This window comes from Lampetra fluviatilis, chromosome 31 (assembly GCF_964198595.1).
Source record: "Lampetra fluviatilis chromosome 31, kcLamFluv1.1, whole genome shotgun sequence".
NCBI lineage: Eukaryota > Metazoa > Chordata > Hyperoartia > Petromyzontiformes > Petromyzontidae > Lampetra > Lampetra fluviatilis.
The window spans coordinates 6,193,094-6,321,591 of NC_136305.1; the positions used below are offsets into that span (position 1 = coordinate 6,193,094).

The following is a 128,498-nucleotide window of genomic DNA, read 5'->3' on the forward strand; positions in this document are numbered from 1 at the left end:
CGAGTCCTCCTGTCCCACTCGCGTCGCCAGCGCTAACATTTCCATCTCGCTCGCTCGCTCGCCGACCAGCGCCTATCCCGCAAATCGACGTGGAATGGGAGGGTAGCCAGGCGTGACAAGGAACCCCTCGGGGGGGGGGAGGAGGCGGGAGGGGGGGCGGGGGGGAGACGGGGTTTGGGGGGGGGCACCGACCCCCCGCTTTGCAAACGGTGCACACGTGTAACAAAAAAAAATGCAACGGCCGATCTAGAGGGAATTTTCCCAAAAAAAAAACGAATCACCCCGCAAAACAAAACAAGCGTGCCAAGCCAGGCTATAAATTGAAACCCCCCCCCCCAATCCACTTTGTGAGCGGTTGGCGGCATTAGGTCCCTCTACAACCCCTGTTCCGGTGAGCCGCTCTTCTTTAATTCTGCACAGGCGCTTCCACCACCTGTCATATCGAGCATCGTGAGGACATGCGGTGCTTTGGCCCCTTCTCGTAGCGCAAGGCTAATTCGCGACGGGCGCTACGTTTCACAGGCAGAGTCTGCATATCGGTTTTTTTCTTTTCAGAATAAGGAGAGCAACGTTTTTATTACATTTAGAAATGTTTTGACCGTGACATCCACACACGTGGCCTACTATCTTCGAATAATATCGTGGAATCTTTAAACGTCCGCTACAAAGCAGACGGCGGGTATTCGTGGACAATACACCCGCAGTATTAACCAGGGCGGTCGTGAGAGTCGAACCACAAAGGCTCTGCAACTAGTGTCGATCGCGATACCGCTCAATCATGTCACGTCCCCGACCTCATTGCATCACGTCTACAAATCCCCGTTGCTCATGCACACACGTGGGGCGCCACGGTGGCAAGATGTTTACTATCTCTCCTGGTATGCAAGAGATCGTGGATTCGATCCCAACACTAACGAGTTTGCGTGCCTCTCTCTCCCCGTGTTCGCGTGGATTCTTCTCCGGGTCCCCCGATTTTTCCCTCCACATTTAGAAACGTGTTAGGGTATTTGGATGCTATACATTTCCACATGATAACCCACTTCGTTGAGCTATAATTTGTGATTGCCAGGTCGCTTCCGAAAAAAGCTATATATATGTGAGTGGACCTTACCTGGTAAAATAAAAACGATTTAATTTAATGTGTTGTTGTATTGTATTCTGAACCTCCAAGTTGCTTACCCGAACCTGACGCACACAATCCCCAGCACCCCCAGCGGCAGAGCAAATTACCAGCACTTCAAACATGAACCCAGCGACTGGAACTCGATTCTAGGCCACGGCTAACATCAGCGCAGAGTGATATCTGAATCAGTGCCAGCCACCACTTTCACCAACCCTTCCTGCCTAGCGTGGTGAAGTATGGTCAAACAACCACAACACCGCAAGCAGTGGAATTGATAAAGTGTTGTAAATGATAATTTTGTGAATTCTATATTTTCTACGAGTGTAGTTCTATATCCCGCTTGCATTACTGGCATGTTGACACTGAATAAAATGCATTTTTCATTCTAGTATTATTATAATTTTTATACAGTCATGACACATATCCCATAGAGTGACCTAAAAACGACACTTGAAGACCTTTACATAACATAACTTTGCCTAGGGCGTCTTCTTTTCAGCCTTGCAGATGAGTGAATGGTTCACACAGCAACTGTCGACTGGATAAGCCCTGAGAGATGAGTTTGGTAGAAATTAGAATAAAATTAATTCCATTTATTTATTTGGGGCATAACTTTTTGCCAAGTCTGACCGGGTTGGCGATCTGAAAAATATTTCCACACCCGGCACACCACATCCAGTATAACTTTTGCTATGGCTGTGGTTACGAGTCACGTACCCACCCCAGTCTAATAGCAACGTGGAAAACATTCAGTTTCTAATGCTCAGGTTGTAATTTGCAAGTTTTATGCAAAGTATATGCACATCTTAAATGTAGGCCAATTGAACCAATTACGCTATCAAGTGGAGAGAAAACGAATGAAAATTGTAAAACGTAACACGATGTGGAATTACAGAGCATGTGAAAGCAATAACGTTTTAAGGCGCTGCACAGAATACGGTGCAGGGCACATTTATTTTAAAGAGAGAGAGAGAGAGGCGGCCAGTCACAGGCAGAGGAATAAAGGAAAGGGTTCATATTCCTCGTTTTTTTCGGTACAGCCGCACCTTTACATCAACCGCACCTTAACAACTCTTAGAACCTCCCAGTTCAACCATTCTACACAACAAAGACTCATTCCTGGCAGCGTGCTTCAGCCGCACCGAACCTCACAAAAATAATATTCAGGGCCTACCTTGGCTCCTCCCACCCTCAACCAGTATATATACAAGAACTGTTTTTTTGGAATTTCTCTTACTTGATACAGCTATTGTGCTGTGACGGTTCCACCTGAAGACGGAAGCTTGTGTTGCCTCCGAAACGTCGTGATTTTTTATTTTACTTTTATTAATTTAAATTTTTTACCTACGTGACTTTACCGAAAAAACCGAATAAAATGAATCCTTGCAGTCACGAAAGCTTCAAATCTAGAAAGGAAAGGGTCTTGAGTGTGGGCCATGAGCAGGGGCAGGGGAGTCGACAGCTCGGGTGGCTGGGTGGAAGGGAGTTCCAGACTTTAGGGGGGAAGCAGAGGAAAAGGAGCGACCTCCCAGTGACAGTAAAACTGAACGAGACCGTGAATTCCAAAAGATTATTGAATAAAAAAATCGTGGCCTCGAAGTAGTGGCCATCGAATCATGGGAGGGGGGAATTATTGCTTGCCTCGAAACGAGTGTGAATTGTTGATGCAATCACACTCAGACATAATCACACTCGGATACAATCGAACTGAGATACAATCACACCCGGGTACAATCGCACTCGGACGCAATCGCACTCGGACGCAATCGCACTCGGACGCAATCGCACTCGGGCGCAATCGCACCCGGGCGCAATCGCACCCGGGCGCAATCGCACCCGGGCGCAATCGCACCCGGGCGCAATCGCACTCGGATACAATCGCACTCGGATACAATCGCACTCGGATACAATCGCACTCGAACACAATCGCACTCGAACATAATCACACTCGGATACAATCACACTCGGATACAATCACACTCGGATACAATCACACTCGAACATAATCACACTCGGATACAATCGCACTCGGGTACAATCACACTCGGGTACAATCACACTCGGATACAATCACACTCGGATACAATCACACTCGGGTACTATCACAGCAAACGTACGATGATGATTGATATTTGCCCAAACCTGAAGTAAATAAACATTAACCACAAATGTAAAGCAGTGATATGCAAAGCTGAAGTCCCCTCTTGATCAAACGTGCACGGGTATTTACTAAACTCTCCGTTGTGACATGCAGATATTCAAGCAGCTATTCGCGCGTTGGTTTTTCTTGGATTTCAAAACTGGGATTTAAAATTTACAACGTAACACTTTTTGATTAAGCAAGGGGATAGTTTGTCGTACGACGGCTCCACATAGTGGTGGTACAGGGGGAAGTTATTCGCGTGAGACGAAGCGATGGGAAAGCCATTGCGGTACTGTATTTTTATTTCTATCTAGATTTGAAAGATATTTTACTTACTATTTTTCTTGTACCAGGTAAGGCCTCACTGAGCTATGTAGATATATTTTTTAGAAGCGCCCTGCCCACAAATGATAGCTCAACGAAGTGGCTTATCACGTGGAAATTTATAGCAGCCAAATACTCTAAACGCGTGTTGTTGATTCTAAAAGAGGACCCGGAGAAAAACACAAACTACGAATATACAGCAGGCGTCAGGATTCGGATCGAACCCACAACCTCCTTCATACCAGGCAAGGGAGTTAACATCTCTCCACCGCGGCACCCCTTACTTTAGGCAGACATAATTTGTAGCATTAACATTAATATATGTGTAATGTTTTAAATATGTTCAGTTCATCATGTGATAAAAAAAAAATGGTTGTACATTTTTGTTCTAATTACTTAACTTAATTGTGCAACTTTGTTTAGTTTGTTTTACTTTTGCCATTTTGGTGACCCAGATCAATCTTGCAGATGAGACTCATCCTGGTCTCTTGAGTTCTCTGTGAACATCTCGCCACCGCGGCTGGTGTCACAGACCATTCGCAATGACGAATCAAACACAGGCGTGGAACTCATCCAGACATCACAAGCGCCCCAGGGTAACTGCACGAGATTCAATTTAAATTTAAAAGCTTTCGTGACTGCAGGGATTCATCTTCTTGGTTCTTTCGGTAAAGTCACGTAGAAGGGAAATAATAAAATAATAAAAATAAAACGTAAAAATTATGTTCTTTTTTTATTATTCTTTTATTATTTCCCTTCTACGTGACTTTACCGAAAGAATCAAGAAGAGGAGATTCAATTTACTTGCTGTGTTGTCACTTCTCCGCTCCGCCGCAAGCGGACTCGCCGTGCCAATTTGGGAGAGCAGGCAGTCAAATCGGGCACCTGCAGGGCAATCACCAAATAAGGTTGGCAAAGTTGCCCAACACCAGACGATGCCCGAGCACGTTAAAATAGAATTATGTATAACGATTATTGCGCTAGGGAAAGCTCACTCGTTTTTCCTGCCAAGATTTTACTAGAAGGAGGCGGCGGTGATTGCTATTTACATTCTAATTGATAAGTTTGCGAGTGTTATTTTCAAATTTGGCCAAGTTTAAAATGAAAAACTATTACAAAAAGATTTCGCCAAGTAAGGCTCACTGAACTATATAGTTCTTCTTCAGAAGTGACTTGGTCACAAATTATAGCTCAATGAAGGGGCATTTCACGTGGAAATTTATAACAGCCAAATACTCTCAACGTATGCTTTAATTTACACGCAAGCTACAAATATACAGCAGGCGTCAGGGTCGGGATCGACCTCCTGCATACCAGGCGAGGGAGTTAACATCTCACCACCGCGCCCCCCTTTGACCATGACGCCAGCACACGCTGGCCTCTTCTTGCGAATGAAGCCACAGGATCTTTAACGTCCACTATGAAGCAGACGGCGCGCAGTATTGTCATGGTTATTGGTTGTATGCTTTGTTTCATTGATTGAACAATCTGTTTTGTATATATAGTCATTTTTTTCGGTGTGGGTTTCATATAAGCCATCTTGGGCTTCCAACCTCACCTGCACACCTTTTTACCTTGTGTGTTTTTTTAAAATCTGCACTGTTTGCCTTTCATTTGGCTTTTTTTGCGGGAATAAACAATACAATACACACAACGCAGCGTTAATCAGGGCGGCCGCTGGATTCGAACCAGTGATCCCCTGCAACAAATGGCGAACGTACTTAAGTGAAATCTTGACTTAAAGCTTTCGTGACTGCAGGAATACATATTTTACGGGTCTTTCGGTAAAGCCAAGTAGAAAAAAAATATCACGACGTTTCGATCGCAACACAAGCAGGTGAAGACGATTACTTGTGTTGCGATCGAAACGTGATATTTTTTTTTCTATCTACGTGGCTTTACCGAAAGGACCATAGAATATGTACTTAAGTAAATTTTTCAGAGGATAATTAACTTTAACTTCATAGCGTATAGTGTTGGTGAGTATCCACAGAGACGCGCCATGGATATAGGGAATGTGTCACCCACACGATGTCGTGACTCATCATGACACGTGAGCAAGGTCCCTGCGTCGGAGCTCTGTACCGCTTCAGATGTAGCTGCACTGCCCTCTGCTGTAGCCTCAGTGTGATGACCATCGAACAAGTACGGTTACAAGACGCGGAATTTACGTATCGAATTTATCCATCGCTCAGTGCTGTTTCTCGTGTGTTTTTATATTTTTTAAAATTCACAGATAGCATTTGCACCAGTACAAAATTAAAGTCATCCATGACTGGGTGTTCAAGGTTAGCGATTTGTCATATTATCTGGCTGTATAAGAAAATGAAAAAATACAATTACTTGACTATGCAAGTAATTGTATGGGCCCCTTTGTAACATATGCTACAGGCCCCGCACTAGCTTAATCTGGCACTGCCTAGCCTTTAACATTAACCTCGGGCCCTATGCCTTCACTCTAACTCGCTGCCTTGACCTTGACTCAGGAGGAGGTGAGCGGTAGCTTTGGAGATAGTGAAGCCGAGTGACGTTAACGCGGTTGTGTAACTCTCGCATGTCGCAATCGACCCGCTAGTAATGTATGTGGCTTAGGTTGCTCTTGCCAGAGCAGGTAGGCTGCTGTTGCATGGATTTGAAATCTCAACTAGAACTCAGATTGCCTCCCTCTTTTGCCATGCTAATTTGGTCTAATTAAACTACCTTTTTTACCGGGTAAGGTACCCCACTGAGCTATGTAACTCTTTGTCAGAAGCGACATTGGCCACAGATGATAGCTCAACGAAGTGGCTTATCACGTGGACATTTCTAGCAGCAAAATACTCTAAACCCATGTTGATTACACACGTGGAGGGGAAACTCGGAGAAAATTCCAAGCGACCACAGGGAGAGAGACATGCAAACTCTAAATATACAGCAGACGTCAGGGTCAGGATCGAACCCACGACCTCCTGCATACCAGGCGAGGTAGTTAACATCGCGCTCCAAATTAGGATAAACATACAAACATTTAATTACCGTTTTAGACAAACGGTAATTAAACAAAAAAAAAGCTCACAAACAGAGAGCAGACCCCAGTGTCGGGAAGTGAATGACTAACACACAACAAAAGCGTGCGTGTCATAAAAAACACACGCGCTCACTTACGTGCGCATTACAACCCAGGCGATACACGAAACATTGCGTTTGGTGGTGGCGAGTTGGAGGGTAAATATTTTCCATTCAAATTCCAGTAACAATTGAACAAGCTCAAACAAAACTGGCACATCCCAGCCAAAACAAATACTGGGCACGCATGGTGGGAGGGTGGTTTTCAACCGGCGGCCCGAGTGGGCAACACCAGTGACGGTTATTTGAAGCGGTTCTGGGCCTCCCCTAGGCCGACTCAGCCTCAAATTAATATCTGGTACGGTGTGTGTCACTGGGGAGACAAAGACGGTCGGGCGTGATGCTGGTCACCCCCTTGTGTCCCGTGCCAGCCTTGAAAGGCGTTGCCTAACAGCACTTGTCCCAACAGTCTTTTAAGGCTCGGGGGATCTTTGTCTTTGTAAGAGTGTATGCATGGCCACATAGAGATGCTTTCCATGGCTGTACCAGAGGAGTTTCCATCTGGTAGAGACGTAATGGGAGGCTGATCGATGCCCACGTGCGGTCAAGGGATGGCATCCCTATTGGTCAACCATGTTGCGTGTGCTGATGATCTGGTCATTGCTGCTCACTCCGAGCAGTTGGAGACTCGACTGCTCAACTTCAAACATTGTACTAAGAAATGGGGCCCTACGATACACTGGTCAACAAAAAAAACATTTTTTCTGGCCTGGACTTTTGCAGCTGTTTTAGACTAATTTCAGGGTGCTGATTCCAAATCTGATCTCAGATTTGCTCTATCACATCTCATTTTTATGCTATCGGCATACCCCATTTTCATTGATTTTACCCGAAATTAACTCTGTCACTTATGATTGCAAGTTGTTGCGAGTCAGTGACTGCTTTAGTGTTAAAATATGGTGCTGTATTTTTAGGATAGTGTGTTTATAATATCATTTTATGTAGATATCCACATGTATTTAATATTTTTCTTCTGCAGTTTTTATTGAAAATGCAATATTTGATATCTCAAAAACCTCATGTGATAGACAAAAAACAGATTTGGAATCAGCACCCCAAAATTACCTTAAAACCGTTGGAATACATTATGCCAGAAAAAGTGTGTTGACCAGTGAGCTATCAGCCCGACAAAAACATGCCAAGGCCACCGCATGCCCAGCCACTGCATGTCCAACCAGCTTCTGTTTGGACAGATGAAGGGGGCTAAACGGCCACTGCACGGGTTTGGGAAAAGATGAACTTTAACTTCTTCTTTCGCACCGTACGTAGGCAAACGTGCTAATCGGCGATGTCGTGCGTGTAGTGGTGTAACGTTGTGTGTGTGGGTGAATGAGTGGGTGAGTGAGTGGATGAGTAAGTGGCGCGGGCTCGAGAAGAGGTGGGCTGATGCAGTATAGAAGAAGGATGTGGAGCTCATATAGTACACGCCGATGACTCTCACCAACGGTGTAAAAAGACCGGCCTCTGTGAAGGAGGCTCGTAAAGGGAGCTAATGGGCACAGTCGCCCTCCAAACAACGGAGGGCAAAACAGCAGGCAGCTTCAAGGCAGCAAGTTGCCACATTAGGGTGCACAGTTGGTGCATCTCTGCCAGTCATCTCCGTAAGTCAACCCATGGCACCTGGGTCTTGTCCTCCTGTCAGCCAGCCTTCGAAACTTCACGTGGCCTTGCGGCGCACCTAGGTTGGCACAAGCCCCCTGGTGACGGTATCACCATTCAGTGGAGAATAGTGGTTGTTGAAGGGGGGGGGGGTTACCATAACTTCACTGTGCTGGTCAGGCTGCGTTGGTGAAGGGGTGAAAACAGGACCAGTTGCTGCTACCTTGACACTTCCCCACCATTGATTAAAATAAAATAAAAAGTGTAAGTTTAGTTACATTTTTTAATAAAAAGTGTGAAGTTTAAAGCGCCACCAGCCGTCACTGGTTTTGATCTGTCGACCACAACCGCGATTCACCACCCAATCCCTCCGCACACGAATTCCACTTTTCCTAAAACTCACCGCAAGAGACTGCAGTACACGACGGCGACTGACTCAGATATGTAACACGTCAGATAAGTGGACATCTTTAGACGATTAGATACACGATGTACTGAGCGGTGCATTCGGTCGGAGCGGATGTGACGGTGTTGTGTAATGAACAACGTAATAAACTGTGGATGAAGGCTGACGCTGTCTCTTGTAAAAGTAAACCATGTCCTCCGGGCCAGAACCGGCCCTAGACCTTTGGGGGCCCTAAGCAAAATTTGGTTGGAGGCCCCTTTGATGTATGATTTTTTTCACCCACTAGCTCGCAGTGACTCTAGGGGGGCCCTCTGCTGGCCACGGGGCCCTTTGCAATTGCAAGGGTCGCTTAGTGGCTGGGTCGGCTCTGCTCCGGGCTAAACTGCACGCGGGATGACTTTGCAAAAAAAAAAGCCACCTGACGTCATGTAGCGGTCATGTGACACCCTTTCACGTGAGATAGCATTGCCAAGAGGTAATCCGTAGAACATTCGCGATTGAAATGTAACGCGAATGCACTTGGCAACGTGCTATCAAAACGTCCTCGTATAAAAAAAAAGAATTGTCCTAAATGTATCGGCGTTCTTTGGCGCTCAGTGAAAGTAAAACAAAAGCACAGTGTATGTAATGTTCCATTCATTTGCAAATACAATTTACAATACTATACATAACGATTCACATATCAAGACTGTGTACAGAATCACTGGGCATATTTGTAACATATTACATAGTCGGTATCAGAATCTTTATTTATATTAGAGGAATCCGATGAGCTATAGAGCTCTTTTTCGCAGATGTTCAGTAACCAAAATAACAAGTAGAACATTTTTTCGAATTCGATAAAAAAAGAACCCCCAATTTTTTTCTTGCTGTGGTTTTCCCACCTGATGATGATTGCTTGTGTTGCAATCGAAACGTCGTGATTTGTTTTATGTTATTTCTAACTACGTGACTTTACCGAAAGAACCAAAGAGTATGGATTCCTGCAAGTCACGAAAGCTTCAAATCTACCCTCAATATTTCAAGAGCCGCAATGCACGTGATGAATACGAGACGATGGTGGTCCTCAATAAATAACGTCTCACGAAGCGGTCCTTAAAGAGCTGCACGCGGCTCCAGAGCCGCAGGTTTGCCGACCCCAGGCATAGACATAAGAAAAAAAGGTCTCGAGTCTGGACTTGTACAGGGGCAGGGGATCCACCGCAGGAATTTCTGGTGGGAAAGGCGTTCCAGACTACAGTACTTAAAAATCTACGTTGTCAATGTCATCATGAAATGGTGTTTTGGATTTCAAGGTATCGCCTTTCCACATGCTTCAAACCTGCAATTCCCTAGCCCTCTTGCTCTCAATTGAAAGCGTTTCTTCCGTTCTAGATTTGAAGCTTTCGTGACTGCAAGGATTCATACTCTTAGTTATTTCGGTAAAGTCACGTAGGTAAAAAATGAAATTAAAATTAATAAAAATAAAATGATAAACTCACGACGTTTCGGAGGCAACACAAGTCTCCGTCATCAGGTGGGACCGTCACAGTCAGATTTGCTGCATCAAGTGAGCAAATCTGGCTGTGACAGTCCCACCTGATGACGGAGACTTGTGTTGCCTCCGAAACGTCGTGAGTTTATTATTTTATTTTTTATTAATTTTCATTTCATTTTTTACCTACGTGACTTTACCGATAGAACTAAGAGTACGTTTCTTCCGTGTTGAAATAAACTTGAAAAAGCACGAACCTCCACTGGTGGTCCTGGGTCAGTGGTGAAAATTCTACATTTCCTTCGCAGGGGCCAGTCTATCAATCGCACGATGGCTGGGTTTACAAAGTGACACTCATTTATTGACCCTGAGTGAAATTATTAGCTGAATAAGATTACACCCTGGGATTGAACCCACAACCTTAGCGTTGGTTTTATGAATAGGCTCGAAAAGCACCGTTGACAAAAAGAGATTTACAATCTTAGATTTAAAAAAATTCAAGTTCTGGTTCGATACCCATTTCTTGAAGAGAAACCCCTGAAAATTAAACATTTGTTTAACACGCGTGGCTTGAAACGCATTACACAACATCTGCCCTTGTGGTGAACTCCACCCCAACCAATCAGAACACCGGGACCTTTGCCCTACATTCCACTCTTCTAACCTACATTCTAGAAAGTTCCAGTCTCAGCTCAGCCAAGGGAGGGGAGTTATAAAATCGGTACCACTTTGTGTATCGTCGTCATTGAGCTGAGCACGTCGATTCACGGCCAGGGCTAATGTCAATGGTGAATGTTTTCAGAACCCATCCTGGGAATCTTCACCAACTCCATTCCCCGTGTCGTGCGGTCAAACAACCCCCACGACCGACGGACACAGCGTGGAGGCGTTCATCTAGCAGTGGAAAGACAAAGGCTGTGATTGTATGAAGGAATCGCTGGTCATGTCATACGAATGTGGGATTTCTATGACTGGCCAACGAAGGTGAGCACATTGTGTATTCAGCAATGGTTGTATTATGGAATAACTGGCCCTGCCATATGAATGTGGAATTTCCACGAATGGCCAATTAAGTGGAGCACTCTGTGGGGTCAGAAATGGTTGTGTTGTGTAATAACTGGCCCTGCCATAGGAATGTGGAATTTCCACGAATGGCCAATTAAGTGGCGCACTCTGTGGGGTCAGAAATGGTTGTGTTGTGTAATAACTGACCCTGCCATAGGAATGTGGAATTTCCACGAATGGCCAACGGATATGAGAATTGCTTCAGACTTTCTCGAGCAGGTTATGTTACAGCCTATGACTTTTTTGACATTGGACTCAACGTTAACAAAGCAATGGCCCTACCCTGGATAACGCCCCCCCCAATCCCCCCCCCAATCCTGACCACGTGCCCCGGTCACGCGCGCGGTTGCATCGCGATGAGATCATCCTCCTCAATAGATTCCGATTCCAATCAAATTGTGTGTCCGGAATCGTTGAATCGATTCCGGAACAAGTTAAATAAGAAAACCAGAAATTGTTGCGGAACACCTTTGTTGTTTGTTCCGGGTTCACCCCTCAGCTGCCTCGCTATAATATTAAGATCATAAAAGCAGAGTTTAGTGTACACAGCGCGTTCGACCCGTTGTAAATACTTCGATTACAACCGCAACAACGAGAGGCCTGGCTGAATCGAAATCGAGACGGCCCCGCGCAATGGCGGCGCCAGATTGCGTCAAGGCTGCCACGTGGCCTTTAAAGCGCGTGATGGACCCGGGACACGCCACGCGCATGCGCACGGGGGTCACGTGACGTCGTGGAAGTAAATTGTGGAGGGGGGGGGGCTTTGCGGGGTGGAGGGGAGGGGCGAGGGTGGTTGGTTGGTCGGGGGAGGGGCGCATGGGGGGTGGGGCGTGTGGGGGGGGCGTTTGGGCAGACGGGAGGGGCACGTGGGGGTTGAGAGCATTGGTAGTTGGGCGTGAGGGGAGCGTGGGGGGGGGGTAGTTGGGAGGGGCACGTGGGAGGGGCGAGGCTCGCGTGGGGGAGGGGTTGGACGGGAGAGGAGGGAGGGGTGGGCGTGGTTTAGCGGGAGGGGAGGGGCTGCGTGGGGGAATTTCCCCGTGGCGCGTGACGAGGTGACGTCACCGCCCACCGTCTTCTATATAAAGGAGGGGCACGGACGGTCACGGTTGCGCAGTCGGAGTGACCCTCCCCGTGTGTGTGTGGGTACCTTAGGGCTGCTGCTGCTGCTGCTGCCGCCACTGTTGTTTCCCAGCTACTGCTAACATCCCACGTCTTCGGACAACACAGCCCTCGCTCGCTGTACCATGTACTGCTATACAGCCCGTCGCAGATGTTTTATTCGCGATCGCCAGGACACGAGAGAGTACTCGATTCGAGCGGTGAGTTAACGCGCCACATGCCCCGCTGTGTGTAAACTGTTGATGTGTAAACTGTTGATGTGTAAGTGCACTGTTGTTGTTATGTGGTTCGGGGCCCATGTGTTGTGGCGTTGTGTGATGGCTGTTATCGATGGTGGTTGTGTGCATTTCAGTTCTAATTCGCTGCTGTCAAGGCCAGTTTGCTTAATGTCTTGAAATTATTGTGAGTGATTAATTTTAACAACGCGTGAACTGTATGCATTGATGCATACTGTTGGTTATGGCCATGTTTTGGTGTTATGATTGCTGTCGTTCCGTCCCATAGTTGATGTGTGTACACAGATGATGGTTTGATGGGAGGCAGTTGTATTTTAAAGGGGTAATGGGGCAGGGTTTCTTCATTTGGGCTTAAATGGAAGTGGGGTTCTGTATGTAGGTCAAGTTGCATAACCCTCTCCAAGCGCGTTTCGTGTTTTGCAGCACATTCTAAATGTGTCTCCTTTGGCATATTGGCAGTCTGATTGTCTTTCCATTCGGATGCAATCTTTTTTGTTATTTTGGTAAGGATTTTAGTAGTACTGTGGTTATGGATGTAATTATTTTAATTGGTGTACATACATTGGTAGAATTTCAGCTATTGAAATGAATGGATATTTAACTGGTAAACAGACCGTTTATGTAATCCTCGCAATAACTAGTTGAAAGATTATATAATTTTTTCATTAACTATAAAATGTACTGATTTCGTGGAAGCCTGTCATGTATTATCTATATCAGATATGGTCGATATACTTATCTTGATTTGAAGCTTTCGTGACTGCAGGAAAGTAACGTAGATATAAAATTAACTAATAGATCACGACTTATCGATAGCAACACAAGCAATCGTCCTCAGGTGAACAAATACAGCGGTCGGACTGCAGAGGCAGGAAGAAATGTAGCGAGAGAGCTAATGTTTTATATTATTTGTATGTGCAAAGTTATCTGTGCATCAAATGTATTGCACGGGATATATTTCATTATTTATTCTCCAAATACTTTCCCTTAATCAAAATATTGTAATATTCTCCAAATACTTTTCGCTTAATCTAAATGTGCATTTATACTGCAGGAGGAATCCGATGAGCTATCAAGCTCTTTCTCCCCCCCCCCCCCCACTGATGTCCAGTTATTGGCACGGTGTCAGAACATCACAGCAACAAGCTAAACACAACAAGAAGTTCAAAATAAATCCCGGCGTGTACAGGAGATGAATTCATCCACTGCAGGAACCATGAGAGATGGAAGATGGCTTTAGGGAGGCCTTCATCCAGCAGTGGGTAGACCACTGCTCGTGATGACGATGATGATGATTAGGAATGGGGTAGTGTAGAAATTGTACGTGGAGGAATAGGATAAGTGTGTGTGTGTGTACCTGTCAATCCATACGATTTACCCGTATTCTTGTACAGGTCAATTTGAGTTCTCAAGTCCATGTGGAATACAGCCCTTTCAATGCGGGAAAAACACTTTTTTAGTCGTCTTTGTGTGTGTTTCTCCCTTGTGATGGAACTTTGTAGGATGGACGTTGAGATTTATATAAGGGGCACGGGGGTGACCAATAAGGTCTGAATTGGTCTGTAATAAGCTAGGGCACTGGTAAGGGGTTGACAGGTATGGGCAATAATTAGCGAATATTTGAACCTGTGGCCTGTCCCCTTAAACCAGGGTTGGGGAACCTTTTTTTCTGCCAAGGACCATTTTGGATATTTATAACATCATTCGTGGGCCACACAAAATTATCAACTTAAAAATTAGTCTGTTATATTTGGTCAAACATTTAATTAACTCGCCCCTAATGTGAATGCTTGAACTGCTTCTCTTTGGCGAGGCGTGTGATGTTAGCTCGTATTGATGATATTGCTGCTCACAACTGCTTTTCCAGGTTTGCTCCTAGATTTATTGAATTTCGAGTCCCTCCTGCGGTTGCCTTGGCAGGGCCACACCAAATGATTTCGCGGGCCTCATACGGCCCGCGGGCCGGACGTTCCCCACCCCTGCCATAGGCACAGGATGCCGGTTCAAACACTGAGATGGGGTCGAGCCAAGATAATTACATCAGGAAGTAGCGGAGAGTGTGTATGGTGGGTAGGGTGTTGCCGCTTTTACGGTGAAATATTTGTCACGAGCGCCCAGTGACTTACGAAATCTATGAATATTTCGTTACCCGCTGGCTGTTGTGGGATATTTAAAGAAGATGTCCCTCGTCCTCCATAGGGGGAGGGGGGCTGATGGCGAGCCACAGGCTTTCCCTGGCTCTTAGTGTTGTGTGGGGTAATTTCGCAGAGTCACGCTGCCGTCACTTGGCAATGGGGAAGTCGGGAGAGTCAGAAGGCGCGGCCAAAACAGCTGACACTGGCGACTCGTGTTGTACAAGCCACGCGACTTGCTACAAGTTGAAAAAGCCTCGGGAGGATCCATTAAATGTGGTGTTGCAAAACGTGAACACGCATTTAGACCCACATCGAATGCAATGCACAGCGTGTAAAAACACACGAGTTGATTTCCTTAAGAATTGTTGATCCATTGTGTTGGTAAAGTCATGTAAATAGATAACAAAAAGATGTAAATTATATTAAAATAATAATATTAAAATAATAATAATAAAAATAATCAATTGAAAATAATATAAGCAAAAAACCCATGACGTTTCGATCTCTTGGCCTCGTTTTCAAAACGCTTGACAATCCCTTGATAGGGTTTTTATTGTATCATCTCCTCACAGATGGCTACATGGTGAACTTAATTAATAATTCACTCAAACCGTTAATGTAAAACCAGATTTAAAACCGTTTATTAGACCCTCAAGCATTGTAACCCACTGCAATCTGATGTTATATTACTGGTCAGGGTGGTTAGCGCTCTGCTAATTTCCCCTGCAACCTGAGCTCGATTCCCGGCCACGATTGTGACGTCAATGGCCACGTGCATCAGGTGCAGGGGAATAACGTTTAGTTTGTCCTTGACCCGCACCTCCGATGAGCACGGTTGGCTACGTACGGTGCGAAAGAAGTTCTGCAAACATACTTTGCCGGAGTGCTTAAAATGTTTAAATGGAAAATAAATTAAAAGGAAAGTGCCAGCGCATTGGTGATCATCTGTAATCTTTGCTCGGGGAACCAATATGGCCTTTCTGTATTTGGGTATTTAAAAACTGTATGCTGTAATATCCCACTGAATTTGTGTGCGTGTTTTGTCGTCCCCGCCCCCCCCCCCCCACCAGAAGAGACCGTGGCGCATCAATCAAACGCATTGTCATTCCCGAACTACCAAGCGCAATGCAGGCTGAGTTGGGCTACGACGCGACACGCAGCCTTTTCGGCGCAAACATGCCCACCCACGAGTGGTTCCAGAGCACTGGCACGTGCGGGAGCTTGTGGGACGAGCACTGGGCTGACCCGCTGGGGCCCCAGGGACCCGCACACGATCCCAGTGACAAACCTGGGGAGGTCTCGGCCGCCCCAGTTTGGCACTCGAATCAACGGCGTGCGAGTGGGCGAGTCGCATCACTCTACGGCGACTCTGACCGCAACTGCAACATGAAGGTGAGTCGAGTAGTAGGTAGGGCCCTGCATTTAACACATTCCTGCGGAGGGAGCTGGTAGGAACGTTGGGTTGCTTGGTCAATGGCCAGGGTCAACGGCGGCGTGGTGTATTCCGCAAATATGCCCGACCTGTAGGCGAGCACAAGCCGGCGTGAGTAGGTTAAACGTTGAGTATTATAAGGGAACCACGGGGTGACCAGCCCCTCCCCACCCTCCTCTCTCCACCCAGCCCCACCTCTCCTATTTTTGGATGCAGGACGGACGGACACAATAATCCCCTGTGGGCTGGTGGAACCAGGAGGTTCCTACCAGTATTATTGGTCTAGTGACTGACGGTACTGCCAGACCGTTTCATCTCGTCCATACTACGTTCAATAACCATACGGCAGGTCAAAATACTTATTTCTGCCTATTTCCTTGCACAAAATTGCTCAATTGGGAGAAACGTGTTGCCGATACAACTTTAATAGCGTTGTTTGTTGCCCGCCGCTTGGATCTTTGGACCTGTGCTTGGCAACTGATGCTATATATAAAGAACTTATGACCGTTCACCTCTGGTTTGGAATGTTAGTTTTTTGTAAAGCAAAATAAATATCCCATGGAGGTGTCAAATCACGCACTTCTGTGAAGGGTACAGGGTATGTAAACCACAAGACTGAGGAATAAGTTGGTCTGTGTCCACTTCACGTTTAGACTGGCATGGTATTCTGACAGTATATTGGCCGTCACTACAAGGAACACCCTATTTTCTTACGCCATCTGTTAAAAAGATCTTTATGGCTCTACTGATTCCTCGAGTATTAATATTCTGATTCTGAAGTGCAGTTACATTTGCCAGTAATGGGTCTGTTCAGCTGGATGACTGGCCACTGCTAATTTTAAATGTGTTTTTAACATTGGCAAAGTGTAATGCAAAGTATTGTGCATTATTCATTTCAATAACAGGCTTGTTAATATATCTCGATTCACGTACAAATCGCTGTGTATTATAACATTGCAGTCGCTGGCTATTAAAGTACACAGATTAACAAAATGCTTGTTAATTTTTTTTTAGATGGAGGATGGCGATCTGAACAGTAACCGCATCACCGATGACATCTTGGACATTTGTGACGCGTACAACAGTGGGCCTCGTCCGTCTGCAAGTGACCCCATGAACTTTAGATCAGAAAGTTCAGTGCAGGTGGGGACACATTTTTCCGAAGACGGAAGTGCCATGAGGCTTGAGAGTGGCATTGATATGTTGCCTTTAACCAACGAGGTGTCTTCATTTTGGGATGCTCTGTATGAGTTTGAAACCGATCTCACTGGTGGTGGTGGATCCAACCATGCGTTGAGTGATTTTGTCTTTGAGGACATATCTTCCCAGGGTGCGGGCATCATCGATGCACAACCTACGAGGCCAATAAATTTGGAGAGCCATGGAGGAATGTTAAATGGTGACGAGCAAGCGACAGAAGGTGTGGAATTGGCAGAAGATGTTGGGGATGCCGATGGTAACAATCCACCAGCGGCGGCGAGTGGCGATGGTGAAACCGCGTTTGTGGGAAACGCCGATTTTTTGTCACGCGATGCGATCGTCCCCAACGCCAGTCCATCCCGCCTGGAGCGGGATGAGGTGGTGAAAGCTGGCACGAGTGAGGAAAGTTCTACAGGAGGTCGAGAAGAAAGAGGAGGAGGAGGAAAGCGGGTGGTGCGTAGCAGGAAGCGACAGAAGGATACGGGAAAGGAAAAGGAGGGACTCTTGACCACACTCGCGGCAAGGAATAAATATCTTAAAGCCGAAGCCGAGCGTCTTGCTGAGGAAGTGGCTGCAGCCAAACGTCGACTCATCGCGTCCATTGTTGGCTCCCCTTGAAAGATTTCGTGGGTGGAAAAAGAAGCAAGTGTAATTATCAGACTGGTCATGATTTCACAAATCACATTGGTTTAGTAAAGTTTTAGGGCCGTTAATGGGCATATCAAGAATCCTAAATGCCACGTGAATAATTACTCGAACAAGATGTGGAGGATCTTCTTGGTTCTTTCGGTAAAGTCACTTCCCTTCTACGTGACTTTACCGAAAGAACCAAGAAGATGAATCCCCGCAGTCACGAAAGCTTTAAATCAAAATTTAAGATGTGGAGGAGTTTAAAAAAACTTTTGTGACCTACAAGAAAGTTGGCGCACGCATTGGGAAATTGGCTCTCAAATTGGAGTTTTACAAGATGATGGACATCATCAATAACAGCCTCAGTCTGCACTCTCCACTGTTCTCCGCTGAAAATACCGAAAATTTACGTCCGTTTTTAAGTGGACTTGACCATAGCATGCTTATGTTTTTAGAACATCGGTTAAGTGTATACTTTTTAACCTACTAATAGCTTATAAAATGAATTATAATTATCACCGTTTACAAGCAAGACCTTTGTAACCCAGATATGTTGAGTGGTAGGTCTTGTTGGTGATTGCTAATGTTAGTTTTAAAATGTATGCTCCGTGTTGTTGTCGGAGGTAGGCGCAAGCCAATGTTCATGTTGAAATCCTGCATTTGAATGTCACAACTTAAAAAAAAACTACGGTTCCTTTCACTACATTTGACCAAGTCTCACTTGTCGAAGATGGTGAATCTCAACCTATCCCAAAAATATTTAGATACATATTTACGGTTTATGTTAAAAAATATACACGAATCTGTTATACTGTATTAGTTGTATACTGTAGTTATATTAGCCTCTCTTGCATGTTAAATGGCTAAACAATTATATCATTGGCGTTAAGGTTATGGTAATCATCGGTGTTTGATATGTGGTGTCTTTATTCATGGTGAACATGTATCCTTAATTACACCCAATTAAACAAACTTGGAAGTAAGAAATGAACGTGATGTTTCTTTTTTTAGTGTCAAAAACACAAACAAGGTCCTTTGTCAGTCCTGCCGAATGAAGGCCTCCACACCGCATCGGTCAAGGGGCGTAGCGACTACTTTATTCGCTTCCCTCGTGTAGCCATCCAAACAAAGACTGTGGCACCGCATCACGTGCTTTCAGATCCACTTCCGCGGCCGTCTGGAACGCTCTTCCCATATAGCCACTGGAGCTATATGCACTTTTAAATCTAGATTGAAAACTTCTTTAGAAATGCTTTTTATGTTTAGTTTGTTGGTCTTCCCCCCACACCTCCAATTTAGCACGGTTGGCTACGTATGGTGAAAAATAAGTTCTGCATACGTACGTGTGGGTTGGTGAAGGAGACGGGGGGGGCATGACTGGTGCTGATGCCACTCGCCACTGCTCTTAAATCTGGCTGTGGAATGCGGGAATTTAACTCCAGTTGCCAGATTCCTAGCGCGGTGCACCACCATCTGCTGTGATACAACTCCCGCTTGGCACAGTTCTGAAATAATTTAACAGCGGTGTTGACCTTGTAGAGTTTGGAGGCCCCATTTGACCTTGCTCATAGCCTAAAAAATATCCGTTGGCAATAAAAAGAACGTGCCATTTTTTTTCGAATTCGATTTTTTTTTGTGAATACAAGATGGTGGTCCTTGAGCCGCAGGTTGCCAACCCCTGGGATAAAATCGAAACTCATGAGCACGCACAGAAACGAAGACGCAAAACATAACATTAGGTACATTACGTCTAAATGATTGTAACTGAAAATTAAATTCGAATTATCTTATTTCAGGGCTGGAATACCAAAAAATTGCACAACTGTAGTCCAGTTTATTTTTAACTGGAAAAAAATGTATGTTGAAAGGTTTTTATGGTTTAAAGGTTGGTGGGGTTCACGCATTGGGCAGAGTTGGCATAGCATTGCTTAAAATGCTTGTGCTCAACAAACCTATTATTTCCATCGGTGAACCAGATAATGTGTGGTTTTGGTAAGACTGAAATGCGGTGTGTGACACTAAAGCCAATACGTGTAGTGGCAAATTCTTTTCCAGTATTGTCAAACGAAAATCTGTAATAATGTGGAAGATTAGATATAAATATAGGGTAATCTTTGACTGATTTGGTAGCCTCCAAAGTTTTTGCTATACAATTTTACAGCTCCGCACTTTGGAATCGGATGGGCCACGCGGGCCGTGTTAAAAGACATCTGTGTGACAATAGCTTCATAGCTCATAGGATTCCTCCAGTCGAAATACATGATTTCTGAAAGAGTTGTCGTCTCAAAAATGCCACTTGCAAAGCAGACTGCACCGCGTGTGCTCAACCACAAGAGAGCGCTGCGCAGCTCGTTCTCGAGACACATTTCAACCTCAGAATCTTGAGTATTTATACTGGAGGAAATCCGATGAGCTATGAAGCTCATTTTCACAGATGTCCAGTAGGGGCACGGGATAAGAACGTTACAACAACAAACAATGCGAAAACCACGATGGTAGTGCAAAGTACAGGAAAGGCAAATAAATTGCCCAAACACATACAAATACAACATTAAACCATCCCCATCCTACCAGGCGAAGCCTACTGAGGTATTCACTTATTTTTCTGAAGCAACCTGGCCACAAATGATAGCTCAACAAAGTCGCTCATCATATAGAAAATTATAACAGCAAAGTAATATAAATAACCTAAGGCCATTGTGACAGATACAAAAATGCTTTCCAACTAAGATCGAGAGCGTTGATGTACGTGCGCTGTCTGTACCGGGCGGCGGTGGGTGCACTAAGTCTATAGATGGTCCAGTAGGAACAGGTCTGTAGTACTGTACTGTGCAAAGTTGTCACTGTGAACAACTTAGACCGATTGAAAAGCAGCCGATTGAAAAGCAGCCAAATTGATCAAAGGGTTGCCCAAAACTAACATTCCAAACCGTTGGAAAAAAAAAGATAATTTTAAAAAATGCGAATGTGCTTTTTTGCCCTGATAGCTAACCCAGTAAGCATTCAACGTTGACATGTGGTTGGAACCATTAGACCAACTTTGGACCAACGTTCTTCGTATACTGGGTAGCAGTCAGCTCCTTATATGGCTAATATAAACTTCCGAGAACATGCACAAGTTGGAAAGCGTTATATTATCCATAAGAGGTTTTTTTGGTTAGATCGCGTAAATATAAATGTGTCGTTAAAACCCGCCACCAGTCGGCAGCCAATTAGTAAGGTTTGTCACGAACAAAACATGCCAATTCGTTATCAGTACAGCACACCGGTGCACCAGTGTGTTGGAGAGTAAATCCACAACATTTACAATTCGAGTACGATGTTTTGCCAGTAATTACAACTAGCATCATCAGGCGACAGCCAGATTTGTGGAGAAATCCTGGATATTATTGGTCGCGAAAGCCTACGTGCTAAACCGGCGTTATATAACTTGTTGAATTTATATTTGGACTGAAGCCGCAACACAATGTCCAGCTGTTGTGAATTATGTCACAGGATCTTTTGATATGTTCATTGCAATAGTGCCAGGAATCCACAAGGATCGAATCATCGGCTCTAAAATGTAGCTAAACTGTCCTGGGGTGATCATACCAACCACTAGGACTAGACTCGTTATCAGCCTTGATCAATCCACGATCTGGATAAAAGCTTACCTCGTACTGCCAGCATCCCTAACACGGCAATGCCATACAAATATAAAATTATTGGAAATTAGATAAAACTTTTTTTTAATATAGCCTCGCTTTGGTTAGAGTGACTTGTAACGTGGCCACCCTGATTAACGTTGCGGGTGGAACACATTCCTGCGGAGGGAGCTGGTAGGAACGTTGGGTTTCTCGGTCAATGGCCAGGGTCAACGGCGGCGTGGTGTATACCGCAAATATGGCCGACTGTGAGAGCGGGCACAAGCCGGCGTGAGTAGGTTAAACGTTGAGTTTTATAAGGGCACCACGGGGTGACCAGTCCCTCCCACCCAGCCCCACCCTCCCCACCCAGCCCCTCCCCACCCTCCCCTCTCCACCCAGCCCCACCCCTCCCATATTTGGATGCACGACCGACGGACGGACACAATAATCCCCTGTGGGCTGGTGGAACCAGGAGGTTCCTACCAGTATTAACCGTCAAAATATACCCCGTCTGCTTCACAGTGAATGTTAAAGACTCTGTGATGTAATTCGCAAGAGCCGGCGTTGTGTGCCACCGTCACGGTCCAAATTTTTACAATTTGAATAATTCAATTACTCAATTGGGATTGTACATAGCAATCATTGGCCCTTGCTGTGAAAACTGCGACAACTGTTGGCAGAAACCCTTGCAATTGCGAACAAGGATAGTCGTAACAATAAATAGAGTGACTGACTCAAAATCGGAAGGTTCACTATTCAAAGTCCATTCGGGGAGCAACTGAATTCTGTCATCGCTTTTGGGCGACTGAACTTAGTACTGCGTTTTCTTGGTTCTTTCGGTAAAGTCACGTAGAATGTAAATACTAAAATAAGAAATATATAATAAAGGAATATAATACAACATTATTTTATCATTTTATTTCAGTATATTATTTTATGTTATTATTTTATTATTATTGTATTATGTTCTATTTTTATTATTTTATTATTTCCATTCTACGTAACTTTACCGAAAGAACTAAGAAGATCAATCCCTGCAGTCACGAAAGCTTTAAATCAAAAATTAGTACTGCGTTGTTTGAAGTCACCAGTGTGAAGTCACCTTAGGAATGTGGAATATCCGCCACTGATTTCTGGCCCCCAACAGAGATGAGAACAAGATTACACTTGACTTTTAATTAGTGGATTGGAAGCTTTCGTGACTGCAATGATTCATACTCTTAGGTTTTTTCGGTAAAGTCACGTCGGTAAAAAAATATAATGAAATAAAAGAAGAATAAATGATTTAATTTAGTTATTTTGGTTTATTATTTTATTTCATTATAATTTTTTTGCCTGCGTGACTTTACCGACAAAACCTAAGAGTATTTTAATAAGTAGTTGGTCTGCGTCCATACGACTAATTCTCAGCACACCTGTGTCACTCGGTATTGGAATACAAAACAGTATCAATCCACTGCTGGATGAGGGTCTACCTACACCGTTCATGTTGTGGTGTTTACTCGATCGCAGTTAACGATTATGGTAAAATGTGGTTGTCGAATGTAGGGACCATAGATGTAGGGAGCATAGAAATACAGTCAAAGAATGGATGACTCCACACTGCTCTCTACTGGCCACCAAGAGGCCCCAGAGGCCTGTTAGAATCTGTTTATGCAAGCTAAACACAGTCAGTTCTGCTATAACGCCGCGTGCTTTCATCACGCGAATTTGGATGTAACGTGATGAAAATGTATCGTGGGACACAATTTTTTTTATAACGCGGATGCGAATTGGATATAACGCGATTGAGTGAACAGCACTACGTCGTGCGAGTAGGAGTAAGCGGTTCTACTGTTGGCTCGTCGTCACATCATCGCTGCTGGATGCTTCTAGATGCTTCTAGATGCTACACATGCGCCTCGGTCTTTGTTCAGCCTGCAAACACATCTTACGTGTTATCGCGGACTGTGCTTTACGTAACCCCATATAATGTATTATGCCATTATGCGGTGTTCTTCAGGAACGCAACGACTACCGCGTTATAGTAGAACAGACTGCATAAAAGTGCAGCCCTTCGATAATCTGCTCATGCCACTGGTGCCCCGCTTAGCAGACGTTATTTTGGTCTACTCTGTTTTCAGAGGTCTTGGAAGAGCTGGGGAGTAACGCACACTTTACCCCACCATTCGCGACTTTCTGATTAACTGTGGGTCTTCCCATTTATATTTGTGGGTTGACAGAAGGGGGGGGGGGTTTAAGAAACGTGCCGGCATTGTTTCAATTGCCGCACCGGGAAATGAAACGGGCGACCCCTGGATTGGATTCCAACCAATGCATCACGACAGCATTTACCGCACCTCCCATTAGCACGGTTGGCTACGTACTGTGCGAAATAAGTTAAAATATGCACACTTACATCCCATACAAAACAACAGCAAGCCGAAAACATCAGTGGGCTAAAATGGGACACTCAAAAGCAGTAAGGCAAACAACATACATCCCCAAAACAAAAAAACCGCATGCACAACCACCGCCGTGCAAACAGTCATGACCGGTACATTTACGGGTTACACAGCTTTATCTTGTGCCGAGCATTGCATTAACTCCACCAGTTACCGGGCAACTCCCAAACTGGGTTTCTGTGCTGGAAAATGTCGTGAGTGGGGGATGGGAGAGTTGGTGGCAATTGGTGGTCGGGGGTGGGTGTGGACGAAAGGGGCACATTAGGACACGGACCATCATTCCGAAAATGCGTTGAGAATCCACGATCACCTTCCGTAAAGTGTGGGAACTTGGGGGAACCGAAGCTAAGGAAGCTCAACCGCTGCTGTGGAACGAGCAGGGGGTGGGTGGTGGGGTGGGGGATAGGCAGACGAATGGAGAAGGCCATTGATGGGAGAACTCATTATGCAAATCCAATCAGCGAGACTCTCAAGTGATCTGTCGAGGAATGTAAGGAATTTGATGGTGAGAGCTCGGAGACAATTGCACGATGTGACTGCTCAATACAAAGTGAGCGGCATGGAAAATTGTCGCGGCATCTTCGTGCATTCTGTATGGATGCTGAAATTGTAATTCGTCAAATATATTGTTGATCATTTTCAACCTTTGTCAATTGACTACCGGATACATATATACCGCCTCTGCTTGTGTTGTTGTGGGAGTTGTTTGACCATAACCTCGCCGCACTGGTCGTTGCCTGTTGGTGAAAGGGAGGTCCAAGGACCAGTTCAGATATCACTCACCACCGGTGTTAGCCAAGCCCAGGAATTGAACTTGTTGCCTTATGTTCGATAGGGGATGAAGAGGAGTATGTAAGGAATCGAACTTAGGTGGCTGAAAATGTTAAAATGAAATGCAGTCCTGCGCAATACTGTCTAAAAAATGTAATCCAACTAGATGTACTATTTTTCCACGAATTATTTTCATCCTACACATTAATGGCAAAAAACAGTTGTGATATTTAAACGAAATAAAATGTTCCCTTGGCTTTTTCTGGTCTTCCCTTTAAGTGCCCTCCTGGAATAAAGTCGTTTAGCCCTTGTCATTACCTACAATTGTGGGCTTAATAAAACTCGAACTTAACTTTATTTTTCATTTTGTTAAATTGAATGTACGATGTACAGTCCTTTTCTCAATCCATCGCTGGATGAACATAACACGCTGGTCACTGGGTGGCAGAGAATGAAGCGTGCTTCTGTCCGGCCGGATAAAGGGGGCTGAACGGGCACAGCACAGGCTCGAGAAGAGATGGACTGATGTGGTACAGAAGGATGTGGAGTTGATTGGACTTGCTGATGACTGGTACCGGCAGTGTCAAGATCGACCTTTGTAGAGGAGGTTTGTGAAGGCCGCTACTGGGGATTTCGAGCCAGTCGCCCTCCAGCAACAAAGTAGGAGGGGAAAGAGAAGTGACGCTCACAACAACGAGCTGAACACCGGGTGGCTAAAACACAGAGAGTTTGCACAGTAGGGAACACAGTTGGTGCATCTGCCAGTCATCTCAATCAGTCAACCCAAAGAAAGTGACCTTCCAGCAGGCCTTCGACATTTTACGTGGCCTCAAAGTGCACCTCGCATGGCACAAGCGCCGTGGTGACGTACCCGTCACTTAGTGGTGAATGGCGGTTGTTGTTGTTGCTGTTGTGCCCTGGCCTGGTTCAGATAATGACTCACTGCTGATGTTATCCGTGGCCAGGAATCTAACCCAGGTCACGGGGTTCATAGCACAGTGCACTAAGCACTATGCCACTGCTCCACCCCTTATACTGTACATGTGCTCTGAAGCGGGGTCATTGCCCGAAACGTCACTGATTGTAGATTTTTATTTTAAGTCAGTGTTGTTGACGAGTATGTTGAGTTTTTTTGCTATGTATACAATACAGTATTTTGAAAGTGGAATGTTGGAGTTACATTACAAGATTACCATGCTGTTACTCTAAAAAAATACGTGTTTGGTTTGCTGCTGTGACAGAGGCACCAGTTTGTGGCTACTTGTTAGGACATGTGTACTTATGATACCAGAGAATGTACCCTACCATAAGCGATACCGACCTGAAGAGGGTAGCGATAGAATGGAATAGATGCATTACAATCGTGGCTTTTGCTTAAAGCAGCAGCAATAATAATCACTCAATAGATGTCTCGCTTGTGCACGCTCTCCAAAGTTACCATTGTTATCTTTTTCTCCATTGCCTTTTTTTTACATCTCTATAGACACAAAGATGTTTGAGAAATAATTGTTAGTGAGCACCTGTTGAGACCAGCACGATACACAAGGGAGCTGTACGGAGAGCCGCACACATGTCTCCACCACCTTTGTTTTGTTTCCTTGGGCGTTGATGATAATCTCAGCAATTCCGTACTCGTTTTACACTAAGTCAACCTAAGGGGGAGACCCACCATGCAGACAACAGACAGACCGGATTTAGACACCGCTTGCTAATGGGGAAGAGTTGAACTCGGGTCACCAGGATTATAGTGTGGTGGTGTGGTCACCACAGCCACCAACTCCTCCCCATCTCTCTCCCTCCTAGCCCTCTCTCCATTGCACTGTCTCTCACACACAACGCATACATACCCAGTGGGAAGCCCCCTTTATGGGGTGGCTCGTTAATCTAAAAGGAGACATTATGACCAGATGGAAGCACCCCGCCCGATGGTGTGGGGTGGCGGTAGCTTGCAGGATTCTCATTACGGGGACTAGGGGAGGGGGCATTAGACAGGGAGAGCATGGAGTTATATACTACTTCTAGATTCTACAAAACAAAGAGTATGAGTATTATATATTACTGGTGGGTTTTTTTGCGGTTCGTGCCATATAGCTTCACAGATGTGTTTTGGGCTTGTTCCGCTGAAGAACCCGCTCAACACACGGAGCAAAAGCTTCTGTTTTAGACGATTTTGTTTAGATACTACGTTAGCAAGTGGTGCACAAACATAAATAACAAAAGACTCAACACACGTGTTTGGCCAATGGCCCTTCTTCGTGGCAGAGAGGTCATCTGTTGGCTATGATTAGGGGAAATTACCTGAAATGTCACCGATTACTGTATATATTGTCAATTGGGGCAGTGCTTTCGACACATGTACTGTTTCTGGTTTTACTTTAGATCCTCCGATATATGTACGTATGGCTTATGCTTGAAGTTGTCCGGGAACGATGTCCGAGGTTTCTGAACTTAGTCGCTCAAGAAGCTTTCCACCACGTGGCACGAAACATTGAACAACGGTGGCACACGACACACGGTACGGATCCGACAGCACGTCAGAGAGCGAGAGTGTGGGGTTCGTGCAGGCAAGTGTTGGTGGCCACATGGACATTGAAAGGAGGCAGCCTTGGGAGGAGGGGGGTGCAGTGGTGGTGGTGGTGGGGATTGTTGTTGTCGGGTCACACTATACTATAGAGTGGAGGGAGTGGTGATGGGAGCGGTGCAGGGGTCATGGGGCCAGGGGCCCTGCTTGTGGGTTGCTGGCTCATGCGCGGTGTGTTTGTGTAAAGTTCCATGTCAGCACTCATAACGCTCATTGGTGTTACAAGCCTCATCAATTAAATCAATTTCCTTCATTGAACCAGGCGAGAGCCGATTGAAATCCATTGTAATGTTCTCCTTGCGATGGGGAAACATTGGTGGAAAAGCAATACAACTCAAGTTAACGCGCCGTGTTTTTCATAACCACCGGCTGAAAGAGGGCCCCCCTCCCCATAAAACCGAGCCTAAAATATTGTTGTTGTTCAAAGGCAGTGTTTATGATGAATGTGGCCATGTGTTTGTGCTCGTGTACGCCTGCCAACAGTCTCGTTTTATGTTTTTGTTTGACTTGGTTACGGTATTTATGCCGGGCAGTAGGTACCGTCGGAATTTTTATGTTTTACTCCATTGTAATTAATAATAATTAATCTTATGATAACCTCCCTTTGGCAGTGTCAGTTTGGGGGGAAGGGGGTTATTCTGAGCTTACTTCACCACGTTGGCCAGTGCGGATGGAAGGGGAACCGTTAGGGTGTTTTAACATTTATTTTTGCAACCTTGAAGAAATGCTGCTTGATCATTTTGTTCTGGGAAGCTAAAACAGTTTTAATACGCATCTATGTGGAGACACAGAACGGAGTTCTGTTTATAGAGAGTAGCATACTGAATTCACGAACATTTATTTACAAAAAATCGTGATGAAGACAATAACAATGACAAACAATGGACACCACTTGTGAAAGCTGTCACGTGGCCTTTGTTCCACACTGTTGGAGGGCGCTTTTGGTAATTCCCCGTAGAAATTCTCAGGCGTCTGTGCCGACCCTCTCATCCTCATCATCAGCAGCTATGCTAAATCCCCTCCAGCCATCACCATCATGATCCCGCGATGAAACAACTACCTAGCACCTGCAGACGAGCTTATTTAATCGTTCTGCAGTAATATTTGACTTAAAACTTTCGTGACTGCAGGAATTCATATTCTTTGTTTCTTTCGGTAAAGCCACGTAGATAGAAAAATAATAAAAATACAGTGAATGAAAATAAAAAGTATACAAATAATAAAAAAACAAACCATTAATGTAGACTGTAGCCTGGTTCTTAATCGTAGTGAGTGTACTGGCAGTCTATAATGTAGACTGTAGCCTGGTTATTAAGTTTGGTGAGTGTACTGGCAGTCTATAATGTAGACTGTAGCAATGGTTATTAAGCTGGGTGAGTGAACTGGCAGTCTATAATATAGACTGTAGCCTGGTTATTAAGTTTGGTGAGTGTACTGGCAGTCTATAATGTAGACTGTAGCCTGGTGATTAAGTTTGGTGAGTGTACTGGCAGTCTATAATGTAGACTGTAGCCTGGTTATTAAGCTGGGTGAGTGAACTGGCAGTCTATAATGTAGACTGTAGCCTGGTGATTAAGCTGGGTGAGTGAACTGGCAGTCTAATGTAGACTGTAGCCTGGTGATTAAGTTTGGTGAGTGTACTGGCAGTCTATAATGTAGACTGTAGCCTGGTTATTAAGCTGGGTGAGTGAACTGGCAGTCTATAATGTAGACTGTAGCCTGGTTATTAAGCTGGGTGAGTGAACTGGCAGTCTAATGTAGACTGTAGCCTGATTCTTAATCGGAGTGAGTGTACTGGCAGTCTATAATGTAGACTGTAGCCTGGTTATTAAGTTGGGTGAGTGTACTGGCAGTCTATAATGTAGACTGTAGCCTGGTTATTAAGCTGGGTGAGTGTACTGGCAGTCTATAATGTAGACTGTAGCCTGGTTATTAAGTTTGGTGAGTGTACTGGCAGTCTATAATGTAGACTGTAGCCTGGTGATTAAGTTTGGTGAGTGTACTGGCAGTCTATAATGTAGACTGTAGCCTGGTTATTAAGCTGGGTGAGTGAACTGGCAGTCTATAATGTAGACTGTAGCCTGGTGATTAAGCTGGGTGAGTGAACTGGCAGTCTAATGTAGACTGTAGCCTGGTGATTAAGTTTGGTGAGTGTACTGGCAGTCTATAATGTAGACTGTAGCCTGGTTATTAAGCTGGGTGAGTGAACTGGCAGTCTATAATGTAGACTGTAGCCTGATTCTTAATCGGAGTGAGTGTACTGGCAGTCTATAATGTAGACTGTAGCCTGGTGATTAAGCTGGGTGAGTGAACTGGCAGTCTAATGTAGACTGTAGCCTGGTGATTAAGTTTGGTGAGTGTACTGGCAGTCTATAATGTAGACTGTAGCCTGGTTATTAAGCTGAGTGAGTGAACTGGCAGTCTAATGTAGACTGTAGCCTGATTCTTAATCGGAGTGAGTGTACTGGCAGTCTATAATGTAGACTGTAGCCTGGTTATTAAGTTGGGTGAGTGTACTGGCAGTCTATAATGTAGACTGTAGCCTGGTTATTAAGCTGGGTGAGTGTACTGGCAGTCTATAATGTAGACTGTAGCCTGGTTATTAAGCTGGGTGAGTGAACTAGCAGTCTATAATGTAGACTGTAGCCTGGTTCTTAATCGGAGTGAGTGTACTGGCAGTCTATAATGTAGACTGTAGCCTGATTATTAAGTTTGGTGAGTGTACTGGCAGTCTATAATGTAGACTGTAGCAATGGTTATTAAGCTGGGTGAGTATACTGGCAGTCTAATGTAATTAAGAACCAGGCTACAGTCTACATTATAGACTGCCAATACACTCACTCCGATTAAGAACCAGGCTACAGTCTACATTAATGTTTTTTTATTTTTTTATTTGTATTCATTTTATTTTATTATTATCATTTTTCTATGTACGTGACTTTACCGAAAGAACCAAAGAATACGCAGTGCAGAATTTCCATGGTGAACGTCCTCTTGTATGTATGTACCGTATGTTGAAACTTCTTTCGCACCGTACGTAGCCAACCGTGCTAATGGGCGCGTTTCCTTCCCTGGCTGAGCCAATGTCATTATTCTGGACTGCCGGTCATCATCACTTCTCACGACGTGTCACTAGAAGGGACTCGTCAATCTGTGGTCGTGGTGCTTATTATAATTTTAATGCCGGATTTAGTATGTGGTTGTGAGTGTTGTAGCGTTTTTTCTTCAATTTAAATTTGTCATTTATAGCAGGTACTGTGTTTCGCATACAACGACACTTGGGTAGGTCACAAATGCAAATCAAAGACACTGCCTGTTTAAGGGAAGATGGCTTTTGGGCACAGCATCTCACGGTTAGGAGGAAGGTAATGGCTGATAGGCGAAGAACTTCGATGAAATGGAACCGATGGAAAGGATTTGACCACCCACAGAGACGGATCGATGAGATCAGCTCATATGCAGGAGATGGATTGTTCGACTGTAGGAACCATGACAGATGGGGAGATGGCTTTAGGGAGGCCTTCATTCAGCACGTGGGTAGACCACTGCTCGTGATGATTATTATGAGGAAGGGGGTAGTGTAGAAATTGTACACGGAGGAATAGGATGAGTGTATGTATGTTCCGTATGTTTGACTTCTTTCGCACCGTGCGTAGCCAACCGTGCTAAACGGAGGTGTGGCAGAAAGACAAACTAAACGCAACAAGCGGTTCTTAATAAATGAGTTTTCAATCTCGATTTAAAAGTGCATATCTTCCTACAATCGGAAGTGTGTGATTTTATGCGGTGTAGTGAGAGGGTTAATGAGTGATTAACGGTGCATTTTAGTGCGTGGTTAAGTGACTAGTTAACGTATGGTTTAGTGTTTGCCTTAACGTTTACAGGGTGGTTTAGTACGTGTTTTATAAGTGGCTATAGAGTTAGTGTGTAGTTTAGTGAGTGGATTATGGGGTGGATTCATGTGTGGTTCAGTGATTGTGTTGGTCTTCAGTGAGTGGTTGTGTAGAACTGTATTGACAAATCTTGTGATATACGAGCTACATCATCAAGTATGATTTCACGAGTTGTCTCCACATTAATATAACGCAAGAGTAATGACAAAAACAGTACTATACTGTAACAATAATTAGTGTGACATGGCAGGATCTGCACTTGAATAGGCTGTTTCACATTGCACACTATACAGTAAAATAGTAATGCAGAACAGCAGTAATTATAATATATTTCAATACTATACAGGATAGAGTACTGTAGTATTAATACCATAACCGATGTGATGTAGCCGCCTCTTGCTATACTGTGCACATTTCGTGTGTCAATAAACTACAATACTAGAGGACACACATACTATATATTATTGATTTATGTTGCAGAGGGTAGAGTTGGGATGAAAGGCAGTGAACAAAGTACAGTATCTGAATAGGCGAATGTATTGTGCGCATAACAATAGTAGCAATAATTAGGTTTATGGTAATACAATAACAATAGGCACCGCGCTAAAATACAATGGGCAGTTCATGGACGCAGCCTCTGGCGTGTCTGTGATGCGGGAGCGGTGGCGCAGTGGTTAGCGCCAATCGATGGCCAACCTCTCTGAACCGTTCTCGGGCCTCCTCCTCCTCCCCTAGATCGACTCGGCCTTAAAACGAGAAGCTGGTGCGGTGTGTAATCAACGCTGGGGGGAGATACAAAAGAGGTGGTGGTGAGGCGTGGTTGCTGACCCCCCCCCCCCCTTCGTAGGTGTTGTCGTGCCGGTCTTAATAGGTGCTCGCTAACATCAACCCCTGTCCATTCCACACACACCCCAACAGTCCGCTAAGGCTAGACGGGGCAGCTTTGTCTTTGTGGGAGAGGGCAGTGGGGGGGTGGGCGGGGAGGGGTAGGGTTGGGGGGGTTAGGGGTGGCGGGGTAGGGGAGGGTGCAGGGGTAGGGTGGGGAGGGGAGGGTGGAGGGGTGTGGAGGGGTGGGGGGTAGGCGAGGGTGCAGGGGTGGAGAGGGGTGGGTGCAGGGGGGGGCCGGCTGCGCACATGAAAGGCACCGCACATCCGGGGCCCTGCCCCATCCCCCCCCACTCTCTCTCTCTACTCCAGGGAGCTCAAACTCCTCCTCCTCGTGCTGCTGCCGCTGCTGCTGCCGCCTCCCCCCCTCCACTCTCCCTGACACGCACGGGGAGAGAGAGAGGGAAGAGAGGCGGGCAGAGCTGGTTGGGCCAGTGAGCCAACACGAACAATCGCCGCAAGCACGCACAAACTTCCACCATTCAGAAAAAAAACCACAACAACGATCATTGTCGTACATACACAACAACAACACTACCACAACCACCACCACCAATCTTCACCAGGAGGAGGAGGACAACCACCGACGAGGAGGAGAAGACCACCACCACCATCTTCTCGCCGAGGAGATATGGAGCCGTTCTTCTCATTGTGGCACCAAACCGCGCCGTCCCTCCTGGGCTGATCCCAGCTTCATCACCGCCAACCACCACGCGTGGCCTTTTATTTTCTAGGCAGTCATAAGCGTATTCACTTTCCCTACGGCGTGGGCTATTTCGTTTTATTTTAAACATTTATTTAAACTTTCCTCGCGGCCACAACGCGTCGTGTGTGCCCGCAAGGCCGTCGGAGAGAGAGCGAGCGATCGGTGAAATGAGACTTTTACTTGTTTCTACTAGCGAATAACTTCAGCGAATGTTAACTTCGTAACTTTAATCGTTAACGCATTGTTTTATTTTACAGTCTTTTTCTTCCATTTAGTGACTATTTAAGCGGCGAGTTTTTGTTGGGTTTTGGTTTTATTTCGAGAGGGGAGGGGGGGGGTTATTTTTGTCTGGACCACAAAAGTCGGCAACTTCTTCATCATCTTCATCATCATCATCCTCCTCGACAATGGGGCCCAGGAGATGCTTGATACTTCGGCTGATGACGGTGGTGATGATGTGCCGACGAGCGGGTAAGCAAGGGATGTTGATTGTGGTGTGGTGATGGGATGGTGATGTTGGTATTGGTGATGTGTGTGTTGTTGATGGTGATTGAAATGTTTGGTGATTTGATGGTGTGGTTATTTATAATGGTGCTTTTGTGGTGGTGCAGAGAGAGTGGTGTTGGTAGTGGCGATGATGCTTGTGACGGTGATAATTGCATTGTGTTAGAGGTGAAGTGATAGGGTGATCATTGAGTGATAATGGTGAAGAACATTGTGGTGGTGGTGGTGGTGATGGTGGCGATTATTGTGTATGTCGTGGTACTGGTGAAGTGATTGTGGTGATGTGGGTCTCGCAATGGTTGGTGATGTTGGTTTTGTGATGGCATTATGGTGATGATTTGCTGGTATTGATGCTTCTGAAATCTGCTAGTTAAGTGATGATGGCGTTATTAGAATCGGAGGTGGTGATGGTTGTTTGATGGTAATTGTGGTGTTTGGATGAGCTGGTTGAACCGAGTTAGTCATGGTGGTCATGGTAATGTGATGCAGTTGTGCTGATAGTGACTTGGACAGGGGTGCAAGAGCAGATTGATGGCCCTGATATGCTGATGGTGGTGGTTGGTGTTAGTCGCGTAATGAAGATGCAGAAGGTGGCGCGGATAGGTTGTTCAAAAGAGTGGTCACCGTGGTAAACGTTTTGATGAACGATGGTAGTGAACTTACTGTGGTTATGTTGATGATTGTGGTGATTGTAACTATGGTAAACGGTGTTTATCGGTAAGAGGCATGATGGTGAAGATGTTACACGTGGAGGAGATATTTGAATGTGGATGGCCTGGAATATGGTAATGGTGGCGATATGTTTTTAATGATTTTCTGATCATAATGAAAATGTTGGTGGTGTTGATAGACTTATTGATAACAATATCGATAGATAATTACCGTGTGATGGTTATAATACTGCAATGCTATGATTATTTTGGTATTGTGGTGATGATGATTGTGGTGATTGATGGTCTTGGTTACATTGATGGTGATGGTTACATTGATGGTGATGGTGTGTCATGGTCTGAACTGTTATCTCTACTGTGAAGTCTAGTGTTTTTCGACAGTCAATGTGATCAGAGTGGACATGTTCACTGTGTGATGGAGGAGTGAATTGGTGTGAAGCACAAATCGCTTGCCATATGCCACCCTCAAAGACAATTGGCCATTATTACGCCCCAATACGGTACTACATTAGAGTGTAATGGTTTTCATCATATGTTTAAGAGTGTTGTTTTGCACTGTAATGTGCTATATTATTACACTGCACATTTAAATGTGTATGGCTTCGTCTAGTAATAATATCCTGGAAGGTTGTTTTCCCAGGAAGTAAACATTTCTGGCGAAAATTGTTGCAATTACAGCAAATGTATAGTAGACATTTTTGTGTATTGATTAATGCATCATAGATTTTTTTTAAATATGAAACATTGAGTAATGTAGTTAATGGGTATACCATTTTAATGTTAATTTATGCTGGCCAGATATTAAAAAAAACACTACTTTAAACGTATACACTATAAGACATACTTTGTCTTATAAAGTTACTTTAAGAGAAATTAAAATCTCATTTTGGGATTTTTGTTTAAGTTAGTGACTTGTTTTCGGATGGTTAAGTTTGGCATGTTTTTTTAAATGTATATTTACAGCCTTTTGTTAAACCAACGATGGATGTGTTTGACTCGTGGCTTGCCTTCCTATACTTAATCGCACTGGTCATTTCGGGTTGGTGAATTAGTCCTTATCAAGAAGCCAACCTACAATGTAATAGTTTGTGGTGAGTTTGCTATTTACTCGGCGACTCGGTACCACTGACTAGTTTAATAGTATTTTGTTTAGGCACTGTGAGGTGGTACTAAAATCCTGTTTACATCCCTGAGAAATGTTGGACATTTCCCCATTCATATGGCCGGATTAGTCTACCCATTGACTTATTTGGCCATACCCATTCCGGTATCTGTTTTGCCACGGCAGTTCGTGTTGGCATACAAGACAGTCGTATAAATCACACGGAATGCAACCAAATTTCATCACGTCTCGGAAGATTAGGCAGGCTTGAGCTCCGATACACTTGGATGGATGACCACCATTCGCATACACCAGGTTGTCACAGTACTGTGGGGCCACGTGGTGGGCAGAAGATGTCAGCACGGCAAAATCTGTTGCACTTTACCCCTATGTCCCTGTGTCAATGTTCCCCGCTTTCACCAATCTGCACTGACCAGCATGGTGAAGTATGGTCGAACAATCCCAGTGACACACATGGCATGGGGAGGCTCTCATCCAGCAGAGGATTCACAAAAGGGGATGTTTATATATTTTATATATACTGTACATATTCATGGCAGTGGCAGAGTGTGATAAATGGCTTTTAGGCAAGTTATGATAACCATTTTTTTGTTGGGTATACGGGAGCCTACAAAGTCGTTGTGGTAGGAAAGGTCACCATCTCCAAATATTAAATATGAATTCGGATCCAAAACACTTGACACCAAGAAAGATGATAGTTTACTATGCCTCTCTGAAATGTTAAGTCCACATCTGAAAGGGTAAAATAAATGAATTGTCATACATGCGAGTGTACGTCAATCGTACGGATGTGTTTTCAGGTTGTTACCGCGTGTTCTTCGGAGCCCTCTAAATGTTTCTGTGCGCTAGCGGAAGCTTCATTTAGGAACTACATTTTGCGGATTTGAAGGCGCTCCCACGGCACATGGAGCGAAGCATCAGACATTTTGCAGAACAATACGTGGTTCAACCCAGAAAACCTATCGGAAAGCTATACAGCATAACTGCGAAAACCACCGGTAGTTTAAACCCCTTCCTGAGACCTCTAACATTTGGCATTCAGATGTATGTTCTCTAAATTATACACTGCCGTGTATGTATACAATATAACAAATGTTATACAATACACCACTGGGCAGTTGTTTTTTATGTTATGCATGGCTTGCCCAGAGCAATCTTTAATAAAAACGTAACTTTTTTTATTTATAGCATCTAAAAACAAGTAACATTCCTATGTTTGTTGTGGAGAGTTATTCACCGTTGCTCCTCGTTTTAAAAGTATAAAGTTTATAGAGAATAACATTGTTTTGTGTCTGCATTGAGAGAGAGGGAGACAAAAATGTTGCCATAGTCTAATTTCCAGAGACCTCTCCTCAGCCATTGTGATCTACAAGGGTCTGCAACAGGGCCATAAATAATGCTCTGAAAGAGCATTGTGCCTTTTGAGACTCAAACGCCTTGTTTTATTCTATGGGCCCCGAGAAGAATTGTTACCATGCGAGGTGGCAGAAGTATAGTGGTAGCAGTGTTTTTTTTTTGCCATCGACATCAGCCCATGGTCAATATCTACTGCTAGATGAAGGCTTCCCCAAGCTACTGGTTACTGTATTATATCACGATTATGTAATGTACCGTATTGTATGAATTATAAGACGCACATTTAGTCGCCGTATGTGTTTGCTCGCAAATATGGGGGGGGGGGCATATTCTAATCCAGTAGATGTGTGTGTATGTGACCAAAATTGTATAATTTTGGCACTGTGCACAGGTTTCAGGTTTTGGGGTGCGTCTTACGTTCCAAAGTGCCTTATCTGGAGCAGCATGCCGTTAGTAATCCACCCAGTGACTGCACATGAGCTGGTTTCGGTGTTCCGTCGCCTGCGAAGGATTTCCTCTCGGTCACGTTCCATTCCTTGGCTGCCATTCCATCACTATACTCGACTCACGGCTGTCATCCCTTCCTAGTAGCAACATGCCGTGGCCAAGCTCACTTTTCTTAAGCGCTTTATATGGCCAATGAATGTTGAATGATATGCTATCATATTTAAGGGAGTTGGCATGGGCACAATGGATCACACTGCGTGATGAACCCTGTGACCGGAGTTCGTTTCCCAGCCATGGCTAACAGTGGCATGGCCGACGATTCAAGTGTAGGTTGGATTACTGACTAATCATCTCTTTACTTCATATAATAACTTCACTATCCCGCACCGGCCAGCATGATAAAGTACAACTCCCCACAACAGGGAGGCCTTAACCAATCAGTGGCTTGACAAGTGGCTGTAAATAAATGTTCTCTTAAACATTTTTTTAAAAATAACATCCGTGCGGCTCTTGTTGTTCAAAGAACGGGACTTTAACCTACTCTTTTTTTTAGTATGGGACAAATTAAATATCCGCCCGTTCTGAACAGGGGGGGGGGGGACCCCGTGTGGACTATTTTGACAAAACAAAGTGTGCCGTACCTTGGGCCCGTGCTGGTTTGCTGCCAAGATCCGAGTGTGCTTACGACTTCATAAGCGTGCTGCTGGGATAAACGGCCCGGCAGCAGCATCAGCAGCACACGCACCGCGCTCTCTCAGCCATGTGTGTGCCGAGCCCCTGGCTCCTGGCCAATCCGCACTAGGTCACCACACACGCACACACGCACGTACACAAATAAAGACAAAGACCCCCCCCCCTCACACACACACCCTTATAGCCTTAGCAGACTGTTTGGGGCAAGTGCTGTTTGCGAGCACCTATGAAGGCTGGCACGGTATCCGATGGTGGTGATGGGTGGCCAGCAGCACCACGCGCCCGGCCGCCTTTGTCTCCGCAGTGGCAATGATTGTATACACCGCGCCAGGAACTCATTTGAGGCTGAGTCGACGGAGTGGGAGGCTCCTCATGACCGGTTCAGATAATCGTCACTGGGTGTTGGCCTTGAGCGGGAATTGAACTCGGGTTGCCGGGTTTGTAGCGAAGCCCGCTAACCGCGACACCACCGCTAACCGCTAAGCTACTACGCACGCACACACCCGGGCATGCACGCCACATGCGTTGTATTTGTAATGTATTACATTACCACACAACAGTAATACAGTAATGGCAAGCTGCCGTAGTGTGTAATGGTTAGTACACTGAACCATCCAAGCCAGAGGTCGCTGGTTCGATTTAATCACCTGGCATTTCAGTTTAAACAATAGGCAATATTCTTTAATCGTTCCCCCCCCCTCTCTCTCTCTGTCCACCCAGTAGTATAAATGGAAACAACCACAGTTGATTGGCAGGTCACATGTTCTGGGGTAAACAGGGGGGTGGGTAACTACCACCTCTTCCAAGACACGTGGTCATCATGGAAGGCGAGGCCACAGTACCCTCTAGATGGGCCCTATAGAGCTCCCTCTAGTTGAGGCACTTCCACCAGCAGTGGTTTGAGCAAGACATTGCAGGGCTGAACCTTTACCCCTTTTTTACCATGTGACAATAAGAAAGTAGACGGTAATAAACTAGACCGTATGTGCTCATGTATATTGAGGACACTGGTTAAATAAAATCATCCACCCTGAGGGTTTATGCAGTATTTAAGTTTGTGGAAAATACTGAACAGTGGTTTGTCCAGTGACTGGACTGGCCTCGGCCATGGGAATGTGTAATTTTCACCATTAACAGTGGCGCTATCACAGATGAGCCCCTCCCCCCCCCCCTTGAATTTTCTAATAAACGTAGATGATCGTCACTGAGTGACTGAACCACATTCTAATGAAGTTCTAGTGGAAGGGCTAGTAAAATTTTAATTTGGTACAAATATTTAATAACTAAAGAATCTGAAAGCCAAAGTCAATCAAATATTTCAATCAACGCAGACGTTGATTGGTAAAATTTGTAAAGCAGGATCAACCAACCTAAGATTCACATTACTTATGGGTCTCATGCTAAACATTTAAAGAATATATGATCCCAATCAGTAGCGTGCCAAGTAATTTTCCTCCCATGGAGTTTCGTGATAAAATTGAAGGAACGCGTGCAAGTTGCTGGTTTTCTACGAGTTACTATGTGGGTAGTATGTCACATAGGGTGAACAAACTGGCACCAAATTATTGAAAGTAACTGGAATGTGTTTTTCTATATTATCCAACACCCCAGTACAGTGTACAGCAGTCCCCCCCCCCCGCCCCAAAACCGGCATTCTACCTTCTAAGAATTTTTATTTTAAATGATTCTTTTTTTTGCGAGACCTTCCAGCCATGAGCAGCAGAGTGATGTTGAGCGATGGTGGCGCGTGAGCATGGTGTTATTGCTCGGCCATGTGATCTGACTGGATAAACAGGTGCGCAACATTGAGAGCGCACATCTGTTTTCCATCTTAAGCGTGCACGAGGGGGGGGGGGCGGTGTAGTGCAGTTGTGTTATCGGAGGCTCTGTGACATCCGTCAGTAGCTCTGTGAATGCTGTCAATTTGCTCGCCGCCGCTGTGAGTTGCTTGACGGCGCCGTTGGGGAGATGAGCGATCCCGTTCAGGGCGCTCTCTCTCCACGACTGTTGAGAACTCACGAATTTAGCTTGGAGCTTGAAAAATTGTTGTCGCTTTTATTTATTGCGTTTGAATTCACCAGACTATCGAAGGAGAGCTCTACGTTTTTAGAGATAACGGTGGTCATGGGGTCCCATCATCATTTTCATCACCATCACTGTGCATCCATCATCCTCCATTTCTTATGAAATTGTCATAATGCAATCATTATCAGCATCATGCAACAATCATGCCATCGTAGTCTTTCCACGAATTATAATCAAGTTTAGTTTTACAATCGATTCAATGGCATTTCCCCCATCGAATGTGTTCTCATCACATTTTGCATTTGTTACGGACCAGTGCAGCATACATACATGTCTCTTTTGCATATGCCACCACAATCTCACCACAGTTCTTATGTCAATGGTATTGTTGAGCCATTTAAAAGTATTATGTATTCTTTATTTAAAGCTTTCGTGACTGCAGGGATTCATATTCTTGGTTCTTTCGGTAAAGTCACGTAGAAGGAAAATAATACAAATATAAAACAATACAAATTCTCACGACGTTTCGACTGCAACACAAGCAATCATCATCAGGTGTGAAATCCACAGCAAGAACAATTTTCTTGCTTGATTTTCATTGTTTTATATTTGTATTATTTTATTATTTCCCTTCTACGTGACTTTACCGAAAGAACCAAGCATAGTATTTATGCGTGTCATAAAAAAAGTACTAGCAGCCTCCATTGCAGCTTACCAACCAGGCAAGAGTCTGGCTTTTTAAAGCGAGAATTGTCCAATGGGAACAACAACTGGTGGAAATGGATTAAAGAGCGTGCTGTCTGCCACGGTTGCCTGTAATTAGCCGGTGGTGATGGAAAGCACATCAACAGCTGGCCTAGGTGTCTAGGAACACCTGCTTGCCGTATGTCACGTGCTGGCACGCATGCATGCAATGCACTGTTTAAATTGTGATCATTAGCAGAAACCGTTTTGCTTCGGTTCCTAGAAAAAAGCACTCGCTTAACGCCAACGCAGTGATTAACGCGCGCATTTGTAAATTGCCGGCATTACCACTCGCTTGGATAAATACTGAAATGTGCCCCTGCAATACGCCCCTGCAACTTACTCGTGCCAGAATTCATTATAAATTATGGGTTCTTTCGTGATTTTTGCACCATAATGGGGTATACAAATTCTAAATCTTGCTCGATTGAGGAATTGCTGCATTGTATATGAAATATACAATACCTTTATTATATTTATTGTAGAATTAATGTCGCTTTTTTGCCAAATGCGGTTAGTGTAGGATGCTTTCTTAGTGTAATGGTTATCGCACTCGACTTGCAATCCAGACGTTGCCATTTCTATCTCTTGGATGCCAGTTGAAGCATTGGGCAAAACTCTTAAATGCTCTACCCCTGTGTCTGCCCACCCCAGCCAGCAGTAGAAGTGGATACACCACACATATGGCTACTCCCACCTCTTCCAGGGTGTTTTTCCCATGGGGTATGATTGGTGAAAACTACCCTCTTAGAGGGGCTCCCAAGAACTCCCTCGAGTAGAGGCCCTTCTGCCAGCATTGATGCGAGCAAGAAATTGCAGGGCTGCACCTTGAACTTTGTGCTCACCAGTAGCTCGGTTAAAGCAACATCTATTTCAACTTTCCAGTTGTACATTGTGGTTACAGCACAGCAGTTGAAAGTACACAGTCTCATAATAATTGACGGCTGCATTGGATCCCGTGTCATTAGTTGCAGAATTAAGCCATTTTTCGGTGGAGATGCAACCAGGCATTGAGAATTGCCCCCAAAGCGCTTTTGTACGCGCTGGTGTAAGCACAGTGTGTGGGACTGACCTTTATTAACCCAACTATTGACTTTTGACTGTCCTCTTTTTTTAATGATTGCCCTGGCCAAGATGCATGTTTGCCGAGTTAAGGCAGGTCGTCCTGTTGTTTAACAATTTCAAAGCAATGCTATGTGTACAATTGCATGGGAATATTGGCCATGTGCAGTCCATTTCTCAATCCGCTGCTGGATGAAGGCCTCCCCATGCCATGACGGTCATCGTTATTGTTTGACCCTACATGTTTGACCATGACAGTATTTCACACTGGTTATTTGACCATGACCATACTTCATTATTCTGGTCAGTGTGGGTTGAAGCCATGGAAGGGACCGACGGGATTGGGGGTGCAGCGTTGAGAGTAAGATGTCACTCGTCAGCTTAAGTCTAATAACCCATGCAATATAATATCGTTGGCAATGAAAGTTAAGATTTTTGTGGTTTTGGGAGTGGGGGGGAACACAGTAGGATTTGCTGTTGCTGTTTTTGTTATCACTCACTGCTTTGTACTCTCATCTGATCACACAGGGTGAATGACCCTGAATCTGCAGTTTCTCAGTGGGTCATTTCATCACTGTGGGTCTGGTGTCAAATGGTGCTTAGTAGCCGTCTGCCTGAGCCAATTGCAACAGATATACATCGTCTCCTGTTGATCTGCCATCGTTTATATGTAGTGGCAAATAGTGGCGTGCTGTTGTCGGTTAGCATTTGCCCAGTCTGCGTACACTAAAGAGACTGAATATTCTTGATGCGCAGCTAGGGATTGTGTACGGATGACCGTGTAAAATGTTGAACAGATTTTGTTCATAATATAATCAATTTGTTTAAAAAAAATCTGAGTTTCTTTAATGGAATAATACAAATTCAGCCCTTTGTCAATCCACTCATAAAGACATCTCCATGATCTGTCAATTGCGTTGGTTGTTTGGCCTGGTCAGTGTGGTTTGGTAAAGGGGTTTTAATGTTAGCCGCGGTCGAGAAACCAACTTGGGGTTGCCAAGCTCCTAGTGTCTTGCGTGAACCACTGTACCATCACTCTCCCCAGATGAAAGATGTAAAAATAAAAAAAACGTTAAATAATGCTCTTTTAAAAAAGAATCTGTCAGCAAATGAAGTTTGTTTTCCTAAAAATGCAACAGAAACAACATAGACTCGCAGTTACATGTTTGAGAAAAATCCTCCAAGTGGATGTTTTGGTCTACGCAGCAGTAACAATGTGATGCTTAAAGTGAAACATTCATCTCAGCACGATTATGAAAGCCACTTGGTTTTTTGGCAGTCGCTGGATGAAACAGTGTTTGTTTAATTTAGAGAGGTCAAACAAGATCGTGACATGCCCGTGATAAGCTCTGCAGCAGACGGCAGTGTTTTGATATTTGATATGCGTCATCTGAATCTTTCCAAGGGCCTCCGAAGGTCATCACCACTTAAAACAAGTTACCTTTTGCATTGTCTCACCGTCTGTACTTGGGAGATACTGAATTGGTTGGGCGAGGTTGGTGCTGACCCCCATCATTCATTGCGTGCCATGATAGCCTCGGTCAAATACTTTAGTCCAGGGTTCTTCAACTATATTTTCCCATGGGCCACATAATAACAAACTTTATTTGGAGCTTTCGTGACTGCAGGAATTACTCTTTGGTTCTTTCGGTAAAGTTACGTATAAAGATAAAATAATAAATTAAATACTAGCATACGACGTTTCGATTGCAACACAAGCAATCATCATCAGGTATAAATGAAATAGAAACACAAATCTAGTATACTTAGAAATGTAATGTAATACAACAGAGAGTCGGATAACAGTCAACACCCTACCTGGTTGATTACGTTCTTCCTGAGAATGCTAAATTTGAGAGAGAGATAAAACACAGAACCAGAGACATATAGACAGACATATAAGCAGACAGATATCACAGAGATGCATAGAGAGAGAGCAAACATAGGCACACACATAATAACAGTTTGTGTGTGCTGGTGGGCCTTGTAACATCATAACCTCTATACATGTCACCATTAAAATCTCTCCTCCCAAAGTCCTTGTTATTCCTCGCTTTCATCTTATTATTATGCCTCCTATTTACGGCTCTCATCTCGATCTGTCGTTTGTCTCTCTTTTCGTCTTGCAAACCTCTACAAGCTTCTATGTCTCAGCAGGCCGCACCTCTGCAAGCCACTCCAGCTAGCCTTTGCAGTCCACATCTGGCCCCACGGGCCGTCAATTGAGGAACCCAACCGTAGTTAAAATGTCTCCTCGTTACAATGAACATGGCGCCATGCTCTTCTCCCTTTGGCGCTGTGCCAGTGACGTGCATTCTATATATTGACAGCAGAGGGGCTCAGTCGAATGGCGCAGTCGGTGCATGACGGCTGAGATTTGAGATCGCAACTTTCCATATTGCGAGTCGTGGTCTCTGACGCCACAATGGCACATGGTCAATTATCAAATCTCAATAGATGCCCGATATTAGCAACTGCCTCAATAGACTAACCATACTCTTTGGTTCTTTCGGTAAAGTCACGATCGAAACGTCGTGATCTATTATTTTTTTCTACCTACGTGATTTTACCGAAAGAACCAAAGAGTATGGATTCCTGCCGTCACGAAAGCTTCAAATCAAGACCAACCATACTAAGAGATTATCTGTGTGCGCGTGTGTGTATGTGTTCACGCATTCCCTTGGGGGCCTAGTAGCACAGTGGTTAGTATACAGAATCGGTTTCATCACAGTTGTGCAGCTGAAAACTGGATTTAAAATCAGTATTTTGGTGGTGCAGGCTTAACATTCTGAGCCAACCAGTCCACACTCCATGTCTCTTACATTTATCGACTGTTCCCTCTCAGTTTGGTTTGTATGCTCCAACTGCATGCATTCTTGGCCAATTTGAATGCGAATACTTTCCACATCACCTTAATTTATATCCTACTTTGAGTTGCCATTGGAGTGCTCTGACCTCTTAGCCACCCTGCCACCTCAGTGGACAATCATATTCAATGTGATTGTCTCTTTGTAATCATTGGTGGCTGAGGCTGAGACCATCAGCTTTAATCTGGGAAACTGAATTCAATCCCAGGATCTCAGCAGTGCCAGCTCAGTGCACTGCCCTCTTCAGCCAGCCAGCCACCTCTAACCATATCTTCTTTACTCGGGAGGCAACATCATGCATAAAGGGCATCTGAAGGTTGCGGAAGGGTGTGAAGTTTCAAATTATACGTGACTACTTTTGTGGAAGTCATTGGGATGGGTAAAGACAAAAAAAAACCTAACAACTTAGTTTTGTATGTATGTTGAACTGCTTTCGCACCATATGTAGCAAACCGTGCTAATCAGAGGTGTAGTTAGCCATGTATAAATGGCATCGCCAGATGGAACTATGAACTGATCGCAAAAATGTCTGCGTGTGCGAGTGGGTCAGCCTCGTCGTACATTCTGCTTGGATTGACATATCGCTGTGAGATCTGTCTTGACACTAAAGTACTTGACGCATATTTGAGTATTTGGTTGATATACATTTCCACGTGATAAACCACTTCGTTTTGCTGTCATTTGTGGCCAGGACGCTTCTGAAAAAAGAGCTGTAGAGCTCAGTCGGCCTTACCTGGCAAAAATAAAAATAGTTTAATATTTTTAAGCACCCTTGACCATCGCTCTGCCTCGTCCCTTCACAGCTCCAGGCGTGCTGTCGGGTGGCTTGACGCTGGCGCTGGCCGGGCCGCCGCCTGCGTTCGTGGAGACGCGCGAGTGCGTCTACTTCAACCTCAACTGGGAGAAGGAGGGCACGGCCGCCGGAGGCACGGAGGCATGCGACGGCGACCGCGAGAAGCGGCAGCACTGCTACGCGTCGTGGCGCAACGTGTCGGGTGGCGTGCGGCTGGAGAGGCAGGGGTGCTGGCTGGATGACTTCAACTGCTACGACAGGTGAGCGAGCGCGCCGTGGAGCGGGTGGGGGGGCGTTCGAGAGGTTACCGTCGCCTAAGCGGCCGCGAATTCACCGCTCGTCGGCGGCGGTGGTGGTGGTGATAACGACGAAGAAGAGGGTTCGCCGTTCGATTACGGAGGCCACCCTGATTGATACCGCGTGGTGCATTGTCCAAATGACGAGATGTGCAGTGGCCACCTACGGACTATCTGCCCACGGATCGAGATGATGATGATGATGCTGCATTGTCCGTAAAAATACATGCTGTCTGCTTCGCGGTGGACATTAAAGATCCCCTTGAAGTCGTCCAAAAGGGTAGGCGCCATCGTGTGCTGGGTTCGCGGTCCAAATTTGCCAGATTTTAAAAATGACCCGCAAGTTACTCGGTTTGGAAATGCATATCAATCCACGCTACCTCCTGCAAAAACTTGGCAGGACCCTCGTGAAAAAGAGTCCTGAGCCTCGGTGAGGTTTTCTTGGGTAAACGAGTATAATTAAACTTAGAAGGAAAAATCGAATGGAAAAAACGACCAGGACGGCCAAAAACGACATGGCTCAGTAACATCAAAACATGGCTACAATTAACAGCAGCACAAACTCTACACGCCGTGCTAGACCGGGACCAATACCATCGTGAAGTCGCACACGCCGTTAGGCAGCACTAAAGAAGAAGAAGATTTAAAGATTTCGTGACTGCAGGGATTCATATTCTTGGTTCTTTCGGTAAAGTCACGTAGAAGGGAAATTTTCTTGCTGTGGATTTCACACTTGATGATGATTGTTTGTGTTGCAGTCGAAACGTCGTGAGAATTTTTATTGTTTTATATTTTTATTACTTTATTATTTCCCTTCTATGTGACTTTACCGAAAGAACCAAGAATAAGTATAATTCAGGTTTTATTCACTGCTGGATGAACGCCTCCCTAAGCCATGGCTAGAATGTTGCATTTCCACCAGTGTTTCAGGGCTCGGTAAGCAAGGCGATGATAAGCACACAAAGAAACGCCATAAGTGATTTTATGACGCCGTTGAAGCCTTTGGAGCGCCACCTAGTGGATATGCTGGCAATTTCTCTCCATCGGTCAACTGTGGCCCTTTGTGCAGGAAACCTCTGGAGAGTTTGCCGTGATTTATAGCGCCCTTGCTGCAGCACATTTCCACACCGGATGCCACCTCTAATTCGCAGACCCCTATGCAGGGGCTATCGCTTTACAGCTCCCTGCAAGAATCCACAAGCGCCGAACACTTACACAAGGGCCCACTGTATGTCGCGAACTGACATTTCAGCTGGCTTATCTTAGTCGTTCAACTGACCGGGCATGCATTGCTTACGGAAGGTAACCCCTTAAAGTTCTATGCCACATTCGGTGTCTTCAATGTTTTTCCTGGTGAAAATCCACTGATATACAGTGCCCATGAATGTGTAATTAAAATTATAATGGAACATTAACCAGCAGCTGTCAAGATATATAAACTAAGGTGGGGCAAAAGGAAGTTATCAAATGTATTTGTAGTCAGGTTTTCCAAGATTGCAAAAACAACAATTTCAGGTTGTCATAGAAACCCAAATGAAAGAAAACGGTTGTTAAATGTTAAGGAATCATGGGGGTGGCCGGGTGGTTCGGAGGTCGGAGCACGTGGCGGAGCACGCGGCCGGCATTGTTGACTGAGATTCCGGGCTTCGGTGTTGTTATGAACCAAGTTCTCAAAGTATTAGCGAGTTGATGGTCTAGGCCCATTTGCCACTCACTGCTCAAAACAGCATTCACGTTAAATTTGGCCCTGCACTTATTTTAGCTAAATTCCAATTGAAATTAATAGCTTTACTTTCAGCTAATGAATATTACTCTGCAAGAGCATGGGAAAGTGTCGCACTCTAGTGTACGGATTAGAGCATGCTGGAAGGGATCTCAGAAGTAGTTCTATCATATCTGCTTTAACCAGCGATTCTCTTACAAGGGTGGGGCAAAGGCTGCATTGCTCTGCAACATTTCTGAACGGATTTTCCATCGCATGTCATCTTGCCGATCAAGTATTATAGGAATATTGTGGGTTGGTGAGGAATGAAGGAGCATTCTCCATATCTTATCATCCTGTATTTACATCCTGAAGCTCCTCGGTTCACCATTCATTGACAGTTTCCACACGGTTTTGTTTCCAGTTCATTAATTTTACTTATGCATTGTGCACCACTGGAAGTCATGAAGGCGATCGATCACGTTAACTCTCGCCCTATTTACTAAACAACCACAGTGTTCCCACTCCTCTTAATTTGCGTCTGCATTGTGTATTATCTCGGTGTGGTCTGGGACTGTTTTGTTGTTTTTTCTGCCTTGTCCAAGCTTGATAAATTGGACTTAAATAAGTAATTTATATTCAGTGACTTGCTTATCCTTTTCTCTATTTTGCACTCCTTTATGTTTTTTGTTTTGTTGTTTGTTGTTCTAACTTGCTGACCACCCCGCCGCCATACTTAACATCTGTGCAAAAAAACGAGCTTCATGGAGCTCATTGGATTCCTCCTCCAGCAGTCTTAAAGAAGCACTCCGATTGATTGTGATGAGCAGGAGCGAGTGCGTGGAATCCAGCGAGAACCCCGCCGTGTACTTCTGCTGCTGCGATGGGGACCTGTGCAACGCCATGTTCACCCACCTGCCCGTCCTACAGCCCCGAGCCCACGGTCAGTGTTTCGGGAACACACAAAAGACAACGTTTTTCTTAGTTAAAGCCGCCGGAAGAATCCTTAGAGCTGTTGTTGTTAAGTTATTTTGTCACAGGTTGTGTCAAAGCTCAGCTGGTGGGCAATGGCAATTCTTTTTTTACAGAGGGAAACTGGGTACGTTCAACGACCGTACGCAAGCTTGAATGAGACGGCATAATATAATGTAGACATAATTTTTTATCCAAAAAACAAATAGTTAAACATTACACAGAAATTATAAATTAGACATTTAAAACTGTAACACCATAGTTCTCAAAATCACATTTGCAAGTCACAGTTGACAATGTGGCTGTCGTTGAAATCCAGCACATCCATCACGAACCCTGGTCTAAATATACAGCTGTGAGTTTTTTTGTTATTGCTCAAGTGAGCATCCCTAAGCCATTGGTGGAAAATGCCAGATTCCCATGGTGGAAACAAGTCTCCTCTCCCTTAGACAACCACAGCTGACTTTCACACGAGGTGGTATGTATTTTATCGACCCTATAAGAGGTGATGGGCTGAGTCAACCCCCAACCAGGATTTGAACTCGCAACCTTCCCATTGAGAGCCGCTCGCTCTACCACTCAGCCACGTGGTCGGTAATACCAGTGCATCCTCAAAATAATGTTGGCGGATATATACCCTGCATGTCCTGTGTATCATGGGTTAAAAACAGTAGCGGTGCAGTCCTGCAGTTGCTGGCTCATTATCGTGATGGCAGAACGGTCTCAACCAGAGGGAGTTCTTAAAGAGCCGCTCTAGGACTCCCGTATGCTTCAACAGAAATTACCAGACAGCAGGATTTGAACTGTTGACCCCGTGAAAACCGGTCCAGTGGTAAGCTTGGGTTGCCAGCGGAGTCTCAATTCCCACAGCCACTTTGAATTTCCTGTGGCCCAATGTTCGAGCGTGTGTAATCTTCTCTAAAGTAGATATTAGAAACCCCTGGATTAATTTTGCAAGAATATTATATTTACTTGTCACTGTCATGACCTAAATCAAATCGTTGATTACCCATGGCTTCAGCGCGAATTAATTAATAAAAAACTGTTTCTGCAAACCTAGAGTTACATAGGCCACTGTGATAAAAAAGAGCTAATCTCATTAGGCTCTAGCACCATTTACATTTTTAAAAGGGAAAAATGTAATGGTGCAGCCCTGCAATTACCTGATGTCATCACTACTGGAAGAATGGCCTCCACTAGAAGGAGTTCTAGAGAGCCCCCCCAGAGGGTACTTGGTCTGCTCTTCCACCGTTGCAAGATGTCGTGGAGAAGCTGGGCGTACCCACATTCTATCCCACTACATGCGACCCACCACCGATTGACTAACATTGGGCACCGCTAAATTAAGAGCATTTAATAGTATTCGAACCGATGACTCCTGGGTCCACAGGAAAATGCACTCAACCATTCGGGCAACCAACCACCAAGTAATGTTAATGATCTCATTCCTTGTAAATATTTTAGTGTTTCATGCTCATATGGGCAGTGCCTCGCTCTGCAGTGATGCACTGTAGGGCTTGTATAAATACGAGCGTTAAAGCTGGAACTACAGACGCCTACAAAAACACACGGCGCTGTAAACACTCACACAATGTATAATCAATTTGAATCGGAGACCAGTGCATTTGTCGCAAACTAAGTTTCCTATTTCACAATGAATGGTTTTACAGTCCATTAAAGAAGTACCACGCAGTGACTTTATATCGACCTGTTCTCGGTCAGCAAATGTACATGTTTGGTGATAGTGCATTGGCAGTGAAGCTCAAGCACAAATAACAAAATAACTCGACACATTCGTCATTAACAGTGGCCTTAAAATGACATTTATAGGTGACATTTCGGGCAATGGGCCTTCATAGAACATAAAAGTGCAATGACGAAGGGCCATCGTTTGTGCAGTCGAAAAGGGCCATTGCACTAAATGTCGACTATTATATATTTTTCCTGTTAAGGCAGTGGTATTGATGAATGGGAGTTTTTTTGGTTATTTTTTCATCAAGCACATTGTCAACAATGTCTTTTAGCACTGTAATTATTTCTGAATTTTTGTATTAAACAAATTTTTTTTATTTTTTTATCATGAACAAAAAACAATTATTGCTTTGCAGAAGTGAAAATTGCATGGTTTTTCACGTGGTAAAATATTAAACATTAAACACATTTGTTAAAAGTCACATTTCAGATAAATAAAATTGTCTTGAGCAATTCAGACAGCCAGTTTAATTGTGTTCCAGATGATCTTCAGTAAGGCGGACATTCATTTTGGCCAGATCTGTCCATAAAATACTTCCGCACCAAACAAAACCACATTCGGTAGACCTCTTGCTGTGGCTACGAGACATGTGCCGCTTATTCCAGTCCACAAGTGTCCTGGAATTTATTCGGTGAGAAATTAAACCCTCGGCATCTACGATAACGGATCCTACTTCCATACTGCACGTGGTTGCTAAGCATGGTTGTCGGCACGCTTGTCTACCCATACAGCCGGCACGGTTTCACTGACGGCTATTTGTATCAATTAATCCGATACTCTTTGTAATCTGGCCTGGAGTGTGGTGCTCTGAGCCACTCTGCCATAGTCTTCTTTCGTATGATGGGGAGTTGATCAGCGACGTTTATTTGTTCATGTCGAGGTTGGCGAGTGAGCCCAAGTAACTTGGTGAATATCTGAAATGCTGCCGGCGAATGATCAAACGCGGGCATTGGTGTGATGATTTTTCATCCTCATTAATTGTTTTTGCATGCTTAGGTTTTCGCAGTTGTGCTGTATAGCTCGCCAAATTGTTTCCGGGTGGTGCCGCTTGTGGTTCGGAATGATGTCCGACGTTTCGCTGAAGAAGCTCCCCGGCACGCTTACCCAAGCTCCTCTTAACCCTCCTCCATCATTAACACCGTAATCCCCTTTCCCAACTTCGCTACCCTTTAATCACACTCCTCACTAGACACTCATTGTCACTGTCATCGATCGTTTATTTCGCGCATCATCATACTCACGTACCGCCATGATTCTCATGAACTCATCTCCCCTCATCACACTTTCTGCTGTACAAAATAGTTAATCCTTTGTTCAGCGCCTTGGTCATCCCGAGTCTCCTTGTAATCTCTCCTGGAGTGTGGAGGTGCTCTGAGCACACTCCAGGACAGCACAAGGCGCTATATCAATTAAAATACGATAAGGTGACCCTAACTGGCTTACTGTTGGGAATCCTGTGCAGAGGGGGCTCAGCCCGGCGTGGCGGAGAGGCAGTCTACGGCGTCGGGAGCCTTCCTCTACACGCTGGTGCCCCTGCTGGCCGTCACGATGGTGCTGCTGCTGTCTTTCTGGACGTACCGGCACCACAAGCTGGCGTACGCGCACGCCGCACTGCCTCCACAGGTGTGTGCGTGTGTGCATGTGTGCTCCAGGACACGAGGCGGCGGCCGGCATTTGTCGCGTGCTTTTGTGTAAAGTTACGGGAATAACAGGGACGCGTCGGTTTGCTTGCGAGTTAGGCCCAGGAAGAGAGAGGTTCAGAGTGTACGATAATACGTCACGTTTCCAACCGTCACATCCGGTTGCCCTGAACAATGAATCACTATTCATTCGCAAGTACCTGTCTGATGTACAGTGATGGCTGACATGTTTTCAAACTTAGAAATAATTGACTCGTACACGGACACTGTGCATGTATTATGTTCATGAATAAAAACCCTTGTAATTTAAATTATTAAAATTATGAAAATAGTTAACCATCTCCTTTATGGTGACTTTTGACAATAACCTATTTCTCTAGTTACAGTAAAACCTTGGATTGCGAGTGACTTGGTCTGCAAGTGTTTTGCAAGACGAGCAACATTTTTCAATACATATTAATTTGATAAACGAGCGAGGTCTTGCAATACGAGTAGTACGTGTATACGCTTGTCTGCCGAGCATCACGTGATCACAACTGATATACGAGTGCTTTGATATACGAGTGCTTTGGATTACAAACACGTTTCCGGAACGAATTATGCTCACAATCCAAGGTTTTACTGTATAGAGTTTATGGTGGTATGTATGTATGTTAATCTTCTTTGGCATTGTACATAGCCAACCGTGCTAATCGGAGGTGCGGGGGAAGGACAACAAACTAAACACACTGGGGGTCGTGTTTTTTGTGGCGGGGATGGAGGTGATGATGATGACGATGCTGTGGTGATGGTGGCGGTGTGGTAGTGGCAGTAGTAATGATGGTGGTTTGGTGGTGATGATGATGATCTTGTGGTGGTGGAGGAGGTGGTGATCGTGACGGTGGTGACGGTTCTGTTGCCATCAGGAGGCAAGCCTGGCACCCCCGTCGCCCGTGCTGGGTTTGCGACCCGTGCAGCTGCTGGAGTTGAGGGCCCGCGGCCGCTTTGGCTGTGTCTGGCGTGCTCAACTCCTCTCCCAGGTCGTCGCTGTGAAGATCATACAGCCCGTGGTAAGGCTGCACACAACCTCACGAAGGCTGCTGTGCCACCAATCGACCTGGAAATATTCCCGTCGATATTTACGTTTTTTAATTGTATAGAAATAAATTAGCTCAATGGAAAGACAATGCAACGGCCACAGGTGTTACATACTGTGGTTCATGGCAGCGGACACTTGAAACTTGCAATATTGCAAGTGATGTGATCGAAAACTACTTGCAGTCTGTAAAAGCTGTTCGGTGCGTGCAGGGCTTCTATCAGATGGCTTTTTTCAGATCGGTGACCCTGAAAATATTTTCCCACCCGGCACACCACGTCCATTGTACATCTGGCTATAGCTGTGACTACCTAGTCAGATACTTACTCCAGTCTTATCAGCAACCCAGGACGTATGCCGTAGGGGATTGTTATGAAAATAAGTACCTTTGCCAATGGTGGCAAACCTTTTTATTAGGAAGCAACTGCAGCTATGCATTTTAAAATCTAGATTTACAACATATTTCTTTATTACTGCTTTCTGTGTTTTAGTTTGTTGTCCTTCCCCCACAAATCCCATTAGCGCAGATGGCTATGTACATTGCGAAACAAGTTCAACCTACATACATACGGTCTTTAATTAGTAATTTTGGTTTGCATTGTTTGTCGTCTGGATGCACGCAGAATAAACAGTCGTGGCAGAACGAGATGGACATATTCCAGACGCCGGGCATGAGGCACGAGAACCTGCTGGAGTTCATCGGCGCCGAGAAGCGGGGAGCGAACCTGGACATGGAGATGTGGCTCATCACCGCCTTCCACGAGCGGGTTCGTACGCGCAAGCGCCGCGCTCGCCATCGTCACGCGCGATCGTACGCAGCACCTCTGATTGGCACAGGTGGTTACGTACGGTGCGAAAGAAGTTCAAAGATGATCAATGCCCCGTGTAACTTTAACAGATTGTTTGGGCAATTTCTGTAAGCGAGCAAGTGGCACGGCACGCAAGTGGCCAGCGCCACACCCGTCCGCCTTTGACTCCCCATTGGCCATGTTTACACACCGCCCCAGGTACTCATTTGAGGCCGAGTCGACCTAGGGGAGGCCCAGGACCAGTTCAGATTATTTTCACTGGTTCGTAGCGCAGTGCGCTAACCACTGTGCCACTGCTCTTGAAAGAAGTTCAACATACGTACATACATATATGCTGCGGCTCGCACACACGTGGCAGCAAATGGAATCGCATAATGGGTACGTTTGTTTTTTGTTGCATCGTAAAATAAAAGCTTAGTTTCCAATAACTCATAGCTACCTAATGTTTAAGGCTTGGTGGTGGCGGTGTTCTTGATGCTGAATTGCTGCTGCTGGCCGCGTCTCATTCTGCTAGGGCTGCCTGTCGGATTACCTCAAGGGCAGCACGCTGTCATGGGCCGAACTGTGCCACGTTGCCGAGACGATGTCGCGCGGACTCGCCTATCTGCACAGTGACGTCCACGGCAAGAACGAAGGCAGCAAGCCGGCCATCGCTCATCGGTACGTTAACAGCCTGGCTGCTGTTTGACCGTCATTAATAAAACTATCAACTACAGGGTGTTTGAAAAAGACGGACCCAATTTGAAATCGTTATATCTCTGCAACCACGAACCGCCCATGAATGAAACTCTTACCACTTGAAAGGGCGGGGCTTAGAGTTTCAAGTGATTACCGCTAGATGCCTCTCACAGCGCACAAACAGCCCCAAGCCTCAGTCATTCGCAAGATGGTGACCCTGCAACACAAGGCGTTTTGCATTCTGCAGTTCAGCAAGACTGAATTTCTAATTGCGGTGCAGCGTGCGTTTCAACGGCGTTTTGGCATTGATCCGCCAATGTCAAAGAGCATTTGTTGTTGGTACCGACAATTTGACGAAACAGGCTGTTTATGTTAAGGGAATAGCACAGGGCGACCACGCACCTCAGAGGAAAACGTGAGAAGAGAGGCGTTTGGGACGAATTATACTATCGTCTCGATGTTGTCCGTACAGCAGGTGGAGGGCACATAGAGCCTTTATAAAATGGTTAGTAATACTTGGAAACTCATTAAACCGTTTGTAACTTTTCGTTTAATTGTAACATGTTGCCATCGTGAAATATACTGCTTTGAAATTGGGTCCATCTTTTTGAAACACTCTGTATATTTATTTTACCAGGTAAATCCCCCCACTGAGCTGTATAGCGCTCTATCAGAAGCGATCTGGCTATCACAAATGATAGCTCAACGAAGTGGCTTATAGAAGGGAAATAATAAAAGAATATAAATATAAAACAATAAAAATTCTCACGACGTTTCGACTGCAACACAAGCAATCATCATCAGGTGTGAAATCCACACCTGATGATGTGGATTTCACACCTGATGATAATTGCTTGTGATGATTGCTTGTGTTGCAGTCGAAATGTTGTGAGAATTTTTATTGTTTTATATTTATATTATTTTATTATTTCCTTTCTACGTGACTTTACCGAAAGAACCAAGAATATGAATCCCTGCAGTCACGAAAGCTTTAAATCGAAGTGGCTTATCACGTGGAATTGTATAGCAGCCAAATACTCTGAATGCACGTTTCTAAATGTGGAGAGAAAAACCAGGGGACCTGGAGAAAAACCTACGCGACCACGGGCGTCAGCATGGGGATCGAACCCACGACATCCTGTATGTCAGGCAAAGTAGTTAACATCTCGCCACCGTCGCGCGCCCCCTTTTACCACTGGCACGTTGGAGCCGAGACGACGCGGAGGGCCGTCTATGGTACGTGTGGTTCTCCACTGGCTGTTTGCTCGGGCTAAGCTGGAAGAAAAAAGTCTCAGGACTGATTTTTTTTTTAATGCGAAACCGCAGAATCACCAGGCTGGATGCATACATAACCATTTTTTTAAGTCAGTGATTTCCTGCCCAAATTAGAATATTAGGTGATACTCAGCTTATTTTTACAGCCCTGAGCCAGTGGTGGAAATTTCACATTGCTATGGCCGAGTGAAGTCTATTCATACAGCCAACGTCGACTAACCCATGAAGTGGCTCTCATTTTCATGACCCCATATTGGTGATGAGCCGAGTCAAAAACTCCAACCAGCATTTGGACTTTAAGTCTCCTGATTGCAATAGCGCTGAGCCGCCTGGCCACATATATACACAGCGCAACATATCGCATACAAATGCACGCACAAACATTATCAATCACTCGTATACCCCATATTAATGCTATTAATAACGTTGCCTAACCTTGTATTTCATGCTGCTGTGTAATTAGAATTTGTAAGTAATGGGTGATGCCTTTCTAATAATTCGAATGCTCACACACACGTACTCGCGGACAGTGCTCCTCATCACCCACCTGCCCACCCCCGTCGTTCCTGGCGGTCTTTTTCTTTTGTGCAGTGACTTCAAAAGCAAGAACGTGCTGCTGAAGAACAACCTGTCGGCTGTGATCGCCGACTTTGGGTTGGCGCTCAAGTTTGAGCCGGGCTGCTCGCCTGGGGACACCCACGGACAGGTTCGTACTCTGGCCATCCACACTACGCGAACTCTACAAACGAAACTCGACTATGTTTTAGTTTAAATTTGTATTTAAAGCTTTTGTGACTGCAGGGATTCATGTTCTTGGTTCTTTCGGTAAAGTCACGTAAATGGGAAATAATAAAATAATTGTTTTATTATTTTTATTATTTCCCTTCTACGTGATTTTACCGAAAGAACCAAGAATACATATATTTTTTAGTTTACCAGGTAAACTCCACTGACCTATTTAGCTCTTTTTCAGAAGTGACCTGGCCATCACAAATGATAGCTCAATGAAAAAAATACACGCGACCACAGGGAGAACATGCAAACTCCAAATATACAGACATTGTCAGGGTCAGGATCGAACCCATGACCTTCTGTATACCAGGCGAGGGAGTTAATATCTCGCCACCGTGGCGTGATGAACTGTTCAACACGAAACGTCCTCTCCACACCGTTGGGATCCCAATCAACGTGCCAAGACGAAGCCACGGGGGCGGTGACGCGGCCCAGCGGTTCGCTCGTTCGCCGCTAGTTGCAGAGGTTCGCCGGTTCGATTCCAGCAGGCCACCCTGGGTATTGCTTAGGATGTGAAATACTATGCAACTTCTGCTGCACAGTGGATGCTTAAGATCACCCTGACGCCATTCTAAATGGCATCGTGCTAAAAAAATTGCCAATTTTTTAAATGACACGCAATTTACTCAATTGGGATTACACGTAACGATCATTGCCCCCCTACTCGCAGGCTAATGCCCGCTTGCAGACCAGGTGCTGAGTCAACCTGTACCGCACAGGGACCGAGGTGGGTTGGGGGGGGGCTTTCAAATGGGGGCAACGTGTGATGTCACTTCTCGCGTGTAAAGCGCCCGTGAGACGCCCCAGCAGAGCATAAAGAGTGCTCTTTCAAAACTGTTTATTATTCTGGTGACATACACCTCTAAATGCAGTACTTCGAGGGGCCTGGGTTGGTGTTTCACATAGATTTTTGAAATTCCCCAATCCGCTGGGGTATTGAGGTGTAGACCGTATACGGAAGTGCAGAAAATGAGTTGATTAACCTCAGCCCTGGGCGGCTCTGGCGAAAGCAAGCGTTCATCTCGAGTCCTATCACGTGGGGTTGAACAGAAACGCAGTATAAGACGTCATCAGTCCTCGCCTACAGCGTGTCGCGAGCGTCGCGCGTTGCCACTGCCTCGCGATGACGTGTCCCCCTCCTTGTTGTCGAATCGGGCAGGTGGGCACGCAGCGCTACATGGCCCCGGAGGTGCTGGAGGGTGCCATCTGCTTTCAGCGCGACGCCTTCCTGCGCATCGACGTCTACGCGCTGGGGCTCGTGCTGTGGGAGCTCGTGTCACGGTGCACAGCCGCCGATGGTGCGTGGTGTGGTGTTGCCTGTTGCACGCTCGTCATACGAGAACCCCCTTTTGAAATTAACATCATTCCCAAACGCTCATCACGTGTGTGCCTCGAGCAGTGAACAACAATGAACGGTGCGATCCCCATTTGTATGTGTGCGTGCGTTCATTCGTGTGTTTAATTTAGAACCAAGTGAAATCTCATTGAGAGCAATTGTCTGTCTTTCAATGGAGAATCAGAATCTATATTTAGACTGGAAGAATCCGATGAGCTACGAAGCTACTTTTTCACAGATGTCCAGTTGGGTCGGGTTAGAAAGTTACAACAACAAACAATACAAACATAAGAGTCCAAAGTGTAGGAAAGTTGAGCAAGTCATGATATAAAATTAACAAAAAGTCTACGTGCAAATTGCATATTTTTCAACACCAAATGCAATCTTGGGCAAGGCAGCAAAACAAAAAGTAGTCCCAGACCACACTAAGACAACACACAGTCTCTCAATAACATTCCACATTAAAAGTGAACTATCGTTACAAAGCAATGCAGTGAACGTGTTATTAAGGGGAAATAGAAACTGTGTACATCAAGGGTAGAGGACCTCCAACCACAGGTCAGATACTGTCTGTTACTTCATTTTTGTACGGCCCATCGCCACAGTGTATGCCTGTCGCTTTGAAACGGTGTGCAAGTGGTATTTATCAATCACTGCAAGCATCTTGACTAGAGTGGAATATGTTATGCCTGGCAATACCATGTTACTAATTTTAGCACACTCAGTCACTTTCTGTCACTTCCAGGGCCCTGTTTAGTTTTGGTCGACTCCCAACATTTCTGCCCCCCCCCTGCTTTATTACTGCATTCCACAAAGGTGTGTGTTTGTTAATATGGAACCCCCAAGGGTATTTGAACATAGTACTCATTCAGTCTTTGGTATGGAAAAGGTTCCACACCCCCCCCCCCCCCCCCAGTCCACACCAATGCATTAAAAGCAAAATCTCAATTTTGCGAACTCGTGCTCGGCAAGACGTCAGTTCTGCGTGCGCACATCAGCATTGAAATCTCCATTCACGAGCCCAATTAAAGTGACCTCGGCTTTATGAACTCTTTAACAGCGAAACCTCAATTTTTACGAACCTGTTAACAGTGACCTCCGTTTTACGAACCCGTTAAGTGAGACGTCGACTTACGGCAGCCATTATTAAATCTTTATTTTACGATCCTATTATCAGTGAAAGCTCCGTTTAAGAACTCATTAACAGTACAACCTCAAATGTATGAACTCTTTAGCAGTTAAACTTCAGTTTTATGAACCATGAAACCTCAATATTATGGACACGTACATATTTAAATGAATGAAGAGCCACGCCTCTGTTGGTGATTCGATGCAAGACCTTTCTGGTTAGGTTTGCATTCTATATATTACATGCCCATTCACTATTTTGGAATAACCTAAAAAAAAATTCTTGGAGAGTCCCTCAAGATCATTGAGGCAAATGGGCTCTGTTCTAATGATGATCCTTAATGAACATTCTAGCGGATCATTGCAGAGCAGAACTTTGTATAAAATATTGCTTTTCCCTATTGGAATTTGCCCCCAATAGTTTAGATGGAGTGCCGTTACCAATAACATCTGATAAGCCAACGACAGCATTTGTTTAACAAGCATGACTGCTGGTGAAACCCATGATGGTGGAAATCAGTCCAGAATTAGCTTATTTATTGCTGAAGATGTAGGATGTGTCATCAGTTTGCATTATTTATTAAAAAGAATGGGTTTACTTGGCAATAACTATGTGGTCACATGGGCAATGAGTCGCTGACCCTCGACGAGTGAGGAGCAGCTAGCCATCGCACAAAGACGGTCACTGCATGGCACGCTCTGGAATGTGCTGCAGCCGTCTGGAATGGTCTTCCGATATTAGGAAGCCACTGGAGCTATGCACTTTTAAATCTCGATTGAAAACTAATTTCTTTCAAATGGCTTTTTGGATTTAGGTTATTGTCCTTAGCTCGCACCTCCAATTGGCACGGTTGGCTACATACGGTGCGAAAAAATGTAAACATACGTACATGCAAACGAGCACACTGATTAAAAAAAAGTTTCATCTTCGCACGCACCATGAATCCGCAACTCGGATTATCCTCTCGTGGCTAATCAATGCTTATCTGGATGATGACGACAATGACTGCACACGTTTTATTTTGTATTTTTCCTCGGCAGGTCCGATAGACGAGTACCGTGTGCCGTTTGATGAGGAGATCGGTGATCACCCCACGCTGGAGGACATGCAGGACATCGTGGTGCAGAAGAAAATGCGGCCGGCGTTTCGGGAGGCGTGGCTTAAGCACCCGGTAACGTACACAGGACACAGCCCCAAATTGTCTTTTAGCGTCTCGTTGGTAACGTTTCTCGTCTTCTCTCTTGTTTGTTGATTGGGATTTATTCGTAGCGGTGATCGTTGCCCCTGACTGGCAGAATAATGCCAATTTGCAAGCCAGGTGCTGAGTGCCAATTGTGACACACAGGGACAGCTGCCACTAGGGGGGGGGGTGCCCTTTCAGATTTTTGCGATAAAATGCGCAGCTCCGATTAGCATGGTCGGCTAGGTATGGTGCGATAGAAGTTATCCATACGTGAAGCGCTAAGAAACACCCTTGCCGGTAGTGCGCTATATCAACAATATATCATTGTCATGACTATTTGTACAGTGTTCTTTCCTCTGTGAGCCTAAATATAACCTTTCCATGAATTGTAAATCACCTGTTATCACATGCATGATTCAATACATGTTTCACGAGTGTAAACATTTAGCTATTACAATCAATTAATTGGTGTATTGGCACGTGCCTTTTGTCTAGGGGGAAAGCCAAGTTTGAATGCAGATACTCAGAGATTTGTCCATGACCTAATTATCCAGAATGCACCTGATTTGCATCGGATCTCGAAAGTTAAGCAGGGTTGAACCTTGGTTGCCATGGGTGACCAACATGCACTGCAACTCGGTATAGGATGCAGGACTACACGGTGGGGGGGGGCAGCAGAGGGCAGTGCAGCACCATCTGGATACGTACTGCAACGTCTATGTTGTGTGCCTTAACCAAGCTACGTTTGGCTCTCACAACTTTCACAGTGTGGGAAGGCCCTCATCAAGCAGTGAATTTAGCAAAGGACTGTCCATGTACAATTTCGTAGTATTCCTGTAGGGGATGAGTGGTCCTCCATGAGCCTGAAGACCAACGAGAAGTGCAGACGGGTGGGATATTGTTCAGACGGATTTTGGCGGTGGTACATCTACCGTAGCAGCAGTAGCAGCTGCGGGATTTGGCAGAGGGTAGACATTTTTGGCGAGGTGCGGTGGCATCAGCGGCTTTATCGACGGTGACATTTTGAGCTCTTGATTTTCATCTTGCGCGGTGGTGGTTGTGGTGGGGAACGATGATGCCCGCAGGGACTGGCTCAGCTGTGCGTGACCATGGAGGAGTGCTGGGACCACGACGCGGAGGCTCGCCTTTCGGCCGGCTGCGTGGAGGAGCGCCTGGTGCAGTTGCGGCGCCACCCGGGGCCTCCAGGCCTGCCCGGCGGCGGTGGCACCACCACCTCTACCACCGCCTCCTCTCCTCCTCCCACCGCCGACACCACCACCACTATTGCTGCGCCCCTTCACTCCGACTCCCTCATCATCTCCATGTCTCCGACCTTACTCAACCTTCATTCGTCGTCGCCCAGCAAGGAGTCGAGCCTCTAGACCAGGGGTGGGGAACCTCGATGGACCCGCGGGGCCGGATGTGGCCCGCTACTTCATTTCATACGGCCTGTGACCTTCAGTCACTGCAAGGGCCCCCTTGAATATTGACAAGTGATGAAGCTGTTTGTGTTAACGTGTGGCCCCATCTAAGATAATTCAAAGTGCTATTTGGCCCCTGGTAAGGAAAGGTTTGCCCACTCCTTCTGTAGGCGATCGTCAAACTGTTGGAATAACCTTTCATTATTTAACCAGGTTTAGAGGTACGCATTGTTCGTTATATGCTTCACAAGAAAACTTAAGGGCGTCACGTACGAACAGTTTAAACATTTTACCCAATTTAGTTTTCCTATTTTACACACGTTTTGGATTTGGTAGGCTTTGACCCTTGGACAGATATCAGAACGATATTGCTGGGTCATTGCCGTCTGTTTTCCAGCAGGGGGTGAGATGAAATTGAATCGGTGCAAGTATCGTGACTACTAAGCATTGGGGAATTGAAACAATTTTAATTTCCCGCAAGCTGGCTCAGTGCGTGGGCCCTGTACAAATACAATACAATTTGGATATTTATCGCATATAAATGCAACCACACATCAAGGTTCTGTAAACAGCAAGGTGTGTGCACCACCAAAGCTGTTTATCTGCCCCTCCAATCTGGTTTTATTTCATCGATGTCACCGGGAGACTTGCTTAGTTTAGCCAGCGATTATTTTTTTTACACTACCTGCTTATCCTAACCAAGGTAGAGATGCTATCTGTTCATGGCGTTGTGAGGTTATAAAAAAAAATCACTCAAATAGTTCACGTTGTAAGTTGGACAAAAATAATAGTGCTTTAATTTTTTTGAAACCAAAGTGACTTGAGCTGATTTTTATACTTCGCATATTTTAAATATGAAATGTATTATCCCTCGTTCCCTCCAATTGGCTCTTCTGGCATTGTAGTAAGAAAAATGGACATTTTATTTAAGAAATAGTAATTCATTGCAGTTGATTGTAGTTAATAAACTTAACACTGGCGCTAACTCATAATCCTAATTTGGCTACGTAAATGGTTACCAAACACTGTCCCTCACCCAGATTACATTTTTTTTAAACATTTACCGTGAATGTTTAAAAGTAAATGTTTACTAAGCGCGCTTACCTGACGGTCAGGGTTAAGGCCAGGGTTAGCATTTAGATATTGGCTGGGGATAAATTCTAATTTAGGGTAAGGCCTTGGGCTAGCGATAGTGTTAAGGCTAGGGTTAGTCATATTGGCTATAACCATCTAAATACTTTACGATAAACTAAATTAGAATATGTAATATATTTTTGTTAAACATTTTTATTTTCACGATAAAATGTCCCAGTCTCCCCTGCTGTACATGAAACCAGGTCTGGTCAGGACCCTAGTTGGAATGTAATTCCCCTCTTCCACTGGCACATCCTAGCCGAGCCAACACGGCACCTTCACAGTACAGGTGATTTTTTCCACTGGCCAATTACCGTGCTAAGCTGGAACCAAATCGCGAGATGTCGAAATTTGGTTGCTTTTTCATTGCACGTGGCATCAAACCGTCAGCTCTTAAAGGACACAGAGTCGCGGCGTCATCTACACGCGGCTCTCCACCCATTCGTTTCTTGTTACGTCACGACTTGGCTTCGACGGTGAAGAAACCAACAGCTGAGCTGTGCCGGGCAGGCTCGGCACAGCCACAGCGGAGCTAGGTTGTGCAGTGGAAACGGGTGTGAATGTGATGTCACGTTGAGTTCGCTCTGGAGGCGTGTCTCATCAGTCTGCCATGCGTTTTTAGCATTTCAAGGGACATCCCAGGGAATGGGTTTGGTATTTAGGCATTGTCAAATAATTGTTCACATTGCCTACTTTAGAAAACGATAAGAAAGATGTCATTTAAAATAATTTCATGCCTTGTTTTTGCTCGGTTATATCGAATTGCGATTTTAAAAAAAATTATTGATCATGTGTGTACTGTACATGCCCAGGTCATGGGTCATGTTCCTGTGGCTTGATTTGGTAAGATATATTTGAGAAGGGTAAAGCGATAGACTCATAGCGAGACTGAAAAAGACGCCTTCAAGGTTGTAATCCCATTGTCTTACTCAAAAGTCAAAATTAATTGCTGCTTAAATGAGGCGGTACTCATTTCCCATTTACTGCCCTGACCCAGTGGTGAAAATTGCACGTTCCTATGGCAGGGGTGAGTCTCTCCACAGGCTAACCACTACCACTGTTGACCTCCCCCACAATGTGGTACTCGTGTGATTGATCCATGATGCTGGGGTTGGTGAAATAGATACCACTTTGAAAAGAGCCAACTGTTGTGGCAAAAGACTGGGTCCTTCCATACCAATGTGGAATTTACACCTCTGATTCAGAACCAACAAGACGTCTCGGTTCTCTACTCGATAATTGTGAACTTTGGCAAGTGAAATGGGAATATATGTGAAGAATATGAAGCTTGCTTGTTGCCATCAAAGATGATGATACTTTCCTCAAACATTGCTTTCCCAGAGCAATGCTTATTTTTTTTGTTTATTGAGCATAAATCAAAAACATGCCAGTTGCAAAAAAGGACGGTGCGTTATCTTGTTGCTTTGTACGGTGGGAAAGCTGCGTGAACGCACGTCGCGTGCAATCCACGTGATCTTTTCAATGGTGCTTTGAACACACATTCTCAGTGCGTGTGCCTGGTGCAAGGCCCGTTTCGTTTGTCCCGAGGGGCCTTTTTTGGTAGCCTTTGCGATAACTATGGCAAGTGATGGTTCTACAAAAGACACGATTTGAATGGGTTTAAAAGATGTGTTATTTTAACGCGTTTTTTTTCTCCCTTCCCCCCCGCCCCCACCATTCGTCTTTGGTACTTCAAGCCTGTTTACGTTGCGGGGAATTTGTGACTGGGTTGATTTTGCTGGAGCAACGGCTTCCTTCGTCGATGCTCATCGTTGCTTTTATTCATCAATAAAGGGGCAAAACACCCGTTGAACGCGGACGGTAGAGGCCACCGGATATTAGGACACAAGCCGGCTGCAGGCTGCACTTGGAGGTGTGTGTACGGTTGCCACTTGTCCCTGGTTTCCCCAGGATCATACTCTCTTGTTGAAGAGGTAGCTGTCCTGAGATCTTCGCAAGTCTTGCCAGGATGTTAAAGTGTCACATTTTTATTGCGTAATGATGATATTCCACAAATTAAAATGCATTTATGTGTAGTACTCCCGCCCCCCCCCCCCCCGTTCTGGTATTATGAGATATCATTTCCATCATATGTCCTGCACATCTCCCTGCAGATAGAGCAAGGAAAAATGTATTGAGGAGTTGGAGGTATTCATATCCATTCCATACGGTCAAATTAAGTTTATAATTCGCCAAATAAAATGGGTAATTACGCCAATTGCACATGCATCGAATTCTGCATGTTGGAATCATTCCACTGCAGATTCTACAGTGGCAACTGAAAAAAAAAACAAAACCGAATTGAATCATGGCCTTATAATTAGCAAATTCGAAGCGACATGTTCTGTTTAGGAATCGATGCATCGTCAGTTGACCACGAGCAACCAATGGAGGCCACGTGCTCTTCCCCCCTCAATCTATACGAACCTCTTAATTCAATAAGTCGGGTTTTAGCGATGCTGGGGACGCGGCTCAATCATTTGAATGAAACGTGTTCGTGCGCAGCGCTGACGAACTATGCGGGGTGCAAATGCGGCTCGCAACGTCTTGATGTCCTTAAGATTTTTTGTGTTCACGGAATCCTCTTCAGCGGAGGTGGGGGGGGGGCGGTTTCCCAAAACGTTCCAAGTCCGCGGACCGCTGTCAACCGTCGACGTTTCGCACGCCGCCGTTGTCGTGTAAAACGTGTGGCGTTTTGTGAAATGTTATCGCACGGGACGTTCGGTTCCGTGGGTCACTTCCCCACCCACGGCGCACGGCCTTGCTTGCTCTCGAAAGCAACGGTTTTGTTTTTGTAATCTGTGTAAACTACCTCAAGTTTCATTTTTTTTAAAATATAAAATGCAAGTTTAATTCTTGCCACATCGAAGAGTCCCTTACAAGGAGAGAGAGAGAGAAAAACGTTCCAGATTTTATATACTGTATAGTGATGTAAGGTTTTTTTTTTACCTGCTGATGGTTTTACAGTCGAATGGTGGTTATTCTAGTTGTAGATCTGGGAAGACTCATTGTACGACGTGAGCAGAAAATACCTCAGTCTGACTTGGATGCACACTGTTCAATTATGTTTGTTCCTCGGTATTCTCCATCAAATGTGAATTATCCGTTTTTACAACATCCTACTCGCAAGCCCCTTCTTGTGCTCCAGGTTTACAGAGCAGACGAGGCTATGTTGAAACGCAAAATCGCCAAGTCTGGGAATCGAGCTCGTTTAAGGGAGGCTTCCTTTTAAAACCTCTCTCGTGCAAGAATTATTTGAATGAAAACCAAACTATTTCTTTATTGGTTTAAGGTAATTTTACAATTCAAAAAGAAATCCCTCCCTCCCCCCCCCCTCAATGTGCTGATAATTGTTTTTGTATAATTTCATAGCGGTCATATATATTGTAGCAGTCCACCGCAGTGGATATGATGCATGAGAGAGGGTTAACGTATACCCTTTATATGTGCCCGGTACATAGCATGTGCGCCAATGAGCATGGTAGAATGCACATGCTGCCTTCCAAAGGGTTCCTTGCTCAAGTTTTATACATCCTAGCAACCGTGCTGATCAATCGCAAGTGTTCTTTCAAATCTGTAATTGCGGGACTCTATGTTACTTTCGACATCTGTGTAGCGCGATGTAAGAAAAGAAAAAAGCTTTTTTCCTGGTGTCCAAATCGTATTCATTTTAATGCCGTGTGGTATATTGTGCAGACCTTAGCTCAGGGGGGTTTTACGTGTTCAGTGCTTTACACCGTAGACGAGTCAAAGTCTTGCCATTATGAGCAGCGACACTGGGCTGCGCATTCCTATGTTCACTGCTCAGTTTTGTTGTGCCGCTGAAGATGGATCAGCGATTTGAAATCTACGCTGCACGCGGCAGCTCATGTCACCTCTTTTGCCAATCATCATGAATATTGCTGACATGCAAAACCCACTTGTTAATGCGGCCTAATTTTCTAAGTAGTTTTTAGCCCTTGATGTCAGTGATTCTGTTTTTAATTTGGGAGGGAACCACAACAATGGATACATTCGGAAGTTTTTTGTAATTGTCCTATATGTATTTCGATTTAAAGCTTTCGTGACTGCAGGGATTCATCTTCTTGGTTCTTTCGGTAAAGTCACGTAGAATGGAAATAATAAAATAATAAAAATAAAACAATCAAATAATTCTCACGACGTTTCGGTCACAACACAAGCAGCCGTCCTCAGGTGGAGAACAGGTCTGTCTACGTGACTTTACCGAAAGAACCAAGAAGATGTCCTGTATATAATTGGGGTAAAATGGAGGTGTATTGGTTATGCACTGCACAATTAACCCAGCGACATGAGTTTGATTCCAAGCCACGGCTACCATCAGTGGCGAGGTGTACCTGGATCGGTCCTGGGCCTCCCTTGAGCCCGCAATGTTTGGTCAAACATCCGCCATGACCAACGTGGCATGGGGGAGGCCTTCATCCAGCAGTGGATTGACAAAAGAAAGGCCTGTGCATTTTATTTTGTTAACATTTGTGACTGCATATTTATTCTGGTTGGCTGAGAGTCTGAGAAGCTTGCTGATTTGGAGTATATTGTGGCCAATGCACAGCTCCTGAAGTGAATCATATCCTTAGTGTTCTGTATTATAAAATCGGACTTAAAGAAATGTACCTTTGACATCAGGGGCACATAACCACCTGGTGGTTATGCATCTTACCACAGGTGTTTGTTGAATTGCCACGATTCTGGCTCGTAATTTGATGCGACAATACTATTTGGTCTCATTTGTAGAGTTGTCCCATTGGTCTAGTGTACATTAACATATTCTTGGAAATCCTTGCAAATGAGTATTTCCATCTCGATGGACTTTCCCAGGTGAAGAAAAATATTATTTGCTATAAATTGATAATGATAATTCGTCACGCGCAATTTTATGCAATTATCGTGAGTAAAAGAAACCCTTTTAATAGATGGATTGATACTACATAGCCTACGGCCTCATTTCACAAGACTTTCAAATTATCAGCACATTTGGTATTTTCGCACCATTCTTAGGAGCGGAAGGTTGTGGCAAAAGTGCCCTCCGTCACAAGATGATTAATAGTCTGCAGGAGTTTCACAAGTAGAGGCGAAGGGGCAACTTGCCATGCAGGCCTTACCAAATGAGAAAGTGTTAATTTGTGGAGTACTTTTAAAACGTGCCAAATTTGGCAATTTTAATACCAGTGAGCTTTCCCCCCCCTGAACGAAGCCTCCCTTTAATGTGACACGTGACAAACTGCGGTTTAAATTACGGACATGGAGTGCCTACAACCTCTCATTGAGGCGGGCCCTTTTTTCTATACTTTTAATAATGTATTACTGTCACGGTGAGATTCCAGGTATTATGTTAAGCCTACATGCAGTATTTTGGTTTGTTGAAAAGACTTGTTAAGTTCTGTTTGTGCTTGGACACAAATAACTACTTTAACCATCGTGTCGTCAGGTGGCCAATTTTATAAGTCTCATTTTTTTTGTCTCAGTCTGCAGGACAACTGTTTTAATGAAAAAAGCTCAACCCAGTGTCTGGTCTTAAAACCTTGTAAATTAAAGAGTTTTGTTACGAACGTATTATTATCGTTATCGGTTTAGTTGATGTCGTTTTTTTGTAGAGTAAGCGGTAGGGCTTTTGTTACATTTTAGTATTTAACATTTTTCTAACGGGAAGGAAATGAGTGTGGCGTTTCACACAGCGCACGTTTTATGTTTGTGTGGGGGGTCTCACGCAACCCAAGATGTTTCTGTCGGTTTGAAGGGCTTTTTTTACATTAAAAAGTTCCGTCCTCATGTTTATACAGTGTTCTATGGGGCTGGGCCTTCTTTGTGAATGTTCAAATGACTTTTTTTGTTGCCAGTGTTTCATTTAAAAAGAAATCTGTATCCTAATAACATCAAGTCTTCATGTTTTCTTGTGTGCGACGTTTATGTCTGTCCAGAAGCCTAAAACAGCCAACATTGTTCCGAATGCATAAACTGTGAAACTGTACAGTCAAGTCTAAATAAATTCCTCCGGTTTTTACGTCTCGCTGTTGGGATAAGTACTTATCGTGCCCTGTGTCAACTTGCATAGCTTTGATGTAATGATGCAAACTGCGACGAGTCGTGCTCCATTTGACATTCAGAAAACACCGCACAGAGCCGTCTGAATTCCACGTGACAACGTCGCATATCCGACCACCACGTGTCCGCCCAAATCAATGAACCGCCCACACCCAGTGTCGTACCTGTGCATGGTGTCCCATCAGATATCCGCCTATACCCCCCCCCCCCATCGTGTCGGATATGTGACGTTGCACTGCATTCGACACTATCCCCACTTCGGTCGGTGCGTGCCGTGAACACGTGCAGCCCTTTTGCCAACCCGCCGCTGGTCGAGGGCCTCCCCACGCCATGCCTATCGCAGGGGGGCATCATAGTACTGTACAACAATTAACTTTGTTGCACAGTACTGATCTGACTTGAGTGGCGAGGGAATCAATGCAGCATATCCCCCTCCAGCCTTGGGACTCCTGTACCCGTGCAGCACTTGTAGCACTGCAACGCACGTGCGTGAATGAACACATTCCTGCGGAGGGAGCTGGTAGGAACGTTGGGTTTCTCGGTCAATGGCCAGGGTCAACGGCGGCGTGGTGTATTCCGCAAATATGCCCGACTGTGAGGGCGGGCACAAGCTGGCGTGAGTAGGTTAAACGTTGAGTTTTATAAGGGCACCACGGGGTGACCAACTCCTCCCCACCCAGCCCCACCCTCCCCACCCAGCCCCACCCTTCCCACCCAGCCCCTCACCCAGCCCCTCCCTGCACGACGGACGGACGGACACAATAATCCCCTGTGGGCTGGTGGAACCAGTAGGTTCCTACCAGTAACATTTTCCGCTGTAGAAACCCCACCGACCGTTCGAATCCAGTGCCCCCCTCATTTCGAGTGCAATACATGAACCATTGCGGTGGCGTGCACTCATTCCAGTGCAGTCACTCGTCCGATGGCAAAGAGACCCACGTTTCCACGTACAGCAACACCTGTTCCGATGCAGACAGCTCCGTGTTGTTGTGCCGTTTGATGGCGAGATGTTAACTACCTCGCCTGGTGTGCAAGGATGATCGTGGGTTCAATCCCGACTCTGACGCCTGCTGTATATTTGTAGTTTGCGTGTCTCTCTCCGTGGTCGCGTGGATTGTTCCCCGGGTCCTCCGGGTTTTTCCCTCCATGTAGAATCAACATCACGCGTTTAGAGTATGTTGCTTCTCTAAATGTCCACGTGGTGAGCCGTTTCGTTGAGCTATCATTTGCGGCCAGGCCGCGTCCTGACAGTGATGGGGTATAGCTCAGTGGGCCCTCCCACGGTTGGCTACGTACGGTGCGAAGGAAGTTCAACATACAATACCTGTCAACCCCTTACCAGTGCCCTGCCTTATTACAGACCAATTCAGACATTATTGGTCACCACCGTGCCGCTATAAATCTCAACGTTTATCCTACAAAGTCCCATCACAAGGGAGAAACACAAATAGACAAAAAATGATTCCCGTATTGAAACGGCTGTGGGGCCGTCCATAAATGACGTCACGCAGCTAGCGGGGGGGGGGTCAGACATTTGTAACGATGTGTGACGAGGGGGGGGGGTTGAGAAATGTGACCTCACATCAAAATGCATAACTTTAAATAAATATAGACAACACGTTCTACTTAATTAAATATACTTTTTAATAAATGTTTTCTCCTACAACATCAGAGTGCAGCGCCACATTACATACGCACCACAATGACAATAGTTTAGAGCGATTTGAAGCATGTTTTATTTTGGGGCAGGGGGGGGGGCAGAGCTTTGTGACGTCATATTTGAGGGGGGGGGGGGTCTGACTTTTTGTGACGCCGTGTGACGATGTGGGGGGGGGGGGTAAAAAATCGTCCAAAATCGCGTGACGTCATTTATGAACGGCCCCTGTACGCCATATGGACCTGAAAACTCAATTTCCCTGTACAAGAATACGGGTTAAACCGCATGGGTTGACAGCTGTGGCATACGACATTACCCGGTTAAATAAAAAAAAACGTTAGAATCTTCTTTATTCTGGTTGTATACTGCCACCCATCCCACTCTCCCAGTTCCAGTGCAAGTTTCACCCATCCCGGTGCAAGTCACCCACCAAATCTTCTTGGTTCTTTCGGTAAAGTCACGTAGAATGGAAATAATAACATAATATAATGATATATTATATTATTTTATTATTTCCATTCTACGTGATGAATCCCTGGAGTCACGAAAGCTTTAAAATCATAAAATAAAATAAAACATAATAAAGTAATATAATAAAATATATTATATTATTTTATTATTTCCATTCTACGTGACTTTACCGAAAGAACCAAGAAGATGAATCCCTGCAGTCACGAAAGCTTTAAATCGAAATTCACCCACCAAACCCCATTCGAGTGCAGAGACTTGCGGCGTTGCAGGAATCACTCCTCCCACCGCCCTCTCTCCCCCGCCCGTTCGTTCCGGTGCAATTCGCTTGCAGTGCCGTGGCCAATTCCAGTTCCAGTGAAGTGGGCGAGCCACGTGCTTCGTGCGTGGTGGGGTGTGGGGTTATAATAAACTCCGGGCAGCAGTAGCAGCAGCAGCCGCGTGAAGCCATTCAGCCCCTAGCAGCAGCAGCCGCAGCAGCCACGGGTATCATCCGCGGGCAGTTTCGCATTTCTCGTCTCCTTTGGACTCTCCAAGTCCGTCGCTCGGCGCTTTTTGTGCGAACTTTAAAGCGCTTCGTGATGCCGGCCGCGTCGCTCTCGTCGATGTATTTTCTTTGTTGTAAATGTTTTTTGTTGTAAAGAGAACGTTTTAACCTTTAGCACGACTGTACTCAACCTCTCTGTGTTAGTTGTCGTTTTTTAAAAAACTTTTTATTGAAACCGGACACAGTATGAGCAGCGAAGGGCCGATGCTTAACAGCGTAACAGCTCTTAGTGTGTCCACTGTTACGTTATCGGTTCTGTGGTTACGTATATTATTATTAGTGTAGTAGTTTAAACGTTCTAAGTATATACTGTGTGTGTGTATATAACGTCGAGCAAAATTCTAGCAACATGTGCTGAGCAGCGATGGCCCGTAGCTGATCGTGTACTGCTCCGAGTATGGTTATACACGGCTAAGTTATATGTTCTATAGTTAAGTAAATTATCGCAGTGGCAGCATAAACCTTGAGATTGCACACCTTTTTTTAGAAGATCGGGAATGTTTCTCGCTTCGTTTGGTAACCGTGTGTCGCCTTTCATCGGCACGTCGCTTGCGTACGCAGTCGGAATCTGCATCTTATTGTTGTTGGACGATCTCTTCGTGTCGCTCGCAATGTGTTGCGAGTTTGAGAATCTATCTCGCTGATCATCGGATAGGCGACGGTAGCAATTCGTAGCTTGTCTTTTAGCTGGCGTAAAAACAATTTTTAAGTCCATTTAAAGCATCACTATCATCAACTGCAGCAGTAGGTACGTACTCCGTTCACACACGCGCATATTATCCTCTACATTCTATCTATACTATTAACGCATACATTCTTACACGTTATACACACACACACCCGCGGTATATACTTACACGCTCCGACTTTGTCGAGTTCATATGCCCTTTCCCCCGCAGCTCCGATCAACACGGTCGGCCGGCTACGTACGGCGCGAAAGAAGTTCAACACACACGGTAGCATTGGGAGGCGACCACCACCACCAGCACCACCAGCAGCACCACGCGTCAAGCCGAACCACTCGAATCGAAGCGGCTCACGCGAAGCTCTCATCTGGAGTGGCTCTCATCTGGGGTGGCTCTCATCTGGGGTGTTACGCCAAGAGGCGGCTGGGGCTGTATCCCGCGACGTTAGCCCTGGGTTGGACTCCAGGTCGCCGGTCGCGATGGAGGGCAGCTCCTCCGAGTGTAACATCAAGGTGATGTGCCGCTTTCGGCCAAGGAGTACTGCCGAGAAGACGGACACGACGGCAAGTCCGGCTCGCCTCTGCGGCGATGGTGACACCGTGCTGTTCGGGGTGAGCACCTTCCGCACGGATGCACCGCGTTCATTCCGTTCATCCATCGTGGCGTTCGTCCACCGCTTCGTTCATTGCATACACTCCGCTGCACCTCAATGTGAAATCGCGGTCGTTGATCGGCATCTGCACATCCAGCCACACGGCGAGAATAATATTCGTTTATTTTAATCGATTCGTTCGTTGATTGATCCTCTTCGTTGCCCGATTCGTCGATTCATTAATTGCTTTAAGCCGTTCGTTTAGGAATTTAATTGTGTTGCTTCTTTTTCGCCGTCGATTTATCTGTAGATTATTTCATCGCCTTGAGCCATTCGTTGATCATGTGTTCATGTCATTCGTTGCTTCATCCGTTTGTCACGTAATCATCGCTAAGCCGCTTAATTATGCGATCGACGTATCGCTTCGTTGCTTCATTCATTTGTCATCTGCGTCGTTCGCTGGACACTTTAATTCATCAATCGCATCATTAAGAAAATGCAATGGAACGCTGAAAAACAAAGCACGGTACGCGTAATGTAATGCAGTGCGACTGTGGCCACGCAACGCACGTGGCCACACGGCAGAGGTCGCAAACAGGTTTTGATTCCTTACCCGTACCCGGTCGCAATCGGGTACCCGATACGCGTGCCCTACCCGATACCCGGCTACCCGTACCCGGCCGGGTATCGGGTAGGGTACGGGTACCCGATTGCGACCTCTGGGATGAATCCATGTTGCAGGCGCGGGTGGGTTGATTCTAGGAACTTGAATTGTGAGAAGAGACAAGACGTTGGGAAATGAGTGACAAATGGTTACTCACCAGTGACTCACGGCTTACCCGTACCAGTACCCGGCCGGGTACGGGTAGCCGGGTATCGGGTAGGGTACGGGTATCGGGTACCCGATTGCGACCTCTGCCACACGGTGGCCGGCTGAAGCCCTCTCCCCGTGGCCAGCAGCAGCAGGACCTCGACATTGGCAATCCAGCTCGTGAACGTACCGCCATCCGCAAGAAGATAGAGATACGTAGAGACCCAAAGACTCAACGAGACACATCGAGATATTCATCTAAGACAAGTCCTAGAAGTGCGACTGTGGTCATGCAACTCGAGCTATGGACTCGCACCGTAAAGCCACTGTGGCGGTGTGCGCTCCTTCAACGGATGAGGAGGAACAGCGACACGACACGAACTCGCTCTCGCTCTGCTTAAGCCCTCTTTGTCGTAGCCAGCACCAGCAGCAGTCCTCGACATTGGGGCATCGATCTCCTGAACGTCCTGGATATTCCATACGCAAGAACGTAGTTTCGTCAACGCTTAATTTGCGTCGTGCAATGCGTGAATTCATTAAGCGTCTAGTTATTAAATGATTGCATTCATTGATGCCATCCTTTGCTTCGTTCGTCAGAACTGAGCCATTGTTGGTGCTGTTCAGGCATTTGGCTCCGTGGTGGTTAATTGGAATGCAGAAGTTTGCGAGATGAACAAACAACACGCAGGTTATTGAAATCTTCGTCGAATAACAGCCAAATTACTGCACAATAACAACAATAAAAATGCCCTTTATTTATGCACGTAAGCCTCCGTGAGTCTCGGTTGCAAATCGGGGACATCGATTGTTCAATCGCAGAATAAGTGAGCATCAATCACTTGGTGATGCTCATGTTGTGTCGGCAGTAGTGCAGAAGCACAACTAACAAAACATCTCAACACGTGGCAGTGGTATTCACGAGTGCGTTGAATCGGGGTTGTGTAGGCTTGAGCAGGTAGAGGTTGCGAATACGGAAGCTACGACTGTGCCCCCCATATGCACAAGACGAGTGACGGAACGGCAGCCAAATGAGAGGGAATGCAGCCGCGGGGGAGGGGGTGACGACCGTCACGGAGATGGAGCGATGGAGAATACAATTCGTGTGCAAGGGGGTGAGATGGATTCATTGATGCATCGCCCGACCGTGAGGCTTGGCGACAGCATGGGAAGGGGGGCGCCATCATCCAGCAGTGGATAGACCAGGGGTCGGCAACCTTGCGGCTCTTTCGATTTAAAGCTTTCGTGACTGCAGGGATTCATCTTCTTGGTTCTTTCGGTAAAGTCACGTAGAATGGAAATAATAAAATAATAAAAAGGAAACATTATAAAATAATTCTCACGACGTTTCGGCCACAACGCAAGCAGCCGTCCTCAGGTGGAGAACAGGTCTGTCGAGAAGACAGTCTGAATTCATTTCCATTCTACGTGACTTTACCGAAAGAACCAAGAAGACTTGCGGCTCTTTTTAAGGACTGCCTCGTAACGTTATTTATTGAAGGACCCACACCGTCTTGTATCCACACGCATCGCGGCTCTTTAAATATTTTCTTACTGAATTATGGACATATGGCTCCTCTTGTCATGTTTGTTTACCGACCCCTGGGATTGACCATTGGCCCGATGGTGAATTGAAAACCCTTTGATGCATTTTGGGTGTTTTATAGGTTGCTCAAAGAGTGTGTTACGTCTCCCTGGAACTGATCGCAATGACGCTGATCGACGTCGCAGGAGGAGCCACGTGTCCGGGTCTCGGGCGGCTCCGCTGTTTGTTTTTCGAGATGTGCCTGGAGCCAGAATGACAGGGCAACCCGCGATCTCTCACTCGCGATGCTAAGCGTGTGCTCGCTGGTAGCGCAGCTTGACGAGCGTGTTGTTTGTTTCATAGGGGCGAGAGCTGTGCGACAACCGTTAGCGCGCTGCATGATGACCCCCCCCCCCTCTCGGCCTGAGTTCGACTCTCAGCCACGGCGGTGGGAGTCGTGTACGGAAATCTAAACCGGTTCTGGCCCTCTCTCCCCTTGCTCCATCCCTATCGCCAACCCACATTGACCAGCGTGGTGAAGTATGGTCAAATCGGCCCACGTGATCTTGGGGAGGCCCGGCATCCGGTAGTGGATTCATAAACGACGGTACATTACGTTGAATTGTTGTTTGTGAATCTTTATCATCACAGTTTAGCTATGACCCCATCTGGAGGTGAGTGGACAAAAAAAAAACCACTGTCAGCAAAAAGTGGCACTCAGAGCTGTAAACTTTTATGAAACGTTGCATCACGCACCATACTTCAAGTATAAAACATTTGCACGTGAAGTGTATGCCGTGTGTTCTCCGTGCTGCGCAATGTGAGCGCGGCCCTCTTGACAAGCCACTGCTGGGCAAAGGCAACCCCCTGCACTCCCGAATCATTTGTGATCGGGGTCGTTTGACCATACTTCACCACGCTGGTCATTGCAGATTTGGACCAGGACCGGTGCAGATATCGCTCGCCCTCTGATGCTAGCAATCGAACCCGGTTGTCGAACTTGGGTATCCAACTCGGGCGTCTTGGTTTATAGCACAGTGGCACTAACCTCTCTGCCACCGCTCCCACCCCCCCCTCCCTGTTCTGTACTTTGCACGCAAAACATTCACGGAGTTGTAGTATCGCGAAAAAAATATGCACGTGCATGCGCGGAGAATGCAAATATCGTCGAGGCAAAGTGAGCGAGTGTTATTACTAATAGGGGTTTTCCCCTTTTTTCTGGCAACAAAACTGACACCTTTTGCAAGGAATCATGCTTACTACATTAACCACAATACTTGCAGTCAGATGCAAACAAAAAACAATACTCTGATAATTTATGCATTGTCTTTGAAACTGATTGGTCCACACCAGAGACAGCTTTCTTTGGAGCCTAGTCTCATATGGTGTGCATTTGACTGCAAGTATTGTGGTTAATGTAAGCATTATTCCTTGCAAAAGGTGTCAGTTTTGTTGCCAGAAAAAAGGGGAAAACCCCTATTAGTATATTTTGGTACTGGCAAAGGAGGTCCGATGATGAGCGAGTGTTCATGCCACTACAACGAGTAATGTCTCGAGTCAGCAGTGGAAATTCCACATTGCTTTGGATGGGACCAGTGGCGCCGTAGGATAATCCTAATGAACGTGCAAAAACCCAACCGCTCTCTATACGTGAAAATGTGTGTGCTGTGGGTAGATAGATGCTTTTAGTAACGACCCAAGGAACCAGTTGAAGGCCAAATCCGTTGTCAAGCCGAGAATGGTGTTTTATTTGGAACACATTTCTACCCAGATGTGCCTGCTGAGATAGTCACAACACTACATTTGAACGCAAAACTCCCTTCTGTGTCTCCACACACACAAATAAAAATAAGTTAAGTCAAATCGGCCTATTGGCAGTTTGCAATGGTAAACTGTGAATAATTTTGCAACGCTTGCTCGAAAACGGAGTGCAACACAAGAACCAATTGTCAATGCGGACGTTGCAATAGTACTGCACAAGAGACAGAGTAGCACTGTGTGGGATGTAGCAATCGCGCACCGTGTACTCCATCTGCTCCTCACGTGCACACACACACACGTGTATGTGTGTGTGTGTGCACTAAGTTGGGGGGGGGGGACCAGTAGTGTAGCGGCTAGGAACCCAGCGACCTGAGTTCGATTACCGCTCACGGCCAATTCCAGTGACGATTATCTGAACACGGTCCTGGGCCTCCCCTAGGTTGACTCTGCCCCAATTGAGTACCTGGTGCGGAGTGTAAACATCGCCACTGGGGAGACCACCCACCCCCTCGTGTGCCGTGCCGGCCTTCATAGGTGCTGCTCGCTATTACAGCACTTGCCCCAACAGTCTCATAAGGCTTAGAGCGAATACTATAATTTGTGCTCAACTGCGTTAGTGATTCCGAAGCCAGTGGTGGAAATGTTGAGTTCTTGGCCAGGGAGACATTTTTTGACTTGAAGATGTCAGGATGTGTCGGGTAACAGTTGTGTGCTAAGTTCAGACATTACTGCGCGGCATTCGGCAGTGCTTGCAATAGCTGCCCTCCCGAGCGTGACACCACAACCCAGGCATCTGCCTGGGCGTTTTCACAAGCCACCGCACGCATCTCCCGCACAGCAACTATGAGAGAATTGTTTGGCCGTCTTCTTACAAACAATATCTACCCAAAGGCAATGGCTCTGCAGCGTCTGTACTTGCGTATTGCACATAGTGTACAATTTGTAATGCCCAGCAGTTCAACTTGACATAATAAGAATACTAAAGACATTTGTTTGTCCAGGACATTCCCACCGATTCTGAAGACTTTTTCAGGAGGGTCCTGCATCGGGGTGTTTGGCCAATTCCATCAAAGAGATGTTTAGCTTTGAGGTGGGAAGACCTTGTCATGAGCAGTATTAGAGCGGCGAGTTGAATTGGAGGGATTGCCTGAATTTGAGCCCTAGATTTTGTGGAACTTGAGGATAGTGCTTGGCGCACTGCGCTTTGAACCCGGCGAATCCAAGTTGGAGTCCAGGCCAAGGCGAACAAAAGTGGCAAAGGAATATCTGAACTGGTCTTGGCCCACCCGTTGACCAACCCAACATTGCCCAGAATGGGGAAGTAAGGTCAAAGCGCTGTGAGCCCAGCTACTTGATTTTGATTCCCAGGGCTGTGGCTAAAACTTTGTGGTGAGTTATACCTGAACCGGTCCTGGACCACCTCCCTTCACCGACCCACACTGACCAGCGTGCTGAAGTATTTTAAAGTAATTCTAGATTTGAAGCTTTCGTGACTGTAAGGATTCATATTCTTAGGTTTTTTCGGTAAAGTCACGTAGGTAAAAAATTAAAATTAAAATTTTAAAAGTAGCCCCTTACGATGTATGTATGTATGTACACGACATGTATGTGTGCACATTGAACTTCTTTAACACCACCGTACATAGCCAACCGTGCAAATTGGAGGTGCGGGGGAGGGGGGAAAACAAACTAAATGCACGACAATGAAAGGACTGTTTGTACGTCTTGATTTTAAACATGTGTTTGTGTATTTTCCTCTCTCTGTGTCTCTGTCTCTCCCACCGCCCACCTTAGGGGAAGCCGTTCGTCTTCGACCGAGTCTTCTCCTCGGAGGCCATGCAAGAGCAAGTTTACAACGCGTGTGCCCGCGCAATCGTAAAAGGTTAAACTTGTGGCCACGCGGGCTCGCACTTTTTTTAACCACCAACATTTTCCCACGTTCGAATCTCGTGACTGCCATTAAAAACAAAGCCCGCTTGCTGCTCGTTCGACCGAATCGCTCACTAATTACCGGTGAATTATTTAGCTTTTTATTTTTATTTTTTGTCCGAGCTTGCAATTCCTCACCTGACGGCGCACCGTGCAAAATATATGGGCCTGCGTAAGCTGTGGGCAATATCTTAAAAGTACCGGATGATCCATTGACTACTGTACACGTGGACGGTGGCGCGTGTCTGTAATCCGGCACCGGAGGCGGCGAAGGTTGGTGGATCACCGCACCGATGTTGATGATAAAGTAAGAAGTGGAGAATTATATATATATATATACACACACCTTATAACAATAAATGGATCGCCGATTATTTATATATTCGCATTGCTTTTCAAATCGTGTGGCCGTTACTGCAATTGTCTGTGATAATGAATGACTTACGTTGGCGCCGTTTCTCGTAAAATTTGCATGAAACACGGCGAGGTTAATATATAAACAGATTTTAAAATAAATAAAGTTAAGCTACCAATTGAATACTGCATTGTGGCTACGATGTAAAGGCGCAGCCCTGCAAGTGCTCGCTCACGTCACTGCTGGCGGCAGTGCCTCCACTAGAGGGCGCTCGAAACGGCACCACCAGAGAAGAAACTTCCACCTCCTCTTCAGAGCTGGCCAGACGTTTGGACGTGTTGGGAGCACTCGCACTTTACCCCACCACATGCTACCCACCAACGGCGATCAAATATCTTCTTGTATATACCCTATTCTTGGTTCTTTCGGTAAAGTCACGTGGAAGGGAAATAATAAAATAATATATATATAAAACAATAAAAATTCTCACGACGTTTCGACTGCAACGCAAGCATTCATCATCAGGTGTGAAATCCACAGCAAGAAAATTTTCTTGCAGTCGAAACGTCGTGTGAATTTTTATTGTTTTTTAGAAGTATTATTTTATTATTTCCCTTCTATGTGACTTTACCGAAAGAACCAAGAATATGAATCCATGCAGTCACGAAAGCTTTAAATCAAAATTCTTGTATACCCGTTTATACTATTGGGCCAATAGGCTTGTGCCGATGATATTTTAAACATTTGAACATGTGCGCCAACTGTTCGGCAATGTCGACATGCCCGCTTGCCAATGCATTGGAGAACGCTGTGACGTCAAACGATTCCTAAGCGTTGCATTCAACATTCCTAAGCCAAGCAAACGTGTCATTGCAGATGTCCTGGAAGGCTACAATGGGACGATATTCGCCTACGGTCAGACATCGTCCGGAAAAACTCACACGATGGAGGTATCATTTTTCTCTCTTCGTACTTCATACATACGTCTCTGGCATTGCTGGATCGCTGGCTGTGAATCCAGGTTGCCACCTACGCAGCGATTTCACGTCCTCGGCCTGAGTAACCGCAAGGATCGCACGCGAAAAAAACCCATCGCGTAGAAGTTTGTCCCGTACTCAATTCGGTGACATTACGGCTATGGGAATGGCTGGGAATGAATGTCGAGTGGTTTGACTGTCGTGCGATGAGGAGTGGTCTCGGCGGCAGTGCATGTGGGAAAGCTTTGCAAGGATATCTCGGCTGGAGTGTCCGCGACCGAGGGGCCGTTGTCTCACGCAGAAGGGTTGCTCTGCTCCGCGAGAGTTCCAAATGAAACGTGAGGCCGATGTCATGGTTGGGATAAACCACATTGGAAAATCGAGGCGATCGCTCTCAGGCGTTAAACCCCCAGCATGCAACTCGAGATAGCACCGGGCGCCTGTGTGTAAGTGAGTTAGATTTCAGTGTGTGGCGAGTTAGGTGCCCACGTGTAGCGAGTTAGATTCGAGTGTGTAGCGAGTTAGATTCCCGTGTGCAGCGGGTTAGGTGCCTGTAATTTTCTCCAGGTCCTCCGGTTTTTCCTCCAAATTTAGAATTAACATGCGTTTATAATATGTTGGCTGCTATTAATTTTAATGTGACAAGCTGCTTCGTTGAGCTATCATTTGTGATAGCCAGGTCACTTCTGGTAAAATGGCTACATAGCTCGGTGGGTAAAATAAAAATCGTCAAGTCAAAACAAACCACGTACGTTTCACGTCCTGACAAGCCCTGCCTCTCCGCCTGGCAGCCAAGGAGAACGCATCCGCAGAGGCGACACGCACACGCGCGTGCTGTGCGCGTTACGCCACCGCTTTGTCTGGAATGAACGCCGCATGCGTCTCCGCTGACGAGCCGATTGAGCCGCCGGCCCACGACAGCTGTCGTAGATGGTCACAAGGCAAAAATACCAATGGCCAACGGGCACCGCACGGGAAAGTGGGGCACCGCACGGGCGACAGGTGAAAATAAAGCTTCGTGGGGGGCTAAAATAGATAGTTTTGCGGGGTGGAGGGGACGGAAAGTAATAATTTATGTATTTTTAAACGAGTGATATATTTTTGGTTGTATGTATTGCAGACCTTCTTTTGCACTGTACGTAGCCAACCGTGCTGATCGGAGGTGTGGGGGGAAGGACAACAAACTAAACACAAAAAGTGGTTCTAAGGAAATGAGTTTTTAATCTAGAAAAAAGAGCGCATATATTCAGGGGCTTTCCTAATATAGCAAGGAAGAGCGTTCCAGATGGCCGCAGACGCACATTTGAAAGCGCTCTATGCAGTGACCGTCTTTGTTCGATGTCTACCCAAAAGCCGCTGCGAGGATGACGGGAGTTCGCGTGATGGTTTATGTTCCTTGACGAGATCGGCAAGGTATCGTGGTTCATTTGTGTGAGGCACTTTGTGCATAATGAGTGCAACCTTGTAATGTATTCATTTGTCAACCAGAAGCAAATGCAGCTCAGCGAGCGCCGCACGGACACGGTCGGATCTTGCAGTTGAAAGTTAATGACGCATCCAAGGGCACTGGCTCTCTCACCGTGTGTCGGTCTCCCAGGTGGTCGTGGTGGCGGTGGCCTTGCGCTTCCATAAATTTTGGACATTGTCTGAATTAATGAAATTACTCGGGTTCACCGATTTGCGTGCAGCGTACGACGTGGTGATGGCACGACCGCCACCAACTAGCGAGCTGGCTTACCATGCAGGGTCCAGAGATTAAGTTCCACATCATCAACAGTGGTAATGCGGGGGGCCTTGCTAGCCCATGCAGGGCGGCAGAAGGCCCCGTCACGTCACCCGTAGCAGCAGGACGCTGTGTCGCAAAAGAACGAAAGAATGCTGTCAAAAGTCCAAGCAATTTCCTGCGAGTTCAAATCGTGGTTGGCAGGTTCAACTGAGCCCATCGTCCCTCCGGGGTCGATAACATGATTGCCAGGCTGTCGACACCCTCCAATTAGCACCGTTGGCTATGTACGGTGCGAAATAAGTTCAACGTACATACATGCAATGACGGTTGTCCTATGGATAAACTGGCTCCCTATCATAGGAATGTGTAAATTCCACTTCGGGTTCAGAACTGGGTTTGGAGATAAGTACCACCTCAATCCGCATTTGAACAGGATATTATATTGACTTTGACTGGGTGGGAGAGGCTTTTTGGCTTGTTAAAGCGAACTCTCTTTAATGGGTTTGGTTCATTCGGTACCCTTGAATCGAACCCTTGTTGCAGCTGCTGCTCCAAGTATTCTCCCATTCTTCAGCTGTTGTTTGCCCGTCTCCGGAGATGCTCGCAGAGTAAACGAATCGTGCGCAGCAATACGTCTGGGGCTGGAGTAATCCGCCGCGGCTGATGGAAGGAAAGCCTGACATTTAGAATAAAGTGGCGCTGCCATTGAAGACCGCACTTGACCGCTATTTCTGTCCGTGGGCACGGAGTATCCGATAACACGTTGCGTGTGCACGGGGCAGAGCTGCTGGCGCAATACTTTGGGGTGGCAGAAAGTCTCTCTCTGTACAGTACTCGTAAAAACACTCACATAATGAGCTGTTATGATGTTTTGAGTGTGGGTGGGTGGTGGCTGCTTGTGCCTACATTGAGACACTGGGTGTTCATGCAGAGCATTTCTGGCGTCCGATATAAACTATTGGATAAAAAAAACAGATGTAGATTTTTTGTTTGTTTGTTAAGTCACCTATTCACGGTTGTTACGCTTGAGGCACTCTTTGGATTAAAGTTGTTTATAGCGCACGTGGCGATCCATTTATAGATACCCCACCGATTTCTAATAACTTCACTCTCAACAGTGTTGTGAAGGCGATGGCCTCACGGATTACAGAGGGAGAGGCGTTGACAACGATTCAACAAGTGCATTGAGATTGGTTTCGGAGACGAGGCTTTGAAATTAAAGATTGCTTTCTCTACTCGCAATGTATTCCTATTTTATGAGTGGGGTATCTGTAAATGGATTTCATTATATAGGCAGTTTTCTTCTTCTTGGTTCTTTCGGTAAAGTCACGTAGAATGGAAATAATAAAAATAAATAAAATGTTGTATTTTCATTATTTTATTATTTCCATTCTACGTGACTTTACCGAAAGAACCAAGAAGATGAATCCCTGCTGTCACGAAAGCTTTAAATCGAAATTTAGGCATTTTTTGTCGCACGGTACTTCTATGCTGCCACGTCCAAGCCCCCCCCCCAGTTTCACCAACCCGCCCTCACCAGCACGGTGAAGTGTAGTCGCTTAACCCCGCCCCTCCCCCCCATGGCCTCGCACGGCATGGGGAGGCCCTCATCCAGCAGCGGATTGCCCCAAGGGCAGTACGCGTGCACGTTGTGTACATTCGCGCACTCCGACGTCGGTTTCGACGGCACACGAGCACGCCTGGAATGCCGCTACGTAATGGAAAGTCTCTCGTTGTCCCCCGATCTCACTTCGCCAGGCCCGGTCGCCTGCGGCGGGGGGGGGGGGGAGTGACCTCCGAGTGAAGGGCCCTTCTTGTGTATCGTGTGGCACGTTTCAGCCAAGGTCAAAATTGGTCAACCCACGCAAATCTGTGTTTGGCAAAGAGTGCTCATCCGGTGTTTGTATGTAGCACGTACGTATGTTGGACTTCTTTCGCACCGTACGTAGTCAGCCGTGCTAATGGGAGGCATGGGGGGTTGGGGGGACAACATTTGAATTCTAAAAAGCACGGAGACTGAATTCGGGCTTCCGGATTAGTAGAGTAATGCAAGTTCAAGTTCATTTCATTGAACCCGTATATGAGGACTGGCTATGGACCCGAATGAATGCCTGTGTTTTGCGAATGTTCATTTTCGTCCCAGGTTATTTTAGCGATGGGACAAATTGTCCCCTCACGATGCGTCTCGTCCGGTTCCATCGCAGTGTGAATGCTGCCGAAGCGTTCGAATCGCAACTTTTGTTTGTTTGTGGTAACGTTCGTTCTTAGAGTTGTATTTGGTCGTGTTTACGCCAGTTATTCCCTTGTTATTCGCGAGTGGTACGTTCCGGAGATGCTCGTGCAAAGCAAATTTCGCGGAAAATGATATTGGATGACGAAAATCTTTCATTTTTATTAATTACGTTAAATAAATATGTAAATAAGCTATTCAATACATGAAAATTATCTGATCACTATCTCGTCACATTCTCGCATCGCATGCTCTCATCACTTTATCTCTCATCACTTTATCTCTCATCACTTTATCTCTCATCACTTTATCTCTCATCACTTTATATCATCATCTTATTTCTCTCTCTCTCTCTCTCGCTCTTGATGCAGTAGTGTAGAGTTCCAGATGCGATTCGCGGATAACCAAAATTGCGGATAGCAAGTTCATGAATAACGATAGAATACTGTATTACTATTATTTAGTATTTTTCTCGTCTTGCCCATACGTTTACACATCTGTGCATTAGCCGGCGTAAGTTACCAGCTGACACTATGTGTTTTTTACAATAAATATTATAAACCGCTACGTCGCATATCCGACTCGTTGGGGACTGCAGTACAGCCGGATATGTGACCGCCTGTGGGAAATGACAGAGCATTCACACATCCGCTACTGGATCAAAATAAATGTGGGAAAATTACTTTCACTGCACTTTATAAGTAACAAAATGTATCGAGAATTACATCACGGATAAGTACTCCAACTGGGTCTCGGCGGGTTAACTGGCCCGGGCTGATTTGTGACGGTTGGATATGTGGTGCAGTACTGCGCGGTATTTCGCTCGCTCTATTATCCAAATCACAGGATTCTTTTCAATGACACGGCTACGCATGTTTGAGTCGGCGTGACGACACCTCCTGCTGTGCTGTGCACGCTGACGTCTCGGCCGTTGTTTGTTTGTCGCGTTCAGGGAGACCTCAACGACCCGGAGCTCATGGGCATCATTCCGAGGATTGCGCGGGACATTTTCAACTACATTTACTCCATGGACGAGCACTTGGAGTTCCACATCAAGGTCAGCCCCCTCCCGATGACTTGCCACCCCGCCCGCTTGCTCCGTCGCTCGCTCGATCGCTCGCCGTGCCGCGGGTCAGCCACGAGGTGACGGGGAAAAGAGCGAAACGAAAACCTTGCGGGTGGCAGCGAGGACGCAGGAAGCTTCATCGTTGCACCCGCTGATTAGCACGGTCGGCTACGTACGGTGCGAAATAAGTTCAACACACGGTACATACGTCGCCATCGTATTCGTCAGCCATGATCAATCCGCTGCTGGATGAAGGCCGTCGCCATCTCTCACGGTCCTGCAATGGAGCGATCTATCGAGTAGCTGCACGCGAGCCGATTTCGTCGCTGCAAGCCAAAGCTTGTTTTGTGCAATTTTCTTACGTTCATTTGCATTTCCCTTTTGCATTTTCCGTTTTAATGTTCACGCAAATCTCTCTCTCCGCAGCATCTCATGGTTGCTCGTGCTTTGTAAGCGAGTGCGTCAATTTACATGATAGTTTTACCGTGATTATTACGGTCCGTCGTTTTGACATTTTAGAGGTGGTCAGGCAGCTCGGGGGGAGGGCTTGCGTCCTGCCAGAGGCCTCAGAATCAGTATTTTAGACCGGAGGAGGAATCTGATGAGCTGTGACGCTCTTTTTCACACGTGTCCAGTACGACCGGAGCCAGCACCACTAAAAGCCTTCGTTTGAATCCAGCCAGCCACCCAAGATGAGAATCCGGGGCAATCAGTGAACATTTTCACCTGTGGCCAACCGTTATTCGTGTCCCAAACTGGTCACCAATTACTGCACAAATTAAACGAAGGGCTTTGGACAATTCGTCACAAACAAGTTGTGCCATGTTCAGCCATGTGTATATATATACACGTGGATTGCACATCATTAAATAGTGTTTTGAGTGTTGGATATGAATATTTAAATGTGCTCACATCAAATGTTTTTTTTTATTCTGACTGTAGGTTTCATACTTTGAAATATACTTGGATAAAATCCGAGACCTCTTAGACGGTAAGCCACAATCTCACTTGTGTTCTTGGTTCTTTCGGTAAAGCCACGTAGAAGGGAAATAATAAAATAATAAAAATAAAATAATAGTATGTTTTATTTGTTTTCTTTTATTATTTCCCTTCTACGTGACTTTACCGAAAGAACCAAGAATATGAATCCCTGCAGTCACAAAAGCTTTACATCGAAATCTCACTTGTGTACAACGGATCCATTGCATCCTTGCCTGCGGTGCGGTCATTCAATTTTGCAGCCTCATATAATTTGCCTTGCGCCGTTCATTTCCTGAGCTACAATGACACGCATGCCTCTCCATGCGTGCGCCTTCTCACGGCAGTGGACAAGGTGAACTTGTTGGTTCACGAGGACAAGAACAGGGTTCCCTACGTCAAGGTAACGTCACATACCATCGCATTAAAATGGTGAAGATTGATTGAAAGTTTTTTTATCATTCTGATTATGAATCTACAACCGATACAGCTACAGGGAAAGAGTAATGGACCAGAGAAGCGGAAAAAGTTTTCCCTTTTCACAATGCAAGTTTAGGTTTTTTTGAGAGGGTGTGGACCTAATCTGGAAAGCGGGGTGAATGTATGTGTGTGTTGAACATCTTTTGCACCGTACGTAGCCAACCGTGCTAGTCGTAGGTGCAGTGTTGAGTCTGTGGGCAATGTTGAGTCTATGGGTAGTGATAGTCTGTGGGTAGTGTTGAGTCTGTGGGCATTGTTAGTCTATGGGCAGTGTGTATGTATGCTGAACTTCTTTCGCACCGTACGTAGCGAACTGTGCTAAACGGAGTTGCGGATACGCTTAATGGAGAGCGTCACCTCAACGCTGTTCGCCAGGATTTGAAATTTGAAATCCACGGATTGCGCATTAAGTGGTCTCGCAGCTGCGCCGCCTGATATTGTGGATTTATTTATCGGTGTGAATGTACTCATCAACTGTGGTGGTGGTGGCCGCCCGACTCACAAGTGGGGATCGTCGTCGTAATGCGTTGTAAGAAAGTTTTTCTGGCTGGCTGGAGGGAGATAGGGATGGATGGACAAATGTACAGATGATGTTTTGCTCTGCAAAGGAATACACGGCCAATGAGCAGAGGGAGACCTGTTGATGACTTGGATCATATTCAGGATTGTTGACAGACTAGCGCCCCGCTGAAGCCACGTGTGCTTCCAACACACCGGTGTGCTGAAGCAGTAACCAATTGTAACATCACTAATTGGCTGTGTCGGACGGTGGGCGGGAGTTTAACGACACAATATTTACGCGATCTAACCCCCAAATATTTTTTTTATTTTCTTGGTTCTTTCGGTAAAGTCACGTAGAAGGGAAATAATAAAGTAATACAAATAAAACATAATAAAATAATTATTATATTATATTATTATGTTTTATTTTTATTATTTCCCTTCTACGTGACTTTACCGAAAGGACCAAGAAGATGAATCCCTGCAGTCACGAAAGCTTTAAATCGAAATTTTTTTTATTGTTGACAATATTGGTCGCGAAAGCCTGCGTGGTGTTAAACAGAAGCCAAACGTGTGTTTTGTGCGCGTGTCCAAACGCCGATGCGTGGCGACGCCGGTGACGCGGGGGGCACCTCCCGCGCTGCACAGGGCTGCACGGAAAGGTTCGTCTCCAGTCCGGAGGAGGTGATGGACATCGTGGACGAGGGGAAGTCCAACCGGCACGTGTCCGTGACAAGTGAGAGGGATTTCTCGTTGAATTCGGGCTCGTTGCTGTCGGTGCGCTCGCTCACCAAGGACGACTCTCGACGCTCGCTCACGGGAGGGTTTCACAACGGGGGGGGGGACAATGCCGCTGGGTGCAGTCTCATTCGAGGAATCCGCGGGGTCATTTCACAGCGTTTGGGATGTTGGCCCGATGCCGGTTAAATCGTGTGACTTTCTTCAGCTATGGGAGGAAACCCGGAGAACTCCAAGGAAGCCCCTATGCAGAACGGGGGGGAGAGAAACCTTACAAATGCAGAAAGGCACCCGAGTCAGAAATTGAACCCAGGCTCTCCGTGCTGCCACGCAGAAGTGCGACCCGCTGTGCCACCCTGCCGCACGACTTGCCCTCGCACTTGTAAATATACGAAAAAAAAGTTCCGTAATGAAATGAGAATTAATTTCTTTAGAACTGCTTTTCCTGGTTAGTTTGTTGTCCTTCCCCCGCACCTCCATTTAGCACGGCTGGCTACGTACGGCGGTGCGAAAGAAGCTGTACGTACACACGTACGTTTCACTCCTTGCGCCCACGTATGCCAACGGCGCGCGGGTGAGCCACCGCAAGCGACTTGGTTGGGCCCATTCCTTTTTCTCCCTCCGCCTGCCGCAGACATGAACGAGCACAGCTCGCGAAGCCACTGCGTGTTCCTGATCAGCGTCAAGCAGGAGAACATCCTCACGGAGACCAAGCTCAGCGGGAAGCTCTACCTGGTGGATCTCGCCGGCAGCGAAAAGGTGAGCGCCCCCCCCCCCGCCCTCTTTTTTTTTACAACGGCGATCCTTTTTTATTGACGGCGCTTTACGAGAGAGCCGCACGCTTGCAATTAAACCGATGCGCAGGGGAAGGGGATAGATTATAGAGCGTGCGTCGCTTCTTTCTCTCTCGTGTGCCGCTGAACGCCGAGCCTGTACCCCGTGGCGTCTCGACCGCAGGTGAGCAAGACGGGAGCCGAGGGAGCTCTGCTGGACGAAGCGAAAAACATCAACAAGTCGCTGTCAGCGCTGGGCAACGTCATATCCGCGCTGTCCGAGGGAAACGTGAGCTTCCCGTTGGTCCCCTTGCTTTTACCCCCTTTCGGCAGTGACGACGGTGAGGGCATGGGGGTGACATGTGGTCTAATCCGGCCCAAACAACCAGCCGGGGGGATACTGAGCGAGAAATCAAGCGCGACATTTTTTTCTTTTGCCAAAAAATAAGTGCCACTTAACCCTTTCCGGTTCCGAGGCGACTGCAAGTTGCAGGGTGGGTGTCTCGCCCATTCACCACTGAATCTCGGAACGCGCGGGCAGCTTGGCGTTCATTTTATTTAGAGGGGTGGCGGAGCGCCGTCGTTTTTAACTACGTTGTACTCGCCGCAGACAACTGTTGCGACACGACCGCACTATGATAGCTGGCGCCAAACTGTGCCACATGTCCTCCCGTAATGGCCTTGTGGGAGACTCGGTACCGATAAAGTAAAAAAAAAAAATCCGTTTCCGTTTGAATGACGTACACACGCACGTCATCGGAACGGGAAATGGTTCATAGGAATTGCACATTTAATTTCCTATTGAGAGAGCGTCCCATATGGATGTGGAATTCCCCATCGCTGTTCATAGGGCTGTGCCAATGGTTCAAAGAGCACTGGTCCATTGCTGGTTTTGAGCAGACGGAGTGGGGGGGAGACTCTCTTTAATGACCGTGTGGGGTGATTAAATCGCCACTGCTATGGGGAGCGCGGTAGTGTAGCGATTAGCGCACTGGACCACGAACTCGGCGACCTGAGTTGGGTTCCCATTCACGGCCAACAACGGTGACGAGCATCTGAAACTGCACTGAGCCTACAAATCGGTCGACTCGGCCTTAAATGAGTACCTGGTGCGGTGTGTCAACATCGTGCGCTCGGGGAGTCAAAGGCAGTCGGGCGTGGTGCTCGCCACGCACCCCCTCGTGTGCCGTGACGGCCTTCATAGGTGCTCACTAACAGTCTCACTCGCCTCTATTACAGGGTATACGAAGGGGGGGGGATTTTTGTACTTGTCGCGGCTCCTGTTAGCACGGTCGCAACACTCCGATCGGCATACGGTGCAAAAGAAGTTCAACTCTCACACAAACTCACGTACATTGTTGCCGCTCGTTTCCGCGGAGCGCAGAAGGCGTACGTGCCGTACCGCGACAGCAAGATGACTCGCGTGCTCAAGGACTCGCTGGGCGGCAACTGCCGCACGACCATCATCATCTGCTGCTCGCCCTGCGCCAGCAGCGAGGCGGAGACCAAGTCCACGCTGATGTTCGGACAGAGGTGCAGCAGCTGCAGTAGCAAGCGCTGCCACCACCGCCACGGTGGTGGTGACGTTACGACGACGGTCGCAGCTTCTGTAGCGGCGCCTTTCGTCGTCAAACCTCAAAGGCGCTTTGCATCGATGACAATGGGCGGGAGGGGGGGGGGGGTTTGGTTAAAAGTGGTCGAGTTAAAACGGGAAATTCCTTCTGAAAGAAAAAGATTTTAGAACGGGGTGGTGCAGGTGGGGAGCTTGGACCAGGGCACGTCAGAGCATGGTACGATGCAGCAATAGATTTGTTGTCACCGCATCGTGCGGCGCTTTCAGATGCGCTGCTTCTGCGGCAGTCCGGAACGCTCTTCCATTCAATGTTAGGAAGCCACTGGAGGCTATGCACTTTTAAATAATCTCGATTGAAAACGAATTTCTTTAAAACTGCTTCTTCTGTTTTAGATGTCCTTCTCCCACACCTCGGATTAGCACGGTTGGCTACGTACCATGCGAAAGAAGTTCAACATACACACTGCCCATAGACTAACGCTACCCACAGACTCAACACTGCACATAGACTCAACACTGCACCTCCATTTAGTACGATTGGCTACGTAGGGTGTGAAATAAATTGAACACATCCAGGTTTCGTGCTTGCGCGCTGGTTGCCGATCCAAGACACCCTCTCCCCTTATCCAGGCTCAGCTCTGCTTACTAGCTTCCACGGCCTGCCGAAGACCGGGCGCCAGAGGTCGCAAACGGGTTTTGATTCCTTACCCGTACCCGTACCCGGCCGCACCAGGGTCGCAAATGGGTACCCGTTCCATACCCGTACCCTACCCGAAATGAGTGACAAACGGTTACTCACCAGTGACTCACGGCCTACCCGTACCCGTAATTGGCCACACAAGGGTCGCAATCGGCTACCCGTATCCGGGTATCGGGTAGGGTACGGGTATCGGGTAGGGTACGGGTATCGGGTACCCGGTTGCGACCTCTGCCGGGCGCGTTCCCACGGTGACCCGGTCACGGGGATGGACCCCTCCCCGGTTAAAAGTCTTAGCGGCGAGCAAAAGCGACGGGGACCCCGTGCCCCCCCTCCCCGTGCGTGTGTGTGCGTGTGTTCACCCGTGCACGCGCCCCACCCCCGGTGGAACCTCGGCAGGGCGAAGATGATCAAGAACACGGTGACGGTGAACCTGGAGCTGACGGCGGAGCAGTGGAAGAAGAAATACGAGAAGCAGAGGGAGCGGAACAAGAGCCTGCAGGGCACCATCCGCAGCCTCGAGGCGGAGCTCCAGCGGTGGCGCAATGGTACGGCAGGTCGGAGGTCGTGGGCTGCCCCCCCCCCCCCCCCCATTGTTTGTAGCCTGGTGGGGTCGCGTCAGTATTTTTGTTCCGTTGTATTTGATTAATTCTTATTTTTGTTGTTCTAACTTAAAATAAAACCAACAATGCCTTGGATGGGGCATTGACCTGTGTCCGTCCGGTGCTCGCTGAGCTGCATTTGCTTCCATCTGCCGAACGAATACATTACAAGGTCGCACTCGTCACGCACAAAGTGCCTCGCACAAATCAACCACGATACCTTGCCGATCTCGTGGAGGAGAATAGACCGTCACGCGAAATCCACCCGGCCATCCTCGCGGCAGCGGCTTGCTTTTGGCTGCCGATCGAACAAAGACGGTCATCGCATCGCGCGCTTTCGGATGCGCTCCTGCGGCCGTCTGGAACGCTCTTCCTTCTGATAACATGAAGCAGCTGGAGCTGTGCACTTTTAAATCTAGATTGAAAACTCATTTCTTCAGAACTGCTTGTTGTGTTTCGCAGGCGAGATGATGCCGCCACCGTCGCCGGAAGAGGAGGAGCGGCGCGGCGCGTGGAGGCCCCACGTGGCGCAGGCGGCGCCGGGCGCTCCGCCCTCGCGGGGCGACACCGTGCCGTCGGCCTCGCCGCCGGTGTCACCGCAGGCGGGAGACGGCGGCGGCGGCAGAATCGGCGTGTACCCCGGACTGGACGACGCGGAGCCTCGCATCGTCGAGGAGCAGCTCCGCAAGCTCTACCGCCAGCTCGACGACAAGGTGCGGGAGTGGCCCCGTTGCAAGAGTGTTCGCGGTTAATGCCCGCGGACCCGCGTGCGGGTGCGTTTATTGCGACGGTAGCTGACATCTGCTTCAGGCGTGCCCGAAGTTTGCCGAATTTGATCATTCACGTGGTAACATCGCCGCCCGATGGCCGGTAATGCGTTCACCTCGTGCCACGCAGGGACGGCTGCCCCCGGGTGGTTCCCTGCCTGCGGGCGCCTCGATGTGTACTGCGTGGGAGGCACGGTGTGAATATTAAGCGACGATGATGATGATGATGACGATTGTGATTGGGCGGATGGACAGGGTGTGCATGTGACCCGCCAGTTTTTAGGTTTTTATCGGATTGTGATGGTTGAGCTCCAGATGATCTCTCAAACAACCGTGGGCAGGTCCACAAAGGGGTAAGGATTTGCATGTACAGGCTCGGATGCCAATTGCCACTGGAGTTTTTTATTGGCAAAAGGAATCGAACCTGAGTTTCTACACTGCGCTACACGCTAGGCCAATGCCCTCTTGACGAACGCCCGCACACACACTCAAAGATGAAGGCCTCTCCACACCGGTCATTGGGGGGGTTGTTTGACCACACCGTAGTGCACCGCGGCAGCCAACGCCGGTCGGTGTCGGTGAAAGGGGGATGAGCAGGTTTGTGCCGCTTACGTTCGCCACGGCTGAGAATTAAACTCTGCTTGCCAGGCTTATGTCGTGCAGCATGCTGACTGCTGCGCACGCCACCGTTGTCTGCTGCGCTCAAAGACGACGCTGGCGAGTGACCGCGGTGGCTTTGCGTGCGGTTGCGTTGGCAGGACGATGACATCAACCAGCAGGCTCTGCTGGTGGAGAAGCTGAAGCAGCAGCTGATGGAGCAGGATGAGGTGAGCACCCCGGGCCTTGGGCTAAATAAGAACTCTCAGGACCTCGTGTATTGGCTTTATCCTGTGTGTGCGACTGTTGTGTGTGTGCTTGCGTGCCTGCGAAATGTAGGGGGGGTGGGGGGGGGGCAGTGCAGTGTGTTCGCGCATTGCACTACGAACTTGGCGGTCCGAATTCGATTTCCGCTTGCGACCAATGAATCGCCGCGACGAATATTTGAACAAATCCTGGGCCCTCCGCTAGGTCGACTTGGCCTGAATTGAGTGCCAGCGGGGGGTTGGGTTTGGCCACGCGGATCCATTAAGGTCGCTGAGATTTTAACGGATCCTCGCGAGCGGCACTCGCCACGGCAAGCGCGCGCGCGAGATTCACGCGGGGACGGGGGCGGGGGGGGGGGGACCTTCGCCTGCGCTTCCAGATGCTGGCGTGGTCGCGGCGGGACGACACCGGCCTGCGGGAGGAGCTGGCGCGGCTGCAGCGGGAGAACGAGGCGTCGCGCGACGAGGTCAAGGAGGTGCTGCAGGCGCTCGAGGAGCTGGCGCTCAACTACGACGCGCGCTCGCAGGAGGCGGAGGAGGGAGCCAAGGAGGTGGCGCTGCTGCGGCTCGACCTCCAGCGCAAGACGGTGAGGGACGGCCTCGGGCTGTGCACCCCGCATCTTACGCGTGTCCGTTGTCACCGCGCGTCCGCGGTCCACACGCGCCCGTCGTCACGCTTGTCCGTGTGTCTGCACGCCCGCCGTCACGCGTGTCCGTGTGTACGCGTGTCCGTTCTCTCCGCGCGTCCGTCGTCACGCTTGTCCGTGTGTACGCGTGTCCATGTGTGCGCGTGTCCGTGTGTACGCGTGTGCGTTGTCTCCGCACGCCCGCCGTCACGCGTGTCCGTGTGTACACGTGTCCGTGTGTACGCGTGTCCAGGCACGGCTGAGCACGGTGGAGGCCGAGCTGCTCCGCCTGCACGAGTCGAGTTCCTTCCAGCGCAAGAAGACGGCCGAGAGCGCCGCTCTGCTGCTGCGCGACGTCGCCGAGATCCACGCCGCCCTCGGCGGCGCCGCCGACGGCAAGGTGGGGGGGGGGGGGGCCCTCGTCCCCGCCGAATCGGAAATCTTTATTTGGAGGGAGGGATCCGATGAGCTTCATGAAGCTCGATTTGTCAACCTATGTGCAGATTGGGCGGGGGTCAGAAAGTTACAACAGCAACTAAAAAACACGACGAGAGAAAAATTAGAGACTAACTACCTCGCCCTGGTATACAGGAGATCGTGGGTTCGATCCCGACCCTGACGATGCCTGTGCATTTGGAGTTTGCATGTTCTATCGTCACGTGGCCAAGTGGAGTATTTGGCTGCTGTACAGTTCCACGTGATAAGCCACTTCGTTGAGCTATCATTTGTGGCCAGGTCGCTTCTGAAAAAGAGCTATGTAGATCAGTGGGCCTGACCTGGTGAAATAAAAAAAATTGTTGAAATCAGTGACGATAGAACATGCAAACTCCAAATGCACAGGCATCATCAGTGTCAGGATCGAACCCACGGTCTCCTGTACATCAGGCGAGGTAGTTAACATCTCGCCAACCGTGGCGCCCATCTACTGCCCCATCTACTCTCGGCACGGCGTCAGTTCTCCCTGCCCCGTGCGTTAGCGAGACCCCCCGTAACGCGTCTTTAGACGGGCGACGCCGCCGTTGGCCTGGGCTTGAGACGTCTGAAATGAACCCCCCCCCCTCCCCGCCGGGGCGACGCTGCCCGTCCCGTGGTCCCGTGCAGGCGGAGCAGCAGGCGGGCGGTACGGAGGACGACCTGTCCACGGTGCGCCTCGTCCTCACCAAGCTCAAGTCGGAGGCCAAGTCGGCGACGCGCCGCTCCTCGCAGCTCGAGGCGGAGCACGCCGACGCGGAGCGGCGAGCGCGGGCGACGGCGCTGGAGCTGGAGGGCGCGCGTCTCGTCACGTCGCAGGCAAGCGCCAGCGGCGGCGGCGGCGGCGTGTGTCCGTCTGTGAGAAGCGCAGGGTGGTGGCGCTGCGGCCCTCGAGCCACGTGCAGAGACGCACCACCAGCAAGTCGCACGGGGGGGTGGGCGGACGGGCGGTTCGCTCACTCGCGCCAGCTTTGGCCGTGGGTGGTTCTCAATTTGGGACTCTGCGACGTCAACGGCCAGTGCTTTCAAATGTTCTCGTCGTTGCTTCTCCTCCGCCTGCTGCGATATCTCGCAACGTGTCGTCAAGTCTAGTCCCGACCGCCATCAGGTTTCTCGGTCGTTCCCTTGGCCACAGACATCCGGGCGCCTTCCTGCCTCTGGGCTGCCACTCCATCGTTAGTCTCGACCTCCGGCTGTCATCGTCTCTTCTGACTTTGGAAGTAGCCCCGATGATGACCTTGTTAAGTAGCCCCAGTGAGCTTAACACGGAGGAGGCTTTCGCGACCAATATCATCCATATTAGAGGTTTTTGGGTTAGATCGCGTAAATATATGAATGTGTCGTTAAAACCCGCCACAACACGACACAGCCATCTTAGTAAGGGTTGTCACGTAAACAACATGCCAATTCGTCACCGGTGTGCTGTACTAGTGACGAATTGGCCACGCTCTGTTTACGTGACAACCCTCACTAGTTGGCTGTGTCGGGTGGTGGCGGGTTTTAACGACACATTTATATATTTACGCAATCTAACTCATAAACCTCTATTATAGCCCCGGTGACTTTGGAAGTAGCCCCCGGTGACTTTGCCGTGTGCCCTGTGTGCCGCTGCCGTCCCCTGGCAGCACGAGTCCAAGGTGCGATCACTCTCCGAGTACCTGCAGGCGTCCGAGCAGAGCAAGCGGCACCTGCAGGAGGCCCTCGACGCCCTCGACGAGGAGGTTGTGACGCTGCGAGCACAAGGTGGTCCTACTCGCCAGCCAACACCAGCATCTGTGAAAAGGGGGCTTCCAGAGCGCATCGGATTTCTCCACGATGGAGATTCTGATTCTGTGGGCACTGCCGAGACACTGAATGAATGTTTCTTGTTTTATTTCTGACACGGCCGACTGAAACCCCGCAGAAGCGCGCGCCGTGGCCTTCAGAGACCAGGAGCAGGAGCATCTCGACAAGATGCAGAGCGAGAGGGAGATGAAGGTAATGTCCTTCCCCCGCGTCGATTTTCCTCTCGCTCTCAAGTTGTCAAATTGAGTTTCTCGCATCCAAGCCCTGTGCATTGCCGTTGAGCGAGGGCAGGGAGACACGGGGGAGAGAGACTAAACTAAAACGAAACGATTTTTTATTTTTCCACTTGAGCTCTGTAGCTCTTTTTCAGAAGTGACCTGGCCACAAAATTAAGTGGCTTATCGCGTGGAAATTTATAGCAGCCAAATACTCTAAATGCATGTTTCTAAATGTGGGGGGGTAAACCGTAGGACCCGGAGAGAAAAATCCACGCGACCAAGGGGAGAGAGAGAGACATGCAAACTCCAAATATACAGCAGCAGGCGTCAGGGTCGGTGTCGACCCCACGACCTCCTGTATACCAGGCGAGGTAGTTAACATCTTGCCACCGTGGCGTTAACAGACAAGATAGCAACACCACGATACAGCCCGAGACAAACCCATCCGGCACTCGCAGTGAGTCGCCATACAGAGAGCAGCACCAGCGAGTCCCAGGGTATCCTTGGGCAACAGAGTACCTTGAATGAGCTGAGCCCCAAGACATCCTTCCTCGGGGAGTCCTTCACCACACAAGTGCCGTGACATCTGCCACGGTGCTGTGTGGGCAACACTCACCGTATAGCCTTTAGCAGCCTGGTGGGGCAAGTGCTGTTAGCGAGTATCACCTGTGATAGCCGACAGACACATGGCACACTCGGAGGTGGGTGGCCAGCACCACGACCGCTTGATGCACACACACTCGCAAAGACAAAGATCCCCCGTATAACCTGAACACACTGTTGGGGCAAGTGCTGTTGGCGAGCACCTATGAAGACCGGAACAGTACACATGGGGGCGGGTGGGTGGCCAACACCACACCCGACCGCCTTTGTCTTCCCGGTGGCGATGTTTACACATTGCACCAGGTACTCATTTTAGGCTGAGTCGACCTAGGGGAGGCCCAGTACCAGTTCAGATAAAAATCACCGGTGTTGACTGCGAGCGGGAATCGAACTCGGGTGGCCGGGTTCGTAGCGCAGCGCGCAAATCTTGGCACTACCGCTCCCCGCGGCACACGAGGGGGTGGGTAGCCAGCACCATGAGCGCTCGACACACGCACGCATGCACGCACGCGCACGCGCACACGCGCACACACACACGCGTACAGGCAGACATGTGTGCGCGCGGCGGTGACCCTGAGCGCCTTGGTGTGGTCCGCCCAGGAGTTGGTGGAGCAGCAGCTGGAGAGCCACAGGGAGGCGCATCTCCTGCAGCTGGCGCGGCTCCGTGACGAGCTGGCCGGGCGCCAGGCCCTGCTGGACCAACTCACCGAGTACGCACGCACGCAGTCACGCACGCAGTCACGCACGCACGCAGTCACGCACGCACGCAGTCACGCACGCACGCAGTCACGCACGCAGGCACGCAGTCACGCACGCACGCAGTCACGCACGCACGCAGTCACGCACGCACGCAGTCACGCACGCACGCAGTCACGCACGCACGCAGTCACGCACGCACGCAGTCACGCACGCACGCAGTCACGCACGCACGCAGTCACGCACACGCCGTCCACCTCTGCCGATGTTCTCCAGCTGACGCGGTTACTCTGATTAACTTCACGCACACGGGAGCTCGCGGACAATATTATGATGTTAATAATTCACATTCATAAAGGGGTGCGTTTTGTCCGTAGATCCCGTTGCGCCACCGTGCACTGGAAAGCCGAGAAATGAACAGAACCTGCACAGGGTAAACGGCCAGAACTAGTGGGGGGTAAAGGTCAGATTAAAGGGGTGAGTTTTCAGGACAAGCTTAACTATCTCTAACGACTCTGATCTTCTTACGGGCAAAAAAAATGCAAGGCGTTTCAAAGCTTGAGAACTGCGCAGTTGTAAACAGCCCGATCACCCCAGGAACCGAGCTTTAACCTCGGGGTCTTTAGAAGAAGGCGATCCGGAGATATCGGGCACTTCCTTGGAGAGTCAACGCGGACCAGTTCCTGTAGACATTGCGCGAGGCCACGTAATGATCTGGCCCAGGTTTATGTCGTAAGGACCTCCACCACCCGACAGAATGAGCAGGTGAAAGCTGTCGTTTGTACGAGCGTTTAACTACGCAGCCAGTTAGCGTTGCTTGAGTTCACCGCTGAGCTGAAGAACACTACTCGCAGCCAAAGTTATCAATTGTATGCGATATCTGAATTACTGAATTGTCAATAATTGTTAAATGTGGCCAGTGTTGTTCTTAGACATATTATCGAGCCGAAATATAATAATTGGCGAATTTAACGCTTTTCATGCGACAATCTCGTGCGTTCCCGAAATAATATTCATTATCATGATGCCAACGTGATGGAGTTCACACTCCGTCGGTAGCCTTCACCGTGGTGCTTAAAATGAACGTGCGGAACCGGCGTACCGACGCTTTGACATACTTGAATATGAAAGGCGCTTCATGAAGTAAGACATTGTTATGATCGTCACGCGTGGTGATGTTTTGTTGCTGTGACGTCGACGGTGCTCGTGTCGATGGTGCTCGTGTCGCCGCTGCCACGCGTGCGTGCGTGCGTTTGTGCGTGGTGGTGGTGGTGGCGTGCGTGGTGACGTGGTGGTGGCGGCGTGCGTGGTGGCGTGGTGGTGCTGGGGTGGTGCTGGGGTGGTGGTGGTGGCGGCGTGCGTGGTGGCGTGGTGGTGCTGGGGTGGTGGTGGTGGCGTGGTGGTGGTGTGGTGGTGTGGTGGTGTGGTGGTGGGGGCGCAGCACCAACGCGGAGCTGGCGCTGCAGCACGGCGCTCTCCGCGCCGACTACGAGCGCCTGCGGAGCGAGGAGCAGGAGAAGAGCAGCCGCCTTCACGAGCTCACGTGGGTCCCCCCCCGCCCCTCCCCTCCAAGCCCACCCCCACCCTAGCCATCTCCCACCCAAGCCCCCCCCCACTCAAGCCCCCCCCACTCAAGCCCCCCCCCACTCAAGCCCCCCCCCACTCAAGCCCCCCCCACTCAAGCCCACCCCCACTCAAGCCCCCCCCCCCACTCAAGCCCCTCCTCCCACGCAAGCCCCTCCTCCCACGCAAGCCCCCCCCCACTGTAGCCCCCCCCCACTCAAGCCCCCCCCCACTCAAGCCCCTCCTCCCACGCAAGCCCCCCCCACGCAAGCCCCCCCCACCCAAGCCCCCCCCCCACTCAAGCCCCCCCCCCCACTCAAGCCCCCCCCCCCACTCAAGCCCCCCCCCACTCAAGCCCCCCCCCACTCAAGCCCCTCCTCCCACGCAAGCCCCCCCCACGCAAGCCCCCCCCACCCAAGCCCCCCGCCCACCCACCCAAGCCCACACCCCAAGTCAGGAGGTCGTGGGTTCGATCCCTGACCCTGACACCTGTGTATTTGGAGTTTGCGTGTCTCTCTCTCTCCCCGCGGCCGCGTGGGTTTGTATCCGGGTCCTCCGGTTTTCCCCCTCAGCGTTTAGAATCGACGTCAGGGGGTTTAGAGTGGTTGGCTGCTGCTCTACATGTCCACGTGACGATAAGCCACTTTCATTGAGCTATCGTTTGTGACCAGGCCACTTCTAGGAAAAGAGCTAGACAGCTCGGTGGGCCTTCCCAGGTACAATAAAAAATGTTTAGTTTATAATTTAGTTTAAGTTGTTTTCCCTTCTAGTGATTTCACAATTCAGCATATTGTTATACACATTTATTTTTGACCTTTGATGCAGAGGATGGTGGGGGGGGGGGCTTAAATATCTTTATATTTGTGTGCCATATTGACACGAAATTTGTATTTTTCTGAGTGGTAGCACACTGCACTGTGGAGATGTATTTTTATTATTACGGCTATCAGTGGTTCCAATGGTATCAGTGGCTAATTATTATATATCTCAACCAGTCCAGGCCCCCTGCCCCTTTCATCGAATCATAACCTCCAATTGTGACCGTTCATTGAATGGCAAGGTGGGGGGGGTGGGTGGATTGTTAAAATCGCTTTGTTCATAAACACGATTAGAGCACGAGTTTGTATTCACTGCTTCACGATTACCATTCCCCTGCCCTTCGTAGGTTGGTGCATGACCGCAGGAATCAAGCTCAGCAGGACCTCAAGGAGCTGGAGGAGACGGTGGTATACAATTAGTTTATTCGCGTTCGACTTGAAGCTCCAGTGTTGTTGAAACAAAGCGAACCCAAAAGAGGCCGGCATCGTCTCATTTGAAAGAGTGACAGGGGGGGCATGAGTCTGCTGCCAGTAGGGGGGCATTGAGTGCCGCAGGTGTATGGGGCAAATTGCCCTCCTCGTGATGCGTTTCGTCCGTCCCATCGCAATGTGAATTCTGCCGAAGGATTTGAATCGCGACGTTTTGTTTCGTGGTAACATTTGTTCTTGGAGTTGTATTTTGTGTCGAGGTTTACTGCAGCTATTCACAAAGGCGTACGTTCCCGAGATGCTCGTGAATGGCAAATTTCGTGGATAATCTTGATTTGAAGCTTTCGTGACTGCAGGAATCCATACTCGTTGGTTCTTTCGGTAAAGTCACGTAGGTAGAAAAAATAATAGATCACGACGTTTCGATCGCCACACAAGCAATCCTCCCACCTGAAGACGATCGCTTGTGTGGCGATCGAAACGTCGGGATCTATTATTTTTTTTTTCTACCTACGTGACTTTACCGAGAGAACCAAGGAGTTCGTAGATAACGGCATTAACCTACGAACATCGTACGCGCAACATCTGCGGATGCTTCTAAAGCATCGAAGTTCCCTATCTCTCTCATCACTTTCTCTCTCTCAATGCTGTCGTGTAGAGTTCCAAACGCGATTCGCGGATATCCAAAATCGCAGATAGCAAGTTGGTGAATCCCGAGGGAATAGCTGTAATTCCAATTTAAGTAATTTGCGGTGGAAGTTTCAAACTTAGCAAATTCGGAACCTGACGCTGATGGCAATTCAATGGATTGTCACGTTTCAGGGTCACGCTTCAATTTTAAGTCGATTGTTAACATTGTGCTGCCACTGCGTGCCTTAATAGCGGTTGCAGAGGTCACATGAATGAATTACACAAAGTATACGATTATAAAAAAATAATTTTATCAATTAATCGAGCATTGGTCAGTGTGATGATGTGTGGAAAACAACCTCCATGACCAGCGCACAGCAAAGGTCGAGACCTTTTTCCAGCAGTGGAGTTGACAAGGGCTTTCAATAATTATTCTTAATCGGCAAATGGATTTACCCTTCAATGTCTTAAGTTTGGACAAGCCTGGCATTCACAAGTAAAAAACCCCATTTATTAAACGCAACAAAACTGATCATGCAGGCAGCGGCTGAAATGAAGAAAGTTTATTATATTTCAATACAATACTTGTTAAGGATTAACATCTTAGAGAGGACAATAGATATACATTCGAGTAATTCCGTTTAACATAGTTGCCACCGTGCCACGTGGGCCCTGCTATTTGTGACCGGCTTGGAGGGGGATTGATCATGAACATTCCGCTCCTTTTGCCCGATTAGACATCGGTGCATGTCGGGAGTCTTCGTGCGGCAACCTGTGAAATTGCGGATGGCTGGCTTGGGTGTGCACACAGTTCATTGCTTTTGTGTCTTGCCCCCCCCCCCCCCCCCCCCCCCCCCCCCCCCCCATTCTTCTGGCAGGCTAAAGAGCTGCAGACCCTGCACAACCTTCGGAGGCTGTTTGTGCACGATGTTGCCACCCGCGTTAAGAAGGTAACGGGCGAGGGGTGGCATGGCGGCTACGAGGTCAGACCACCCCCCCAAGCTGGTACCGCTGGGATCCTGCGTTCTAAACTAAACTCACATTTTCATTTTACCAGGCAAAATACACAACTTGGCTACTGTACGTCCGACAGCGTCCGTACGTAGGTCGCTGTGAATATCCGAGGGCAGCGTGCAAGCAAAACATACCGCACGCACGCAATCTGCTGGTCTGCCATGGGGACCTTTTTTGCCAGTAGCCAGTGTACTGTACACCCTGGGTGATCACCTCGTTGTTCACAAGCAGTAAACAATAATTGTTTTACAATTTTTTTAGTTTACCAGGTAAGGCCCACTGAGCTATATAACTTTTTTGCAGAAGCAACCGGGTAACAAATGATTGCCCAACGAGAAGTGGCTTATCACGTGTAAATGTATAGCAGCCAAATACTCTAAAATGCACGTTGTTCCTAAATCTGGAGGGAAAAACCACCTCTGGATTTTCCCTCCAGATTTAGGAGAAAGATCCACCCAACCACAGGATGAACAATGCCACCAGTTCAAATCCAGATGGCCACCTCTGATTAAACCGAGTTCTCAGTTGAAGAGAGTTTATGCTCGGAGTGGTCACCAATGAATGCTAAAAAAAACTATTATAATTGGCCAAATGTTGTCACGTCACGTGATGGAATCTGCCTATGAACCAAATCATCTGTAATGCATCATCCAATCTGATCAGTTCCAAGAAACGGCACACGTTTGAGCCTTGATGGTGCTTTGATGGGGTGACCACCACGTATCGTAGATGTCATAAGCTGTGAGGCTGCATTGTCAGCAGAGGGCGGTGCAGTAGAATCCATTGTTCTGCAGAGTTAAAGCTCTGGCTAGCTGGACTATTCAGAGGGGGGTCCATGGTCTTGGATGGCCTGAAGCTTCTGGCCATCAGGGAACGCATTTAAAATAATTTAAACAACAAACAAACCCATTTGTATTTGAGCATCTTTAGTTTATCACCAAGAAACAAGCAATGTCTCCTTCACAAATTTGTCTCCACGTAAAAGACAAAATGATATCTTATGCGACACATCGGCCGTCATAGCCTACTGGGAGTCCGTTTCGGCAGCATTGTATCAAGACGAGCAAACTCTGGGCCGGTTTTAACATTCAGGGTCTCATCATCTTGCTTGAATCTCGATTTAAAGCTTTCGTGACTGCAGGGATTCATCTTCTTGGTTCTTTCGGTAAAGTCACGTAGACGGGAAGTAATAAAATAATAAAAATAAAACATAATAAAATCATTCTCGCGACGTTTCGGCCACAACGCAAGCAGCCGTCCTCAGGTGAAGACCAGGTCTGTCGTGAGAATTATTTTATTATGTTTTATTTTTATTATTTTATTACTTCCTTTCTACGTGACTTTACCGAAAGAACCAAGAAGTTGCTTGAATCTGTTCGTGAACTGCCCATCATCATAGAGTCGAGGACCCTGTCTTTACAAGGTGTGGTTCTAGTTTATCAAAATGACACGGTGATACATCAACTCAAATTAATAATGAGCGTCGTCGTCGAGAATATAAATAACGAAACAAGCAAGCAGACAATGTACCCTTCACATATCCGTTTCCACATAAAACATTTTAACGATTTTAACGATCATTGGAACCTCATTTGCCAGTAAAAAATATGATAATTGTTTTTTTACCCTTCTATCTGGCAACAAACTGACACCTTTTTTTACAAGGAGTCATGTTTGCATAGACCACAATACCTGCAGCCATAATGCAAACAAAAAGCATAACTCTCATAATATATGCACTGTCCTTGAAGTTGATTGGTCCACACCCGAGACAGCTTTCCTTAGAGCCTCGTTTCACATGGGTTGGCGTCATCTGGTCCAACCCATGTGAGACTAGGCTCTAAGGAAAGCTGTCTCGGGTGTGGACCAATCAACTTCAAGGACAGTGCATATATTATCAGAGTTATGTTTTTGTTTGCATTATGACTGCAGGTATTGTGGTCTATGCAAACATGACTCCTTGTAAAAAAGGTGTCAGTTTTGTTGCCAGATAGAAGGGTAAAAAACCAATTATCAAATTTTAACGATTTCTTACACATCCCATCAGCCGCACGGCCTTCTGGGGATGCATCATTTCAGCAGCATTGTTTCAAGACAAGCAAGTGTGTGCAGAGGGTGCTGTGAACACCTTCACCAAATTGGAGGCCCTCATCCAGCAGTGGATTAACAATGAATCCGCGATGGGATGTCTGCCTCGTCCTTCGCCACTTCTGCAGATGTCGGGGACGGACCCGATGGAAAGTGCGGCCAATGGGACTCACAAGATCGGCTTCCTGGAGTCAAACCTGAGCCAGCTCACATCTATCCACAAGCAGGTGTGGACTGTGCTCGTATTGACCTCCTGTGAGAATGTTGGATTTTCTTTTTTTACTTTGTATATGTACCGTTTTCGGAAGAAAAGAAAAACTTGAAGTTTATCCGGGGCTCAAATAATCGCTGGGACCCTACTCATCGGTGGCCTACAGATAGATCACTGTAGAGAACGCCTCATCTTGTCACACCTCGCAATCCAAGCAGGTTCGAGCTTGGTTAGTAGCAGGATAAGAGACTGCCTTGGGAAAACGCCGAGTGATGTGGGCTTGGGCTTGCAAGGGGGGCCCGTGACGTGGTAGTACAGCAGTCGATTGTTAGATCCATCTGTGCAGGGGGTGTGTGATGATGATCGGCAGCGGTGGCGAGATGTTAACTACTTCGCCTGGTATACAGGCATTCATGGGTTCGATCCCGACCCTGACACTTGTATATTTAGTTTGCTTGTTATCTCTTCCCGAGAACACGTGGATTTTTTTTCCCCGCGTCCTTTGCTTTTTCCTCTCCACATTCAGAAACGGCATGCGTTTTAGAGTATTTGGCTGCTGTAAATTTCCACGCGATAAGCCACTTCGTTGGGCTTGTCATTTGTGATAGCCAGGTCGTTTCTGAAAAAGAGAGCTATATCGCTCAGTGGGCCTTACCTGCTAAAAGAAAGTTTTAAATAGTTTAGTTTTTACATTTGAGCCGGGGTTCGTCCGTACCTAGCCAGCCGTGCTAAAAATCGATGAACCCTCCGCCCCCCCCCCCCCCCCGCCTTTCACCGCGACAGCTGGAACGCGACAACGCCGACCTGCGCGGGGAGCTGCCGCGTCTCGAGAGGCGCCTGCGGGGCACGGCGGAGCGCGTCCACTCGCTAGAGGGGGCACTGGCCCAGGCGCGCGAGAGCGCCGTGCGCGAACGCAGCCGCCACCAGCTGCAGATGGAGCGCATCAAGGAGAGCGTGCGGGCCAAGGGCGCCGCACGACGCGCCAACGCTCGTGAGTGGCGCCACCCGACCTGAACGGCTGCCCCCAGCACATCTGGGCGGTGTTTGGTGCCCAGTTGTTCCCCCCCCCCCCCGCTCCGATTAGCTCACTTCCGAATAGCACCTTTGGCTATGTACGGTGCGAAAGAAGTTCAACGTGCCAGAGACCCCCAGCCAGAGACGCCGAGTTGGGAAGTGAGCGGACGGAAATCCAGCACGATCCATTGAGTAGTAATCCAGCACGATCCATCGAGTGCTAGTCCAGCACAACCCAGTGCTAGTCCGGCACGATCCATCGAGAGGTAGTCTCGCCAACACGACCTGAACTAAAAATTCCCGCGACCCATGCGCCATGGGGGAGGCCCTCGCCCAGCTGTGGATCAACAAGAGCAGCGAACTCGCGCACCGCAAGCGCAATTGTCGATTCCGATCCGCGAAATCGACGCGTCACGGCTTTGCCTACTACCAAACTACGCACATTGATGAAGCTGAGTGTAGTTACTGGCGAAACGTCGTACTCGAATTGTAAATGTTGTGGGTTTACTCTCCCACACACTGGTGCACCGGCGTGCTGTACTAGTGACGTATTGGCATGTTCTGTTTACATGACAAACCTTACTCATTAGGCTGTTTTGGGTGGCGGCGGGTTTAACGACACATTTATATATTCATAAGATCGAACCTAAAAAAAAAACGTATCATGGACATTTATATATTTACGCGATCTAACCCAAAAAACCTGTTAGGGATGATATTGGTCGTGAAAGCCTACTACGTGTTAAACTGCACGGTGTTTTGTTGCAGCTAAGCGCGTGCAGCCGGGTCAGCCTCCGTGCACCACCGCCATCCGCGGAGGTGGCGCCCTTGTCGTAAGCCATCACATCGCCGTGCGTGGAGGTGGAGGAGCCGGAGGTGGTGCTGGAGGAGGTCGCTGGTAAAAAGCCGCATTGCCGGCATCGCCACATCGACAGGGGGGGGCGGTGACTTTGGCGAGCCGTGGCACGTTTTGCCGTTTAGTTTCGGATGATTGCGGTTCGAGCCCAGCGGCCGCTCCGGTTAATACTGCGGGTGCGTTGCCCGCAAAATACCACGAGACAACTACTTTGCGGTGGACGTGAAAGATCCTGTGACGATATTGGAATCTTAGTAGGCCATGTGTGGCGGGGGGTCATGGTGCAAATTTACCGGTTTCGAAAAAATGTATGCGCACATTTAAAACTACTCTTTGAACTACATTTTCCTTCCACAGGGCACAGTGGTATTTAAGTAGATCCCATGAAGTGATGAGGCTGCACAGTGGTATAAACCTAGTAATGATACCCAAGCACACACCTTGTACGTTTGCCGAGGTCTGGCTGTCCACCCAGACACCTAGTTATTGTGAGATGGCCAGCGAGGGATGATGATGATGATGGTGGTGGTGATTTAGACGGCTCGCCAGAGTAGATTGTGTTGTAACAATGCCTTTGGTTTGCTTCCCCCATCTTCATCCGCGCAGCGTTAATCCAGAGACTGACGATGCGGGGAGCTAGTTCCTTCCGGCAGCCTTGGCGACACAGTCAAGGTAACGGGATGAATGGTCTGTCCACATTTGGTTGGTGGCTGGGTACTGGGACATCTGTGAAAAGAGCTTCATAGCTCATCTGATTTCTCCAATATAAATATTCTGATTCTGATAAAGATTCTGATGACCTTGGGCACCCGATTATTCACAGTCAGATAGTTGGGAGTTCAAATCTAGGTGGGGGGGACCAACTTGGCCAAATAGTATTCGAGGGTAGATAAAATAGGTACCATTTTGTGGAAGGCAACTTGCTAAATCAGCACCTCCCTCCTCCCTCCACACCTACAACAACCCCTCCCTCCCCCTACCTACCCCCTTGGTCCACCAGTTGTCTGCCACTGCTGCCACCTATTAATCCACCAAACTTGCCAAAATATATGTTGATGTGGACCTAAGACCAAAAGGACAATGAGGCACTTAAGGAAATGCTAATGGGGCTTTTCACATCTTGTTTGAGATTTGTATCTGAACGTTGTTGTTGCTTATTGTTTTCTTTTGTTTGCTTTGTACAGACGACGTTGCATTGAGACTCAAGCAGAAGTCTGGACATGCGTAATCGCACACCACAAAATCGTGTGCGTGCAAACACACACACACACACGGAGATCCTTCATTCAATACCCCCGTACCCTGGGGCAGTTGAAACAATGGGGCAAGTTTCTCTGTCCATGACCCGTATCGTGGGGTTAAAGTGTGGGTGCTCAGTCTTTCTAAGCGGTCGCACCAGCATGGAAGAGTAGGCCTAATACTACTAGAGGGACCTCTGGAGCTGCCGCTTAGTGGAGGGCCCCTTCTGTGAGCAAGAAATTGCAGGGCTGCATCTTGCGTTTCTTTTTTGGCCTTCGCCCTGGGGGCACATGTTAATGAGCTCCTGTCAAGTCCGGCACTAACGCTGGGAGCTTTGCCACGTGCAATACACACACCTAGCCACGAGGGCAGATTTGAAAGGACCGCAATGCACCACACATGACTTTTCTCAGGCCGAGTCGGTCCAAGCTAAAAACAATTAAACGTTTTATTTCACCAGGCCAAGGCCCACTCTGAGCTTTATAGCTTTCTCAGAAGCGACTTTGCCACAAAATAGCTCAACTTAGTGGCTCATGTGGAAATTTATAGCAGCCCAAATACTCTTAAAACGCATATCGATTCTGAGGCAAAAGCCGGAGGACACAGATAAAATCCACGGGACCACGGGAAGAGAGAAACGTGCATTCTTCAAATATACAGCAGGCTTCAGGGTCGAGATGGAAACCCACGACCTCCTGCATACCAGGCGAGGCAGTTAACATCTCACCGCCGTCGCGATCCAGTGGGAGGCTCAGAGGATATTTTGGACGCGGATCGTCGCATGCGTTCATGAGCAGGAGTTGAACGCGATTCTGCAGAAATTGCAGCGCCCTCGCGCGAACCACCACGGCACGCCAACACGAACCGCGAGTCCCGCCCGTCGACATGCTGCGCGAACCGCGTGACGCGCGTTGCGGTGAGACGATGTGCTCCGCCTGGCCAAACAAGCGCAGTAGAAAAAGGACAAAAAAACACGCGCGGGTTTTGTTCGGTTTAAAATGTTACAGTATCGTGAAACATTTCTGACAACGTAGCAAAATAAATTAATTGTTGTGAGAAATATGCTAATTTGACTCGAGCACTTGCCTTAATAATTGCCCTCTTCTTGGTTCTTTCGGTAAAGTCACGTAGAAGGGAAATAATAAAATAAAATAAAACATAATAAAATAATTCTCACGACGTTTTGGCCAGAACGCAAGCAGCCGTCCTCAGGTGAAGAACAGGTCTGTCGGGAAGACAGCGTCTGAAAGCTTTAAATCGAAATTTAATAATTGCCGTGATGATTTTTTAACCCAGTTTAATAGTTAAGCGACGCGATAAAGATCTGTCTGCGTACGATGACATCTGCACGGTTGTGAGGGCTCTTCCTGCTTGAATGTCCACAAAACATGAACTGGACATCTGTGATGAGCTTCACAGCTCAGATTTCCTCCAGTCCACAATCAAGATTCTGAACATCGGAGGACTCTTATTGAGTTCTCACCAAGGGTGGGACCAGGGGAGCTTTCCTTGGGCAACTTAAACTTCTCATGCAATCTCAGATCTGTGCATCACGAGGTGGCGATCGAACGGCGATTCATCAAGTTTCGCCAAATTTACGCTGGAGTGCTCGCGATATTAAAACGCAACTTATATAACGCGCGTTACGTTTCCACAATTCGAACGCATCATTCGAGAGAAAGCGGGAGGCAGAGGAGCTCGAAAGTTTATCCTAAGCCGGGTCTGAACAAATGAGCCTCAACAAACGAGAACCTTTAAGCTGTCGCTTGAAGGGTGATCGGACGCAGAGAACATGCAGCAAGTTCTAGAAGCGTTACTCAGCCAAGAGCTCGGCTGTATATTAAAACAATGCTTAACTTTGCAATTGTGTAGGAAAATGCCTTGTTTTCCAATTCCACTGATCTTGTTTTTTACAGAAATAATTTGCCAAAGAGGCTGAGATGCAAGACAGTTTACGTTTTTCGTAACCCCATACCAAATCAGATCGCCCGGAAATGTGCCCAATCTCATTAGGTCTTGGATGCCCAGAAAATGGCACCTTGGATCGTGCGTAGATGGGCGACCATCATGCACTTCCCATGCCTCCATGTCCTCTGCTTCCCACCTTCACAAACCTGCAATGACTTGCAAGGTGAAGTACGGTCAGATAACCCCCATGACCTGCACAGTAGTGGGTGGCCCTCATCCAGCAGTTCAGACTGACAAGATAGCTGTACAAAGCATGTAAAAGCCACACTCAAAAGAGCCACGCGGATTCATCTGACGCACAGTACTCTGGTTGAAAGGCTTAATGTTACCTGCCTGCTCACAATTCTCCAAGTTCACAACTTAATTTGGCAAAACTGCAATCTTAATTTTCCACTTTTGATGTCAATAACTGGATGCATAAACTATAAAACTCAAGAAATCGGGGTTTAGGTCACATGAGAGCCTAGGGTTTGAACCAAAGAATGTATTCTATCGTGTACGCGTAATGTGTGTTTGTTTGCCTCGAATGTATACTTTTAAATTCGTCATTTGGTGTATTTATCTTATTCGGTGATCCGTGTGATTTTGTGTTTTGTTCGCAAGCAACATTTGGTTTTGCTGTACGGTGTTTTAATTTAGTAAAATCAGGTCTCTATTGAAAAAGGAGAATTCTCAACGGGCTCCTGCCTCGTTTTAAACAAAAAGTCACCGGTCAATCAATCTATCTCAAGTGCCAACCGTTGTTTTCAAGGCGTCGACGCAATAAGCCACGAAGCAATATTTTGCATAACATTTAGACCAGTGGTTCTTAACTCCTTTTCTGCAGCATGCACCGCCCCCTTTGGTTATCAATCGTTAGAACGCGCATCATGTTGATAAATACATCGGTGTGGTTAAACAACGTAAGTTGTTACTTACGTGCCCCTGCTTAATTTGTGTTTGATTATTTACTTTCTAAAAAAATTCTGGCCACGTCTCGAGCCCCCAGAAAGGGCATCTCGTATCCCAGGTTAAGAACCACCGATTTAGAACATTATTCTCCAACTATAAGCCAGAACTATAACCCACCACAGCCAATCAACATCGAGTTGTCACGTGGGCAAATATGCGAGTTGACTTGGTTTATTCGGCAAACCTGGAACGTTGCAAAGCAGAGTTTGGTCCACACTAGGTGGCAGCACTTGTCCATGGGCTCTGTAAATAACACAACGAAATGTAATTGCATGACTGTCCGTCTTGGTAATTTATCTAAATTCAAGATGAGAGAATTAAAACAAGTGCAACCCCAAAATAATACGTGGGTTGTGTTTGTTCCGTCATTGTGATAGCTAGACGCAACTACATTCTATCACAGAGGAAGTATCGACAAGTAAAAGCATCTTGGTCTAGATCCAGTCCTGTGGAAAAGTGGAACCTGCACCTTGGGCTCACGTGCCAGAGAGGGGGACCTAGGTTATACTGGTAGGAACGAAGTGGACCAGACCACCAATAGATTATATCGTCCGTCCGTCCGTCCGTGTATCAACATCGCCCCCTACTGCAAACACTTGGCAGGACCCTACAAAAACCTTTTGACTCAGTGGGGCTTTCCTGGCTTAACAAGTGTAATAATACATTATGTTTATATTCTTTGGTTATTCGTTCCTACCAGCCCACCCCGCAGGGTCCTGTTACATCCACCCTGTGTAGACCGGCAGGTCTCTCTTAGTTCTGTCTAAACAACAAAGTGCCCGGTACATGCGCAGCGTAATCCCACTCGAGCCAAGACCTTTGTGCAAGCACTGTAAGTGTTGAAAGAAGTCACTTTTAAAGTGTGAAGCACGTCCATCTGCCCCGCTCAAGTTTGCTAATCCCTTTAGTGCAAGCGGTCAGCGAGCTTGTAAATCGGCGATTAAATGTTTTGTCACCGCTGTGTTTCGAGTGGTTTTTTTTTACCTGCTTACTCACCTGTAGGGGACATTCCCTTTATTTCAAATCAAAGAAAGTTCACGTTTGTCCCAGGTTAAATTTGCACGAGTCGCTGCTCATCCTTGGTGTGGTCCCAAGCCAGGCGATGGAAATTCCACATTCCTCTAGTAGGACCACAACTGCTGTTGCAATGGAACAATAATAGGGCTCGACGTCCTCTCAGTCAGAATTTGGAACTCGCGAACGTAGGCGGTTGTAGTTCGCACCATGTATCACAACACCACCTTTTAAAAATTGTATTGTAATACAATGTTTACGTTTAACTTCTTTTGCACCGTACATAGCCAGCCATGCCGAGGTGCGGGGTGAGAACAACAGCTTAAAAGAAATTATTTTTAAATCAAGATTAAAAAATTGCATTGCCCCAGTAGCTTCCTAATATCGGAAGGAAGAACGTTCCAGATGGCCGCAGAAGCGCATCAGAAATCGCCACGCGATGCAGTGAGCGTCTGGTGGATGGCCAGCAGCCACAAGCCGCCGCTGCGAGGGTGACCGGAGTTCACGTGATGGTTGATGCTCTTGGCGAGATCAGCAATGACAGAATACAAAGACAACAGGGACTTACGGCATCTACAAATGTCACTATCTCAAGCCACCTGGACATAGTGAGCGTATTATTATTATCCAATGGGGCCAGCCCAGCATACGTCTCTATATACCAATATCTGGGGTTTGTGAGTCTACACAGTTACAAATCAAATCTGAATTTAAAAATCACGTCTCAATGTCACCGCACCTGTAGAAAACTGTGTACAGAAAAGTGTGGGTGCATTTTTTTTTGTATAAACGAGGCAGCCGTTGTTCTATGCAAAACCATAACACAACACTCATGAGTGCCGTTGATCAGAATGTAACTAATGCATCGGCAGAAAACTACACGTCCTCCCCATATACGTCTCTCGACACAAAGTATACATTGAATCTACTTTGTACCATGTAAAAACAAAACCTTTCTGGGTCGAGCATAACTTGAGCAGCAATGGGCTCAACACAAGCAAAGCACACAACTTGGATTCGTTCAATTGGCAACCGAGGGGCACCCTCGTCCCAGCAAATACGCGACGAGGGGGGATTACCCGGGGTAATCCTCGCCTCGTTTCAAGTTCGGTCTATCTGCCGTCGCCACTAAAAGTCTGCCCCGTTTGCTGGAATCCATTAACGTGGCTCCTCAGTCCAGCCCCCACGCCGCCCACCTCCCCCAGCTAAACTGTGGCGGCCACCGACTGACAGATCTGCGATTCGCATCTCGCCCGACCCAAAGGGCTCCCCCGCGATGAAAAATACAAACCCGCACACACACACAACGAGGGGTGGCGGCGGGGGGGGGGTAGTGGGTGGCGGTGCGTCAGATTTCTTTTTTTTTTAGCCGAAGAGCCGGTTTTTGTTTTATCCCCATTTTTTGGTGTGTCACGAGCAAGGGTCTAGGGTAGCCGGGGTCATTGACTCTCCCAGAGGGGAGGGGGAGGTGGAAGGAGAGCAGAGAAAGTGCGCGAGCAAAACAAATAAGAGAGTTTCGGGAGTCTTAAAGTACACGCCCACACGTATGTGCGAAGGGTCTCGTCAGTGAACATTGTAAGCCGCTCAAGGAGGGCGTAGTGGGGTTTTTGCAAAAGGACGGTAGCATAAAAAAATGGGATTTTCATTGAGATGCCATTCCACAGACACCGGCAGACGTACCCCCCCCGCCCCACGCTCGTTCTCTTAGTGCACGTGTAGTGAGTGGCACTGCTGGAGCGAAGCGAGTTAGCGAGTGCCTATTAAAGGCCACCACGACGACACCTGAGCACCTGCAGGAGGAGGAGCAGTCAACATGCCTCGTTGGGACGTCAGAGACACCTGCTGGAATTTCACCGTGAAACTTTAAATCGCGTCTTCGCCACCGACCTTTCGGTGGTGTGACCCTGCCTTCTAAATGTGTACAAACATCGAGTTGACCACCAAGGATGTAACAATTTCACCAGCACGCGCCCCTTCCTCCCCACAATTGCTGCGGTTAGATTAACAATGTGGTGCAGTGGCCTCTCATGGCAGCATGGGTCACATGAACCAACAGACGAAAATAATGTATATTTTTTTCAAACAAAAAAAACCCAATCAAATCACCCGCATACGATATTGTCAGATCGCGAGGCGGTGAACGACAGCGACAGCTTGGGGGAGGGGAGACCTTCGTCTAGCAGTGGATATTGCTTCTGTTGAACAATATCCACTGCTCGCCTCGTCTAAATCAGTTCCCGACGTCTGTATTGCCAGTTCGCTGCTGCTGTTGCTGCCGCCGTCTTTGTTTCCACACTGCGCAACACGAGGTCACGTTTCTTTAAAGGCGCGTGTGCGTGCATGCCCCCCCCCCCAACTTCCTAATGTGCCGCGCTAGCTTCGACTCCATGCCCACTGCTCGAGAGAGAGAGAGACCCGTCGGAGGCCAATCTTAATTTTAGAACTTTCGTGACTGCAGGAATTATTATTTGTTTCTTTCGGTTAAGTCACGTCTAAAGATAAAATAATAAATTAAATAATAGAATACGACGTTTCGATTGCAACACAAGCAATCATTGTGCCTGATGATGATTGCTTGTGTTGCAATCGAAACGTCGTATTCTATTATTTAATTTAATTTATTATTTTATCTTTAGACGTGACTTAACCGAAAGAAACAAATAACCGTCGGAGGCCGTCGGACTGCAAGAAGTGCTGCGTGCAGTACGAGAGAGAGCGAGAGAGTGAGCGGGAGAGTGAGCGAGAGAGTGAGAGCGAGGGTGAGCGAGAGAGTGAGCGGGAGAGTGAGCGGGAGAGTGAGCGAGAGAGTGAGTAAGAGAGTGAGCGATAGAGTGAGAGCGAGGGTGAGCGAGAGAGTGAGCGAGAGAGTGAGCGAGAGAGTGAGCGAGAGAGTGAGCGAGAGAGTGAGCGAGAAAGTGAGCGAGAGAGTGAGCGGGAGAGTGAGCGGGAGAGTGAGCGAAAGAGTGAGCGAGAGAGTGAGAGCGAGGGTGAGCGAGAGAGTGAGCGGGAGAGTGAGCGGGAGAGTGAGCGAGAGAGTGAGTGAGAGAGTGAGCGAGAGAGTGAGAGCGAGGGTGAGCGAGAGAGTGAGCGAGAGAGTGAGCGAGAGAGTGAGCGAGAGAGTGAGCGAGAGAGTGAGCGAGAAAGTGAGCGAGAGAGTGAGCGGGAGAGTGAGCGGGAGAGTGAGCGAAAGAGTGAGCGAGAGAGTGAGCGGGAGAGTGAGCGAGAGAGTGAGCGGGAGAGTGAGCGGGAGAGTGAGCGGGAAAGTGAGCGAGATAGTGAACGAGAGAGTGAGCGAGAGAGTGAGCGAGAGAGTGAGCGAGAGAGTGAGCGAGAGAGCGAGAGAGTGACCGAGAAAGTGAGCGAGAGAGTGAGCGAGAAAGTGAGCGAGTGAGCGGGAGAGTGAGCGGGAGAGTGAGCGGGAGAGTGAGCGGGAGAGTGAGCGGGAAAGTGAACGAGAGAGTGAGCGGGAGAGTGAGCGGGAGAGTGAGCGGGAAAGTGAGCGAGATAGTGAACGAGAGAGTGAGCGAGAGAGTGAGCGAGAGAGCGAGAGAGTGACCGAGAAAGTGAGCGAGAGAGTGAGCGAGAAAGTGAGCGAGTGAGCGGGAGAGTGAGCGGGAGAGTGAGCGGGAGAGTGAGCGGGAAAGTGAGCGAGATAGTGAGCGAGAGAGTGAGCGAGAGAGTGACCGAGAGAGCGAGAGAGTGACCGAGAAAGTGAGCGAGAGAGTGAGCGAGAAAGTGAGCGAGTGAGCGGGAGAGTGAGTGGGAGAGTGAGCGGGAGAGTGAGCGGGAGAGTGAGCGAGAGAGTGAGCGAGAGAGTGAGAGCGAGGGTGAGCGGGAGAGTGAGCGGGAGAGTGAGCGAGAGAGTGAGCGAGAGAGTGAGCGAGAGAGTGAGCGAGAAAGTGAGCGAGAGAGTGAGCGAGAGAGTGAGCGAGAGAGTGAGCGAGAGAGTGAGCGAGAGAGTGAGCGGGAGAGTGAGCGAGAGAGTGAGCGGGAGAGTGAGCGGGAGAGTGAGCGAAAGAGTGAGCGAGAGAGTGAGCGGGAGAGTGAGCGAGAGAGTGAGCGGGAGAGTGAGCGAGAGAGTGAGCGGGAGAGTGAGCGGGAGAGTGAGCGGGAGAGTGAGCGGGAGAGTGAGCGAGAGAGTGAGCGAGAGAGTGAGCGAGAGAGTGAGAGCGAGGGTGAGCGGGAGAGTGAGCGGGAGAGTGAGCGAGAAAGTGAGCGAGAAAGTGAGCGAGAAAGTGAGCGAGAGAGTGAGCGGGAGAGTGAGCGAAAGAGTGAGCGAAAGAGTGAGCGGGAGAGTGAGCGAGAGAGTGAGCGGGAGAGTGAGCGAGAGAGTGAGCGGGAGAGTGAGCGGGAGAGTGAGCGGGAAAGTGAGCGAGATAGTGAGCGAGAGAGTGAGCGAAAGAGTGAGCGAGAGAGTGAGCGGGAGAGTGAGCGGGAGAGTGAACGAGAGAGTGACCAAGAGAGTGACCGAGAGAGTGAGCGAGAGAGTGACCGAGAGAGCGAGAGAGTGACCGAGAAAGTGAGCGAGAGAGTGAGCGAGAAAGTGAGCGAGTGAGCGGGAAAGTGAGCGGGAGAGTGAGCGGGAAAGTGAGCGAGAGAGTGAGCGAGAGAGTGAGCGGGAGAGCGGGAGAGTGAGCGGGAGAGTGAGTGGGAGAGTGAGCGGGAGAGTGAGCGGGAGAGTGAGCGAGAGAGTGAGAGCGAGGGTGAGCGAGAGAGTGAGCGAGAGAGTGAGCGGGAGAGTGAGCAGGAGAGTGAGCGAGAGAGTGAGCGGGAGAGTGAGCGGGAGAGTGAGCGAGAGAGTGAGCGGGGGAGTGAGCGGGAGAGTGACCCAGAGAGCGAGCGAGAAAGTGAGCGAGAGAGTGACCGAGAGAGCGAGAGAGTGAGCGAGAAAGTGAGCGAGTGAGCGGGAGAATGAGCGGGAGAGTGAGCGGGAGAGTGAGCGGGAGAGTGAGCGGGAGAGTGAGCGGGAGAGTGAGCGAGAGAGTGAGCGGGAGAGTGAGCGGGAGAGTGAGCGAGAGAGTGAGAGCGAGGGTGAGCGAGAGAGTGAGCGAGAGAGTGAGCGGGAGAGTGAGCGGGAGAGTGAGCGGGAGAGTGAGCGAGAGAGTGAGCGAGAAAGTGAGCGAGAGAGAGAGTGAGCGAGAGAGTGAGCGAGTGAGCGGGAGAGTGAGCGGGAGAGTGAGCGGGAGAGTGAGCGAGAGATTGAGCGGGAGAGTGAGCGGGAGAGTGAGCGGGAGAGTGAGCGGGAGAGTAAGCGGGAGAGTGAGCGGGAGAGTGAGCGGGAGAGTGAGCGGGAGAGTGAGCGAGAGAGTGAGAGCGAGGGTGAGCGAGAGAGTGAGCGAGAGAGTGAGCGGGAGAGTGAGCGGGAGAGTGAGCGGGAGAGTGAGCGAGAGAGTGAGCGAGAGAGTGAGCGAGAAAGTGAGCGAGAGAGTGAGCGAGAAAGTGAGCGAGAGAGTGAGCGGGAGAGTGAGCGAAAGAGTGAGCGAGAGAGTGAGCGAGAGGTGGGGGTTTCACATAAAGCAAAGTAAAAATACGAAATGATGAACGAAGCAAAGTGCCGAATACACCGAGCATCTTCTTGTTTCCACTGATCGTAAGAAAAAAAGAGAGAGCGGGGCAAGGCGGGGGGGCTTTCGTCTGCGGGCTAAGGCGAACTGCACCACGGTGGAATGTCGTCTGGGCTCGGCATACGTCTCACGTGGGTCACAGGTGAATGCAGCCGCGGGTTTTAAGTCGGTGCCCAGAGGAACGATAGCCCCCGCTGCCTTTGCCCTTACGTGGCCTCACCCCCTCGAGGTCACACAGGTAGGATCATGGGTTTATGAAAAAAAGGTATGCTTGTCGCTGGCCCACCCTGCCTGGAGGAGAGAGACGCGTGGGCTGGTAGTAAAAAGGTGTAGCGAGAGGTTTCACTGGATGTCGTGTGCCGGGTGCGGACATATCCATTGGGTAGCCAACTTCTTCTACTTGGTTCTTTCGATAAAGTCACATAAAAGGGAAATAATAAAATAATAAAAATAAAACATAATAAAATACAATTCTCACGACGTTTCGGCCACAACGCAAGCAGCCGTCCTCAGGTGAAGAACAGGGCTGTCGGAAAGACAGCCAACTTGTGCAGACCCCGAATGACATTAAGCTCTGGTCTCCTATCAAGTATTGTAGATCTACAAACCTCATTACATTATTATATAACCTTGCATCCTAATGGGAAGACTGGACTTGCCATGGGAATGTAGAATTCGACGAGTAGCTAAAGCACCGCTCTCCATGACTCTCGGCAGGGATAACCGATTTAGTTTTACTGTCCGGAATAAATGGCTTGAAAAGTTAATTTCTTACGAAGTTTAATAATCGTAGAGGTGGATGAATACAAATGTATAGGAAAAAAACATCGATACATGAAATGGATTTACAAATATATATACCAATGTTTTTTTATTCGACGTATGAAGGAACGATTAACGTTTTTTTACATAAAAGCACGCGATAATTTATCCCTTTATTCATATATTCTTTATGTTAGGGAGGGTAATTAGTCAATGATGACAAGTAAATCCTGGCTGGGATCTGAATTCACGGTAATTGGAAACCCCACTGCTCCATCAGCCGAGTTCTACCCCAGATATAAAAGCTGCTTCTAATCTGGATTAATTTGGGCCGATACCCTGTCTAGACGGTCGAGTCTGTATTAGTAGAACAATACAATAAATCCCCTAAAGTATGTAAAAATGCCACAAAAGATGACACGCATGGCTAGATTTCTATACGTATATTACTTTCGCTTTGCGGCAACTGAAATGTTTTGGACGTATGCATTATAAAAAAATGTGACGACGTTAGAATTATCCCGAATAGCTAGAATATGTGTCCCTTTTTATGGATTAAAATATCTTGCATTGAATGTTACCATTATTCAATCGCCACAGTTCTGCTATCAAACTTAAGCCGCAAGGTGTATATATATATATATTTTTAAATCATTTATGTGCATTTCTTGCACAAGTCTCCCAAACGTTGTTGTACAGTGACCGGATCGCCAGGCTGCAACGATCAAACGCCCTGCATTTTGAGAACTTGGGTTAAATTTTCTTGGTTCTTTCGGTAAAGTCACGTAGAATGGAAATAATAAAATAATAAAAATAAAACATAATAAAATATATAATATTATTTTATTATATTATTATTATATTATTTTATATTATTTGATATTATTTTATTAAGTTTTATTTTTATTATTTTATTACTTCCCTTCTACGTGACTTTACCGAAAGAACCAAGAAGATGAATCCCTGCAGTCACGAAAGCTTTAATTCGAAATTGGGTTCAATTATCATGAAGCCGTTTGGGATTTGAACATGGGTCTCAGGATGCTTTAGTTCTTATAGAGTAAGATGTCACATGTCTCTGTTCTGGCCAATGTACCGCCCACACACAGTGCAGCTGTAACTTACTATGTGTGTGGACATCTACCAGTAACGTGCTATAAAATCTCGGGTACATTCGCCTACTTATGCACGAAGCAAACTATATTTGGCCACCTGATAAAAGCATGTTGTCCCACTTGCTGTTGGACGCTTGTGTTGCGCTCGAAACGTCGTGATTTATTTGATTTTCTACCTACGCGACTTTACCGAAAGACGCAAAGAGTATCGAAAGCTTCCAAATCAAGATTAATAAATTTTCTGAAAACTATTTCCAGACCTTTGTCAATCCACTACTGGATGGTCTTCACAATCCCGTGTCGGTCAAGGAGGTCGTTTGACCATACTTCACCGCGTTAGTCAGTGTGTGTTGATGAAGGGGAACACAGGTCTGGTTCAGATAATCGCTCAACAATGAAATTAGCTGTGGCCGGGAAGTGAACCCTGGGTCACCAGGTTCATGCCTCAAAGTGCCACCGCTATGTTTACAGTACTGGTGTGTATATGGAGAACTGTGGACTGTATATATCCAGTTGTCAGGCAATTCTAGAAAAGTAAAAAAAGCTAGTGTGGTTTTTTTCTCATGTCAGGAGGCAGGCACGCACCTGCATAAAAACATCAGTTGAAGGTCGCTCTTTCAACACAACGATGTAAGAATTCCTCTTTGTAGCTTTTGGCCCTGTCCGTCAAGTTTCTAAGGGAGGCCAAAGTTTGCCAACATTGCCGTCGACATCGATCTGCGCCGCGCGACGATTTTGTTTCAAAGTGAAAGGGGAACGCGGCCACTTGGCCCCGTACACAACACCTGAGTGACTGAACCTGCTCCCCTCTCTCTCTATGTTCTAAGTCAAACGTCTCTCTCTCTCTTCTATAGCGGACAAAGACGCTGCAGCGCCTGCAAGACGCGAGCCCCCCCCTCCCCCCAGTGTCGATGATTCATTGCTTTCCCGAGTCGCTTCGCAGGGCGCCTTACGGACGCAGCAAATTGCCCAACATAAGCAGGACGGCACGCCATTGTTGTGTCGACCATATGCGCCACGGGTATTATTGTTGGATCCGTTGTTTTTGTGCAGCTCCCCCGCCCACCCCTCCCCCTTTTTCCTTTCGGTGGCTAATATTTGTTGGCTATTGTGCGCGCGTGGGCGTACAGGTAACATTCATCTTTCGAACCTCGTCGAGACTGAAAAGAGCGGAGTTGGATCGGTGTCAAAAAAAAAAACGACTTGTCCTTGACACAAATCGTTATAATATTCAGCGGCTATGGTCCATCCCCTGTCAATGTAATTGCAAGCATGCATCTCTCCATGCTTCTCTGCACCCCTTTCCAGCTCAATTTTATTCACTATAAACCACGTTTCTGATCCAGCACACGGTAAGAATGTAATCTTTGACCCCTTTGTGGGTCTTTCAACAATCGCACACGGCTTGGGGCGCCATTTGACCATACTTCGCCACACTGGTCAATGCAGGTTTGTAGAAGTGTGCAGCCTGGTTGGAATGTGGGTTTTAGAGTTTTATAGCGAAGTGCGTTGTGCACGGCAGTTGTAGCTCCATCAAATTAGGGGCCATCCATTGAGTAGGTACGCACAAATCTGTCAAAACGTAACCCCTCCCCTCCCTCCCTGTAGGCACGCGGACTTTTTACACCCCCCCCCCCCCGAATCCTACAGAACGGCCGGTATTTAATCCACGCAGAAACGATCAAGGATTAATAATATTCACGTGTTTAAGCAAACGGATAGTCCACCGCCGACTGCATTAAAGAATTAAGTCGCGTACCTTGGCCACTTATTTTGCTGAGCTGCGTGATAGCTGCAGTCAGGCGCACGGTGACATACAAGTGACACGTCTCCCACAGTCCCACTTCTCCCCGTAGTACTTCTTGTCTGACAGCTGAAGAAACGGAACTGTGGCTCATTTGAAGGCCAATGCAGACAAATTATTATCGAGGCTTCACCCCCCCCCCACCCCCGTTTCCTATGCGTACGTACATTGTCAGTAGGCTCCCCCCCCATACACAAGCGTACGCATTTGGGTTAACCCCCCTCCCCCCTCCATGCGTACGTACTAAGTGGATGGCCCCTTTAACATAACCAATGCTAAAAAAGCAACTTGAACGAGCATTACGTTTCAGTAAAAATCAAAGCCATGGCAATCTCCAAAGGATTGAGCATGGATCGTGAGTTGGGAGAATCGCTAGCAGTCATTGTGCCTCTTTTAAATTAATGTTCATTTTATGGAACACCGCATACATTTTAGAATATCTCACGGAGTACTTTATAAATACCAAGCACGCGATTACATTGTTATTTCTACAACTTCGTGCAATCAGAAATCCCGAGAACGCATCGATTTGGTCGATTAAAATACATTATTTTAAAAGCACGATACGTGCTCTAGAATTGTCTGCACAATAATCTATTGTTTACCGTTAGATTATTTGTGCTCCGTGGAGAGATGTTAACCATCCCACCTGGTATACAGGAGGTCGTAGGTTCGATTCCTACCCTGACGCCTGCTGTATATTTGTAATTTGCGTGTTCTCCCCATGGTCGCGTATAATTTTTCTCCGGGTCCTCCGGATTTTCCCCTCCACATTGAGAATCACGTGGTGAGAGTATTTGGCTGCAATACAATTTCCACGTGAAAAACCACTTCATTGAGCTATCATTTGTGGCCAGTAGCTATATACCTCAGTGGGCCTTACCTGGTAAAATAAAACAGTTAGGTGTTTTAGTTTACTAATCACGCAAACGAGATGTCCATTACATTTCGGCTCGTGGAGCGCACCCAAAAGTGTACCAAGGAAACATAAGAGATGGGAAAAAAACAATATGAACAAAGACATGAAAAGACAATTCATTATTATTAATATAATCGTGACCGAATCGCGAGCTATTCATTGGATCACCATGGGGGTTAAGCATCACCATGCCAAGTACAAACACCATGTCGTCTTCTTCCGCACGGCGCGTCGCAGAGATCAGCACCTGCTTTTTGGAACAGCAACAAAATGTTGCAAGTCGACGTCTAGATTCCTTTCCCCCATTCCACCAGGCATCGGTTGCAAGTCGATTCATTTCTTTGGTACCGCCGTTCAATTGAATCGAGCCGCCGATTAAATGGACTTCCACGTTTACTTTTCAGAAAGCCGACAGAAATCACCCTCCCAACCTCGCAAGCCCAGCCATCCGCTAAGCTCGCATGTTGAAGCCGCTGCGTAGACGGGACAGCGGAGCAGAGGAACAAAACAAAAGAAAAAAAGCCACCACCGTGCTCTCGCTTACGACTCCGCATGAGGCCGCCCCTAATTGCGCCGCCCTGTGACCCGCGGGCTTTGCTGCCCTACAATGGGGCATCTGGCAGAGCGTGGGCTCGCCCCTCGCACGGCACCGCCCCCCCCCCTGCCCCCCACACCACCGCCTGCCGATCGGAGGCCTCACACGCGCTTTGCGTTTAAATGTCTGCGCGCGCGAGCGAGCAGCCGACACATGCACGCGCGCGCGCACACTCACTCACTCGCCTCCCACCCCATGGTCATACACACACACACGCGCATTTCTCTTCACCACTTCGGTCGTTAACGTGTTCAAAAGATGGTGTCAGTCACGATCTCGTTTCATTTCTTTTACGCCGTCGATTCACATTCACCAGGTCTTGTTTCATGTGCCGCTGCCCACGCGTTGTGTTATTTGGATTGCTTAATCGAGGCTGGCATTTGAAGCTTATTTTTGCGCTCTTACAATTATTAGCAGCGGGTTTTTTTGCTTTTTTTTGTCGGGCGGCTAGGTTTGCCGAGTGGTCCCTAAGCTCAAATCGCACAGGACCCGTTCACACAGAATCAGTTGAATTGCTCAAGCGGTCCAATAGTTTCCGTGGGGAATTACCAAAAGCAAGACTTCATCTCTAAAAGCAAATGTTAAAGATCCTTGTTCATCCATGGCACGTGGAGGCCAGTTTATGCCATTGCTAGAGCCCAAATCTCAAATTTCACAGCTGCACTAATTTCTAAATTCAGCTCATCATCTCTTCAGGGCGGGTTGATAAAACGAATACCACTTTGTGAGAATTGAACGGTGGTTGTTGTTCTTCTTGGTTCTTTCGGTAAAGTCACGTAGAAGGGAAGTAATAAAATAATAAAAATAAAACATAATATTTTATTTTATTATGTTTTATTTTTATTATTTTATTACTTCCCTTCTACGTGGCTTTACCGAAAGAACCAAGAAGATGAATCCCTGCAGTCACGAAAGCTTTCAATCGAAAGGTGGTTGTTGTTGTTGCATGAACAGACTTAGCCCTGCCTGCATACTATGGAAGGTCACCACAAGTTCACGGCCACCCACGGAGAAGCATCAGCCCACGCTCACGTGAGTATGGGGACACTTGGTGGTCCCACGACGTTGAAGGTGAACATCCAAGACACCGATGGAACGACGCCACGAGGATCCAACGTCTGAGACGATCCATCATGTTTATATGCAGATATCAGCCCGTGGAGAATTTAAGTTTTCAAAGCCTCCAATCTGTAGGTCTTCGTGCTCGTGCTGTACGTACCTCTCCAAAATGCGTTTGTCGGGTTTGTGCCGCGATTTGTTTCAGAATCAGAATTTTTATTTGGACCTGGGGAGGAATTCCTATTAGCTACGCGTAGCCTCTTTTTCACACAAGTCCAGTAGAGGCGGCCTGGCAAATGTGGCAACAGGTTTCATGGTTTTGCTCCACATCGTGGGAGCTTCTTCAGGAAGATGTGTGTTCTTCTACGCTCACCTTCAGGAACTAAGTTCGGTTCCTGAATAAGAAGTTCCCAGCGTGGAGCGAAAATGTCCGCAACAACTTATGCGGACTTTGTTTCCAGGGGTGTACAAAGAGCCCGGGATACACATCATGGTACTATACATATTAAAATAAGATCTCACAATAGGGGAGTACACAAGGTGTCTAGGTATTGCATTATGTTTTATGCAACTCACAATACCAAGGCTTAAGGTCCCAGGAAGGCTTACAGAATTTCCCAGGACCGCTACCTTCATAAAGAAGTTGTTTGGGTTAGAGTGCGAAAATATAAATGTCGTGAAACCTGCCACCACCCGACACAGCCAATTAATAAGGTTCGTCACGTAAATAAAACATGCCGATTCGTTACTCGTTCAGCACACCGGTGTGTTGGAGAGTAAACCCACAACATTTACCATTCGAGTACGACGTTTCGCCGTAATTACAACCAGCCTCAGGCGACAGCCAGAGCTAGTGGCGGGTTTCACGACACATTCATATTTACGCGATCTAACCCAAACACCTCTATTAGGGATAACACTGGTCAACACACTTTTTCTAGCATAAGGTATTCCAACGGTGTTAAGGTAATTTTGGGGGTGCTGATTCCAAATCTGGCATCAGTTTTTGTCTATCACATCAGGTTTTTGAGATATCAAATATTGCATTTTCAATAAAAACTGCAAAAGAAAAATATTAAATAAATGTGGATATCTACATAAAATTATATTATAAACACACTATCCTAAAAATACAGCACCATATTTTAACACTAAAGCAGTCACTGACTCGCAACAACTTGCAATCATAAGTGACAGAGTTAATTTCGGGTAAAATCAATGAAAATGGGGTATGCCGATAGCATAAAAATGAGATGTGATAGAGCAAATCTGAGATCAGATTTGGAATCAGCACCCTGAAATTAGTCTAAAACAGCTGCAAAAGTCCAGGCCAGAAATGTTTTGTTCTTGTTGTTGACCATTGTAATATTGGTTACGAGAGCCTACGTGTGAAACTAGCTCAATAAGGAGGACCAGGACCGGAAACCCACACAAAAAAGTTGGGAACAGGCGAGAACCATCCTGGGAACGAGGTAACAAAGAAAGGATAATCTCCTGGGAACAGGGACAGGTGGTAGGCGGAGGTAGAAGCCACACAACACCTGGGAGAACTCTTTCAGCCTCCGATTCTTGCTTCGGAGGCGAGACGTTAACTTCCTCACCTGGTCGTGTGGGTTCAATCCGAGCTTTGACGAATGTATATATGTATCTTCTTGGTTCTTTCGGTAAAGTCACGTAGAAGGGAAATAATAAAATAATAAAAATAAAACATAATAAAATACAATTCTCACGACGTTTCGGCCACAACGCAAGCAGCCGTCCTCAGGTGAAGAACAGGTCTTCAGACGCTGTCTTTCCGACAGAATTGTATTTTATTATGTTTTATTTTTATTATTGTATTACTTCCCTTCTACGTGACTTTACCGAAAGAACCAAGAAGATGAATCCCTGCAGTCACGAAAGCTTTAAATCGAAATGTATACAGTATATGTAGTTTGCATGTTCGCCCAGTGGGTCGCTGGGATTTTTCTCCTGGTCCTCCGGAGTTTTCCCCCCTCCACATTTATAAATCAAGCATGGGAGCTGGAGTACTGTATTTTGCCGATACAAATTTTCCACGTGATCCGTCCAACTTCGTTGGGTTATCATTTGTTGCGTCAGAAAGAGAGCTATACAGCTCAAGTGGGTCCTTCCCTGGCACACTCGGTTGCATGTTTATGCTTCGTTTTTACCGTCGTTGCTGCAGACTGCTCTGGGCTGCCGCTGCCGCTGCTGCTGCAACCCGGCTCCTGTTTTGACGTTTCGCGATCGCACAGAATTGTCCGCTGCCGAGCAGCAGCCAAGCGAGGATGGAATGGGGCTCGCGTTTCAGCCGTGGGCAGCGAGGGATCCTGGGAAACAAGGATCCGCCGTGTGTATGGGAGGGAGGAGGTGGGCGCGTCATTATGGGTCGTGTTGCTCTTTGGGTAATTGCTACGACAAAGTAAATTTATAAATATGTATGAAAAACCGCCACTTTTTTCAAATTTTCTTGCTGTGGATTTCACACCCGATGATGATTGATTGTGTTGCAGTCGAAACGTCGTGATAATTTTTATTGTTTTATATTTGTATTATTTCCCTTCTACGTGACTTTACCGAAAGAACCCAGAATACGAATCCCTGCAGTCACGAAAGCTTTAAATCAAAATGTATGTGCGCGTTTTTTTTGTTGTTTTAAAGACAACAGTCATACCATCGATTGGTCTTTTTGTGCGGATACTGCTGCGTCGAAGTACTTGTTTTAAACTCTTCTCTTTTGGAACGGCTTCTTTGTGTTTAGTTTGTCACCCCCCTCCCCCACTTTGGTTCTTAATCGTTAGAAAATGCATAATGTTAATAAACACACAGGGTTTGATTAAACAAAGCAAGTTGTTACTTAATTTGTGTTTTCGATTATTTACCTTCTAAAAAAATCTGGCCATGTCTCGCACCCCCAGAAAGGACATCTCGTATCCAGGTGAAGAACCACTCATTTAGAACATTATTCTCCAACTATAAGCCAGAACTTTAACCCACCACAGCCAATCAAAATCAAGTTGTCACGTGGGCAAATATGCGAGTTGACTTGGTTTATTCGCCAAAACTGGAATGTTTCATAGCAGAGGCTTTTTTTTTTTTACAATTTTTAAGGCGACGATTTGCCGGGTATGACAACCAGCATCATCAGTTTGGGGTCCTTCTCCACACCTTCGATTAGCACGGTTGGCTACGTACGGTGCGAAAGAAGTTCACATGCATGTGGGCTGTGTTGGTGTCATTGTTACATCATCGGGTCGGTTATTGTACTCGGTTTGCTAATCCGGTGTAGTGGCGAAGCCGTTTCGGAGTTTGCTCGTATTTAAATCGATGCTGCTGAAATGATCCACTCCCCAAAAAGCCGTGGGGGCCGATTAGTTGAACACTTTTAACATTTTTACGTGAAGAAACAGATACGTGAAGGAGACATTTTCCTACTGAACTTGTTATTTATATAATTTTCCCCAACGATGATTATTTTGAGCTCTAGATGTCTCACGGTTGGTTGCCAGTAACACGATGTAACACGATGTTTGTTCATGGGTACTAAGTGGTATTTCCTCATTGCTTATGCCTCAAAAGTGTAGAAATGGCTATTATCCCCCACAAACTTTGCTTTTGTGACTAGGACTTTATAACCAGGACTTTATGTCCTGGTCACAATGACATAAATGCACACCACGTTCTCTCATTGAAAATAGGTAAATTTCAAAATATCACTGTCCTGGTCACAAAAGCAAAGTTTGTGGGGAATAACAGCCAGTTTATGTACTTTTGAGGCATAAGCAATTAGAAAATATTACTTATTAATAACACTTATTTGTTACATAGTGTAATCAACTATTACTCGATGTTGAGCATAAGCAAATGAGTGTAATTTGTCACATCGGTCGATTACTTCTCAGGGTTACTGTCATTTGAACAAAAAAAAGTGGGGGAATTGATGAGGATGACGTCGGCAGCTTGGGTGAACGCGAGTGAAGAAGCGGTGAAGGCACGAGAGGTCAGAGGTTACAACGCCTATCGGCCAGGAGGTAGCGCTGCTAATTTCTGAGGCTCCAACCAAATTTAAATGCGTTCATGCAAAGAGCATAGAATCAGACATACTTTTAAAATAAAAAATGTACCGTTGATTTTTTTTTGGGTCAAATAAAAGTGTGCGTGTCGTACACTCCGCCCGACAAAAAAACTAATGGAATTGTCACGTTATGCACAAACGTGTACATGTATTGCTGCTTTGGCACCACCACTGCGTGTGTGATGCAGAGCGAGCCACAACATTGAACAATTGGGAAACGGCGTTTGGGATATGTTGCATTGCTTGTAAAACCTAGAGTACTTAGAAACCGACAAGTAATATCTAAAGTTAGTAAATTAATTAATGTTGACTGGAAAGCTTCAGCGAGTCTCAAGATGTTTTCAGGAGGGTCCCCGCATTGGGACAATTGACCAATAACTTCTATTATTAAGTTTAACACGAAGGCTTTCGCGACCAATATTATTCATAATCAACGTTTTTGGGTTTAGATCGCGTTATTTATAAATGTGTCGTAACCCTCCACCACCCGACACGGCCAATCAGCAAAAAAAGTGTCACGTTGACAACAGACAAATAGTTCACTGCTTTAGCCCACCGGTGTGTTGAAGCGTGAAACCACAACATTTACAATTTTTATTATTATTAATGTTTTGCATACAAGGAGAAAGCAGAAGCAGGAGAACCCCTACAAGTGGATCGCTCTCACATAGCTCGCACAGATGGGTGCATTAAAACCCATCTGCTGTGCTGTTATCCCATGGCCATGTTGAAGTCCAACGGGGTTTCGAAAGTTTCACAAATCTCACCGTGATCCACCAACCCTTGCCTCCAAAGCACTGGATATCACGTGTCAGCAGCCACCACATGTTTGGATATCCTGTTGGTTATACAGTTTTCCAGCAAAGGTGGTAGGTAGGGTATTGCTTGTGGTTTATGCACGTGCAGTGTGCCCAGATATATCTCTAGATTGGAAGCTTTCGTGACTGCAAGGATTCATATTCTTAGGTTTTTTCGGTAAAGTCACGTAGGTAAAACATTAAAATTAATAAAAATACTTTCATTAATTTTAATGTTTTACCTACGTGACTTTACCGAAAAAACCTAAGAATACAGATATATCTCGTTGATGTGTTTACGCCGATCGTGGCACACATTTACACTGCGTCCCATATGTACCTTGATGTATAGAGGGCATCCTGGGTTTTTAAAAGCCTTCCCTAGCAACACGCAAATGAATCATTGCCGCTTTTACAGGAAGTCTGGCAAAGTTCCTTCTGTATACAGACGTCTTGCCGAGGGTAATTTATCAACGGCCCAGTTCGCACTTTAAAAAAGGGGTCTGGTTAATATCACGTTGGATCTTCTCCACCATCATATTCCAATTGTACTATCGGCATCATAATCACGAGACGAAGACACTTCCATTTGGACTGCTCACGGCGGGCAGTGCACCACCCTGTGTTTGAGAATAAACTAAAGCTATTTTGTTTAGCAGTGAAAGCCTACAGAGTTATTAGCTCTTCTTCACGAGGCTACCTGGCCACAAACGGTGGCCCATCAAAGTGGTTTATATCACACGTGGGAATTTAGAGCAGCAACCGAATAATCTAAAACGCATGTTTGTAAAATGTCGGGGGCAAAAACTGGAGGACCTGGAGAAGAAAAAAAAACACGCAACCACAGGGAGAACATGCACACTCCAAATTTACAAGCG

General features: G+C 47.1%; 3 protein-coding genes across 3 annotated transcripts; all 3 read left to right on the forward strand.

Annotated features, from left to right (window-relative positions):
• The first annotated feature begins 12,332 nt into the window (after positions 1-12,332).
• On the forward strand, positions 12,333-18,968 carry LOC144943488 (uncharacterized). Its single transcript, XM_078870974.1, has 3 exons — positions 12,333-12,558; positions 15,800-16,121; positions 17,176-18,968. The coding sequence occupies exons 2-3, from the start codon at positions 15,855-15,857 to the stop codon at positions 17,977-17,979; spliced, it is 1,071 nt and encodes a 356-aa protein (XP_078727100.1). The 5' UTR covers positions 12,333-12,558; positions 15,800-15,854; the 3' UTR covers positions 17,980-18,968.
• Positions 18,969-32,554: 13,586 nt separating this feature from the next.
• ACVR2A (activin A receptor type 2A) lies at positions 32,555-68,379 on the forward strand. Its single transcript, XM_078870975.1, has 11 exons — positions 32,555-33,368; positions 45,193-45,442; positions 48,011-48,123; positions 51,368-51,528; positions 52,451-52,594; positions 53,244-53,387; positions 53,944-54,089; positions 55,974-56,088; positions 57,334-57,472; positions 59,680-59,810; positions 60,908-68,379. The coding sequence occupies exons 1-11, from the start codon at positions 33,305-33,307 to the stop codon at positions 61,202-61,204; spliced, it is 1,704 nt and encodes a 567-aa protein (XP_078727101.1). The 5' UTR covers positions 32,555-33,304; the 3' UTR covers positions 61,205-68,379.
• Positions 68,380-71,038: 2,659 nt separating this feature from the next.
• On the forward strand, positions 71,039-110,824 carry LOC144943490 (kinesin heavy chain-like). The gene is made up of 28 exons (XM_078870977.1): positions 71,039-71,857; positions 72,009-72,406; positions 78,276-78,363; positions 79,642-79,715; positions 84,651-84,755; positions 85,707-85,755; positions 86,090-86,145; positions 87,372-87,459; positions 88,096-88,220; positions 88,419-88,523; positions 89,619-89,767; positions 90,904-91,052; positions 91,569-91,819; positions 92,632-92,700; positions 93,117-93,323; positions 93,616-93,762; positions 94,464-94,652; positions 95,459-95,576; positions 95,737-95,810; positions 97,040-97,149; positions 98,577-98,678; positions 99,864-99,924; positions 101,454-101,525; positions 103,806-103,904; positions 104,672-104,879; positions 105,671-105,800; positions 106,365-106,430; positions 106,943-110,824. The coding sequence occupies exons 2-27, from the start codon at positions 72,275-72,277 to the stop codon at positions 106,396-106,398; spliced, it is 2,991 nt and encodes a 996-aa protein (XP_078727103.1). The 5' UTR covers positions 71,039-71,857; positions 72,009-72,274; the 3' UTR covers positions 106,399-106,430; positions 106,943-110,824.
• The last annotated feature ends 17,674 nt before the right edge of the window (positions 110,825-128,498 follow it).

What these genes read in the sequence shown, in the direction of transcription:
- LOC144943488 (XM_078870974.1), top strand. Translation starts at nt 15,855, where the DNA reads ATGCAGGCTGAGTTGGGCTACGACGCGACACGCAGCCTTTTCGGCGCA. An exon ending in ACCGCAACTGCAACATGAAG is followed by an intron (nt 16,122 to 17,175) that starts GTGAGTCGAGTA and finishes ATTTTTTTTTAG; the next exon opens with ATGGAGGATGGCGATCTGAA.
- ACVR2A (XM_078870975.1), top strand. Translation starts at nt 33,305, where the DNA reads ATGGGGCCCAGGAGATGCTTGATACTTCGGCTGATGACGGTGGTGATG. An exon ending in TGAAGATCATACAGCCCGTG is followed by an intron (nt 52,595 to 53,243) that starts GTAAGGCTGCAC and finishes GGATGCACGCAG; the next exon opens with AATAAACAGTCGTGGCAGAA. An exon ending in TCACCGCCTTCCACGAGCGG is followed by an intron (nt 53,388 to 53,943) that starts GTTCGTACGCGC and finishes TCATTCTGCTAG; the next exon opens with GGCTGCCTGTCGGATTACCT.
- LOC144943490 (XM_078870977.1), top strand. Translation starts at nt 72,275, where the DNA reads ATGGAGGGCAGCTCCTCCGAGTGTAACATCAAGGTGATGTGCCGCTTT. An exon ending in CCGGCACGTGTCCGTGACAA is followed by an intron (nt 87,460 to 88,095) that starts GTGAGAGGGATT and finishes CGCCTGCCGCAG; the next exon opens with ACATGAACGAGCACAGCTCG. An exon ending in TTGCCACCCGCGTTAAGAAG is followed by an intron (nt 101,526 to 103,805) that starts GTAACGGGCGAG and finishes CCACTTCTGCAG; the next exon opens with ATGTCGGGGACGGACCCGAT.